We start from the raw sequence: 144,179 nt of genomic DNA, 5'->3' as shown, positions 1-144,179 counted from the left end.
GGCTTCTTATGATGGGCATATCCAGAGAGTAATCCTGAAGTCATTGTCTGATATAGGGAGATGAATAATCCACACTCTTACTCAAAGGATGCAAGTCAATTAATAGAAAAAGCTGCTGCTTCTGTTAGCATAGCTGTCCCACACTTCTGTATGCCTTTTGTAGGTGAAGACATATATGTATGACTTTACCATCAAATACTGTGGCTGTGAAAACTACTCACCTGTTAGGCTTGGCCTTGCTTGTGTTGCCTTTTTAAGCTTTCATTTGATTAACTTCCTGTATCTCTACAGGAATCTCTCTCATTACCCTCTAATGACTCTGAAGTAATTTCCCAGACACTGTGTTGTCAAATACAAATTGCAAAATCATATTACAACCAAGATTTGATTTTTTCCTCCTTCTCTGAATCTCGACGAAAGAGTCATTCACCTCTCTCATCACTTTATTGTCTCTGTAATACGTATCCAACTATGAAGAACTATTGCAAATTCTCTCTAGAAGTATACACATTAATTAAGGGTCTGCTGCACGTTCCTCCACTAAGCCTCAAGGCTGTTAATAAACAGAAGAAAATCCTATTTCAATAACCTCTATTCTAATTAAAATTCTTCTCTTCTTTTCCCTTGGTATCTTAAACATTTAGTGTCACACTGGGACTTCATCGAACAGCGTCTTCCTACAGAAACAGCAGAGTCCACTGCAATATTAGAATTTGGATAATAAGTAGTGTTCAATTTATGTTAACAATTAAACATGAACATAAAGCTTATGTTAAAAAATTACTTTTTCCTTCCCTTTTCTTCCATCTTCTCTCCCCCTTCCCTCCTCCTTTCTCCTCTCCCCTTCCTTTCTCTTCCACTTCAGGTGTATTTATGGTCCATTTATTTGATCTGATAATCTTAGACACTTCTGTTTACCTGCTTCATGATCTCCTGCCTGAGTATATCCCTTGGTTCTACCAGAGAAAAACGTTAGGACCAAATGAACACAAAATAAAGAAAACAAAACAAAAATGGATTATTTTCTTGTCTAACAATTACTATCAGTCTTCGTGTTACACTCTGCATTATCTGAATTGTAAGATTTAGCTTTTTGAAGACTGATTTGGAAACAGAGTTCTTTATGAACTTTTTGGTTACTGGAATAGGATCTCATTCATTTTTTTTATTCCAGATCAGATCTTTGAGGTTCTGCAAGATGATAAAATCTTAGGAATTCATATATCTTGAAAAGTAAATTGGAGGCAATTCAGCTTCCAAATGATTCCAAGTGAACAAATCACTTGTATAAAGGATGAGGATGGTATATGACAGATCTTGGAAAGAATGAAACATACAGCAGAAGTTGGAAATTCCTAAATTAGGACTTAGTGGGATTTTGTGGAGTGTGTTTGTTTGCTTTTTTGTAAGGTTTTTGGGTTGTTCCTGAAAAAAAAAAAAATGCTGTGCTGAGTGGTAGAATTATTATAATTAGAGAGCCACAGCTGTATTTTTTGATTTAATGACTTTGATTTTTTGATATAATTGACAAGTCACACTCCTCTCAATCAAGAAGAAAAGAACAAGAGAAGAAAAAATACAAAATGTAGTAGTATAAAGGAATAGAGAGTTGGGCAATTCTCTTTCTTCCACATGGTTTATGTGAACACCTAATGACTTTGATCAAACCATATCATAGCACTCTGTTTCATTTAGAATTTGTTAAATGTTTTTGCAGTGATTTAACTTTAATCTTGAAAATAAAGACTTCAGAAATTAAATCAGCTGTTTCTTCAGTACCTGTTATACAATCATAAAGATTTTCAAACACTTCTGCTGTTTTATATTCACACTTTTGCTGCTGTCTCAAGCACAATGAAAAGCATGGTCAAAAAGTTCAGCCTGGAACATTGCTTGTGATTGGCAAGGGATTGACTCCAATTATTGGATACATGTCATTTTGTTTAAAGATGACTGATTCTGAAGATTCTTTTCCCCTTGATTTGATCTCTTTGAAAGGGGAACTCATATTTCATAAAAAATCATTGAAGGCTCCTCAGAAATGAATTTACAAGGCTTATGTTTCACAGAACATTGCCATTTAGATCTTGAGAAAATAACAATTACAGGGTTATGTTAGGACCTTTCCATTTGAAAGTAAAAATTAAAATACATTAGTGAAATGACTTCAACTGTCTTTGGAGACAGAATGCTTTCAATAGGTGTCCTGATAACAATATTTGGCTGTGTTGCTTGTTGTATTTATATTGTATTGTATATTGTATTATATTCTTCTGTGATCTCTCCGATTTCATTGCTAAAGGACTTGTCTTCAGCTGGAATCATGTTTCGTCCTGTTTCAAGACTATTCAGCTGCAACTATTTATGCACTGGGTTTAATTACTGAACTAGCATTGTAAGCTCAGTCACAGAGATTGTCTTGCAAATGCTATTTCACATCTTTCTGTTCTCCTCTCATTAATGCTGTGAGTTTTCCAACTGAAAATTACTCTAAAAATATTTGGATGGAGCTGTATTGATTTCTACCCTGTGGGCATTCAATTAATTACATTTACTTGGTCGTAGGTTTATCATACTTTCTGAAAATGGTTTCACATTATTTGTTTGGGTTTTTTTTTTCAACATGAGATGAGCTGAGGCTCATAATAATGACTAGTTTTTCATGTATTTTTTTAGTATACATAAGTGTTTCAAAATCAATAGTAATCTACAGTCATTTTTGCAATGTGGGATTTCCTGGTGAAATCCCAAAGTCCTAAAACAAATCTGCCAGAAATTTTCAATCAAGATAATATGAATTGTTATCTCACCAGGATATTATCACTTTAGCTGGATGTGGAGGGTCATCAGAAATTTAAAAAATCAGCCAGCAGAACTTGAAGAGTCCATGTTAGTAGCACACAGGTGGAAGTACATCCCAACAGCTCCTTGTGCACTTTTGTGCACTTTTTCTTCTCTCTGTTGTCTTGATGAACATCTGTGTTTCTGCCAGTACTCCTCTTCCAAATCCTCAATTTGGAAAAATTTAATTCTTTATGTATATTTTATATATATTTTGCTCATTCTTTCTTAGATTTCAATAGGATTTTCTCATCTTTCTTCTGACGAAGTCTCACGTGTATCCTTTCCATTTAACTTTTTTTGGTATGCATAATCTGAGGAGTTGATAGAGGCATTCCCTGAAGTTGTGGTCTTTGTGAAAGAAAAAACTGCAGATTCTGAATGTCATCAGTGCTTCACTGTTCTGCTCCACTTTAGCAGCAAATGGATTCTGCTTTGACATTTCATGTTTTGACAATGTAACAACACTAACTTGTATATGAATTGCAGTCAATTCCCTTGGTCCTCTTTCTACTTTTTTTCCCCCTAGATCTGCATGCCAATCATACAGGTTATCCTAGCCTTCCCAGTGAAATTGCATTTCAATTTTACATCTCTGGATTAAGAGCAGCCTTACTACTATCATTTTTCTTCTGTATGAAAGCACACTATTGTAATTAGCTTGAAACAAAACTGGAACACTGATTGTTTGAACACCCTACCTTCTTTCTTGCAAAGAAAATTTTCACCAGATGCAATCTCGTGGCCTGAAAAACCTTGAAAATCCTTTTGTCTGCTTATTACACTATTAGACTTATTATTTATTATTAGATTTATTTATTATTTATTATTATTATTAGATTTATGATTTTATTTATTATTTATTATTAGATTTATGACTTTCAGAGTAATTAGCTTGGGCACTGTGGAAATTCAGTAACTCTCAAAATAGGACTGACGTTTTAATCTTGGCCTGGAAGATCACATCAAATCTTCTGTGAATTTAAGATCTGGATAATCTCTTTTAAATTCATTTCCAGTTTAATTTTTCAGATATGGAAAGCTTTCATAAATGCTATGATGGAGCTGGAGGTTGTTCCCACCTCACTCCATTAACACTTTGCTTCAGCCAATGACTAAGGCGCTACACTTTTCCAACAGAAGAGGCATGAGTTCGACCTCTAGGGACAACTAATTAAGTTTGGAACAAGTCTGAGACAAATGATCCTGGCTGTACCAGGACTATTTGTTTATTTCTTTACAAGCTTTTCCATTATACAAATATCTTCCCGGTGATTTACAAGCTTCCTGTCATAGTTGAGCCTGCAGGGTGAGGAAAAGTGTCCAAGTGGAAGTTTTGAAGATATCAGAAGAAGCTACACACTTCTAGAGATGCTGCCTGACGTAGCTTCCCCAAAAGAGCACTGGAAGTTTGCAGTGAAATGAGGAACTGAAGGCAGATCCCTTCTCCCTCTTTTTAACCCTCTATCTGCAGGGCCAGCTGTTTTTATTTGTTTGTTCCATTGGTTTTCTCCAGAATGTAGAAAAAAAGAGATTGTTCTTCCTCAAGTCAGGCTGAAGCGTCTTCAGAGAAAGAAATATTGGATGGGACATGGCTCACAGAAAAACAACAGCTTTTTGGGATGTATTTGCATGCATCTGCAACTCAGTGAAGTGCTTCCAGTCAGTTAAGGTCAAGGGTCTGCCAGAAAACAAGAGACTTTCTGCAGCATCAGCTGGAGGTAGGTGGGAAAGCACTCGGCTTATCCAGCCACATCACATTTCACCATATGTAAGGTTAGGAGAAGTGACACCTAACTTAGATTTAGGCAGCTACTCGGTAGCATCAAAATCTGGGTGTCTTCATTTTCATTTTAACTCTTTTCCCTACCCTCTAAAATCACTACTCCAAATGTTCAGGATTTTCATCTCTGTGGAACCACAGCCTGCTGTGTGTCACGCTGATGTTTGGAAACTAAGTAGGAATCTCCAGAGCTGAAAATATTAGTTGCAATCTCCTTAGTAATGTATCTACTCCCATTTTCCATTGATCAGGAACCAAGTGGACAATTTCAATGCAATACAATTTACCATTTCAGTAGGAATCCAGTTATTATTTCTCACCTCAGCTAATCCATCTTCCTACTTAAACGACAGTGGGTAATGCTTCTGACTTCCTTAGAACATCAAGAGTTTTTTTCTTTTCTCTGCTCTGAAGCTGGCAGATAGGTAGAGCTACTCAAAAGCTCTATTCATCCTGTCTCTCAGCCCTCATTTATTCTATCTCAGACTCAGAACCACAGGCACTAATGATAGAGGTATGAATTTGTTGTTAACATCTTCATTTGTTAACATTTTCATGATAAACCTGGCAGATTAATTGATGGATTTTAAGAATTGGATTATAACATCAAGCCAGGTAGAATTGCTGGCAGAAAGAAATGCTTTTGATATTGGATAAAATTGAACCTGGCACCATTAGGATGAGTATTTCATCTCTTTGTCTTTTGCTGTACCACCTGAGTCACTGAAGTCTCAGTCCCGCAATGTGTCCATTCTGCTTTTCAAGTCCTGATTCCCAGATGAGATTTAATTCATTTAAATTGTGAACTTCAGTATATCTTCCACTTTGCTGTCAGGTGCCAAACAGCTCTGCCAATGCTCATCCATCCTAAAAAAAGCCTTTTTCCCTCTTCTGCATGCATGCTAATGTCTTGATCACTGTTGTCTTTTGATAGGATTAATGAATAAGGGAGCTGAAATCATCATTTCTGAGCAAGACTCAAAACCCCCTCCAAAGTGAGAGCCTTTCCATTACCATGAGCTGAGCCTTAGATCATATTCCCTATGATGCTTTGAAGGCTTTGAAGCCTTTCCTCTGAGTGTAAAGCCCCAGTACCCATCAGATCTCTAGGCTCTCCATCTGTTTCATAAAAAAAAAAGTGGACCTGTAATGAAAAGTACTGAGGCCAAACACGAGGCTTGAAGTAATCAGCATTCCTCCACTGAAAACTTTCAGTCAATTCCATGATGATTTAAGGGTATTAACTGAGCATCAAATCAGCAGTGCATTAAATCAGTGCTACACGGGAGAAAAATACTTTCCCTTACATCATTAACATTGAATAGGTCTATACAAAGCAGTATGTATGATGCTCATTTTGGTAATGCATCCTCAACTCTACTTCACAATAGGATTGGGATTTTTTCCCAGCACGGAGTCATTCAGTAGCCTTTGTGTTAAACAAAAACACTGCTCACATTCCAGCCCCTTGCCAACAAGCCCATGATTTGTGTTTGGCTTGGTGTTTATTGTTGGGGTTTTGTTTATGTGATTTAGTCATATAAACACTGCTGATAGCGTGGTCAGAAATTTAATAACCACATTGTAGACATCTGAGGGTTGCAAGTATTTTTAGCATGCACCAGGATTTGTTGTAGGTTTTCGTTATGTTTTGCTTGTTTTCTTTGGCCTTAGTGTGGTTTTGCAATTAGGATAAAAGTGTTTGGTTTATGAAACGTAAAACACTGAGTTTCGAGAATTCGGTATTAAACTCCATTTTTAACCAGGAACTGAGTAAAAGCTCTGGCAATGTGCCCACGTGCAGTGTCTGTCCTCTGCAACAAAACCATCACCAGTATCTCTACACAGCTGCTCCTGCTGACTTTGGCCTTCCTGCTGAATCTGAGCCATTGGCAGGCAACAGGGAGGTCTCATGTAACAGTCGCAAAGTAAATTGGCTAGGGAAGGAGGATTTCCAGTGAATTCTGCTTGTACTCCATATCACTAATCAGTGCAAGTTGAAATATTAGTTAAAAGGAAGACTTTTCCTTGGCTTCATGTTCTTCCAGTGTGGGAAAAATGAATTAAGGTTATTAAAGAAATGAAAGATATAAGGACAGTTTGAAGGATTTGGTCACAATGTGTCAGCTTTTTAATGAAAACCTATTTTGAAAACCCACTTCCTTCAACCAACAGCAGGTTCCATGTAAGAGTACAAACACTAAATGTTACTGACTCTATTGGCTCTGCTGAACTGCCACTTTAACTGAATTATATTTTAAGAAGGTGTGCAGGAGCAATCTAGAATTTTTTGTACTGAAGGTCTGCTTATTTTGCTTATTTAAATAGTGAATTTTCCTTCCAAGACATTCACCATTCTCCCTCCACCCACACTTTACCCAGTATCTTTCTCTGTGCTTTGGAATGACAAATACATCAGTGGAGTTACATGGGAGAAGCACTGACATGTGGCAATAATATTTATCACTGCAGCAACCTCAATGTCCCAAACAAGCATCTTCCAGCTCCAGAGAAATATTTCCTGCACCTCGTGCACTTCACAGTGAATTGCCACATGCTCCCACGTCCCCTAATACATCCTAATATCAAACACTGAGAAAACTGCGACTTCTGATTAAGAAGCCTTTAGTGAGGTTTGAACTTCCACTCTGTCTGAATGGCTTTGGAGGGTGAAAAGATGATCTCTTACTCCGAAAATGAAGCACTGTGGCTCCACATCTCCATCACAGATGCAGGGTTCTTTGCTGCTGTCTTTAACACTGTTTAACACAAGTTAAACGAGCTTGATGGAAGCTATGGTGACTCTTGCTTACCCTGAGTCCTCAGGTAAATTCAGATAACATTTTGAAGACCAAAAGGTCTTCCTATATGATAGCAGTCTCTAATATGGCTTTTATTACTGAAGAATTATGTTTTAGGATAGTCAAGGTTTCATGCACACACGTATGTTTTTGCAGAAGTAATGCTTCCTGTTTAGTTCCATGGAAACGACAACAGATGCAAAGAGTACAATAACACTGTTTGATAGAGCAAAGTCTCAGATACAAAACTTTGTTTTTCAACACTGTCACCTCTATTCACTATGCATTTATGCCAGCCTGCATGATGCACTTGTAAGAATCTGCGTGGTTGTCCAGAACGTGGCTTGTCATTCACTGTTGAAACACACCACCCACCATCTCCCTGTGCTAACACTCGCTGTTTGGTCTCCATAAGTGTTCAGCAAGCAGCAACAAATATCAGTGGGTGCAATTTTTTCCACATGGAGGAATCCAATTCCAACCCTTTGCTTCATATGCACTTCCACGTCAGACGCCATTCTGTCAGACTGTCCCTCTGTCACAAGACAACAAAATGGAATGGAATATTGGTGGGAAGGTTCAAGTTCTACTTATATCCCACCAATGTCCACTGATGACACTGTGGGCTAACAATAAAATAGGAGGTATTACTTCTGGAGCGGCCCTTGTATCACTTTAACATTATGTAGCAATAAAAAAAAAACAAAAACAAATGAAATGTTAGGAATAACAAGGAAAGAAATAAAGGAAAAGAATAGGCAGCATTGCTATGATGCTAGGGATAACATGCTTTCATTGTGAACATTTTGTGCAGTTCTGGTCATCAGTGAAGGGTTGATCCATCTGACTGAGGACCAGCTGAAGAGGTCAGCAATAGAACGACTGAAGACAGCATGAGGGGCACTTAGAAATGATGAGACCAATGGCAGAGAAGATGAAAAGGTGTTCCTTAAGAACATGGTCAGCAGGCATGCTGGGATGGGTTGATGGTTGGACAAGATAACCTTCCTTAGCTGTCTTTTCCAGCCTGAATGATTCTATGAGTCCTTGGACATCATAGAGTGGCTAGTAATTATTTGGCATCCAATCCAACTAGAAGTAGCAAGCAGAAAGTTAAAAAAACCCACAATAGTCCAAGCCTGTACTCCATGTCGAACTCTCACACTGTGGGACGTTCAGAGAGCATGAATCCATCCCTGGGCAGCTGCTTTGGACGAATTAAAGACAGGATACTGAGAGCTGAATACAGGGATGGCCCCATAAGGATATTTGTACTGTTTTTATCTTCTCAGTGCACCTATTGTTACTGTTTGATTGCTGAGCAGATCAGCACTAGTGTGGGAAGTGAGTACACGAACATGTTTGATAGCTTTAATATTTGATTGAAGTGTGGGGGAACACAGATTATTAATATTCCTTGAATTAGGTTGTGCTATCTGATAGCTCTGGTTTGTGAGAATGTCAGCTAAGAGCTGTGCTGCTCCAAATGAATAATGACAGGGAAAAAATAATACCTGAAAACCCCCCCAGAGGTTCCCTCAAATTGGAAACTGCAATAAAGGATGAATAAATCAGAAGTTCCATATTCACAGGAAACAGAGTGCAACCCACGCCATGAAATGGAGAGTTTTTGGAGGGGGGTGAAACAACCAGGAAAGATATCTGCCTTTCATACCACAGAAGTACCTGTCCTGTCTGCTCCCTCAGGTTACTGATGTTTTTCCTGTCAATTCCCATTGCTTTAATCTCTGTTGATTGCAGCTGAACTGAATTCCCAGTGTGTTGCAGTGCCAAAATAAAAATAACAACAAGACAGAAGTGTTATGAGTCAATTAAAGTTGAGGTTTGAATTGCTTAGAGAAAGAAAAATGGAGAAAAAACCATCTCAGGCCAACCAAACCGTTCATCCAGAGTGACCCTTCTATTTTGAATATGGTTGTTTAGAGAGAAGATTATGCAAAGATCTCACCATCATATTTATTTGCTTATTTTTACACAGCTAGCTGGTCATGAAATCCCTACTTTTATTACGTTTGCTGCTGCCATTGTGAAAGAGGGTTTGTGCAAAAGGAGTTATTTCAGCTCCACTGCAAACAACTTATGCTGGGAGTGTCAGTCCCATGATGAGTTTGTTTGGCACCTATCATCATTGTGTGCTTGCAACCTCTTCTTATTCTAGAATGATAATAACCAACATTTTACATGTATACCTGAATTTTACCTAAAAAATCTAGTTACATTCAGATTATGCACAGGAATGAGATGCGAAATGAGATTCAGATACAACAGCTGCAGAGATATAAATAACCTAAACCATCCCCATCTTCTCTGCTTGCCCCAACAGCTGGTGCCAGGCTCAGAAAGTACAGAAAATGCATTGAAACAAAGGTGGGCTGGACGGAACACCAGCTAAGTATTTTGACCTCCACCATGGGTTGGATTTTAACGTGGGATAAAAACGTACAGCTGAAAGAAGATAGCTGGAATAGGCTGAGATTTCATGGCTCGTTTTCCAAATACACTTATTTTTATCAGATTTGAGCCCTATCCAAAAAACCTGCATCTTGTGCTCCAGACAATAAAAAGCTGGGAAAAATATTCAGCCTTTTAACCTCACCCTGATGATCTTTACACAGAGGATAACCATTAACCAAGGATTTCTCTCTATTTACCACATTTTCTGCCTTCAGAGCACAGTGCCATTTTTTCCATTTTCCAGGATTTGTGTTTATTCCCTTCTTCCAGTTCATTCATTTTCAGGGATACAAACTTTTTTAAACAAGTATAACATGATGGAAAAAGCAGCTGCACAATAACAGCTTTCATGCAGCTTACATTCCATTTTTCCCTCTAATGTTCACCAGGGCTGGTGTCCTCCTCAGATTTCTTTGCAACAAATGCAGACTTCCCATAGCTGGGCATGATAATCCAAAAATATAGCTCTCATTATTAAGCAGCATGTGTGTGTTGCATGCTAACAACCACAGTTATGCAGGTTGGAATAGGTATACCACTTCAATGTGAGCTGGAGAAACTACATATCTTCATCCATAGCATCTATTTGACCCGACAAAGATTCAGTAGCTTCTTAGTAGATGATTTCTTTCACTCTGCTGGTTTCAGGAGGAAAATAACAAAGTCCCTCTTCCTCTAAATTTGGTGCCAACCTTCTGCTGAACTCCATGAATGTCTGTTGTAGATGATGCTCGGCGTTAGACTAAGCCATATGTAAACAGGCTTGTATCTGAAGTCAGAACATTTCAGCATATGCAAAGCCAAAGTAATTAAATATTTATAGCTTTAAGTGTCTTTCCAGCCAAGAAGCTTCGGCTCTCAAAATGAGAGGACCAAGTGCACAAACAAGAGACCTCTGGTTTCACACAGTCAGCATCCTGTGATGCTCCTATTAGACTGTAAGTGGGGCTTCTCTGACTTCCTAAAAAAACGTGAATCTCATCCCATAACACAAGCACGTTCAGCACCTAATTTCAACAGGAATGATCTTTCTGGCAGCCTTGTGGAAGTACTCATCTACACATGCATCTTCAGACTGCATATCAGCTGGTTTTCAAAAGAGCCCCATTCCAATTCCAAGATCTCTCCCAATAAAGACACAGAAGGAGACACATCTCACCTAAGGATATATATCCTCAGTAATGACACTTTCTGCTGGAGGTATCCTGCTTTCCTTTATAGTTCATGGAGAAAAAGCATGGCATTTTGAGGCATAGTCAATCTGTCCAGCTATCTAGATTGCAACTCTACTTTGGAAAGAAACAGATCATGCAATTAACTGCACAGATCATACTCACTCGAACTCCTGTCCACAAAAGGAGTTGAGGATTATTAGCTGATGTATATCTGGATTATTAGCTGATGTGTATCTGTCAGATAAATGCCACTCTCCGTGGCCCCATAGTTACTATTCTCAATACATATCACAAAGACTCTCACGTCTTTACCATTCACCCCTTTCTGGATCTGGTTTGCTTGTTTGGATGAATGCTCTACTAGGGCTACCCTGAGGAGTTAACTTTTGCTGCAGATAGAACAGTTCCTTCCTGTCATCCAAATTTCCTACCTCAGTAACTCCCAAGCATTTTTTCACCCTATCTCCCTTCCATCATCATAATATTACTTCACTTTACACTTTCAGGCTTGCTACTCTACTCAGGTCCGAGGTTTTAGCAAATTTGGATATGGATTACAATCAACCTGCCCACCAGCTATGTGCCTTCAGCTGAGCCCTGAGCTTCCTCATGAAGGGCAGTCCTTCTTATGACTTGCTCCTTAGTTAAAGCTCAAAATACTGTGTCCCTTCAGTTATGTTACTCAGGTTTTTCAGTGGATGTCAAATTTCTATTCACACTGGAGCTAATAAAAAGCTGCCTGATACAGCTTCGTGATATCCTGGTTGGTTGGTTGGTTTTGATACATATTTTTCTCCAAATTGTTATCAAGGGAATGGCTTTCCCATCCAACTGGCTGAGAAAGTGAATTTATTGTTCAGTAGTGACTGCATCTACTCCACGGACCTCTCTTTTTGGATTCATTTTTCACTGTCCTTCTTTCTAAGGGGGAAACTGGCACAGTCTTCAAACAACTCCACTATCTGCATTTCTCCACAAACCAGCCCACATCACTGATATTAATATACATCTGCAAATCATCGTGCTTGGGTTGTCATCATAATTAACTCTTACCTGGATCTTACCTCTTGTGAAGTCCATGGAGGTAGAAGGGCTGCTGTTTGCCCTGTAACAGCATCCTGGAAAGCCACGGGAACCCAACAAGGCTCTATCTATCCTATTCACCACGCACACAGCTTTGCTGTGTAAATACAGCATTGCACCATCTGCCTTCTGAAATGTAAAATGTGGTGGGTGCTGCTGAGAACTTTGCAGGCCATTTGAAGGGATACCTTCCTGTTTTCAGCATGGTGAGTAGACCACTGACAGTTGTTCAAACGCTCTCTCCCATCACCCACTTTGTATCCGAGGCCAACATCAAGAGCCATCCTTCATGCCAGATAAGGTGTGACGTTACTCGAGTGTGACTCATCTGGCACATTTTGGGATTAATTGAACCGCAGCCTCAGGGGGTCCCCTGGGAAAACAAATCAGACGTTGGTGTCTAGAGTGATGTGGAATGAATCTCATTTTTAGGCTGACTGCTCCCGCATTTCATCTTCTCTGTGGCACTGCTATTTCATCGGCCCTTCATTCTTACTATCCTGAGTGTAACAATGCCTGTTTGACTTGGGATACTGAGCCCAGAGGAGTCAGCTTCCAATTGCATCTGGTGGTTTGAGGGCTCCAGTTCCCTGAGGCTTTGTGTTCAAAGCATTTTCCATCACATTTGAACCTTCTTCCCCAAAGCCTCAGTCCTGGGGAGAGGAGAGTTAAAGATTTTGTGGGAGAGCACAGAGCAGAGCACAGCACAGGAAAGAGAGGAGTTTCATCACTGTGAGAGAAGCCGTGGGTTCAGAAATGACTGACCAGCTTCTTACAGCCACTGTCCTGGAAAGGAGCTGAAAGAAGATAATAAATGCAGATACCAATTCTCCACAAATACTTTAGCCACTTTTTTGGTTTTTTTTTTGTTAAATTCAGTCCAGAGTTTCTCAGTGGAGTTGTCAGCATTGGCTGCCAATTAAAAGCATCCAACTGGATGCATTTAATTTACCTTTTTTGTCGTGTTGCAGTGCTAAAGGAGATCTAAGACAGACATCAGAGGGGATTACTCATGTATCCAGAAGCAAATTCATTCCTTAAAAAGGAATAAAAAGTCTCTTTGTGACTATCTATTGGAAAATTCCCAGGAGTTTATTTGGGAGATCATCAAAGACCAGAACACTATCACAAATAGTCAGAATGTGTCTCTTTTAACCAAGTAGGAGTATATGAGGAACAACCCAAAGCAAGCAGCAGTACTTTTGATAAAGAGGCTAAAAGAATCCTTTGTATTTTAACCTCCTTCAGGTTCAACTCACAAATATTTCCACTACGTAGCTTCCCCATTCCCACTAAATCCAAACTGGCCTCCCTGAATGATCAAGCAAATACTGAATTCCCAAGGAATCAGATATCAGTTCTGCACATCGATTTTGTGCGCTCTTGCCACTTGACAAGTGAATCCATGAATGTGAACAAGACCCTAATGAGGTTGTAAGCATCATTTTGGAAACATATTGACTTCACAGGCAGAAGCGGTCACTCCTAATGAATCTTCATGTTTCAATTGTATTTACTTTAGCTTAGCAAATCAATAGTGCATGCTGTGACAGCTGGAGGATTGCTGTGCATGCAGCCAGGCTAAATAAAAAAAGGCAAGGCAAGTGCTCTGGATGCAGAATCATGCACAGAAAGCCTGGAAGGGACCTATCTCCATGTTCACCAAGCCCGTGTCTAAGAAATGCTTCTTTAACCTGTGCATAGAATGCCTTTCCACATTCTAAGGATTCTGAATGTGATCTGTACAGCTCAGTATAACCATACAACCTAACTGGGAATGTAGCAACAGTATCTTTCCCTTTTTTTCCCCAGTAGTGAGGAATAGACCTCACATGTACTGAACATGGGAAGAGTTTCACGTGATGTGCAGACCCCACTGACCCTAATGAACGCTGATGTGAGCTTTGCCTTAATCCATGTTGGAATGCACCACTGATTTATACTCAGTCTGGTATGTAGCTGTAACAAACACGTCCTGTGCAGCAGGGCAGCTGCTCAGCTATAGGCAAGAACATCTCAACATCAGTTAATTGAAACAGTCCTCAGGAATGGATATTATCTCTCATTCCAAATTGAAAAAAGGCAGCTGGGACCACCGATTAAGGCTGGGTACACGGGTTCAAATGTATCAACCTTTACAAACTACCCAGGCTATCTTAGACAAATCCTTAAAAGCTCTAAGCAGACCATCTGTTACCGGTACTCAACATCTTAATTACAAATCCCATGGCCCTTTTGTTCGAGAGAGCAAAACAAATGACTCGAAGTATAGGGTTGCTATTTCCACTTGTCTAAATAGTCAGTGAGAAGCATTAGGCATGGTATCTGAATCAATCTGTACCAGTATGTGTGAGTAGTTTTCTCCTACTCCAAAAGCGTGTGATAACTAAATGCTCATTCACAATGTGATACCCTCAGGTAGTACAACAGAGAAGAATATCTGTTTCACAGATAGGTCTGTTTCTATTATGGATAGTATCAGATATTTTAGAAGAAGCTGCTTGTAAATGCACAGGTCCTGCTGCCTTTTTGTTGGCTTGCACTCTGTTGCTGCTATTAGTTTGCACTCCACATCATGATAGATTTTTTTCTATCTAACACTGCTGCAGATATACTATTACCCACTAACTTTCAGAGGAAGGCAGTCATACATAAATGCCACCCCCAGTTGTGTGCTCTCCCTTTTAAACTTGCATTAAGCTGCTAGTTTTTCTTGTGGTAATTATTTCCTCATGTTATTTATAGTCTCCATAGTTAAACAAGCTTCCTCTTGCTAACTTTAATTTAGTTACCATTCACTTTTATCCATCTCCTTGTTTCGTATCAGTGCGACTGCTTTTTTTTTCTCAGCACACATTTCCTCAGTACTCATTTTGTATTCTTCTATTGCATCTTCTCTCACATCTTCACATTCATCTCCCCGCTCCCTGCCTTTCCCTGTCAACAATCATTGCTGCCCCCAACCTCACTGTCTACTAAATATTTGGGAGATGAGGTGGGCACAAACAGGGGATGAGGATGGCTCCAGTGTACCAGGAGACAAGGAATTTCCCTTGAGTTATTTTCTCAAGATTCTTTTAAAGTCAATCCAGCTAATTCTGTCTTTGGAGTTCAGTTACTAACAGTGAGAAATCGAAGTGAATTCTCCATTTCTTGATACTTTGAGGCACAAGCTGCTCACTTTGCTCAAAGCTATGCTTTAGTCAAAGCCTGAGCCCACTCTATGAAGCCCACAGTCCAGTGATGTACACATCGTGGGCTCAGATTGTAGAAAAGAATTAATCTCTCTGTTCAGGAAATAATCCCTTTCCACAGGCTGCAAAAGTAGTAGAGGGAAAAAAAGCTCACTGTAGAGCAAGTGGTCTATCTGTAACATCACTGTTTAAATAACAGTGAGGTAAATCCCATCCCACATTCTATGTAGGAGATCAGGATAGATGAGTTAATGATCCCATCTGGTCAATAAATACATTAAAATCACTGAACTGCTTACTGATTCAAGGGACTGCTTTCCCACACTGTCAGACAGCATAACCAATTTCTGAAAGACAGAAATTGAGTCAAGATTTTTAAAAATGTGTGCTGAGTCAAATTTACCTTTCATGCCTCAGAGATAAAACAAGTGGGAAAAAGGTGTTAGGAAGAAAGTGCTTGTGTGAGTAAATTATCCCAGAGCTGGCTGTTTCACAGCTCCTCCTATTTGCAACCAAACCAGAGCTGTTGCATTTTATCCCATAAAAATAAGAGTCACTTTTTCCATTTCCCATCTTTGACAAATTTCATTCATCCTTTCCAACTGGAAATATTCTATTCTGTTCTATGCTATTCCTTTCCGTTCTGTTCTGTTCTACGCTGCTCTGCTCTGCTCTATTCTATTCCACTCCACTCCATCCCAGGATGTCATGCTCTTGCAGTGCAACACCATTACTCTGCTCCCACTGTAAGATCCCATACATCAGGCTCCGACATCAGCAGATCAGCCAATTTTCCCTTGCATTTGAGGTCCCAATGGAAGAAAGAGACCATGGTGATTTGCTCCGTTGCAAAGAATTTGAAAGAGAAATTTCATTTCCCAATAGCACTCCACTGTTATGGGGTTTATCATTGCTGTGTCACCTGAGACCACGTTCATCCTGTGTCTACATGGAAGTCTATAGCCATGAACTGTTGACTCCATGATACAGAGCAGCATATGTATAACTTTCATCAGTTTTACAGTAACTTGAAAGGCCTGTCACGTGTTTGTCACTGTCAAAGACAGCCTATGTGATCAGACAGACCATGAATTCATAGCTGCAGTTGAAATGGAACCTTCTTCACAAAGCAGATTTTCATGTTGAATATTTTAACATTCAGCATCAAAGGAGAGCACAGAACACAAAAACTATTAAATAAGCCTGAAATGAATCTGAGGACACTGTCTTACATTTCTCCTTTCCAAATGAGCTTGTAATTAAACATTCTTTTTGCATTTGAGTGATTTCAGTGACTTTCAAGCCTTTGGGCTATGTTGTGAAGTAGAAGATTGATTTTATAGAGGTTTTTGCTGAAAAACTGGCTATTCCATTTCTGCATCATGTCTGAGTGAGATTCATCCCTCTTATGATTCCGATGACTTCACTGGAGATTGATGTGAATTAAATATGACTGGTGGTGCCTCATAAATCTCCAGATACCCATTTGATAAATGGCTCTTCCTAGTTAGGACCTGTTGCTTTGGATGTATCTACAACTAAAGACATCACAGAATGACAGATAATTATTAAAGGGTAATTGTTACTGACATACTATTATGGTGCTGAATTTCCCACTTCAGATGGTCTCCTCATCACTGTGAGATTGCTATTCTAACTGCCTTGAAATGTCAGCAAATCATACCTCAAAACTGAACAGACATCTCCAAAATGCTGGCAGGCAAGCTAGCAGAGGTAGAAGAAGTAAACGAATTACATCATTCTAGTGATGGGCCCAACTTGATCAGCAAATACATTTATTCAATTAGTAACTGTCAGAAGCATCAGCTTTCCTCATGTTTTCATTTCACTCTGAAGATCTGATCTATTCCACTACTTCCCAGAGAAGTGGCTTTGGAGTGCGTGTGCTGTTCTTCCTAGGAATTGTCCACCTTATGTGCATCTCTCAGTTGAAGGAGAACGTGTTGCACTGTGCTCAGATCAAAATGGAATCATCCTCCATGAGCTGACTGTGGGAAAATGCATCAAGCTCAGAGGATGCCTGGCCACATTTGCAAGTTGGATTCTGCTCTGGGTTCGTTCCTTATTGTGCTTGTGTTGGGTTTCCTTCGTACCTCTAAGGTAATCAATTCTTTTTTCTGTTAATCCAGCTTATCAATGCGGTGTACTCATTAATAATTTCCTTAGGGCATAAATAACATGCTGGTCAGAGCCAGCATTTGAATGTTTGGTATGCTTAAAGGACAGCGTAGCATCCAAGTAATGCTTTCCTTAAACCAACATCTGCACAAATAGGGAGGGGTGACAATTTGACTGCAGCACTGCAATCCATCTGGGTGGGATTGCCCAGCCACCAAAGAAGGAGAGAATCCTGACACTCACTGCATCCCCTGCCAGCAGCCAGGCATCCAGCCCTGAGCAGACACACCTTGTGATGACCTGCAAGTCACACAGCATAGTCAAATTATTTTGCCACAAAGAGCCCACTGCAGTGCATGCAAGGTTCATATGCCTCAGAATAAAAGTTTCCATACAATGTCTGTGGCATATCTATGCAAATACCGTCACTGTTGTAAGATAGAAGGGATGGAGGACCATAGATACGTAATCCATCAAGGTTTTATTTCTCACCCTCTATAAATAGTCTTTAGGTTTCTTCCATGAGGTGAACACGAATTCACCCCTGGCTAGGTAAAAATGGGAATTTTTAAAAAATCCTTCTAGTGAAAATTATGGATTTTTTAGCTACCTGTCCTTATTCTTCCTTCTTGCCAACCAACAGAGAAGTGAAAAAGTCTCAATAGGCTTTGGAAACAAATGGGTTATTGAGTGACAACAATACAGCCACAGATTTTGATAGTTTATCATGTGTAATTATGTACCAAAATCAAAACATCAGGCCTCTGGAAGTCAGCTAAGCAAAAAACATGGCCAACAGGAAAGATGGTAAAACTATAAAGACAACTTCAAAAATTGCTTATGCTCAAAAATATTTACACACACTATTTCAAGTAGCATATGGCATTTGCTATAGCTGAAAGAGACTGCAAAGTATAGTGATCTCCCCAGCTTGTTGCATTTCATCTTTTCATTATTTTCATCAGCACATTTAATTTCCCTGTTTCTGTTCAAATCAGTATCATTCCTTGTGTGTATCTTTCACAAACTGCCAGGGAGTTACAAGAGACATTTTCCTCTCCTCTCCTCTCCTCTCCTCTCCTCTCCTCTCCTCTCCTCTCCTCTCCTCTCCTCTCCTCTCCTCTCCTCTCCTCTCCTCTCCTCTCCTCTCCTCTCCTCTCCTCTCCTCTCCTCTCCTCTCCTCTCCTCTCCTCTCCTCTCCTCTCCTCTCCTCTCCTCTCCTCTCCTCTCCTCTCCTCTCCTCTCCTCTCCTCTCCCTCCCAGTAATTGCTACAAGCCCTGGGAGACACACAGACACCTCCAACATGGTGGTTCCAACACAATACCTGCACCTCATCTTCCCACTCAGCAAAGCAGAGATGTATTGCAGATCCTATAGATCCTGTACCATGGCTATGGCTATGATGAACCACATTAATTGACATTGCCTGTGCTTAAACAGGCAAATTCCACTCAGAAAGCCCAACAAAGATGCTGTGTATGGACCTGATGCTGTTTTTAGTATATGACACAGCAGCTCCTGTAAAGGAAGAAGGTTATCTAAAGATGCAAACTGTGGTGCACTGTGATAAAACTTCACTGTTTACAGTCTGGCCCATGACAGGCTGCATACCTGCTTCTGTGGCTGTAGTTAAAGAAAAATACCGACATCTCATACAGAGCCCTCTTGTTGCCCAGGAGCAAACCAGGCTTTGCACTGCATGACAAGCACAGGTGGTGTGGAGCACGCACATCACTGGTTAAAAATCAACCATTTGCTTTGCAGAATGTGTTTTGCAGCCTGTGGCTCACCAGTGAGAAGATGGGAAACAGTTACTATTGCATCTAGTTCCCTATACATGATTTTGGCTCTTGTTATGCTGAAATAATGCCTTATGTATCTAAACTAGGGCACTTTCAACCCAGCTCAGGATAGCTTGAATAAGTCCCCAAAGAGGGAACATTTTGGCATCAAGCACTTAATTTGAACTCCATCAGCTTAAACAGGATTCAAGTGAATGCAGTTTAGAACAAGTCTATGTTTCTTTCCCTAACTGTTGATAATACCTTTAAATGAAGTCTTCACTGACTATCACCTGCAATTAAGAGATTCCTTGTTAGCATTACACTGTTTATAATTGTGATTTCCTCGGTTATAAGCTAATTGGATGACTTGATTTCACCTTGGATTTGATTATGGGCTGATGTTATATAGAATCATAGAATCATAAAATGGCTTGGGCTGGAAGAGACCTTAAAGATGACCTAGTTCCAACTACTTACCTTGGGCTGGTTGACCCCCACCAGCTCAGGCTGCCCTGGGCCCCATCCAACCTGGCCTAGGGCACCTCCAGGGATTGGGCACCACAGTGTCAATGCCTCACCACCTCCTGAGTAAAGAATTTCTTCCTAACATCTGATCTAAATTTTCCTTCTTTTAGTTTAAATCCATTCCTCCTTGTCCTATCACTACCGTACCATGTAAAAAGTCAGTTCACCCCCGCTTATAAGCTCCATTCAAGTACTGGAAGGCCACAATGAGGTCACAGTGAGGGGACAATCCCTTCCCTGCTTGCTGTCACATCCCTGCTGATGCAGCCTGGGGTACTGTTGGCCTTTTGGACTGCAAGTGCATCCTACGTGATCACTGAGAGAATCTTGGCTTGATCTTGTCTTGGGAGAGGACAAATGGTTAAATGAGAACATTTTCATCTCTGCAGATTGTATCTGCACATCTTACATTCTGTCTTGTGGTCTCCATGCATACTGCTGAAAATCTTTAATGGAAAGTGTGCAGACTTGATGCAGAAATCTTCCAGAGCTGCGTGCATCATCAATCAGATATGCCTGGAACACACACACAAACAAATGAAAATTGGTAAGCTGCAGTTAAACAAGATGAGGATGACTCACAGCAGAGTGAGTACAACCCACTCACCTCCCGAGCAGTACGAGATACGGCACAGCTGCCTTTGAATTCACCCTCAGAGAACTAGTGGCATTAAAGAGGGAAAAGATACTGTAAGTTTTCTAGCCCAGCTGTTGTTGTCAGCTGGTCGTTTTATGTGCAAAACACATCCATCAACCCCAGTTTCTCCTGGGAATCTCGCCCGGCATGAATGTCTGGCGATGGCAGGATCTCAATGGGATCAGCAGAGGAATTCACTTAAAAAGTTCTGTCCCCTGTGTTACCTGTGATCAAAAACTCGCGTGCCTGACAACAAAGTTTCCCATGCTCTTATCCACAAATACTCGACTCTATCCTCAGTGTTTGCATTGGGACATTTGTTCCTTTGCCAACGACGTACAGCCCAGTTTTCAGGCTATCTGCAGCCTGAGATGAATCAGTATAGATACCACTCCCACTCTGCATGAAATGGTGCAGCTTGAGTGATTGCTCTTTGCTATTGCCAGCCAGAGTTCTTGTTTGCTGACCTGTGCCTGGCACAGCACACAACACGAGCATGAAAAACAGTTCTGCTCCAATCCAAGAGGTGGACACAGGAAGGAAGACACTGGAAAACATGGGAAACTGAGTGCAGATAGAGAGATAAGACAGTGTTTGGGGAGAAGATTGATGTTATAAATGCCAAGGGTCGTATTTCTTCTTGAAACAAATAAATAAAACCTTGTTGAATGCTGGTGAACTTCACTAGAGCTATGCCAAGGAAGACTGAGCCCTCTGATATATGGGGAGCCAATCCAGGGCATGGCAACATAACATCTCCGAGGCAAAATACAGCAGCAGGATCTTCAGCCCTTGAGAAGTGCTCATCTCCTCTCTGTGAAATCCTTCTCAGAGTCAGCAGGTATGGCAGGAGACGTCAGCACAGAGCCAATGCATCAGGAGAGTTTACTCCATTAAATACCATGATCTTAACTCAGAAGAACTGAAGCACGATGCTTCGCTTTCCTTGATGTGCATGAAGTCATCTCCTTGGGTAATGCTCAGCTCTCTATGGGAAGAGATATGTCTTTATATGCCCGATATTTTTCCAGAAGGCTACAGGAGTAGCCACAGTTTTTAAAAGCTTTCCCTGAAAAGACTGTTGCAAAACCTCCTGGAGATGGTGACAGCACAGAAGTGGCACAATAATGTCATACACCTGCAGTCCTTGCTGTCATTCCTCTCTGGGTGCAGGCAATGAAACCAGAACCTCACAGGGGAAATAATTGCTTCTAGAATACCATCATGTCATTGGCATTTACATTGTCAGAAAAGATGGGAACAGTGGAAAATCCTTTTCTGTCAATCCAGTTAAATCTAACGTGATTTAGCCCGCAAATATCTCCAGATTAAAGGAGGGCTTCCTTGTTTTCTATAGTCAGTCTAAGAGGTTTTGTGCATGAAACCATTTTATGCTTACAAGGAAAGTCTGAAAAAAAAACAATCATCTGGAAAACAGCATTTATATCAGACAAATTCCTCCCAGACAGCATTCATTCAAGAGAATGAACTGTCAGCTCTCATTCCATTCAGAAACTACATTTTGTGTGTGTGTGTGTGTTGGAGGGATTTAGAACGTAACATTTCACTCCATCAATAGATGCAATGTTTTGCTAACATGTAGTAAGGATACTTAATTTGCTTGCACAGATATAACCTGGAGGCAGCAGAAATGTAAGAAATGTGTCAGATGAGGGAATCAAGTAAGCTATGTGAACCCTTAACTGTGATATTCAACAACTACACCAAGAGATCTGAGTTGCAGCAAACAGTATTTCCTTAAGAAGGGATGGAGGAAGAGATCCTAACTGGGACACCAGGTGGAAACCTTCCTCTCTGAGAAAGTGGATAGTGATAGAACAAGAGGGATTGGTTTTAAAGTGAGACAGGGGAGATTTAGGTTGGATATTAGGAGGAAGTTTTTCAGCCAGAGGGTGGTGAGGCACTGGCACAGGTTGCCCAAGGAGGCTGTGGATGCCCCATCCCTGCAGGCATTCAAGGCCAGGCTGGATGTGGCTCTGGGCAGCCTGGGCTGCTGGTTGGTGACCTGCACACAGCAGGGGGTTGGAGCTGGATGAGCATTATGCTCCTTTGCAACCCAGGCCATTCTATGGTTCTGTGATTCTATGAAAGTATATCCAGGGGGCATGAAATAAGCAGCACTGCTCTCAGTTCCCTGCTGCGAGAAATATTTTATGTAGCAGGTTTGAGGCTGAAATAAGGGATATCCCAGATAAACAAATGGAAGAAAAATCAATAGTCTTACAAAAAGTGCTCATCAACTGCCAAAAATCTCAGTTTCGTGTGGAAAGCTCTGTTCTCTTTCCCTTATTCCCATCTGCTGTGTGCAAGCCTCAGGCTCCATTGAGACCCTGCAATCTTCCCATACTGGGGTTTGACTCAAAAAAGAGAAAAATAAACTTAGCTCAGCAGGTGTAAAAGCACAGGATAGTACTCTGCAGTGTGATCAAAACATTCTGAGCTGCCCTCTGCTTGCTTCCTGGGGTCTTGCTACCCATAGATCAGAGCCCACTGCCCCCAGATCTCTCAGGGCTCTGGCACTGGTGGTTCCCAAACCACTTGGATGGACCAAGAAGATCTTCAACTAACAGCATGAAGGCAAATGAGCAGCACTGATATCTGAAACGTCACTTCTGCCTTAAATCTTTGCGAGATGAGCATGGCACTTTAGTCTTTTCAAAACTGTAATTCCAGGCTCTGGCAAACTCAGGCACAGCCATTCATATAGGTTGGAAAAGATTGCTAATGTCATCTGGTCCAACCATCAACCACCAACCCATCATTACCATGTCCACTAAAACATGTCCCATTCCCATGTGTTTTGAAGGTTTTGTTCACAGCTGCGAGAGCTAGAAATAAATGAAAACTGGGATCTTGAAGAACCAGTGGGCAAGTGGAGACAACCACTGGAGAACAGGCAGACAGCTTGGAAGAGTCCTGGTGTAACCCAGTACTCAGTGCACACTGGACTTTCCCAGTAACGTTGCAAGTCCTGGAAAGGGACTTAAACTACAACACAGAAACAAAAATTTCTGGTTTGGGCTGTTAAAATCCTCAGCAATGCATCGGCACAGGCTGCCCAGAGAAGTGATGGTGTCACTGTTCCTGGAAGTGTTGAAGAACCGTGGGGAAGTGACACTGAGGGACGTGCTTAGTGGTCAGGGTGGGGGTGGGCTGATAGTTGGACTGGATGTTCTCAAAGATCTTTTCCAACCTTAATGATTCTATGACTCTAAACACAGTTCATGACGTGATCTGCTATCACTCTCATCACCCAATTGGAAAATTCCTGAGGTGTGACCTATGGGCACCAACAGTAAGAGCCCTCTGTACAATGCAGCTCTGTGATGCATTTGACTGGGCTGTGCGAAATGTTCCATTTCCTGCCTTCCCCACAAAGGCTTCAGCTTGTGTCACATCCTCTGTTGATAAGGTAGAACCTTTATCTCTAATGCTTTCAGTCAAGTGTTCTGCTCACGTAGCATCTGGTGTCAATCAGGAGGTTGGTCTCCTTCCACAAGAGATTTCTCTGTTTTGAGAGCAAAATGCTTCTTTCAGGTGGCTCCAACCTGGGAGAGAAACTCCCAGGACAAACCTATCTTGAGAAATACTCTTGCAGTGATGACAGGTATTTGCTTATCAGTTTCCTGCATGCATAGCATAGCTCTTTCTGCCTCCTCTGTGTTCCGTTGCTCTGCCAAGCTCTGAGGAGAAAAGGAGAGAGCCAGGCACCTTGTTTCCTCTGTGCCTTCAGCACATCATGTACTCTGGAGCAGTTTTACCATGTTCCCAGCGTAAATAGTGCTGTTTTAATAATGCATGGCATACTACCCACCTTAAATCATTCTATTTCTAGCAGACTGCCATCTTCAGTTCAGAGAAAGTTGCTTGTTTAATTGTTTGCATGGCTTTTGTTGTTGTTGTTCTTCTTCTTCCTGAGCCCTGAAGAGTTTCTCTTTTTTTCTGCTTAAAGATAAACAAGATATTTTTTCAATGATCTTTTTTAAACTGTTTTATTGAAATACTTCATGAGTAAATGGTCCCCCATGGGTACGTAGTAGTAATTACAAAGCTTATTTTTCTGCTCCCAGTGGCATTGATTGTATGAAAATAAATGTTGAGTACTATGGAGTAATTAATCCTTAACATCTCTCAGGACTTTGGAAGGTAGTTATTACTATCTTTAGCTCACAAACTGAGGTGAGCAACAGGAGCTGGATAATTCACCCTTGCCCCAGAGACCAAGGGACAAGATCATGATCTGCTGGTATCAAGTAGATCCCTTTAATTGAAATATTGCACTCATGCTCTTCAGATATTTCACTGATATGTGCATCTCTACTGCTTCCATAGATTTATGGGGCTATGTCATTGAACTGGTGGAAGTTTCTAGAAGAACTAAACCACTGGATAGAATTGTAGAATCATAGAACGGCTTGGGTTGGAGTGGACCAACCCAAGGGGTTCAGGGGTCTGGAACACAGGCCATATGAGGAGAGGCTGAAGGAGCTGGGAATGTTCAGCCTGGAGAAGAGGAGGCTCAGGGGAGACCTCACTGCTCTCTATAACTTCCTGAAGGGAGGCTGTAGTGAGCTGGGGGTCGGCCTCTTCTCTCGTGTCATTAGTGATAGGACCAGAGGGAATGGCTTCAAGCTACGGCAGGGGAGATTCAGGCTGGACATGAGGAAGTATTACTTTTCAGAAAGGGTGGTCAGGCACTGGAATGGACTGCCCAGGGAGGTGGTGGAGTCACCGAGCCTGGGGGTGTTCAAGGAAAGGCTGGATGTTGTGTTGAGGGACATGGTTTAGTGGGAGCTATTGGGAATGGGTGAACGGTTGGACTGGATGAGCTTTGAGGTCTTTTCCAACCTTGGTGATTCTATGATTCTATGATTCTATGACCTCCAAGATCATCAAGTTCCAACCCCCCTATTGTGAGCAGGATTGTCACCCACTAAATCAGACACTCTATTAGGTTGCCCAGAGCCCCATCCAACCTGGCCTTGAAAGATTTTGATAGAAAAAGTTAGTGGAGAGCTGGTCAGTCCATTCCATGGACAACAATACAGTTCATCCTGCACTGGTTTGTTGACTCTCTCTTGAGGTTCCATTCACCTCTAAACCAAGCCAATGGAGCAGATCAAATCCTTCAACACCATCCAGTACTCCTTTGCTCTCACAGTTCTTATCTGAACCATTTGCAATACCATAGCAGTGCTCCTGGATGACTGCCTGACAGCCAGGAGGAACACTGCAGCTCCCAGGGCAGTGGTCTTCATGGCTCCTCTAAGGCACCCTTGTGGGTCAGATACTCAGATAGTCAGTGAGAAATGAAAGCAGATGGAAAGTGAAGGAAAGATACTTTACAGAAAAAGCATATAGAATTAGGTTCACAACTAAGAGAACGGAGAGAGCACATTCTTGACCAGATAATAATAATAATAATAGTAATGATAATAATAATAGTAAGCTTTTCCTGATGGTTGGACACTGGTATGGCAAAAAAAAAAAAAAAAAAAACCCTTTGCTAAATTTATGCATAAACTAAATAAATAAAATTAATGCAATGTGTGATTGGGTTCCTCTCTGCTAATCAAAGCTTGCAATTTTCCTCTTATACCTTTATTTAATGATCTTATTTGCTGACATACTGCAGTGACATACTGAAAATTTCAGTAAGCATCCCACCTACTGTACCTTGTCTTTTACTAATGCCATGATCTTCATTTTCTTCGGTGCTAGTACAGCACTTTGTGATCCTGACCCACAGCTGCAGGCACTGAAAACAAACAAGCAAACCAAAACAGATATAGGGAATAATATTAATTACTAATAATCTAATTAGAAAATGTTGCTTGAGTAAAAGGTAAGAATGATCTTTATCCTGAGGACTAGACCTCCTAGTGTAAAATAGTAAAATAAAATAAAATAAAATAAAATAAAATAAAATAAAATAAAATAAAATAAAAGGAAAAGAGATTAAAATTCAATGCATATGATATGAGATGATGATATGACTGATCTACACTAGCAGAAAATCTGCCACTTCTCTTCATTTTTGGTTTGTGCAATTGCACTTGGAGACCATCCAACCAGTTGTGGTTTCCTGTATTCAGTTGCGTCGCTCGTTCACGTAAACAATGGATTCGTGTTCCAGTTGTTGGTTTGATAGCCCTACGTAAGCCATAAAAGGGGCTCACAATATGTTTATGGATTGTTCATAAAGCTGACAGCTGTATAAAAAAAACATTGGACTCAGTTCATTTTAGCACCCTGTTTATCTTTCTTCACTTTTGAAAACTCTTTCACCATAATGTAGTAACTCCCCATACACACATGAAATATTTTCTACTGAAGTGCTATGATCTTGATTCCAAATCTTTCTCGCTGGTTTTGGTACAGAGAAGTCTGGCTTGTGAATGAGGTTGACAAGAAGAATTCCAGTTAGAGTAGATGTTGGAAGTCCCAACCACACTGATGTGGTTGGGACAACACCTATTAACATCTTCCAAAACATTCAACAAAGAGGTTTTAGGGATACAAGGTGGCTTCAGACAGTGAGTAGATGTGTATTCACAAACACTTTCACTTCCTACTTGTCACATGAAATCCCTTGAGAGTTGGTAAAGGTCTAGTCAATGTAGTCCACAGAGCCCAGAGCTCAAGACTTATCGTCCCAACCCATACAGAATAGATCAGCTAAAATGTGCTCAGGTGGCAATATTTCAATTCTAAAAGTCCACAGTTATGTGAACTGAATCCTTCAGCTTTGCTTAGAAGGAACTGATAACACCCACCTTCCTGTCATCCTCAGGTCATCACACTTCCTTCAGCTGCCCTGTTTCAAGGTCATCTTCCCCAAAGGCATCCAGTCATCACGCAGAAACGGAGACCAAGAGCAGAGTTTGCTGCAGTCATTAATCACTTCTGTTGCTTTGGGGTACAGCTGGTAGGTCTCATTCCTCTTTCCAGTTCTGTTGCTTTCAACAAACTTTTATTGATTCAGTCAACCCTTTCTCTCTGCATAGCAATAGAGTGGTGCTGGTTACACCAGCTAAAGGCCTGGTCTGATGCATTGATAACAAATCAGGGAAGACCTACAAATGGAAAGAGCAACAACAAACCCGATTAAAAATACCACTTCAGATCCACCAAACTTTCTTCTATTGATTGACAAATGAGGAGACTCAAAACACAGGAAGCCACCAGTAATTAATGGTTCATTTTGCAAATACTGACATCCTGGAGGTGGATATCGTTGTGTTTGAATAACAACACAGTGATTGTTTTCCTGTTTCTAATCCCAATGCAAATAATACATAGGAATAGACTTCACAGTTAGTTTATGGAATCTGATGCCATTACTTTATTTAAACAAAACTCACGAAGTGGAAGGCAGAACAGATGCACTGCACTGGGTTTGAAAAGAAAGCTAAATAGGGAACATAACCCCAAGGGCACAGAGCAGCAAATCCAGCCTTCAGCAAACTGCTACATGAATCAGCTCTCAAATAATGTTCTTTCAGACATTTTATTAACAGTCTTTGTATTGCTGATTGCCCGGGGCAAAGAGAAAAAGCACAGACAGGAAACCCCCAGGTGCGTTTATTTCTCTCTATCATGGCCTCCAACAAGACCTTGTATCATAGAATCACCAAGGCTGGATAAGACCTCCAAGATCAACTAGTCCATGGTACATTTATATGACATTTTCCCAAAGATACAGAAAAATAGGGCACTTTATGAGAGATGTTCAGCTCGGATGTTAATTTCATGTCAGGAGGAGAGCTAAATAACAGAGATAATCTCCACTAGCTAGTGACCACTGAATCACTGTGTTACTACTGGTGTGAGGAAGAATCAAAACTTTCCTAAGTTGTTCATAACTGAGATGAGAAAAATGTTTTCTAGGCTGCACACAAAATGATAAACAATCACATAATCATAGAACAGTGCGGGTTGGAAGGGACCTCTAAGATCACTTAGTTCCAATCCCCTTGGTTGGAAGGGTTGCTAAGCACTAAACCAGGCACCAGCTCAGGCTGCCCAGAGCCTCATTTAACCCAGCCTTGAACATCTCCAGAGACGAGGCAGCCAGAGCTTCTCAGAGCAACCAATCTTTTTGCAAAGCCCCATTCAACTCCAAGCAGCTCCAGCCTTCCTACCCTCACACCACATCCCTGAAGCCTCGTTTTTTATTTTATGTTTTTTTTTTTTCAGAAATATGTCAAAAAGAAACACGGGAAGCAAGTACCAACCTCCCACCAGCTGCAGCAAAGTGGGAGCTGGACATCAGCATAGTTTAATGGAAAGTGAAGTAAATGGGCAAAATCTCCCACACTATATCTACTCTAGTTTTCACAGAAACGAGCTCAGAACAGAATGATCTTGTGGGGGAATACAGCTCGGTGTTGTTGGTAAAAACATCAGTTTAACACTTAGAAATGCTCCTGTGCCCACTCAGGAGAGAAGATAAAGGTTTAAACCTTGACCATCCCTGTGACAGTGCGTAAAACTACAGTTTTGAATCATCCTGGCTCCCCTTCACATCCCAAATTATGTATGTGGTGATAAGAATGGCTACAGAAGAGGCCAAAGAGGAGGTGTAGCAAAGCTGCAAAGTCAAGGTTTCATAGAATCGTTAAGGCTGGAAAAGACCTCCAAGATCATCACATCCAGCCTCAATCCATCCCCACCATGCTCTTAGTGCCACATCTCCATGGTTTACCTCCAGGGACAGTGACTCCCCCACTTCTCCGGGTGTTGTTCAAATGGGATGCTCAAAATTAGTCAAGACTTTGCCTGTACATTCACTGTCACAAGACACAGAATGTTGGGATTCTCTCTGTCTGAAAAGAAGCTGGAAATGAACAATTTCAAAAGTCTTCCCATGAAGAAACCTGAATCCAATGGGCTCCTTGGACGCATTCAGGCCACGTGAATAACTGAAGGAAGCACGCATGAAATGCTGTCGTAATAAAGCTATTATTAGCTGTGAGAGGCAGTGACCAGCTAATCAGCCGTTCCTCTGCCACTTTACGATTCAAACGAACTTTTAGATAGCTCTGTTGTGTGTTCAAGTCATCGTACAACTAATTGATGCAATTAGCATCCCATCCCTCTTTTTACACTGGTAATCATAAGGTAGTATCAAACCTACAAACTATAGGACTAGGGTTTTTCATATCAAACAAGGAAAAAAAAAATGTCCTGCGAGTATCCATAAAAAGCACAGACCACTCCATAGAGAATAAGAAATGAAACCTTCCACACTGTGTGTGAAAGAGGAGGGATTTCCACATTTACATCCCAAACACAGGCAGATTTGGCATTAGAATCACAGAATCATTCAGGAATGAGATCTAAGATCACCAAACCAACCCCACCCCACCATGCCCACTGAACCACGTCCCTCAGTGCCACATCTCCATATTTCCCAAACACCTCCAATGTATCACTAATCCTTCTGAGAAGAATTTTTTCCTAATTTGAACTGTCCTTTGGCTCTGGGAAGATTGGGGATGATGCTTCTGCACAGTGAAGCACAGCTCTGAAAGCTTCTCCCATCAGGGCTGTAGGAATCCCATGATGACTGCACCAACTGGGGGGTAAAAAGTGAAAATCAAGCTTTGCTGATCTCCTCTTGGTTTCCCTCCATCCCACCCAGTTTAACCACTGAGCAAATGGTTAAAAAAGGGAAAGAGAAAAAGGAAAAGAGAAAAGGGAAAAGAGAAAAGGGAAAAGGGAAAAGGGAAAAGGGAAAAGGGAAAAGGGAAAAGGGAAAAGGGAAAAAGACAGGGGGAAGAAGGGGGGGGGGAAGGTTTTAGAAGTGGAGAAAGTCTGTAAAAGAGAAAAACGGAGGAAAGGGAGGGAGGAGGGAAAAAGGGGAGAAAGGAGGCAAAAAAGATAAGGTGGAAAAGAGAAAAAAAAATATGGGAACTGGGGGAAAATAAAGATATGAGGGGAAAGGGGAGAAAAGGGGAGGGGTGGAAGAAGAAAAAGGGGAGAAGGGAGAAAGAGGGGGGGAAGGGAGAGAAAGGGGGAAGCAGTGAAAGGCGGAAAACGGGGGAAAGGAATGGAATGTGGAAGAAAGGGAGAAGGAGGAAAACGAAGAAAAATGAAAAAGGGAAGGGGGGGGGGTGAAAGAAAGAATGTAAAAACTAAGGGAGGAAAAAAAACGAGGAGGAAGGAAATGGGGAACGGACGGAGAAAGGGAAAAAAACGGGAAGAGAAAAAAGAGATTAAAAAAAAAAAAGAATGGATAAGGGGAGGAGGGGACCCCCTCCCTCCCCCCGTGCAGCTCCGGCACCTGGGGCGGGAGGGAGGCGGAGCGGTCCCGCCCCGTGTAGAAGGCGGCTGGGGGCGGCGGAGCGGTGCGGAGCAGCGCGGGGCCGTTTCCGTCCCTCTGTCTGTCTCTCCGTCTCTCTTGTTCTCTCACCGTGAATGCGCGCAACGGGAGCGCAAGTCCTGGAGCGCAGCGCAGCGCTGAGGCGAGGAACGGAGCGCTCGGAGCTCGGCGGAGCGCGGTGTCCTCGGCAATGCAATCCGCGCGGCTGCGCGTCCTCCTGCCTCTGCTGGGCTGCCTCCTATCCGCGGTGAGTGCTGCCGGTGCGGGATTGCGTGGGGTTGTGCCCCGGTCTGTAGGCGCTCTGTTTTTGTTGGATGGGTTCAGAAGAGGCGTTTCGCCTAAAGCAAAGTTTGGGCAACTTTGGAGACGCGGTCGGTGAAAGGCAGGTGTGCGTTTGCTGGGTTTCCCTTTCTGTGTATAAGCGGGAATCTCTTAGTTATTATTATTTTTTTTTCCTTTTTTCCTCCTTTATTTGTTTATTTATTTTTCTTTCTCTGAGCTCTCCCTCTTCAAGAGTAACGGTATCGCAGGAGCTCGAGGAATTCACTTTGTGTTTTCAGTGCTTTCTCTCGACTCCCGCTGGCATTCAGCTTTGCCGTCTGCCGCTCCCGCTCAGGAGCGCAATGGTTTTCGTGCAGCACCCTGCCAAAACTAGGAATAACGGGATGCGATACCCCAGGACAGAGGCTCCAGATGGTACCATTCCTACCCATGAGAAGTTCAGCAAAGTGCCATTCTCCTGCACTTCAACCTCATCGTTCATCCTTTGGCAGCAAAAGATGTGTTTTCTTCCCGCTCTGTCCCTTCTGCTTGTAATTTCCATGCTAGCCAGTCCCTGACCACGGGCAGCGCTGCTTCTTTCCCACTGCTGACAGTTGGTAGCACGCTGTAGGGGTTAGCAAATGGGATTGATTCTGCTGGTGCATGCAGTAGCTGATTTGCTGTGCAAACAGTGCAGGCGTGGGGTTGGGTACTGAATGTTTTACTGAAGCTCTTGTTTCCTTGCAGTTTGCAATTTCTAGCTCGTTCCACACTTTTTCTTTTTTTTATCTGGTGAGCTGCATGGGGAGCTGGCTGTGGCTGGGTTTCCTTCCCGTAGAGTTGGCTGATGTTGCCCATGGGAACTGGTTGCCCATTGGCACATGGCCACAGGTCTCCCTGTATTATCACAGAGTGGGTTGGGTTGCAAGGAACCTTAAGGACTATCCAGTTCCAGCCACTTTGGCTCTGCTCAGCGAGTGACAGCTTTGAACCACTCCACTCCCCATAGGGCAGAGCCAACCAGGCTGAACTTCAGAGAGTGACAAGTAACCCAGTTTTGAGACTGCATCACTTGTGTCTCCTTACTTCTCCCCTTTTCACAAAGCAGTTTCAGTGTTGCTTTCTTTTCTGCTGTCAGTGTGAGCCACCCAAGCAACTTCATCACCAAAACTTTCTTTGAGGAAGAACAGGTGGGAAAATGGATTGGAATATATGTATATGTGAATAAAAAATGGCCAGGTATTTCATTCCAGGAATCCTACAGATTTTGCCATAGTGAAGATCCAAAACAGCTCATGGCCAGGGCTGGAGTTGAGGGGGGTTAAGAGAGGAGCAGTGCTCCTCAGCTGCTGGAGCTGCTCCAGCCTTTGCTCTCGCTGAAGCTCATGGCAAAAAAAAAAATAATCCCAGTTCATTAAATGCTGTTGGCACGAAGGGGTCCTCTGGGTCAGGATCCTGCAGAGTTGTTTCGCTTGGTCCTGTTGGTGAGTGCACACCCTGAAGCTCTGCAACAGTGGCAACCTGCAGCCTCATTGTGTTCCAAGGGTCAATCCCAGTCCTTTTTCAACCCTTGTAGTGTTTTCTCGTTCCATGCTTTATCTTGCTTCCTTGCCTTGGTTTAATGGAACCATCGGTTGCTTTGCTGTTCTTTTGTTGTGTTGCTTTTCCTGCACCTGGTTTGTGCTGGTGGGTTAGAGAGATTTACAATCTCCTTATCTATGCTGATCTACACAAGGTGACTAATACCAAAGTGTCTCAGTGCCAGAGCAAATCCCTGTTGTTTCTGTTTCGCTGTTTGAGCCCAGGAATCAGGATTTGTTTTTAAAGCAAAAGATAGCTGTGTGGTGGTGACAGTCTGGCTCTGGGACCTGAGATTGCAAAGGTTTTTTTGCAAAGTTTGTTGTGATAACTTTTATTGGTCTGCCATTGGAAAAAAACTTTGAACGAGAGCAATAGGCTGATTGAGAAGTTCAGTGCTATAAAGCTGTTGTGGGCCCGTGGCTTCTAATTGCCCCTGTAAAGTTTCACCTTGCCCTCTCGTGTTCTACTGTGGAAAGAAGAAACTGGGTAAATGTTATTTGCTGTGGTTCAGCAGAGCTGCCTCTAGCAGTGGTCAAGCTTAACACTGATCCAAAGAGTGAAGTTTGGGAGGGAGGCTATGCAATGCAAATCTGCAGTGATCCCTGCTGGGTTCTTTTGGGTTGATTTGCTATTTCGGGGCTGTGATTGAGTTGATCCAGCCCAGATCAACAAATTGCACAGTGCGTGTCCAGCAAATGGGGATGTGATTAATTCAGAGCTCTTGGTGGGCTCTGTGTGCTTTCAGAGCTCATGGATTTGGCCAGACCTTTTCCATTGGTGTAATCTGTGCTTTTCTTCAGAGGTTTGTCCTGCTTCTGCGATGAAGGAAGGGAGTAAAAACACTCAGATCTGATCTTTTAGCACCCTAAATGTAAGTGCTGGAGATGGACGATTCTAAAAAGAAAACAGTTAAATTTAGGCTTGTTGGACAGCCACTTTGGTCATAACTCCATCTCTTTCATCTGACCATCGACTGTGAATCTGAGCATTGAGAAACACACATTTAAACCAAAATAATCCCTTTCATGTTTAAAGGAAGCGTTGTTACAAAACCCAAACCTGTTGCTGGGTTTGTGATTGATAAACATTTATCCATGTGTAAATGCATGGCTGGTTTTATTCATTCATTCATTTTAGGGCCATCTAAAAACACGTTACCTCTCGGTAACTCCAAAGCTCTCATTGGCTCTGTATAAAACTGAAATAAGTTCTTAGAGCATGTATTTTCAGCCATGCATATTTCTAAGAAGCTCTGATTTCGGGCATGACAAGAGAAAAGAGCAAAGTAGGCAAAATTATACTGTGTGGAGTATTGAAGGCAGTTTCCTCCAACGCGTCAGCAAGGGGATTCACATCATAACCCTCCCTCCTTCCTGAGCTGAGAGATCTGCAGGAAAGCTTGGAAGAACCAGGCGGGATTGGGATCATGATGTGTCATAAAAAGGGCTGAATCCTACTCAAGGTTTTTAAAGAGAAGGGATAGTTGCCAAATATTCAGCATCAGAAAGCAGATGTGACCATGGACAGAGAAAGCTGCCTAGCTTGTTAATTTGGGTTTGGATGTACATGATGCTTCCTTTTTTCCCTTTTTACAGTGCTCTAAAAATAATCTGCTTCAAGTTCCTTCACCGTTGTAGTATCAGCAGTGGTGTGACAGCCAGAGGGCTGAGCTAAATACCAATGCCAGTTGAGTTATGCTCTGTCTCAGGTGAAATCTGGCTGGTGTGGACTTATGATGGCGCTGCTACTTTTTGTTCTTGTTCTCATCATGACACAGTAGTGCAGCTTTTCTGGGTGCTCTACTCACCCAAGCGTGGAGGTTGAGGTCCCTGTTGGATGCAAAACCTCTTCTGCAGTTGGACAACTGCTCTGGCTCTGATCATGCAACTGTCTAAACATGGAGGTTGAGTTCACTGTTGGATGCAAAGCCAGTTTTGCAGCTGGACAACTGAGGCGTGAGTTCAAGAAGTGTTTGGACATGGCTCTCAGATGTAGGGTTTGGGTTTTAGGGGCACAGTGTGGAGTATGGTTGGACTCAGTGATCCTTGTGAGTCCCTTCTGACTTGGGATAGTTGATGGTTCCATGATTCCGTGAGCACATTATGGGTCTGGTCACGAAGGCACTGATTGTAAGACCTAAGAAGAAGAAGAGGATGAGAACTGGGGAAAAAAAAAAAAAAGAAAAGGATTGGAAGCAGCCTGAGCCAGGCAGTGTTGCTCTGTGCTGTAGCTGCCTGAAAGCCCTTCGGGTGCTCAGCCCATGACTCAGCCATGTCCTTGCTGTGTCTCTGTGTGGGCTGTACTGTACCTTGTCTTCTTAAGTGATGGTTTGTGCAGTTCTCAGGAGATGAAAGACATAAATAGTGTTTTCTCTTTACTAAATGGTCTCCGGCAGAAGCAACTGGAAAGGCTGGGATCTCATGAAAATCAGTCTTGCCATATCCTATGGTGACTGAGTCTGTAGGACTGGGAAGTCAACAGAATTTGGACTACTTTGTAGACACAGATTCTTGTTGTAGATGGAGAAGTGGGACAGGAGGAATATCTCCCTATTCAGCATCAGTTGCCCCATTGTTAGCCTGAAAAAGACTCCAGACATTATATAGATCAAGGAGATCCAAGACAAAAGTGATTATTTTTTAATTAGATCTGAGTGCACTTGGTGGTTCACACATTCTGTGTGAAATCAGTGGCTCAGATTCAGGAGAGTAGTCTGCTGATCTCTGTGAAGGGAAACTCAGGTTTTGATGAGGAGAAGAACTTGGCTTGGTTTTATGAACGTGGTGGGTCACATCATGCTCTCAGGCCAAGCCAGCGCAGAGGCAGTGTAATTTCTGTGCTGGGAATGGGATCTTTGCAGCATTGTGTTGGTTTATGGAAAGGGGGATGTTCCAGTGCCTGGAAAAGGGGGTGTAGTTATTACAACCCTGTTCTCTGATCTCATCAACTTTATTCTGTGTTAGAAAAACAAGGAAAGTCCTTTGTAAGGACCAGAATCTAAGAAATGCAGCCAGGAAAAAAAAAAAGAAAAAAAGAAAAAAAGAAAAACACATTTATGGTCCAAATATGTAGGCAACCTGAGTAAGAGATGCTGTGATGCCTCAGGGCAGGAGAAGTGGCCAGCAAGGGGTTTGGATGGACAGACAGACGGACAGGAGCTCCAGCTCCTTCCATGAGACTTGCTGGGCCTGCCTGTGCGCTGGCACTGATTACTCTGAGTTTCCCTTGCTGAGTGCTGAGCATTTGATGCTTTACTGCTCACAGATGTTCTCCAGAAGTCACGAGCTACGTTTGGGTGGGAACGAAGCCAACACAGGGATGTCTGGAAATGAGATCCCAGAGGACTGTGGAGGTGGAACGAAGATCAAACCCTACGTTTTTCTCTATGAGAGAGGAAGGGAAGCGATGCTGGCTATCAGATTGGCCTCCATCCAGAGCTAACACGGCTAACAATGTGTCAGGGAGGTTGGACACGAGCAGCCTTCTCATCACAGCTCCCTTTCAGAGCACCCTGCGGCTCTCTTGGCCTCCTGCCTGCCCACCAGGGATCTCTCTGGGATGATTCATCTCTCCAGGCACCAGCTTTACCTTTCACATTGCAAGACCCATAATGCAGGGAGAGCTCATTCATTAGCATTCAGAAAGTGCCCTGGGGAAGGGATGTGATGCAGATGGGCTACCAGAAGCCAGCTGGGTGCTCCTTAAATTCTTATCCTTCAATTCTTTACTTGTTGAACGGGGCAATAGTAGCTTCTTCAGCACTGTGTTTATGAAGTACCTGAAGTCTTCTGGAGAGACAGGTGGAAATGCAAAGCTTCCTTCTGATAAGGATGGTGTTAGCAGTGCCCAGAGTTTGTCCTCAAGCTTCAGTTTGACTGGAAGCATCTGTTGGTTATTAGCTTTGCTACAAATCACTTTAAAACTGCTTAGCCTCACGCACAAACCCTAAGGAGGGAGCAGATACAATAGCAAGAGCAATTATGTTAAATGATTGCCAGTCTGCACAAGTAAATATAACCTGTGTGAGCACAGCCTGACCTGGCTGGTAAGGTTAAGAGGCGGAAGCAGGTGTGACATTTCTTTACTTATGGTCCTTGCCTCCAGCGCTCATCCCGTGCTCGTTGGTTGGCTTGCAAATGTGGTGCCCTGGAGTTGCCATAGCCCTGGTACCGAGTTAGTGTTGGTGACATCAGCAATCAGCCCAGCACATTTGGGCACCTCAGTACAGAAAGGACATGGAGGTGCTGGAGCAGGTCCAAAGAAGGGCAACAAGGCTTGTAAGGGCTTGGAGGCTTATGGCCTATAAGGAGAGACTGAAGGAACTGGGACTATTTGGTCTGGGGAAGAGGAAGCTGAGGAGAGACCTTACTGCTCTCTTCCAACACCTGAAAGGTTATTGCAGCAGAGCAGGGCTGGTCTCTTCTCACTGGTGACAGGTGACAGGAGGAGAGGAAGTGGCCTCAAGTTGCACCAGGGGAGGTTTAGGTTGGATATCAGGAAAAACCTCTTTATAGAAGGGTTGTTAAGCACTGGAATAGGCTCCCCAGGGAGGTGGTTGAGTCACCATCCCTGGATGTGTTGAAAAACCATTTGGATGTGGTGCTCAGGGACATGGTTTAGCAGAGGGCTGTTAGAGTTAGGCAGTATGGTCTGGTTGTGGTTGGACTTGATGGTCTTTAAGGCCTTTTCCAACCTGAGCAATACTATGATTCCGTGATTGTAGGCTGGTTTATAAAGTGAGTTTAGGGATATGTTGTGCACCAGAGTGTGCTTTGTGGATCGCTTATGGTTGGAAAGCACTCATTTTTGCTGTTTTACTGGTGTCTCAGTGTTCCAGGTTTTATCTACAGCCCCAGTTTATATGTGTACATCATACTTCCAGGACTTAAAGACTCTAGCTTCTGAGCTAAAGTCTAAACACGTGAGTGTTGGAGACCCTGATGTGTTTTTCATAAATGAAGTCCCTTTTCCAGTCAACTGAAACAGCAGATGTTAATAGCCCTAAACTCCTCTGTGAGTCACATTAAGTAGGTTCCTTACCCCCAGGGCATTCCATTTAGTGTTTGAACATCCGGGAGAGGGAGATTTACACTTCTGGTGTTCTATTTAAATTCAGGTGCTAGAAATGCGTCGAGATTATTTTCTGACTCAGATCTGAACTGGGATTATTTTCAGATCCATTTCACCCGTGGGCCAAACACAAGGCTCTGTGATGCTGCTTTGGTAATCTCATCAGAACTTCAGAATTCAGCGTTGTTGATTTGCACCAAAAGTCAAGAGAACTGAACACGAAGGCCCCAAACCTTTTTGGGGCCACATATGTTTACTGAGCTAAACCCAAAGGTGTTTGCTGAGCTGCTGTCCTCCTGATCCACCTTTTGCTTGTACAGCAGGCTCAGGGATGATCCTACTGCAGTCTTGATGCTGAGCGTGAGCTCCCTGTTGGTATAGTTTAATCTGCATCCCTGTGAAATTTCACCTCATCAAGAGGGGGGAAAAAAAAATAAAATCTATTTAAATCCGGTTCTTCTCAGGAGGGAAAATAATCAATACCTCATGTCTCCTTTGTAAATCTGAAATCTATAGCGTGTCTTTGAAAAGGATGTTTATTTGTGGCTCCAACCTTGATTTTTGTGTTGAACAGATGTTTCAATTAATACCTGGTGACCCGCAGCATCACAGCACCTGAGCAGCGAGTGTCTCCAGGGCCCTTATCAATGTCACAGTCTCTTGCAGTTAATCAGCCTCTATGGGTGACCTCGGGCTGGAGATCACCTTGCAGAACAGGATGCCCATGCTGCACAGGTGTGACCTGGAGCAGCGGAGATCCCACTGGGTCAGATTCACTTTGGGTCAGCGGAGATGCATGAAAATACCCGCAATCTCCCTTTCCCAACAGCCAAACCCACACATCCTGTGTTATCTGCCAGTCCCATGCACGTGCCATGAGCACAGAGGATAACGGTGCACCTTTTCAGGCCTCATTTTCAGGCAGGCTACAGCAGCAGTTTGCTCCAACTCCTGCAGTTAGAGGTCTGGAGCCGCCAGCTGGATCCCTCCCCAGGTTATCCACGCGTTGTATCCCTGCAGTCTTCTTTATTCACAGCTCAGAAGCAGCTTTTATCCCATATTCCTTAAGTGGCCAGGTGGCTGAAGTTCAAACTTTAAGAAATATCTGCGAGGCAAAAAGGAAAAAGAAATATACTTAATAAAACCCTTAATCACTCTGTGCAGTTGTGAAGCTGCTTCAAACCGGAGTCTGTGCATCCTTATGCTTGGAAGCAGCCAGAATCCAAAACTTGCTGGAGATTCTCCCTCTTCCACCTTTATTTAGCTGCAGCCAAATTCACCTCCTAATTTAAGTGAGTGCAGTGATTTATTATGCAGTCTTTCCCATTACAGGCCCCCTGCTATCTACCAGAGAAGGAGTTTATCCCGTTTGTGGCCATGTGAGATATAAGTCCTGGCTTTTTCTTTAAGTCACCTTTTGAGCCCTCAGGATGTGTTTTCATACTGAGGGAGGGAGTGAATAAAATCCTTCCTGGAAGCATTCAGCTCTAGCTGAGAGGAGAAGTGGTATCACACACACCACAGAGCTGCAGCAGGGCAATCCTATGGCTAAAGCACTTAGTCCTCACCATCAGCAGCAGGGCTCCATCCGGAGCTGTGCCTGATGCTTCTAGTTTCCTGGAATACCTGCACCCATGTGGTTCTCTCCCATTTACACCTTTCCTTTTAACTATAATCAGGCTTCTTCCCTCCACTGCTTTTTCTTTTTTGTTAGTGTATATTAAGTTTTCTTGCTGCTCAGCATGCTCGAAGGAAGACAAATGGGCCCTGAAATGAGGCCAACCAGTGCGTGAAGAATTGCCGACATACTTGAGTGTCAACTGCTCGTTGCTTGCATTTTTTGGGAGACTGACATTAAGCAGCGTAGATCTTGGCTGTGCCATGCACTTAGTTCCTATCCTGTAACAATTCCTCTCAAATCATTCCCCCTCTTCTGTTTTCTCTGCTTATCAGTGTTGTGCAGTTGCATATTTTCTCTCTTTGCCTTCTGTAGGTTTGCAGTTGGGGCATAAGCTGTGTTTTTTGGGTATGGGAATTCTTGCTAGATCATCCCTTTCTTTTGAAGCACTGTTTTCAACAAAACTAATAATTGGAACCAAATAATAATTGGAGTTGAAACTGGATGATCTTTAAAGTCTCTTCCAACCCAAGCCATTCCGTGATCCCGTGGAAATTAACCTGGTTCTTCCTTCCCCACTCTCTTTTCCTTCCCCTGGGAAGTTAAACATGTTTCAACAAACGGTGTGTTAAGGGTTTAACTTCAGGCTGTTCCTATGCAGTGTGGATGAGGCAAGGTTTGTCGAGAGAAGCGAGGGCTTACACTGGAACAACTGAAATAGATTATATTAAAAAATAAAATAAAATCTAAATGTACTTGCATACGTAGCATTGCACCCTGAGTTCTGAAAGAGAACTGAAGCCAAGTGGCCATTGCTCTGGCTTTAGCCTGCAGACTAGCCTTAAAAAGAGCTGGACAATGACCAGCAGTGTTCTCTTGCAGCCCAGAAAGCCAACTGCATTCTGGAGTACATCAAGAGAGGGGTGGCAGTGGGCAGGCTCACGGTGATATGACAAGGTGGAATGGTTTTAAACTAAAAGACAGGAGATTTAGGTTAGATGTTTGATGGAAATTCTTTACTCGGTGGGTGATGAGGACACTGCTGCCCAGAGCTGTGGGTGCCCAATCCATGGAGGTGCTCAAGGCTATGGATGGGGTCCTGGGCAACCTGAGCTGGTGGGGGGCAACCAACCCATGACAGGGGGTTGGAACTAGGTAGATTTTTGAGATCTTTGAGGTCTTTTCCAAGCTCAGCTATTCTGTGATTCTGTTTGTCAGCTGGATAATCTGGAAGAGAAATCAATCCAGGCAATGTGCCTGGAGATAGAGGCACTTTGCAAAGCCTCTGCTGCCGTCCTTCTGCATTACAGAGCTTCAAAAGCCAGGCCCATGCATTGCCATTCATGGTTCTGCTGGACTTTAAAAAACACGGGCTCAATGCACATGTTGGTTTTTATGAGGTTTTGCCATCTCTACATCTCACAGCCTACTGGTTTCTTGCAGTCACAGAGTGATGGGGCTGATGTTCCCAGCAGCTCCTCCCTGTCTGTGTAGTTCATCTGTTCTACAGGTGCCAATTACTTTTCTCTGTAATTAACTAACATGACTAAACTCAGAGCAGTTAATTCAGGCCTACGTATAGCTTGAAGTTTCCTGTGTTTGAGTTTTATTTCTCTTTCTTAGTACAGAATCATAGAATCGCTGAGGTTGGAAAGGACCTCCAAGATCATCCAGTCCAACTGCCCACCTACCCCCGGTATTTCCCCACTAAACCATGGCCCTTAGTATAGAATCGTAGAATCACCAAAGTTGGAAAATCTCTATTAGCCTTAGAAAAAAATCTGATGTTCCACACACTTCATGGCCATTGCAGTACTTAAAACTGTGGTGCAAGAGGTTAATTTAGGGATCTACTTATCACTGTACCTATTTTCTTGGAGTTGGATGTCTACCAGTGGGTGAAGGTGTGCTGGAAGGGTGTGATCTAGTCTGTAATTAAATTGAAGTCATCTGAATATGAGGCTTATGATGCTGGCACATGTATTTACATCTTCCTCTTAATTCTTCTTTGTATCTTACAAGTTTGGGGGGCATAAAGCAGGAAGAATTTTTCAGTCTCCTTGAGATCTCTGCCAACACAGGTCTTCTGTTAGATCCATATGGTTATTTAAGTTACTGAAGTTCCTTTGACTGGGAAGATCTTCCCAGAGACAGACAGCACTGGTGGTTTAACTGCTTTGGTCAAGCTCTGATAGTTTCGTAGAAGGAAAGGAAATGAAAAATCAGAGCTTGCTGCCTTGGGTCTACTTGACCTGAGCCTCAGAAATGTCTTAAGCATCTGGAAATATTTTTAAACCTAGCTATAAAGTTGAAGCTTTGGTTGTTTGTTCAGCTGTTTTACTACTATGCTCTTGTTAAATACAGATGAAACAAAACCAGGATTTATTGAAGGGGCACCTTCTAAAAACACCAAATTCATTTGTGGGAGAACAGCAAAGCAAAGAGCTGATGGGCTGCAGGTTTTTGCTAGAGGAATGGCAGTGACAGAGTGTGACAGAACTGCATTTACTCTTTGGGAAAAACGATGTGGAAGGGAAGGGATGCATCTCTTGTGCACGTTGATCAGATCTCTGATCTCACTTGGGTCGGTGCTGTCTGGGACCATCCAGAGCTGCAGCATTCCTTGGGATAGCCCATGCTGGCATCACTATTCTGCCCTTGTGAGGCCCCATCTGCGGTACCGTGTCCAGGTCTGGGGCTCTCAGTACAAGAAAGACAGAGAGCTGTTAGAGAGGGTCCAGAGGAGCCACAGAGATGCTCAGAGGGCTGCAGCACCTCCCTACAAAGACAGGCTGAGGGAGCTGGGCTTGTTCAGCATGGAGAAGAGAAGCAGCGGGGTGACCTCAGTGCAGCCTGCAGTGCCTGAAGGGAGCCTGCAGACAGGAGGGGAGTCAGCTCTTGGAAAGGGGAGATGGCAGCAGGACAAGGGAAGTGGTTGGAAGTTGAAAGAGGGAAGATTTGGGTTGGATATCAGGGGGAAATTCTTTGCTATAAGAGTGGTGAGGTGCTGGAACAGCTGCCCAGAGAGGCTGTGATGCCCCGTCCATCCCTGGAGGTGTTCAAGGCCAGGTTGGATGGGGGCCCTGGGCAGCCTGGGCTGCTGTGAAATGGGGAGGTTGGTGGCCCTGCATTGGTGGGGGGTTGGAGCTTTGTGATCCTTGAGGTCCCTTCCAACCCAAGCCATTCTGTGATTCTATGGTCACAAAGCAGCCTGGGTGCTCTTGTCTTTCTCACTCTGCCTTTTTCCAGCCTGTTGGGTTGTGTTTTTTCTCTCTATGTATTGCTCTGATGTTTTTCTCCTGTTGTCCCTCTCTCCTGGAGATCTGACAGGTTTTGTTACCCCGCAATTGAATTCATCATCTCAGTAAAATGGCATCTGTGCCTTTGATTTGGACTGGCTTTCTCTCCCACTGTATGACTGCTGAAAAGTCACATCTCCTCTCCAGGAGTGTTACAATGTAGGACAAGTTGATGCTCCTCTACTTTGTAATTATTTCTTCTCTGCCAGTTCACCACTCAAGCTTCCTGGGCTGTCAGCTCTGGAAACAAATATTAATTATATATTGCAGCCCTAGGATGGAAGCCTAAGTGGTCAGAGTACAACACACCTAAAAATAAATGCTTGCTCCCTTTGCAGAGTAGCCTGGAGAGAAGAGCAGCAGCATCTGTTGGGGTGACTCTGAGCTGAAGGAGATGAGCTGATAAATTGGGCTGCTGCTGGCGATGAGCAATGATTCAGGCACAGGGTGAGGTTGAAAATTCCTTAGTTCAGCTCTAGGATCAGTCAATGGACTAAGGGTGTGCCTGAAACCCAACCTGCAAATAAGAAAAATATGCTTTCTTTACATAGTATTTGCTTATTTCTTTATTTTGCCTGCCTAGATCATAAAGACAAAGCACTTTGTATTTGGTTAGGTTAGCCTAGCAAACCATATTGACCGTGGGGATGATGCTATTGTGCTCTACATGTGAACTCATGATAATGTCAGGGAGTGGAAGCATCTCCTGAAGTCTGAGGCTAGTGCTGGCACAGGAGTGTCTGTACATTTGGTGGGATTGAATTTGGCTGGGTACAGGAAATTTTCTAGCCGTGAGAGGAGCATGATGTGAGAGCAGCCTGCCAAGCGCGGCACTGAAAGCCAGGCAGCTAAATTCTTGTGTGGGAGGTGGGTCCGTTTCTGGAAAGGATGTGGGATCTATCCCAGGGTCTGCCTTGCAGCATTCCTCTATGAGGTGCATGTTATTCAGCTGCTGCATAGTGAAAGTAATCAGTGTAATACCATTTGTGATGCAGGGCCAGCCCTCGTGCTCAAGCAAAAGCTCTGCAAAGCAAAGCCAGGAGCAAGACATGGCTGCAGTAGGGACCTACTGCTGAGGAACCTATCATTGCGGGGATGGGAGGATGACTGGGTTTGCAGGTGCATCTGGGTTTGGATTTGGCATAGCTGAGAGCTGGAGATACAGATGTGTATTGGAGATACAGATGTGGTCTTGGAAAACTACTGGTTTGTTGAGAAATGTGCAGGATCTTTCTATAGTCCCTCCCAGTGTTGCAACTTTGCCAGTTCTCCAATGGGAAGCTCGTACTGATAAGGTGTTTCTAGTTGGTTTCTGCTCAGGACACATCCCTGACACAAGAAACTCAAACTGGAAGGCTTTGCTCTGCATGTGACTGGGGTCGTTGCTCTCTGCCCCCTGTTCCCATTTGTTTGGAGGAATCCATCCACTATTGACTCAGACCTTCCTGTGCCAGCCAACAGTGTCATCATTCGGGCTGTCATGGGAGTCATTGCCATGAAGGGAAAAGTGTTTGGTTAGGGAACAGAGGCAGGGAAGATTTATTTCATCGGAACAATGACCCTGGCCATGTGCTTAGCATTCAGCCAGAGGGTGACAGTCCTAGCACTGTCTCACAGTGCAGATGAGGTCTGTTTCTCATAAATCTTCTGTTTCATGGCAGAGGAATCATAGAATGGCCTGGGTTGCAAAGGAGCACAGTGCTCATCCAGCTCCAACCCCCTGCTGTATGCAGGTCACCAACCAGCAGCCCAGGCTGCCCAGAGCCACATCCAGCCTGGCCTCCAATGCCTGCAGGGATGGGGCATCCACAGCCTCCTTGGGCAACCTGTGCCAGTGCCTCACCACCCTCTGGGGGAAAAACTTCCTCCTCATATCCAACCCAAACCTCCCCTGTCTCACTTTAAAACCAATCCCTCTTGTTCTATCACTATCCACTTTCTCAGAGAGGAAGGTTTCCACCTGGTGTCCCAGTTAGGATCTCTTCCTCCATCCATTCTTAAGGAAATGTCTCAGTTTAAAACCATTCCCCCTTGTCTTATCAACATCAATAAATATAAACAATCATTTGCATGGAAGAGGGGAATTATTATTTTTTATTGCTCTTATATGAGCCGTAGGAATTCTTACTCAGATCCTCCACGCCGTACCAAAGTAGCAAATTTAGAAATGGTCCTTTTCTCCAGAAATGATATGATCTGCTGTCTCCATGTGCGTGTGCAGAGGGATGTGAGCTGCTTCTGAGGGGTGGGCAGCTGGGTGAGAGGGAGAGAAGCTTAAAATTCATATTGTGCTCAGATACTGAGGTCTGTCAGTGGGGAAACCACTGTGTTTCTGCACAGCTCACCCAGTCAGTGGCTGCAGCAGACCTGTGAGCGTGGGGTGTGAGACTGTGGGATGAGATTTAATGCTGAGATCTAAAGAAAACTCGACTGATTGCTTCACATTAGACTTTGCTGGGCATTTATCTTCCTAATGTGTTTCTCTTAAAACAAATGAAAAAAAAAAAAAAAAACCTACAAAAAAAACAGAAAACTTTTTCTTAAGGTTTTCAGAAATGTGTATTTTTTTGCTCGTAAAGTTTTTGGGGCGAGGGGGATTTTAACAGCGGGCATTTAAATTTTTAGGTTGTTAAAGAAAAAGAAACGGAGTGTGTTTAACCTTTTTTCTTCTCGTCACATAACTGCAGAACTTCATGATTCCTGAAGTATTTTTCTTGGTGGAAGAGCAAATAAAAAGACACAAATTGCTTTTTATAGATTTTTTTTTTTAACTACGTTTTTCAGGCCAGAAAAGTGACCAGCCCATGCTAAATCCAGTCACGCTTTTACAGATTGTACTGCAATGGGAAGGAGGGAAATGTCACTACTGATTTGCAGGCTGGAGGCCTGACACATGCAGAGAAGGGATAATGACCTGGATTTTAGATTGTAGACCAGTTGCTGTTAGTGGAAGAGTTTCAGCATTGGAAGTCATTCAATTGCAACTCTTATTTGGAAACTATTCATTGTTCATCTGAGGATTTCTACCTCACTTCAACAGAAGTACAATTAATTGGGTAAAAAAAAATGTCCAAACTTCAAAATAGTGGAATAAGTCTTGGTTCTGAAGGTGTTTAAGCACATAACAAAGTCCTGTCCCACAAGAACAGGCTTTTGGTGTTTCCTGTGAAAGTGGAAATGTTAGTGGGTATCCACATTATGTTTTCTGTGCAAAAGGGTAGCATTAAACTGGTGTGACTGGAAGTGGCACATCTAAGGGACAAGAGCAGGAGGACTTAAAGGAGCCAAACTCTGTATTCTGCATTAAATATCATATCATAGAATCATAGAATGGCCTGGGTTGCAAATGCTCATCCAGTTCCAACCCCCTGCTGTGTGCAGGTCACCAACCAGCAGCCCAGGCTGCCCAGAGCCACATCCAGCCTGGCCTTGAATGCCTGCAGGGAGATGTTATATGTATATATGGGAGATGTTTGGAGATCAGTGTGTCCTCAGGTTTGTCTGGGAGAGGGTTATTTCAAGCTCTGGTGGCTGCCATGGTCTGACTGGAACAAAAAAACAAGCCTTCCCCAAATGAAGTAACGCGCAACCTTCTGTCAGTCAGGGAAATGCTGCTGAGTTCCTGACAGTGCTTCACGGATAGAAAATTCCATAGATCGATGTAAACAGAATGGGTTCAAGACCTTATTTTTAACATCCTGCCTCCACATTCCTTTTCCTAGCAGGAGCTTGCACCGAGAACAAAAAGATAGCAGCATGTGGGCACTTGGTCCGTTATTGGGTCAACCCGAGGAGTTTAACTAATGGTTGTGCTTGGGAAAATCCTGCCCTGCAGTTACCATCCTCAGCCAGAACAAATCAGCTTAGCTTTGCTGATGTTAACGTTACTGTGCCATGTTGTCTGAGCATCTGACCAGAAGTTTAATGCTCATGAAAATTGTTAGGAGAGTCTGAAACGTGGATGTCCAAGCATAAAGAATGCAACTGCAGTGCCCTGTTTTCCCCAGAGGCTGTGACACCTGAGATGTTCCTCTAGAGAATGCCCTGGGGTGGGTGGATGGCATCGCTTGTGTGGCACTTCCTTGGCCATATGGTAACCTGTGTATTTTGTTGTCACCACGTAGGGAGACCTCTGGCAAAACAGACTGACTCTGGCTGTGAGCCTGGCTGAAAGTCCTTGAGCGAAAAGGAAAAAAAAAAAAGGGCCTTTAACTAATGGAGTGGGATGCTAGTTGGAGTGGGTCAGATGTACTGCTTCAAACTTTGGCCTGAAGGTGCTTTAGAGTGGGAAACCTTTCCGTTGCCTACAAAGTTGAATAGCAGTGCAGCCAAGGAGTTGAAATGAAATGTTTAGAGATGCTTCCATAGAGCATTCCCAGGACTCAGCAAATGCTGATCTGCTAGGTTCAGACAGAGGCAGGGAACTTTTCTATATATTACTTCTTGTACAGACTCTATCTTCTATATGACTTTTTCTGATCCTTAAATAGGATAAGAAGAGCTCGTTTGGCACGTGTGGCTTAGCAGAGTGAGTTTGCTGCACAGCCTGGCTGGAGCTGGGAAATGGGATGACAGAGGTTCATGTGTTTCCTCTGTAATGTTCTACATTCTCACTCTGATAAGCAAAGTGTGATTTTAATTAAAAAGCCATTCCAGTTGGATTTAATTTGTATGCCATTGAAGAGGCAAATTACTGTGGATAAAAAGAGAAAAAAAATGATTGTCTTCTCACTGCAAAGAGTTTTAATCCACAGTGGCTTCAGAGTAGAAAGGGAGAATCGCTTCCCTTGCCCTGCTAGCCATGCTTCCTTTGATGTGGCCCAGGATACAGTTGGCATTCTGGGCTGCAAGCACACACATCTGGCTCATAAGCATCATCAAGCAACAATCCCAAGTCCTCCTCCTCTGGGCTCTCAATCCACTCATCACCCAGCCTGTATTTGTGCTTGGAGTTGCCTTGATCCAGATGCATCACCTTGCTCTTGGCCTTGTTGATCTGCATGAGGTTCACATGAGCCCACCTCTCAGCCACGTTCATCTGGAAGGCATTGCTTCCCTCCAGCGTGGTGACCACACCACTCAGTTTGGTATCACCCAAAAACCTGCTGAGCACTCAACGTCCATGTCACAACAAAGATGTTAAATAGTGCTGTTCCCAATACTAACCCCTGGGGAACACCACTCTTCCCTGGTATTCACTTGGATGTTGAGCTGTTCACCACAGATGGGAGTCAGCCTCTTCTCCTGCATAACTGGTGATAGAACTAGAGGGAATGGCCTCTAGTTACACCCAGGGAGATTCAGGTTGGATGTTAGGAAACATTTCTTCTCCAAAAGAATTTTTAGGTGCTGGAACAGGCTGCCCAGGAGTGTAGTTGAGTCACTGTTCCTGGAAGTGTTTAAGAAGCATTCAGATGTTGTGATAAGGGATATGGTTTAGTGGGGAGATACTGGTGATAAGTGGAGGGTTGGACTGGATGATCTTGGAGGTCTTTTCCAACCTTGGTGATTCTATGAAATGTGGCCATCCATCCAATTCCTTCCTCATCAAGAGGTCCCTCCATCAGGGAGTCATATTTACTCTTTTCCAGTCTGTGAGGACTTCACTGTACTGCCACAGCTGTGGTTGCATCCCATCAGATCGGGTGGACTTGTACACCTTTAGGTTCTTTGGATGGTCTTGAATGTGGTCTTCTGCACAGGACAGTTCTTCATGTTCCCAGTTCCTCCCTTTGTCTTCTGTGATTGGAGCGGGTTGGCTAGAGCACTTGCTAGCGAATTCTGAGACAAAAAAGTCACTGAGACCTCAGCTTTCTCCATATCCTGGGTAAATACCTCTGCTGTTTCCTACTGGAGAGGGCCCACGTTTTTCCTGGTATTCTTTTCATCACCTTTGTATCTATAGAAGATTTTTTTGTTGCCCTTTAACCATGTTTTATAGAAGATGACTTACGAGAGAACAAAGATGTTATTCTATTCCATTGCACCATTCAGTCTTCCTTGGTTATGCTGTTAAGCTGCTGCATGAGATGCTGCTGTCAAATAACTCTAATAATCAGCTGTCTGATAGCAAATTGTATTATTGAGGATATGAATGACATTTTAATCAAAAGCTGATGTACCTTCATATCTACCAAGGGAAAAAAAGGAGCTGGATCAGAAATGCAGCAACGTATCGGATAGAAGCACAATCCAGAACTCCCCCCAGGGTTCTCTCTGATTTTTGTTTTTTCAGGTTTCTTATTTCATTTAATCATCTGCAACAACCATATTTTCAGTTTGTATAATCACAATTGTAGCCTGAAGTGTCACTGTAAATAAGTGGGGCAGGATTGCTTAGTTTCACTTTCCTAAACTCTTTGCAAGATTCAGTTTTGGATGTTCAGCTGGCTGGGAGCATACAGCAATGGATGGCTCCTTGCCCAGGTTGGGAATCTGTGGAAGAAGAGAGCTCCCTCTTCATGTGCAGTCTTAATGAGTCTTAAAGCACATCAGTTACAAGTGACAGTAAATATGGCTTTGATATTGGAATAAAAGGCTTACAGTTAAAATACATGCCTGGCAATAAGGTACTAACAGTTGATTTTAGGTTTTGTTGTGTTTTCTCATCTTATGTCGCCCCGTCCCACTGCTGTGCCTTCAGTGTGAATCTCTTGATTCTCAGCCTGGCAACGTAGGAATCAAATGGAGACATAAAGTTGCATTTCCACCCTTGAAGAAGCCAGTTCCTCTTAGAAATGTCATAGTTTGGTAAACCTGTGAGGGATGGTGTTGGTTTTGCTGTGATTTAAAAGCACTCTAGCTTTATGCTATGTCAAAATGCCATAAATTATCATCTTCAAAGAGCAGTTCTTTGTAATGTCTGCAGGGCTGAGGTGTTCTGGGCAGGAAAAACCCAGTTAAGAGAAGTTAATGGCGAGAATTGGGTGATGGTTAATACAATTTCTCATTGCTATATGCAGGCAGGGCCGCTGAGCAGAATATCCTTCTTTGTAAATAGCTGGTAAGTGAGTTGGCTGGGATTCTAAAGGTCTTCTGTCCTTCTCAGCCATAGCACATGTTGCCAGCAACCTTTGCTAGGTTGTCTGGAAGTGCTTCCCTCAGTGGATCAACTTCTGCCATGGCTGCAATGACCCTATATCACCAAGATGTGTTTTTGGCTCTGACAGCAGCTAAGCCTTGGGGAAAAAGTTACAGCCTTCACAGGAAGCAAAAAGCAATTGAGTTGTGAAATCCCAGCACTGCTAAGGTCTGTGTTCTCAGATCAGCAGCCAGTTGAGTCTGATAAGCAATGTACGTTGCAGCCGTCCTCTAAACGGACTGGGAATCTGTGATAGCAAGTGGGTTGAAACACTGTCCCATAGCATATCTGCAGTCCCAGCAATTGCAAAATCCATTTGTTTTCATTAGGTGAAGTACATCCAAGTACTTTGTAATTGGCAGATGCAGTCAGAGTTCATTGTGTCGTCAGCCAAGTACTCCAGGCCTGGGCTGCGGGGTTCTGCAAACCCAGAACTGGTGGCATGGAAGTCACTTCACTAATTGGAAGACAAACAGATAGTAAAGAAAAGTAAAAACAGCATCTCTTCTTTCCTATTGGGATGGATTTATTTCTTCTGTAAGCAGGAAAGAGGAAAAGGCTGTTTGAGAAGTAGTGTCAGCAAGACATCCGGTATCCTTCATCCTTTAGTAAGACCTGGATGCACATCTTTAAAAATGTCCTCAAGGTGGGATTATTTTACAGACGTATTTTACATGTCCAGTTCTGTCATAATGCTCACTGGAGCTTGATGTAACTGCTCCTGATAGGGTCTTTAGCCAGTTGAGGAAGCCTGGGACTCCCAGGTACCCGTGTAGAAGGCATAGGTTTCTTACATATGCACTTCTTCTTCTTACTGGCTAGCCCACATGCCTTTGCAGCTGTGCTGTACTGGGCATCAGACTGTCAATATCTTTCCTTTAGATGAGGACATGGTTTAGTGAGGAAATATTGGTGGTAGATGAACTGGACTGGATGACCTTAGATGTCTTTTCCCACCTTGGTGATTCTGTGATTCTCAGTGCTCTCAGGATGTTTAGAAGGCTGCTGCTTATGAGTAGCCTGGAATGCACTGTAGGACAAATATTGCAAGACTTCAAGTGAAACACTGGGGCTTGGCAGCACCCATTGGTTTGGGATGGATATTAGGAAGAATTTCAGTGATTGGGCACAGGCACAGAATGCACATGGAGGTGGTGAAGTCCCCGTCCCTGTAGGCGTTCAAGAACCATGGAGATGTGGCACTGAAGGACATGGTTCAGTGGGCATGATAGGGACAAGATGGGGCTGGACTATGTGAACTTAGAAGTATTTCCAGCTTTAATGACTCTATGACTACAGCAGCATCAGCTTGGCTTTGCTTTGTCTCTTTTTTCCCTTGTTCTGTATATTTAAATCACAGTCTCTTTTCTAACAATTATTCAAAACAGCGTGGCCATAAAGTTGGGGACTTCTGTGCAGTGTTTCCTCTTCTTGAAGTTCAGAACCTCACTGAGATAGAAGTTGCATTATTTGAATACATTTGTTCCCAACCATTCAGCAGCAAGAGGACTCCCATGATTAGAGGCCAGCAGCTATTTGGGGAGATCTAATTGGAATATAATGTCTCAGTGCACAGGCCAAGATCAGACATCAGACGTCCAAGAAGCCTATGTAATTTCAACTGTATTAAGATTAGAGTGATTCCTGATGGAGAGGATAGATTACTTTGGCTAGTTATTAAAAGCAGCCAGTTTTCATAATTTACCATGAGTAAATTGAGTCTAATCACCTGTTTCCGATAAAAGCATAACTCACAATTTGCACTCAGGAGCTGCTCCTGACAAATCATTGCCCCTTGCCCTAGCTATTAGTCTAGACACCCTGGAGAGAGTTGTCAATTTGCAGAAGTTTCCACTTTGCACTTCATTGTGTCTTTTCTCTGCTAGATTTTATCCCCTTGTGGAAAATGCCTTGTAGATGACCTTATAGTGAGAGCATCCACATGTTGCTCCAGAAGGGATTAAAGCTCCTGTAATTGCTTTGGTGGCCCCTTTCTACACCTTTGCCTTGGTCTTCATTTCCCTTTCACAATGCCTGAAGTTGGCATTGCAGTACAGATCTTCCAACAGTGTGTGGAAAAGGAGTGTTATCCTATTCTTCCTTGCTTATACACTGAGCAGTTGTTAGCCTCTTCCTGATTGCACATATCATGAGATCACACTGAATTATTTATGCTTTCTAACTCCCAAATCTTCTGCCACATTACTACTTTAGAATTCAGACTGCCATACAGGATGTCTGTGCTGAATTTGCTTTTTCTTGAGCTCAGCTTTTGCATTTGGCTTTGTTCAAATAGACCTTTGGCTGTATTCAAGAGTCCAAAGTGCTCTTACATGCAAGTTATCCAGGCCCACTGATTTCAAATGTTTATGCCTCGTAGATGTTGTTTAATATCCACCTGTGTTACTAATGGACTGGAAAAAGCTTCTTCATCATAATCAGATACATGCACGTTGCCCTGCTGCTTTCCAAATACAGATCAAAATCACACACTGAACTTTCCTCTACTGGACTGTGCCATCTGTAAGATGTTGTTTGCTGTAATGCATTTAGAAGGAGGGGGAAGCCTGGAAATTATAACATTCTCATTAAATTCTTATTGATACCAGCAGTAGATTTCTCCTGGTGTCTCAAAGTCCTTCTAAGCTTTGTGACACATTGTTTATATTTATTCATCTTTATTTTCCTTCCATTTAGTAAATGTTGATGGATTCGAGCTGTTTGTTAATTACTTATTTTTTCTCTTCTGGTTGTCCTTTTAATCTCAGTTCAACTGTGAGAGAAACTTTGAGTAAAAGTTAATGATTTGGACTGGAAAATTTGCTTGGCTCGGCTCCTTACCTTTCTGGCTGCCCAGTCCATCTCTCCAGAAGAACTGCGACCTGCCTTGCAGCACAGTGTGCCAGTGGGGCAGGCAGCAGGCACGTGGTGAAGGAGGTACCCCATGATCAGGCTGGGGCTTGGCCACCAGGAGGAAAAAGGCTACATGGCAGCTGGGGGACATAGGTCACAAAAGGAGCGGTGGCAGTGATTACAGAAGCATACTCTAGGAGAAGATGGGGGTGTTTTAATGGGATACCGCTACGTGCTCAAGTTGCTTTCTGGTAAAAACAGATCTGCAGTTGGAAGTGGGAAAAAGATAACAGCATCTTAATTGGGATCCTTCTGAAAGTGTGACACAGGTCCCCAGAGGAGGTCCAAGGAACTGTCAGGGAAGAATGTATAAATGCAGTGATCCATTTGCCACGACAACTGTCAACTGTTCACTCAAAACTCAGCTTTGGATAAACGGTGTTGGGGGTCTGATAGATGTTTATAAATATCTAAAGGGAGGTGGGAGGTAAGTGGATGAGACCAGGTTCTTCTCAGTGGTGTGTGGCAATAGGACAAGGAGCAATGGCCTAGAACTTGTGCATAGGAAGTTCAGTACTAACATGCAAAAGAACTTCTTTATGGTAGGGGCGACAGAGCACTGGAACAGGCTGCCCAGAGAGGTGGTGGTGTCTTCTTCAATGGAGATACTCAAGACCCATCTGGATGCCAACCTGTGTGACCTACTGTAGGGTGCTGCTTTAGCAGGGAGTTGGACTCAGTGATCTCTTGAGGTCCCATCCAACCCCTGTAATTCTGTGATTGTAATCTGCACAGTGAAATTTCCCAGAGTTCATAGAAAGGATCAGAGGGAAACTTTATTCATTCCATGAGGAGATAGATTTGACATTGTTATGAACAATTTAAGTGCTGTTTCATTAACAATTTTATGGCTCGTGCAATTAATAACACTAGAGAAGAAAAAGAAGCATGCTGTAATTTAAAATCAGCTTTCAGTAGATAAAAACAACAAAAAAAAACCAAACATACAAACAGGGAACTCCTGCTATGTGTCATTGTTTCTGGAGGTACATCTGTGTTTATAGAGCATATTCCTGTTTCTATGACTTGGATGGCAAGCTTAAAAACTTGGCTGGGTTTTGTGAGTTAATGTTTTCAGAGAATTCTTGGAATACATTTGTTGTGTGCCCATGCTTGAATTGTTTCTGTGGTGAATGCTTTCTGCAGGAAGCCTGTGACTTGCAGAGTTTATATTGTGGCCAAGATGGGACTAGATTTGTTTTCTTTTTTTTTTTTTTACTGCTATACCTTAATTGTTTTAAGATGGCTTGGCTTTTGTGTTTATTTCCCACAAGGTATTTTGTATTTGGAAAATGTTGACGGCAGCTCAAGCTATTGCAGAGGGATTTTTCAACGGGACTCTTTTAAACCTGCTTATACAGTTTCATCTTTGCCTACATCCAGAGCTTCCTGAAGCTGTAAGATTTATGGATACACTTGGCTGGACTTGTTAGAGAAACAGAAACTGGATACGGATGGCTTAGCGGATGACATCTTTACAGCAGCATCTTGAATTAACACCCTAACAAGATATTGGTGTTGGCTGAGGATTGCAAGCATAGGTCTTCCCTTGATTGCTGTGAAATTACTCAGCAAGACGTTGCTAATGTGAAGTTGTCATGGGCAAAAAAGGTGAAGGAATGTCATGGGTCACCAAGGATCTAAAAGGGCCTCGGCGGATGGTTGTGTTTTATCAGGGATGCTGAGCAGGGAGGTATGGCTGCCTCAGGTGGGCTAAGATGCTTGGAGGAGCTGACAGCAATCTGGGAGGAGGAAAAAGGGTTGCTTCTCCACGAGTGTCCGCAGGAGCTATCACCAAACCAATGATCATGTGTGTTTGAACACAGAGTGCAATACCTTGGGGCTGTAGGTGTGCTTTGGCTGCTCCAAGGAGGTCTTGGGCAGCTTTGTGCACGGTTCCCTGGAGACCTGCACCGCTCACTTAGAGATGCTGAAATCGCAGACCAGAGCCAGGATAGAAATGAATGTTTTTGAGATCACTAATGTGCTTAAGTGTCCTCCTTATCCAGATGCTGTTTATCCCAACAGAGAGGTTCAGATGTTGATGGTGATGTAAAGATCTGTAGGCTGTATGCTCCTGGTCATCTTTAAAACCTTGTAAGAAAGGTAAAGTCGCAGCAGATAGAGGTGTGTCTTCTGCAGAATCATTCCCCTCGTTGCCTCAGTTCTTTCAGTGTTAATTTAAACTCGAAGGCAATTCAATCCTTATTTATAAAAAGGAAAATCTTAGGTATGCCATGAAACCTGCCTGCCTGAGTGAGGTTAATGCATGTGAGCTGCTGTGCTTTATAAATTGAGATAAACTAACATGTGATGTTAGCTTTCCAGGTAGGAAGTTGTTTCCACCAACTGTTGCTTTTGTAGAATAAGTCTGTATTTTTACCTTTCTCTTTCAAAATGAACATATCTGTACAGGAAATACTGTAACATGTCATTGAACTTTAGGGAATTGCCCTGTTCTGGTAGCTTTTCTGCTGCACCTCTGTGATGGTGTTATTGCTGGCAAGTTTGTTTTTCCCTTTCAGGTGCAAATGACCCTGTGCAACTTAAAGTTCATTGGCATGTCGCATTTACCTCTCACAATGAAGTTACCAGAATCAAAAACTTTGATAAGGGTTCTGAAGGCGCTGCATTTGGTTCCTGCTCCTAATGAAGCATCTTGTCTTTTTCAGCTTTTCACCTGCAAAATCCAGAATTCTCCATCTTTGTAGCGTGTGTTCCTTTATTTTCAACAGATAACATTCAGAGTGGGAGCTGAACATGTAGGTTGCCCCACTTTTATTGGGCTCCTGATTATATTAGGCTGTAAGTAACATAAATAATAACAAGCTGGAAACAAACTTTTGTTATGGTTAAAAGAAGAGGCAAGTCATCCCTCACAGTCTTTTAACCGAAACAGATGCATCCATTTTTGGGAAAAAGTCCAGGACCACACTGGAGAGAATCCAGACAGGGCCAGAAGAATGATGTAAGGTCAAAAAAACACTTGAGGAGGAAAAAAGTGAAAGAATGAGGAGTGTTTGTTCTGGAAAACAAAAAAAAAAAAAGAGGGGAAAAATCCCAACTTATCTTTACGCATAAGTTCACAAGAGGAAAGTCCTGTTTAATAACTTTATTTCCATTTATGGCAAGGTTACTCAGCTGAGTTGACCAAGGGAAGCCAGTTAATGTAATCTCTTTGGATTTCAACAAAGCTTTTGATACTGTTCCATACAGTATCCTTCCAGTCTGGACAAATTGCTTAGCATACAGATAGACAAATGCATAATATGATGGGTGAGCAATTGGCCAAAGGGTTGGGCACCAAGGCTTACAACAAATGAGGTTACACCACTGGTTGGATTCCCCAGACCTCCATTTTGTCTCATTCTCTTCAATGTCTTTATAAATGATCCAGGAACAAGATACAGATGCACACTAACATACAGATGCATACTTGGTTTGTTCAGCACAGAGAAGAGGCTGAGGGGAAGCCTCATAGCGACCTGCAGTTCCCTCATGGTGGCCTGCAATGAGGCAGGTGCTGATCTCTGATGCACAGAATAAGAAAAATGTAATATCTACTGCCTGTAACCAGTCTAGATAGAACCAGAAATTTGCTCCTTAATTTGCAGCCACCAAGCTGCATGATGTGCAGCTTAAAAAAGCCCAGGAATCAGTCAGGGCAATAACAACTCTGTGAAATCTCTTTCATTGGGGAAGATGGGACAAAAGTTTGTCAGAAACCACTCCTGGGTCTTTCTACATTTCACATGAGGATAGAGTAGTTCATCCAATATGGGCTGTCCTTACGTTGTTTTTTGCCTTAGATCTGTGACTGTGATGGCTAAACTGTTAAAAGAAGAGCCCCAAGAATTGTACTTGTTCTGTTTCCTCTTTGCCAGCTTGGGATCATTTTGTAACCACAGTCTCCAAATTGAAAGTCACAGATATTCGGTTTGGGAGCAGGGATTTGACTAAGAAATGTTCCTTTTGGAGTAAAGCACAGAACTACCTGCATAAAGGTGACAAACCTGAGATAAACATGTGAGAGCTTCCATGTAGATGAACGCAGATAGAGGTTTCCCAAAATCGTCCATCCCGTTCATTTACACTTGAGCACTGACATAACTTGAAGCTAATATTTGAATTAAAGTTTTTCCAGAGCTTGGATCATTCTTATAAAAAATCTCCTCGATGTTTGCAGTGCTATGCCAGCAACCTGGAAACTGGAGGTGAAATTCTGACTGTTTTTAAGCCAGTAGAAATCTCTTCAGCTGAAGTTCGTGTCTTAAAATACACACTCCCAAGGCAGGTTCCTGGTTATTGTTTTTACAGATGACATTTTGCTACGTAAGATTTGGTGGTACAGCTCATCTTTGTGTTCAAGTTGTCCTCGGGGTGGTACCCAAAAGATACCCAAAGAACTTTCACAAAGAGGATGGATTTCTACACTGTGAGGATTGTGCAGCAGTGAAATGGGTCACCTAGAAAGACTGTGATTTTCAATACTTTGCTGGAGAAATTGGTGGCTGACCAAGAGTAGAGTTAGTACTTTTTCTGGCTTCTCTCTCATCTACGTTACTTTCAGTGCTTGATGATGCTGTTGGATAACAACAGATATGTATATACATAGATATATAAATGTATATATATTTTTGCCTTGGTTTCATACATTCTTCCTCAATAGGAAAATGGGTTTTAGTTGCTGTTTTGTTCTCTTTTTTTTCTCCCCCTGCCCCAGCTATCCAGAATGAATGCAACTAATCTGCAGATCTGCAGTTTCTGGGGCACACATCTTGTATCATCACTGTCTTTTGATCCGATGTGACCAAGATCTCAGCATCAAGAGATGCTGGAAAGGAACCAGGAATGATCAGGTTCTGGATAAAAAGTTGCATAGCAGACAGGCATTGCCAGAGCATGGAGGAGAAAAGAAAATCCAGGTTTATTGGCTTTCTAGCTGTGGTTGAATGAATTATTCCTGTCTCTCTCACCATCACTATCTTGAGTGTGTATTACAAGGCTGTCTGTTTATTTTTTTCGTTTATGGTTTCCTTTACTGTGTTCATGCTCAGCCTTGGTTTTTGAACCACATTACTGTAGCTGAGTTGATGGCATTGACTGTGTGGGGAGGAGTTCCCAGTTTGGCCGGGTGTTCACTGGAGCCATCCTTTAAATCATCCTTCCCTGTGCCTTTCTCAGAGTCCTTGCCTCCTCCTCCAGTTGTAGCCAAATCTTCTTTGGCCATTTCCAGGTGTGTGCATGTGTGGAATGTATTATTCTGCACCTCCCTTCTCTCATGGAGGCAACCAAGGAGGATGCTCAGAAAATGCCTTACAGTTGGATTAATCCCTGTATTTATAGTTAAGGCAGTCATTTCCCTTTAGCATGCCATTAGACTATCTACTGAAGTTAGGAAAGATTAGGCCCACCGATTTTCCTGCTTCTGAAAACATCCAGGGATGCTAAAAATCCCTTATCAAAAAAAAGCTATCAGTTACATTGCCTTCATTTACTTTTGATAACCGACGTTGCATTTTATCCAAATCTCTGTTTGCTACCACACTTTCAGTTGCTGTTTCCTTCAAGAAGTGCTCAAACATCTTGTGTACTTTTGTTGATAGGTGTCTGGATCTTTTTTTCATCTCCTACTTACATGTAAAAGAGCATTACCTTAGCTGACATTCATCCAGATGGTACCACTCTTCCAACCCAATCTCAGCATGTTGTTCTGAGGGCTTTCACCTCATGTATAATGCTTTTGTACCCTTATTTGCCTTCACAGTCAGCCCTGTTCTTCAGTTATTCACATTATTTTCCCCACATGCAACCATTCTGCCTTCTATTAGCAAAATGATATTTTTTTACTTCAGAGTCGTTGGAGGAAGCCAGCAAACAGAAGGCCCGGGGGAAGAGGATGAATTGCATGCGACTTCATTTTTGAGCTCTATATTTAGTTTTGTCTTTAATTTTGACTCTTTCCATAGTAATCTCCTTCCCCTTCCCCCCTCATTGTTGTTTTCATACCACTGAAAGACATTTTGTGCTTAACTGAGTTGGTCCTGACAACAGCAACTGAAAGTGTTCAGATGTCTTTTTTCCTTCTTTCCATATTTCTCTAAGCAGAGCTTTCTTTTCAGAGCTATCAGCCCCTCTCCCCAGGTATCCTGATCACACCCCATATCTATCTCAGCCTTTATCTTCCTAATTACCTAATCTGTTATTTTACATGAACCCAACATTCCTAGCATGATATTTGAAGTCTTTCTCTTGGTCATGCAACATGGACTTTTCCCAATGACCCCTTTCCCAATCTTTTATTTTTCTGCCCAAGTTCTCTTTTTCTTTCGCTAGCTCTTTGCTGGCTGACCAGAGTATGTTGAAGAGAACATTCAAGTAGTTCGTACAAAGAGGGACCTCTCCTCAGACTGAGGTGGATATAGCATATATTGGTATATGGCAAACCTGATCTAAATTGAGTCATCTGATACTTAAATCGAGTCATCTTTTGTTTGTTGGTGGATCTTTTTGTTTGTTTTAGCTGTTGATTGCTGGATAGTGCTGGGCTTTCTGCCTCAGTTTCCCCATCTGCCAAAAGAAGCTACTACTTCTGTAAAAACATTTGGAGATCTACAGCTGCTGGCATCTCCTGTGAGAGGTCTGGTGATACTGTCCTGCTAAGATTCAGCTGTGCCATCTGAGCACTTACATCTCTTTCTGTGCCTCATATGCTTTCCCTTTTACATAAACAAAGCAGAAGCATCTTTTGAGCATTTTTCCCCAGCTGTGTTGTTATCTGATAAGGAGTGACAAAAGGAAATGTCCCATGCAGCAAAGTAGAGTTTGTTATCTACCTGAATAGCCAGCTGATAATGATATGGTTGCATGGTGGAAAACAACTTCACATTGATTTTGCATCAGGGACCAATGAGAATCTATAGCTAATGACCATGCTGGTAGAGTGAGTCATGGAAGAAGGAGGCTGAGATCCTCGTTTCCTTTGATAAACCTTCTTATGATCAAGCCTAGCTATTTGCAAATATTGGTGGTAGGTGGACAGTTGGACTGGATGATCTTGGAGGTCTTCTCCAACTTTGTTGATTCTGTGATTCTAAATTGTGACAGACGACACAGTGGTTTGCTTTAGTTTGTGATGCAGATATTTCTAGCACCTGGCACTTTGCTTTGCTCATCGTTTGACACTCGACTGCATCCTCAGCAGACGTGAAATAATTGAGATGCAGACTTGTCATAGCAGCCTTTCACCTTAGGATCTCGAGTCTTTTCTGAGAGTGATTAACTGGAAGGTGGTTGGGCCTGGCAGAGATATTAGGTGTGGCCCTCAGGCACATGGGAAGATATCTGTGCTCTCTTCAAGTGGAAATGTTGAATGCATTCCTCACTTAGACAGCATGTGTGAGTGTATGTCATCTTATATTTGTTAAATTTTCTTGTGTGTCTGAGGCTCTTAGACTCATGTTACAACCTTCTTAACCTGTAGTTTTAAATTCAGGTTTTTTTAGAAGAGCAAAACTGTTTTTTGGTTTTTTTTTTTGGTTTGTTTTTTGTTTTTTTTTTGAGTGAAGGGTATCAAAAATATCTGAATCCAAAGCTCCTAAATGTGAACATAATCATAGCAGCTTTTCTTTAGGACAGCTCTGGGAAACAGACAGCAATTAAGTTAACCTCATCTCAGAGTGTCTGTCTTAGGTACTGTCTTGGGTAAGGATCTCTTCTGTTGCTCTCTGAGTGGTTTTCTCCGTTCTGTTCTTCACTCATCCTACCCTTGCACTCCATCAAGGTGATCTGTGTTATTCTATCCTCAGCTAAAGAATAGAGGAGTGCCTCCTGCTCCAGAAGTGGATCCAAATCACTGGGGTGCTCTTCAGTTCTCTGTTATTAGGAGCAGTGACTCAATGCTTTGTTCTGAAACACACCCTCAACTGGGAACTTGTCCTGCTATGCTCATCTTCTTGGAAGATGTTCTGGGATGCTTTGGGCTGTCTGTTAAGAATCTTTTTATAGAGAGCTCTAATGCTTTATAAAGAATATTTTATGAATCCAGAAGTAACGTCCTCACCCAGTCTTGCTAATTAAATCCTTTTTGCTTGATTTTAAAGGAGGAAAATTCCTTCTATCCTCATCTCTGAATGAGCCAAGTACATTTTTTGCCAAAGTTTCATTATTTTTCTTGTTTCTTTTTGACTCTTGGAGGTAACCAGTCTTTTGAAATGAACTCTTCTATATACTCTCATATATATATATTGTTCCATAGGTACCTGGAGTTCAGTACAAAGTTTTGAGTGATAGCTCAAACAAACCCTCTTAGAGGTGCTTTTTCAGGATGGGAAGTGGTGTAAGAATGGTCAACTCCATTGGCTTTGGTCCCAATGTTGGTTTAATAAAATACATTGAAGATATTGACAAACAAGAAGGGTAAAACCTTATTACCAACCAAATTGTAGAAAGACGCTGATGGCTTCTGGAAGGATGACATATACTGTACGACGGATTATTATACTCATGTCTCATTTCTTATGCATTCTGTGTTTCTTGTTTCATCATTTCCACCTGGCTGCTCTTTGGAAAGTGATACTGACCTTGGCAAACCTGTGCTCAGTCAGAAGAAACAGGCTGTTTCTTATGGTTGCTGGATCACATGTTTGGAAGATCCATGTCCTGACTGCCAAGTGAGCTCAGAAAAATTGTAACAGTACCTAAAATGCTGTATGTCCTGTTTCAGCTGTTCAGCTGGAGATGCTGAGGCTATGTACACCCCAATAAATGCCGTAAAGCCTCTTTCATCCACCCTACTGGATGCCACTGAGCTTTGGAAGTGCCTACTCTGCTTAGCAAAGACCATGCCTGGGATGTTAACAGTCTTTCCACAAGTGGACTTGCACAGGGAAGCTGTACGTGGGAATTATGCCCTCCCCAGACAGTCCTAGATTTCCAGGTGGAGCAACTGCTTATTGTAGTGATGAGGGTTTCTAGCATGAACTGTGGGCATACATACTGTTAATCAAACCATCCTATGCTTTACTGGTGGTGCCGTAGCTCTGGATTAATGCCGTATTTCTAGACATTCTTAAATCTTTCAGTTCTCCTAAAAGTTAAAGGGCATTTCACCATTTCTAACTGAACTGTGGTTCCTCAAACCAGAACATCACAGTATTCCTGCAGACTAGAGAACATCCAGATTTCTTCATCCAGCTCCTTGGTTATAAATAACGTCCCATAGCCAACCTTGCAGGGGTCCTATTTGCCAACAGTTGTACACAAATCCTGGGCAGTGTGAGCAGTCCAGAGACTGATAGAGAGCTGGAAATACAGGGAAGAAATCACAGGAGCTTTACTGTGCTTTTGATCAAGCTCTTTTGTCGCAGTCTTCATAGTGAACTGCCCATGAACTCCCCAAAGTGTTGCTCAAACTACCAGTCTTCATTGCTCTGGATCTGGGAATCCCTACCGCTCTCCACTCCCACCCAAATTCTTGAGATGCTGGGGGGCTATCTAAGCAGATGTGAGTTCAATCCAACTATTCTTTGATATTATGGCAGGTGCCCTTGGTGGGAGGTAACACCTGGGTCACAGCTGGGAAGGAAACAAGATTCTGGTGCCACAGCTGGAGTGAAATGAAACAGCAAAAGATGTGGTGAGGAACAGGCAGGACAGGGTGAGGGGGTCTCTGTGCATGGCCAGGGCAACAATTGGGTCTGGATAGATGGAGCTTTTGTCAGGAGTGAGGAGCTGGCACAGGTTGGAGAACACAGGACCAGGCACGAGCAATTTGACAGTTTTGATGAGGCACACCCTCAGGGTTTTACCCTCAGGGTTTTCCAGTCTCTTCTGAACTTGCAGTTGAGTTGAGGACCGGTTCTACTGTGCGCAGCAGCCAAGAGGTGGCTACTGGGGAGATGACTCAGTGCTGGGTGGGTGGCAATTTGGGAGAGGATTAATAGGTAGTTGCACATTCTTACGAAGACAAGTACCTAGTTCTGAACAACAGCGTTTCAAATTCAGTGTATCTTGAAAATAACACAAGCCACAAACATATTGGAACACTTAACTAATCTTTCACCCAAATTCTCCTGATGGATATCATCTCTCTTCTACTCTTAGACTGCAGTGTGAAAAGATGGAGCTGTCTGGAAGGTAATTATTCAGGTTAGGGGTGAGTCTGTGGGTTTTCTCATTTATCTTTGGGTATTTGGGGTATAGACATCTACAGTTGCCTTCAGCTCCCGGAACAAAGCAGTGTAGGCTAAGTTTCCTCTAAAGTATTTTAGACAGTTCCTTCATTTTGAAGTGACTCATGCTTTAAAACTGCCTTCTTGTGTCTGCAGGCAGGGAAGAATAATCAATCATCTCTTGCTTTTTCTTTTTTTCTTTTCACAACCATGGCAGAGATGTTACAACTCTGCTCTTCGTTGTGCCCAGATGGTAGATCCAAACACCACTGATTTCAGTATTGAAGCTTCTATTTCTGCAACGGCCTGAATTGAAATCCTTCCTTTGAGCTTGCTGGAATGGAAATGCATACTTAGCCACTCCAGATGATAATTTTAAGTAAGGAGCAAAATATTTTTTACCCAGTCACCAGAGCTGTCTCCTACTCAGCAGTGGAAACTTACTCAAGTGCTGCCTCTCATTTAATTGCTGTGTCATAATGATCACTTTTTCCAACTCAGCTCTGCTCTCCAGGAGAGGAACATACAAGCTGAACACTAAAGAGTTAAAAGAGCCACTCAGCTTCTTCCCTTCTGGTTCTCCAGCTCTTTGCATAACAAAGCACACATTTCTTTGATCTTCCAACCCCTCACATAGAGAGGAGACAATAAGACTAAATGAGGTCCCTGTGTCTCCAAGCTGCTGGATTGGTTTGGCCAAGTCGCCTTTGTTCTATGGGGCCTGCTTAGTTCAGCTGGAAGAAAAACCCATCTGCATTCCTTGTCAAATGATAGCGCTGTTACTGGCATTATTGTGTCTGGCAGGAGCATGAAATGAAGTGATTTGAACAGCAAACTGAGAGTGAGGACTCTTGGGTATTTGCCTGGACCTCTTTTGTTTGGAAGGTCTCCTAGGGATGTGTGCCACCACCTTTGCTCTGAGAGTCCCTTGGCTGATTGTAGAGCAGTGCAAGAGCTGAGGACATAGCAAAGTATAGCTTGGCTCTGCTTGCAAACACTGAATTGTTCTTGCAAGTTCCCCTGAAACTACACTTTCCTTATTGACCCGATGAAGGTCACAAAGGACGTCTTGTGTGTTTTGATCTCGTTCTTATCTCCCAGTTGGTCTATATTACTGGTATCTACCACTTATTTCCCCGTGTTGTCACGATGTTTGTGCTTTCCAATTCGTAGACAAAGATCATTTGAAAGAGCAAATAATTATAATGCTCCGTAAATAATTTACAATCTTTTTTTTTCCTTTACAGATAAGCAGATCTTATGAAGCTCTTAGGTTTGATAATGTTCATAACTGTGTTATCCATCCCCACAGATAGAAATTCTCTGTTGGTATTTCTATGCGTCCACTCTTTACCCATTCTTGCACTTGAACCACTCTGTATTTTTGACTCATTCACAGAATCACAGAATCAGAATCACAGAATTGTAGGGGTTGGAAGGGACCTCCAGAGATCATCGAGTCCAATCCCCATCATTCAAAGGCTTGTTATGAATAACAATGCTCTAATTTTAGGAAGATGTTCAAAAGGAAGAAACTGAGAATCTAGTTTTAAAGCAGAGCTGAATGAAGTTAAGGAAGAAACCAAAGCAGAGGCTATCGCATAACAGAAGTCTTCAGTCCTATGTTCTCATAAATAATAAGAATAAATGAAAGCATCTGATGATGCTAATGGTGAGCTCTTCCTTGGGCTTAGCTAGAGCAGCCCCTCCAGGGCTATGCTACTAAGACTACTAAGGAATAAGACCTACCTGCCAAAATCTTTTGTTTCCTTTGCTGCCTACCTAAAAAAAAAAAAAAAAGGTTGAGAATCCCCAGCACTGCCTACAGCAGTGATTTTGTGTTATAGAAACCACAGCAGCTGATGCTCTTGTCTAATATAGTTACTGCCTCCCCATGGCTTTGTTTGGACAACAAAGAGAAATGCGCCCGTCTGTCACTGTTTTATACCCTCTGGGAGCTGCACAGAAATGGACAAGGGACATAGTTTCATTTTCTGTAGATTTCTCAGTTCTACTCCTCCTTTGTTGGACTTGAAATGGTGTTGTCACTGTGGTCGTTCTATTCTCCATCTCTGCTGGGTCCTCCAGAGAGGCAGAGGAACACTCTGGGTTCAGTAGAAAGGGAGGTGCTGATGTTTTTTTCACTTCTTGTGAGCCCGTATTCCTGTTGTGGGGTTTTGTTTGCTGTGAATCCTGCCTGCCTTTGAGAAATATCCCCCTCGTTAATCCGTTTCTGCCAATGACAGCATAGAGGAAACCAAACATTTCTGTATCTCCTCCAGTCTATGACAAACCTTCAACTTGTATTTAATTAAAGAGCGTACACAATGGCTTTCTTAGCACTAGCAGTAATCCTTTAACAATTGCTGGGACCCTGAGAGAAAAACTCTCATTAATAAAGACTTTGGGGGATAACTCCACAGGAGAGTTGCTGCAGAATTCAGAGCTGCAGGAAATCATGCCCAGTAAAAAACTTGTTCGTCACTCTGCTCAGTGTGTGCTGGAAAAATGGCCCCTGACAAATCCACCACAACTTTTACGTGGTAACCCATGCGTTCCAGAAGGGCTTTTAGTGAATGGGTGTTTAATGAGTTTGAGCTAACTGCACATCCATGATGGATATGCCCAGGAAAAAGGGGTTATTGTTTGCTAGCTAGTGTTTGCGTGACCTACCAAGTGTTGTGGTCAGGCTTTCCGTTTACCTGCACTTTTTGGGTGGGAAATGTGGATCACTGTAGTCCTTAGCCCTGTGTCTGTGTGGCCAGTTGCCACTGATGTGAAAGATGTCAAACTCCACAGTCCTTGTGGATGCCCCATCCCTGCAGGCATTCAGGGCCAGGCTGGATGTGGCTCTGGGCAGCCTGGGCTGCTGGTTGGCGACCTGCACACAGCGGGGCGTTGGAACTGGATGAGTGTTGTGCTCCTTTACAACCCAGGCCATTCCATGATTTTATGATTCTATGATCCTTGCCTTTTCCAGAGGGAAGATAAAAAAGCCAAAGTGGGGAAGCAGTGAAGTGAGTTCATACCAAGCTATCTGTAAAGTGTCTTTCGTTTTCTTCTGGGAGGAACCCACCGAGGAAGGATTGTTATTCAGCCTCTGATCCCAAGAAGGGGGTCAGAGGAGTCTTGTTTTGGCAGACAAGACTTACAGCACTGAGGTACATGGTTAGAGGACATGGTGGGGTGACTTGGGGTTGGACTCTAGAAGTTTAGAGGTCTTTTCCCACCTTTATAATTCTGTTTGTTTGGATTGTTTATTTCCTTATTTAGTGAGTGTGGGGATTAAGCCATAAACCAGAAGGCTTCAAGTGTGAGTCTGTTTGACCTTGATGATTCAGTTTAAGATCTTTTAGACTCTAAATTCACACATCGGTGACCTTCCCCACCTAAATATTGGATGTTTCAGTCTGAAGTTCAATCAGCCAAGGGGCATGAAAAAACCTTCAAGACTGATGCTCACAAGCTCTCTGTGGACTAGAAGGAGTGGCAAAAATCAATTGATACTGAATGCACAGCGTTTACCCAACTAAACCGAGGGAAGATAAGTCCCACTGAGAGTAATGATAAAATAGTCTTTAAAAAAAGAGTTATCTCATGCTGTTTTTAGAGAACTTAGTGTATTTATGTAGCCTCCTGTCTTATGATGTTGCCCCATGATGTCAGAGGCTGATGTTGGTAGGATGGCAGTAGGGATCGAACCTTCCCACCAATATTCCATGACTTTTTCTTTCCGTGTGAGTGATGGCAGCAGAGGAGCAATCTGACAGAATGGTGTCTGACATGGAAGTGTGTATAGAGCAAAGGAATGTCACTGAATTCCTCCATGAACTAAAAGTGGCACCTGCTGACGTTCACTGATGAGCACAGTGAGGAGTGGGTGGTGCATTTCAACAGCAGCGTCAGTGGGTCACCTCTGCTGATGCAGATTTGGGCAAGCCCAGAATGAAGGCTTTTGATCATTGCTGGCAAAAAGGCACAGCAAACGGTGTGACTAGATTGAAAAAGAGTTTTGCAGCTGGGAATTTGCTCTAGCCCATAGTGCTATTGCGCTCTTCGTGTTGGTTGTCATTTCCATGAAAATAAAAAGGAGGCATTACTTTTGGAGCGACCTAGGCAATATATGCAATCAACCAATTTAGGCTTGCATTTGTTTGTGAGTAGGAGATATGGTGAAGTACTTGCTAGTGGGCTCAGCAGAACATTTGCAGCCTAAAAGAATCCTAACGATGGGTTCTAGCGCTTTGCCAACCCTGATCAAAGTTAGAGTTGTATGAATTAATTTATAAAGTGAACACTCAAATTGTTTATAAATGTGAGAAGGATCAGGTAATAGGCTCAGTCCAGAGAGTTTTGACTTTCCTTTAATAAAAGGAATGTTTTGAAAGCAGAGCATTTCAATCTTTATTTTTAAAGTAAGCTCCACGTTCTTTTACACGCATACACACACATATATATATATCAGTTAAAATGAATTTCCCTTTTGGAAAAAAAAAATTAATAATAAAAAATAGAAACATTTGAGTACCAGGACAGCAGCAATTCAGTCTCCTTCAATGTGCTGTTGTTTTGGTTTTTCTTTTAATTTGGCTGGAAAGTCACATTGCAGTAATAATTGTCTGTATACTGCTAATCGAAGCCCATTCTCAGCCTAAGGGAAATTATAGTCTGAGCAAGGCATGGACTAGAAGAAGGAAAAGATTAGGTTGATTTAGTAAGAGACTGGATTAAAATTATAACATAATTTAGCATATTAATTTTTATTCTAAGTGTAAATTGCATCAAAGCTTTGTTCCTTTGGAGGGTTTCTGGGTCTTCTGTTTTACTGCATCGGCTGATGAATGAGTAGCAAAGTAGCTCTCATTTTGAAAAGAGACATGAAGAGTTCTTTTTTTTTCTTTCTTTCTCTGCTTTCTTCAGACCAAAATACTTCCACCCCCCCCCCCCCCCCCAAATTCACCAACTGTGAAGGCAGAATCTCAATGAATTTTAATGGAGAAAAGCTGTAAGTCTGCCTCACATCTGTCCCTGAAGCTCACCTCACTCAGGGTTACTCCTGCATTGCATTTCACATTGTCTGAGCAGACTCAAGCCAACACTGCTGCTCTCTCCACATCATTTCCTTCTCACTGTCTCTTTGCAGTTGAGTTTCTGAACAGGTTATCTCCCAACTCAACGTGGTTTGCCATCTCTTTGAAGGAGGTTGGGTTCTCTGTTTGATTTTGTGCAGCGCCTGCCATAATGGGAAACTTATGAAGATACGAGCAACAAAGTCATGCAATCATTAAGGTTGGAAAAGCCTTTTGAGATCCCCAAGTCCAACCCCAGCCCATCCCTACCATGCCCACTGACCACGTCCTCAGTGCCACATCTACCCTCTTCATAAAAACCCCCAGGGGCTGTGACTCCACCACCCCTGTGTGCAGCCTGTGCCTGGTGGGGTGTTCCCTCCATGTGGGAGCAGGTTGGTGACATTAACATGACTGTGCTGGCTGACATTAACATGACCCCATCTGGCTCGTGGTTCCTTTTTTGGATGCCAATTGTTATGGTCCATACTTTGTGACTGAGAATGCATGATGTAAGAGTCCATGATTAATTATCTGCGCGTTTTAGACACTGATGTATTTAAAAAAAGCCAAATATAATTAGGTCTAAGTGGGGAGAAAACACTTAGGGGAGAGAAAAAGCCTTCTTACTGGGAATTTCCTGCTTTTTAGCTCCTTGATCTCCTAATCTGCATCTGAGATTTTGTTCTTATTTGGTTTGGGTTTTGTTTTGCTCTGAATTAGCATGAGCCAGGAGGCAGTCCATGTGGGAAGGGAGGGAATAAACGATGTAAGCACAGATCCCACTGCTCCTGGCATGAATTTTAAAGCTGCCATCTTCCTGCCCTAGATAGCTGTCAGTGTTAGTCTAGTCAGGCAGGGTTCCCAGAGGATAAAGAAGCAGAATTGCTCTTGATCATCAGCAAAAAAAAGTTTGTTTTTATCTTTTTATGATAGGCACAGAGAACAATGGTGTTTTTTGTTGGGTCTTTTTTTTTTTCAGTAGGTACTGGATTATTTTCCCCTCTCTCAATCAAATGTAAAATGAGCCTGGATGCATATCCCCATGGTGCATTGCATTGACCCAGCAGAGCTTGGCTAGCTGTGCATCCCCAGGAATGCATCCTGAGTACACATGGGTTTTGCTCACTCTCTCCTTTCCTCTTGCCCTTCTTGCAGGCATCCAGCACGCGCCCAGAGTGCAGCATCATGCTGGAGATTGAAGAGGAACGCAGCCAGTGCCTGGCAGAGATCACTGAGGATAATCAGACCTCAGGTATGGGAGCAACTTCTTCCATCTCTGACCCTCAGGCTCCCATCCCTCGATTCACATCTGCCTTGTCTGTGCCATTTCTTGTCCCTCTTGCTGCAGCAGAGTGCTGCCTGGGTTTGCTTTGGCTGATGTTGAGCTCTTATGTTAGGAGGGAGAGATGCTGATCCCTCTAAAGCACAGTTCCACCAGTTCCATCCAAGTATTTGAATAGCTTGATGATGACCACCCACAGGGGGGTGAACCTCAGCCATCTCAGGCTGTTTAATCAGAGTCAGTCACGCCTCTTTCTGAACTGGAAGTGTCTTAACCAACTCTGATACCTTTACTCACCTCCCTTCTTCGATGATCAGAAGAAGAGAATCAAGTTGACAGTGCCAGCTTTGCTCTCCATTCTCCCAAGGTTTCCCCATCCCAGCAGCCAAGGATCTGTGCCTCCTTTGAGGAGAAGGCATAACACAACATGAATTGGGCAAGTGGTGTTTCAGAACAGGAGAGATGCTGCAGGACATGACTGTGAGGATGGGGGATATTTCATACATTTTTGCTGTTGAAGTTCCTTGGTAGGCAGCCTGTAGGGAGCTTGGGGTATTTTGGCACAGCCACTCATGCTCAACCCTTAATTGTAGAGATCTGAGTGGCAGAAAAATAAAGGTTTTATTCTGGTCTTGTCCTGTCATATCTCACAGCAGTTAAGTCAAAGCTCCAGGAATTGGATGTTGGGGTGGACTTGTCCCCTCCAAGTGCCTCTCTCAAGGCAGAGTCAGAGTTTGTGTGTAAAGGAGGTGTAGGGAGCAGTGGGAGACTGGTGGGTTCCAAAAAGAGGAGATCACATCGGTTGGGGTAAAGGTAGGAAGATGCATATCCTGCTTTACATTTGCATCCTGAAAGAGGAAAAAGTGAAAGATGTCTTCTCATCCTCTTTCACTTGGCACTGCTCAAAATAGGCTACAGACCAAAGGGCTGTCCTGCATGGTGCTTATTAATGATAGAACAGCATCCTTGGGCCAAGCTGGTCCCTCAGGGAGCTTTACTGAATGCAAGGAAGGCTTTTGGCCCCTGCTTTTATCTATTAAAATGTGTTTTCCTTTGATTTTAAGCATCCCAGTGCATTTAAATAGAGCTGTTTGAAGAAATGTTCCCCTGGAATACAGTAAAGAAAGGAGAAATCAGGGTACTTAAATACATTCTCTGAAAGCCAACTAAATGCTTCATTTCATTTTCATGCACACTTGGAGAAATTCAATTAAATGCAGGACATTCAAAATGAAAGAATAAATATTCAAGTGTTAATCTTTTTTTTCTCCTTTTTCAAAATGTTCTTCCCCATTGAGAAGTTTAGTCCAAAACGTGTTATGTGGTGTTGTTTTGGCTTTTTTTTCCTCTCCACTGAATTAAACAAGCGTATTTTTGCTGATTCTGATGTCAGAGCACGCTCAGCCTTACTGTGTGCCATCCATGCCTAAAGCATAAGCAAGTGTATAAACACCTTCTGGAGTTTGTTTTTCATCAGGGAATGCTGAAATATTGGGTCGTAGGAATTCTGCATTTCTGCCCATTGCTACCGTAGTCGTTACACAAGATATGAGCACTGTAAGATGTTCTCCTCCACGGAGATGGATGTTCTACATTACACATAGTGTAATCTACAACACACATAGTGTTCCACATCAGTAGGTATTTAAGAGTTCAGTATATGAATTCCAGCAAAGAACTCACCTCTGCCCTTGCAATCAGTGGAAAGAAACCTCAACTTCTGATGTGTGATTGCTCTGGCACTGAGGTGGGTGACCAATAGATAAGTGCATCAACTTTTGGAGGTGTCTATTTTGGAAGTGATGTGGACCAACAGCTTCTAAATGTCTAAACAGCATGTGTTTTCCTGTTGGAGTGTCCAATCCATGATGTGTGAGCTCAAGTAGACTGAAAAAGCTGTTTTTTCTGTGCAAGTCAGTAATTATAGCTGAGCACAGCTGCAAAATTCAGCTCTGATCTTTGGAGATGTGGAGGAGGGGGCAGTTTGGTTGGCAGAGATGACATGGAAGTGATGACAGGAGATCGCACGGAGGTGAAGTTTATTTCCAGCAACGTTAAGACTGAACAATTTAAAAATAAATGTTGCATAAAACCTCCTAGCTGAATTCCCTAGAAAAGCATTAACTTTAACGTGGCTCAGTCTCACAAAGGAGGAGAATGGAAAGCAATTGGAGCTCTCTGCCAGTTGTAATGTAGTACCGTGATTTATGGCCAGGTAGGTGTATTGCCTTCTGTGCATTCAACATCCTGTTAGCAAGAAGAAAATCACTTGAGATTTAACAGCCAATTTATTATCCTTTCTAATTGAATGAGTGGGATTAAGGAAACGCGCAGTTCCAATACAGTCTAGAAATAAAGCTTTGTTTAGAAGCCATTATCAGTTGTATCGATTGGAGGGGCTTAATCACAGCTGTAATTTGTTGTGTCAAATAGATTAGTCATTTGTAAAGAACACCTGATGGTAATACTGAGATTAATCACTAGCTCAGGGTAAGCAGGTAGATTTCCACTGATAAACAATAACATCTGTCTTAACACTGTTTTGTGTTTGAACAGCCATTAATTACAGTGGGTATATGTGCGTGAGTTAAATCAATGCTTTCTTTTCAAATTAAATGTCTGTGTTTTCAGTGCACGTGGTGGGGGCCAATTGCTGTTCCTAGAATCAGTCCTGGACCACAGACAGCCACCGCTGGTGAGACTGGAGTCTCTCTTTTCTCTCTTAGGCCCATTTTTGAGGAAACGGTGTCTGATAAGATGGTGTTGTCTTTTTGAGTGCAGAAGGTGCAACTGGGATGCAACAGCAGTGGAGATTGGTTTAAGCTGGCAGCACGTGCAAAGAATAAAATGGCTGTGAGATTGACGTTTGGGCTTTAAGGAAGTTGCTAACCATCAGAGGGCACAGAGCTGCAGGAAGGAATGCTTTATTGGCTCCACAGTGGAGTGTGCCCAGTTTATGAAAGGGTGTGTAAGATGCAGTTGTGCTTTGCAGTATGGAATTGAGTTTCATGAGCTGGACTGCCCTGGCAGCCCTCTGCCCTGTTATCCTTTCACCTCAATGATCAGACAGCATGATCTTGTATCTCTTGTAAAGTGGCAATTGTGATGCAGTACAGAGGTGGATTCTTTATCGTTGAAATGAAGACCAGATAGACTGAGATCTGTTGGCTTCACGTGGGCAAATAGCTACTGATTGGGAATAACTTTTGGTGAGGGATCTCTGATTTTATGTTGCTCTGAGGTATTCTAGCAGAATGTAGGCATCTCTTTTAGGATGCAGTGAATCAGATTGCTGTATTGTGGAGGCTTAGCTCACCTGTGCTGGAAATAACCCCAGCTCCCAGGTGGGTCCCATCCTGTTGTCCACTGGTTTGGAGGGGATTAGGGTAAGTGAAGTGAAGTCTCACTCCCATCATTAGAAGACATGCATCTGTGTGTTCACATACAGAATTGGAATAAAACCTTCACTAGGGCATTTGTTATATGATCTTTCCAGCCTTTTTTATTCCCCAAAGAGTGTTTACAGTATAATTTATAGCACTGCTAAGAAAAAGTCTTCTGTAGATCTTATTACTGTGCAAATGGCAGGTGTCTTGCCTGCCCAGTGCAGGAGGTGATGCACATAGTGCTCATCTCAGTCTTGGTGCAGAGCGTGTTCCTAAGTGACCTAAAAACCAGTAATGTTGCCTGTACTTATCCTACAGTGTGATATAGGGGACCTTTGCTGGGTTTGACATGATGGAAATTGGGCATTGGTTATTCCTTCCTTTATCACAAAGCCCAGAGAAGGTATTGCTGAGCTGCATCGCAGATGTGCCTGGCTGTTGAACTGGGTGGCATTTTGTAGTTTTGTCACGTGGGAATTGGCTGGCTTTTCTTTGCAGGCCACATGCTGATCTCGTGGCAAGCATGGCAGGGTTGCAGTAGTTCAGATACTGAGAATGGCACAAATCATAGCTGCACGTAGATGTCACACGTGTGTGAATCATTTAGAATGAATCACAGCATGGCTTCGATTGGAAGAGACCTCAAAGATCACCTAGTTACAACCGCCCTGCAAAAGGGGGTTGGTTTTCTTTTTACTCCAGATTCTTTAATTTCCCACTCTAAATGTGTTCTGATTCTCTCTCCATGCTGGTGTCATAGTTGTTCTCCCTGCAAACTTTGCCTCATTTGACATCCATAGAGTATTGCAACATCATGGTTTAGTAGGCATGGTGGGGATGGGCTGACAGTTGGGCGAGATAATCTTAGTGGTCTTTTCCAACCATTAGGATGCCCTAACAGCACTATTGTTGAAGTGATGGTGGTTCCTGAGTATTCTTGGCTTCAGTTTTCCTCCTTTAAACTAAAAGTAATGCTATTTTTGTATTTAGAAGGGGTAAGTTAAGGACAAGTACATTGAAATGTGTCCAGTTGCACTTTTTTATGATTTAGACTTCTAACAGAATTGTGCATAGATAGAATATGAAAGGCAGTATTTTGGCAGCACCTACAGTTTAAATTCACAGGAAAATATTATGTATCTGCAGAGAAATAACACTTCCAAAGAGAAATCCCATGGAGTTTAGGTTAGATAAGTCAGGTTTTCTATCTTCTTCCAGTGAATCTGTATGTAGTATCACGCATCACTCTGAATTGGCTGTGGGTGCAGATTTTGTGGGTGATATTTTCCTAGAAGCTGCCAACAGAGGTTCCCCAAGGAACTCAAATTATATCCAGCATACACAAAACCACATTCCCCTGTACACTAGTGCCAAGCAGTGCAAAGTGAAGCAAGCAGAGGCAAGAGCTCAATTCCTGACAGTGCTCTGGCATTCGATATTGGTGGGACATAGAGCCTAGGAGTTCATCAGCCAGTTCCTGGGGGAGTTCTGCCTGGGCAGCTGCAGGATCTGTTCACTGAATCATTAAGGTTGGAAAAGACCTATAAGATCATCTAGACCAGCCATCAAGGCCAAGTCGGACCCAGGATTTGAGTGCCTTCAACAAAGCTTCCCCACTGGATGAGCATGGTGAGAAGTTTTGGGAGTTACTCTGCAAACAGGGGTTGCCACACAGTCAGTAGCTGCTGCAGAAGATGATATGCAGTACATGCTTGGGCTGTTGTCTTTCCATTTCTCTTTGCTTTCCAGCTTATGGGGCTGCTCCTCTGGTAGCATCTCCCAGCCTACAATATAAATCAAGGTGGTAATTCTATAGCCTGGTGTTCTCCAAGGCATTTATTAGTTGGAGTTTATAAGAGTTCCTTCGACCTCTGTTACTTTGAAAATGCATATGAGCATGTTTCAGAAGCAAAGAATGCAATCCCAGCCCCACTGAAAACTAAGCTTTAATCCAGATTCTTTTTCAGCCAAGACATGTGTGTGCAATGCGGTAACTGCTCAGATGATAATACAGATTGCAGCAGTAGGGCAAGGAGGAGAAGGTAGCAAGAAGCAGTTCTGCTTTCCAGGCCCACAAATGGTGGCAAATCTCCCTCCATGTGAAGTGTGTCAGAGCCCTTAAGGCTTGCTGCAGGGCAGGTTTCATCACTGCATGGCTTCTTGCTGACTTCCACTTGTTTTTTGTTTTGTTTTGTTTTGTTTTTTTATCCCTGAGCACCAACAGTTGTTTTTTCATTGTTTGCCTTTGTTTTGTTTTGTTATTTTACGAAAGCTCCCCTTGCAGTGGCTGCGGTTTACAGATAGTTCAGCTTAATCTGAAGCATCCAAATAAAATAAAATAAATCCCATTTTATTTACTCTGGTTTTTTTGGGCCTTGTCAACAAAAGCAATCACGTCTAGGTGAGCTGACTGTGCTCATTATCTCCTTATCTCATTATTGCTAATTGATTCTCTGTGCAATCAGAAATTCTTTCAGAAGTGACAGAGTCAATTAGGGATGACAGTTGAATGAAGTACTGTGTGAGTCATATTTGGATGGGGTGAGCAGCTGTGGAGACCATGCTTCTATGCAGAAAACTGTGTTGTCCCACAGTTAATAGCCTTCATGGAGAGTAGTGGCAATATTAGGCAGATCTCAGGCATGGAAAGTCTAGCTCAGATTTGTAGATTAATAGCGTGCAAGTTTAGGTATGAGAGAAAATGCTTGAGGACACAGAGTTGACGTTTAAACCACAGAAGACTGCAGACTCTGATGATCTAGGTTGATGGGAGGGGATTTTCTGTGTTTGTATGTTCCTTGGCTTGGTAACAGAAATTGCTGAGGCTGGCAAAGACCTCTGGAGATCACCTAGTTCAAACCTCAGCCTAAAGCAGTCAATCAGCACAGGGTGCTTAGGGCTGTGTCCAGTTGGGTTTTGAATGTCTCCATGGATGGAGGAAACCTGTCTAGACAACCTGCTCCAGTGTTTATGCTTGTTAACTGCAAATAACAATAAATAAGTAAAAAGCCAGAACAACTTAGGTTTAAATGGATTTCCTTGTGTTTTAGTTTGGACTCGTTGTCTGTTGGGTATTGGGCACCACTGAGAAAATGCTGGCTCTGTTTCTTCCCCCCCAAATCCCAGCTGCTCCAGGCTCGTCATCATCTTCGTGGCCCTTTTTTGGACACTTTCCAGTACATTCACATCACTGTTGTACTGAGGAGATCCAGAACTGGACACAGCCTTTCAGGTACTGAGCAGAGGGGAAGGATCAAATCCTTCGACCTGCTGCTACTTTGCCCAGTGCAACCCAGGACACCTTTAGCCTCCCAAATGGCAAGGTCACGTTGCTGGCTCACCTTCAGCTTGACACCCACCTGCAAGCTCAGGTCCTTCTGTGCGAAGTCCATAAAGTGCATGGCTTTACTGCTCCCCAGGTACAGGATTTTGCATTCCCCTTGTTGAACTTCACTTTTTAAATGGTTTTTCAGGACTTTTTTCATCCAGAAAGGAAGGCCTTCTGCTCTATTTGGATTCCGACTTCCTGCAGAAGTTAAATGGAAGTGAAACAAGCTCAGCACTTCACAGCTGGCGGCTGTCAGCATCTTACAGATCAACATTTTGTCTGTTTGCTCAGTACTGAGGACATAGCTGAGGTGATTTTCTAAGTGTCACCGAGAATTGCCAGTAGCCATTGAGGAGCTGCTACAGTTGAGCTGCTTCTGATAGCCTGAGTACTTCAGTGCTGCATTTTGTATTTGCAATCTAGATCTGTCTGTCATTCTAGCAGGATTTAAAACCCAAAAGTCAAAAAGTGGAAAATATGAATGAAAATTATCTCAGTCACTCTCCCTGCTCTTTGCTTACTGAGTTGTATACGCCTCAACTTGCTGTGAGCAACAGACTCCTGTAATCTCATCACCAACATTGTCTCGTACAAGTGAATCCAGATGGAGAACAGCCCATGTTGCTTATTCTCCACATAATATCTTTCTCATTCTGCAGTGGAGGTTGGCTTGAAAAGCCAGATCTGGAGCTTGGGGTTCTTTGACAGTCTCCCTTGAAGACGTCAAGGCGTGTTTGACGAGAGAAGAAGCAGTGAACATACGGAAATTAAAAGTCAAGCTGGAAAAACGTTAATGAAGTTTAAATGAGGGGTCTGTTTATTCATCACCATCTGTTTATAATGCAGTAAGATAAAAAATAATTAATAGCTCCTTGCGAGCAAAAGTTCAAGTGAATTCTCACCTTCCCAGTTGCATAAGACCTCCTGGGGCAGATGATAAGTAGGTTGGGTTTGTATGGCAGCCCAGTTGTCAGCAGGTATCCAGGTGCTCCATCACTGGAGGAGATGGGATGGATGGACGCTCACCCAGGGCTGGGAATGTATGATGTTTTCAGGCTGCATCTCTGAGACCTGCCAAATGCTCCTATGGGTGCTCCTTAAACCTTCACTTGAATCAGGGTAGTTGGTTTATTGGCTGCTGTTTTAAAGTCAGTAGTGTAGGGATTATTGAGACAAGCCACTGAGCTGGCAGGTTTGAAGGGCAGCAGTTTTCTAGGGGTGGTTTAAAGCACTCAAAGAAAGCAGCTGAGAAAAACAGCCCCTTGGACAGGGGTTGATTCACGAAAGCATGAGATCGAAGGTCTGACTTCATAGAATCATAGAATGGCCTGGGTTGAAAAGGATCACAGTGCTCATCCAGCTCCAACCCCCTGCTGTGTGCAGGTCGCCAACCAGCAGCCCAGGCTGCCCAGAGCCACATCCAGCCTGGCCTTGAATGCCTGCAGGGATGGGGCATCCACAGCCTCCTTGGGCAACCTGTTCCAGTGCCTCACCACCCTCTGGCTGAATAACTTCCTCCTCATATCCAACCTAAACCTCCCCTGTCAAAGTTTAAAATAATTCCCCTCTGTCCTATTACTATCCATCCATGTAAACAGTTGTTCTAGGTGCTTTCGGACAACCAGTATGGCCACCAGTTACTGTTTCAGAGGCCAGTTGGGCTCTTATAATTGCTGTGTCATATCTACATAGCCCCTCCGACATTCTCATACATCCTAGGGCCTCAGGAATGGCATTAAGAGCCTTTTTATAAGAAGCTAAATCAAGCCCTGAGGATCTAGTTAATACATTCAGTGAATGCTGAAGGGTATACCAGTTCAGTCTAAAACAGTCATAGAATCATTAGTTGGAAGGGACCATTAAAGACCATCTGGTCCAATTCCCCTGCAGTGAACAGGGGCATGTGCAGCTTCATCAGGTGCTCAGACCTTGAATGTCTGTAGGGACACAGTGTCCACTCTGGACAACCTGTGCCAGTGCTTCACTACCCTTATTGTAAAAAACATTTCTCTTCTATCCAGTCTAAATCTCTCCTCTTTTAGTCTGAAGCCATTCCTTCAGGTGTTATCACAACAGACTCTGCTAAAGATTCTGTCTCCTTTCTTATAGCTTCCCTTTAAATACTGAATAATCACTCGAATTGGTTCTTAACGATCTCTTTAATGACAGAAGGACCTACAAGACATCTTTCTCTGTTCTTTCCTTATCTTCCCTTGTCTTCTGAGTTACTATACTCTCTAACTCTGGTCCAGGCAATATAGAGGGTTTCTTGATTTCAGTCTTGCTATGACCAGCAGTATTGATGGTCCGAGCATCCGGGTAGTACAGTGGTCCTCACTGTTCCTGGACAATATTCAGGAACGAATGTGTTCTCCCACTGAAGAGGTTCTCCCTACAAATCTAATCACCCTACCCTGTAGAGGTAAGAGCTGTTTTTTGCCTCAACCTCATCTTTCTGCAGACGCAGCCATGAGATAAGATACAGATAACAGATACCACATCTGTTTTCTCCCTTCATATGCTGAAGGGTGGAGACTTTTGTTTTGCCTGTTGCTGACATGTGCTGGCTCCAAGTTTTCAAACAACAGTGTTTATTTGACTCAGGAACAGCTGTCCTGTAGCTTTTGGGGATTAACAGCCATTTATTGGACATAAGTCTTGTACTGGCAAAGGCATTTTATTTTGGAGAATGTGTCACATTTGGAAATGCCATCAGACTTGTTGGTTATTTTTATTTTTGTACGCTATAAAATAGAAATGCACACAGCATTAGTTTTGCAAAGGTTACAGAGCTAAATGCCATCGCCGTAGACCAAAAATGGATGGAAAGCAAATCCAAAATGTTTTCAAAGCTCTGGGTAATTGCTCATATGAAATCTATTTATGGAGAGCTTTTAATACTTTTTTTTGACAGCACTTTGTAATTGTCTACTTCACATCCCATCAGGTTTCTGGTTAAGAAATCTCTCCTTCCTTATGTTTTTTATTATTTTCTTTCTGATTGTGCTAAAGCATTTTCATGATGGTATCCATCCATCTCATGAGCAACAAGTACATTGGGAAAATGTTGCATATGGCATCAGTTATGTGGAGCTTCTGTTACTGTATATGGCTAAGATCCAACACGTGTTGCAGATACTGGGGATTTTACCTTGCACTGGACTTTCTGTAACCTAGATGTCTTTACTTCTTGGTAGCCAGAATATTTAACATAGCACAGTGAAATCGTGGAGAAAAGGAGAAGCTGAGGTCTGAGGTGCCACACTGGGTGTAAGTAGGGCTTCTATTAGGAAAACCTTTTAAATTACTCACAAACTTTGTTCTTGCCTTCCAACCATCAGTGTTGTGGGCAAGAAGCAGACTTCCAGCATAAAGTCCAGCCCATTCAATAGGAAGGAACCAAATAATGAAGGTTTTGCTCTCCAGCTTTGCGTGCTGACTGCAGTATCTTTCAAATAGTAGATCAGGGAGTCTATGGCTTAGGATTTGTTGAGGAAAGTTCTCCTTTCAGCTTCCTTTTTCTGTGGGGTGTCATATTTAGCAGTATGTAGCTGTATGTGCCATATTTAACAGTATTTACTTCAAGAGCAAGGCTTGGCTGAAAATTTCCTCCATTGCAAAGCACATTCTTTGGTCTTGGAGGAAGAGAATAAATCTATAAAATAACAGAATATGATATTTAAAATTCCGCTTCCACTCATGCTTAATTGTGCTTGCTTCTCTTCAGTGAGGAAGTTAAGCTGAGCTGGTCATTTGGTCATCACTTGAGTGACCAAGTCATAGAATTATCACAGAGTTGTTTGAGTTGGAAGGGACCCTAAAAGTTCATCTATTCCAGCTCCCAGGTTTAATTTCTGTGAGCACAGACAGATTTGGACAAGGAATAAGGGAATGCTGGAATAATCTTTTAAGCATTCTCTATGTCCAAGCACTAAAGAACTATCTCTTACAAGCTGAAGAGGAGTAAAGTTACACTGTAGGCTTTATAAATCCTTGTTTTGTGTCTTGGCATCTTTTGTTTCAGTTCACACGTTTTCCTATTAGACAGAAGGGCTCAGCTTACAAATATCATTAAAGAAAAGAATGATGTGGAGAGATGGAGTCAAGTGTTTGTTTAGTTTGTTGGTTAAAGAAGGGCTGAAAGATTTGATATTTTTTTTCTTGTTTCTTAGTGGATGTTGTTGATGGAAAAACTTGGGATTTTCATGCTTAAAAATAATCCTTCAGAAATGCTCTGTAGTTATTTCTTTCATGCTGCTAAGAATGACTCAGTCTGGGGGCTTAAGGTGAGGTTTCCTTCGCGTGTCTTTGAGTCAAATTTCTGCAAACGTTTAGGAGGAAAGACACCTTTTAACATTTCCTGTTGAGTTCCTGCACAGTTCCTATTGAAAACCACTGCAGAAGTGCAGATCAGTTCTTACAGCATGTAACAGTGTTCTCACTGACTCCAGCTTGTACACCAAGTTCGGAAAAATCAAATTGATCTCTCTATCTTTCCACACGTATGGAATTATAATTCAAGATAAAATTTTTCACTTAACCCTTAGTCTGAGGATCCTTTTTGTCTTCTGCAGTTGACCAAATCAATCTTCTGCCTAACTGGGATTGCAGATCCCTCACTGAGTTAAGGTTGAAGGAGCACGAGTGTGCTGCAGAGAGCAAAGCAGTGGTGAGAAGGAAATGCTACAGTGCTGGGGTTTTTCACGTTCTGTCAGGGCTGTGGTTTTCCTTCAGCTTTGTGGTTTCTCTGTCACATCCTGCCCACATCTCTGGAGTGGCAGTGGGCAGCAGGCAAAAAAATATCCAAATTGAATGCAAAGCCATGGAAAGCTGGGAGGGAAACTCCAAAGGGACAGGTTAACTCCAGAACAGACTGTTAGTGTTGATAAAAATAAAAACACAATGAGGTGGAGGTGGAGGAGGAGAGATGCCCAAAGGATGCTCTAATAATATTTATGTAAGATGCAAGAGGTTGAATTTTGCAGGGAGATGCAAGAGGGATCACAGTGAAACTTAGAAGTCTCTAGTGAGGTTGCACCTTGAGTACCATGTGCAGTGTTGGGCTCCTCACTACAAGACCAATTAAGGCAATTTCTTCTCCAGAAGAGTGCTCAGGCACTGGAATGGGCTGTCCTGTTGTGTCACTGTCTCTGGAGGTGTTGAAGGAACATTTAGATGTTGTACTAAGGGATGTCGTTTAGTGCGAAAATATTGGTGGTGGGTGGATGATTGGATTGGATGGCCTTGGAGGTCCTCTCCAAACTTGGTGATTCTGTGGTTCTAAACAAAAAAGGTGCAAGGGAGACATGATAAGAAACTGCTTCCATGCAAGAAGTAATTAAATAGGCTAGGACACTTCAGCTTGAAAAAGAGATGCTTGAGGAGGAATATAAAAGAGGATTTTATGGTTTTCCTCTCGAGGGAAAGGGAGATTCTGACTAGGTTATAAGTATTTCTGTATTCATAAAAGAACTAGGCAATTCCTTATGAAACCACAATGAGCACATTCAAAGCAAATTTGGAAAAGGATGTTCTTTCAGCAGACACTTCTGCTGTGCAATTCCTTAGCCCAGGAGGTTGTGAACGTGAAAAATTTCCATAGGCTTAAAAGCAAAATCAAATTGCAATTAATTTAAAAGATCTACGGAAGAAAAAGAATCTTTCTAGATTCTTATTATTGTTATGTACCATTTCTAAAATTTAAACTGAAAGTCATCTCTGATTCAGTAAGACTGGGCTCGTTGGAGGCTGGGGCAATAGTAGCAGTAGTCCGAGGCTCGTGATGGGCTTTCCAGTTCTCTTGCATGACTGAATTCATGTTTCCCATCGAGAAGTGACATGTATTTAGCAGATTATTGCAGGGACCATCAATTGGGGTTTGTTTTCTTTAGTCATGCAGAAAGTTAATGCCCATCTGGGACAAGAAAGTCAATGCAAAGGTGATTGGTTATAATGAGACCAAACTGGACAAACCAGGAGAGAACGTGTAGGTGTAACTTCTGCTCAGGCTGTCAGTGGGAGAGTAAATGTCACCTGACAGCTAACTTACAGCCCTAACTTCTGGGAAGATGGAAAGTGCCTGGTGATACCAAAGTGGAGTGAAAAGAGTTTCTATTCAAAGCACACCAGGTTACCACTGTGATGGGACTGGGTGATACCTTGGCTTAGCCTAACCTTTGGCTTGCTGTTATCCGTATGTGGGTAGTGAGAGGAAAAAGAGCTCCCCGAGGTTTATCAGGCAACAAATGGGTATCTTCACATCTGAATGTGGAGTTGGAGAGCAAAACTCTGGAGGACTTTTGGGCAGAAGAGACCACAAATGATTGCATTTGTTAGGAGGTGTTCAGTGTGAATGACAGATGTGCTGAATGCCAGATGTGCTGTGGGCTTTTTCTCTGACTTGTGAGTTCACCCGAGTTAAGGCCATGCCCTGAAAGCAGCCTACTGCCATTAATTTCATTCCTCAGCCAAACCCAGTCATATCTCAAAGCCAAGACAGAGCTCTGGAGGTTCATCTTTATTCACAAGGGGAAGTTATACTCTACTGCTTCCTAGATAAGCTTTGAAGGTATAATTTCTGTAAGTGTAGATATAGCTCAAATAAATGTTCTTTGAGCTCTAATCTGCCAGATCTGCAAACTGCCGTATATCTGTGCCTGATATGAATTGCCATGTTTTGTGATTATTAACCTTTTAAAGGGAGAGGAAATGAGGGCCTGAGCTTTGATCCACATTTATGAGTGACAGTGGGAAAGATTATCACCACCTGTAGCTGTGCTGGGTTGTCCTACACTGCTGCAGCATGGACTCTGTCAGCATCTCTGGCCACAGTTGTGGCAGTCAGGCCTGGCCTGCCAAGAGCAAGAAGAACTGTATGGTGGACACCACCCCAACATCAGCTTCTATTACCCCCGAAAGCTCAGAGGGCTGTGGCTGGTACAGTCAAGACACTTGGCTTGCAAAGAGGGAAGTCTAAAGTGTTGGATGTGAAAATCCAAGCTCCAGCACATTGCTGACAGCCTCCAGCTTGTTCCTTGACCGTACTCCTTCAGCAATGCTTTAGGAGCCTGCTTCAAGGTGGAGAGAGTTGGCTGCTAGTAATTACGCTAATTGCGTGGCTCATAGAGGAGGGTGAGCAGTTAGAGGTGCTTATCTGAAGGAGGCTTAAAAGGCAGCTTCATTAGGGTTGTAAAGGAGCACTCCAGAAAAAGATCCTTGGCTCCAGAGAGCACTTCATGAGATTTTAAAGCACTGATGCCTTTTCCCTCCCATGGATACAGGTGACTGTGACCTTGGAAGAAGAGTGCCATCTTGCATTGAAGCTGGAGTACGATTTTGAAGTATCTGGGCTGAAACCAAATCTCTTTGTCTTTTTTTCTTCTGGAAAAATATTGTGCTTCAAAGACTTCCAGTTTGGACTCAGTCATAGCTCAGGAGAAGCGTGCAATTTGCCAAGGCAACACTAAGTGCTAAGGCACAAATATATGCCTCTTGTCCTGCTAATGTAAAGGCTTCTGCAGAGGTCTCCCACGTAGATATAAACCAAACTGCTGCTTTATTGATGAATTGTGACAAAATCTCTGTCCTGGGTGATAGGACTATGCTCAAAATAGTGTGAAGCAGCTGAGGACCCTGGGTTTGCTGAGCACAGAGCATGGTGGCCCTACGGGTCCTCGTTGCCCTATAGCTCCTCATGGTGGCCCTATAGCTCCTCATGATGGCCTACAGCTCCTAACAGTGGATGGGTCTCATGCACAGGGTGCATCCGTGGGTCATTGCTACAATGGAAGAGGACTGATAAATAAGTTTTCATCCTTCCTGTAGATATCCAGTGCAACTGAGAGAACAATATTTATAATTAATTAATGGAGAAGCATTTAGCAGTCACCAAACATGATTTGGTCCTGCAGAACATACTATCATCTTCCTTCCATCTATTAAAGCCAAGCGATGCCACCGGGAAGACAGGGATTTCCCTTCTCCAAGTCCTACTACAGCTGATTCTACCCAGAAGTAGTTTTCTGAGATATTGATCTGTCAGTGATATGACTAAATCATAGAATCAGTCAGAGATGGAAGGGACCCTTAATGCCCATCAGGTTCATTGCAATGAACAGAGACACCCACAGCTCAATCAGGTGCTCAGAGCCCCATTCCCTGATCTTGACTGTGTCCAGGGATGGGCATCCACCACCTCTCTGGACAACCTGTGTCAGTGCTTACCCTTATTGTAAAAACACTTCTTCCCTATATCCAGTCTTAATCTCCCCCCTTTTACTTTGAAATTGTTTTCCCTTGTCCTATCATAGCAGACCATGCTTAAGAGTGTCCCCTTCTTTCTTACAGCCCCCATTTAGATACTGAATCTTCCCCCCAGTAATTTGCCAGAGTATGATCTATAAGTTTTGGAGAAAGAAGACAACTTTCTCTAACGCTATTTCATTAAGGCTTTGGTGTCCTGGGCAGGCACAGACTTTTCCCTGATGTTGTAAGGGACTGACTGCAGGGCATACAGTAATTGCGTGTGTTACTCAGTGCTAAGCATCTTGCAATTCTCAGATCTTTAGATTGTTACAATTCATTTAAAAGGTGAATGTCTATTCTTTCTGGTGTGCATTTCAAATAAAATCATCATAAATTATTCAAATCACTTAGGCTTTGTTCTGCCTTAGACCTATGATGAGTGAATTGTATCTCACCGATCTTCAGGTGCCTCAAAATGAGATGTTTAAACTCAGGTTGTTCATTCAAGCCCTCTTCATTGGAGAGGACACTTCCAAAGAATGATTTGTTGGCTCTTCAGATAACTATTCTAGGGTGACATCTTTACACAACTAACTACTAGAGGCATAAAAATAGGGATATGAACTCCACCTTTGAAACCTGGACCCTTCCAGGCAGCCACGCTAATAGCATCATGCACTAAGAAGCATTATGCTAAAAGAGCTAATAGGTGGGTAAGAGAGATCATTTCGGAGGCAATAATTATTAAAGGTCCATTCTGTGTGTCTTCACCTTATTTTAATCACAGGGAGCTTTTTTTATGAAAACACCTGTGAGATTTCTTCATGCGTTACAAGTGGCAGTGATGAATGCTATCACAGAAAAAAGACAAGGGTCAGAAAAATTCTCAAAGCGCGTAATTCAGAACATTTAGAAAGCTGTTTGATGCTAACACCTTGCATTTCATTATTATTTTGCATTATAACCTGTCCTGGGGTAATGGGTGCATGTTAATTTATTGATGGTGATGGAGGTGAAGATTGTAGACCATGAACGGTCCTGGCAAGAAATCATTTATTTTCCAAGGGCAGAATATTTACTATCTTAATGTTATTGGAGCTGCTGGCTCTGTTTGGTAGCAGATAACTATGATGATGGAAAAACTGAGCTTTGCAACTGATACTACAAATCAGAAAATTGAATTTTAATGACTGCTACAGAAGAGCGTGCATGTAGAAGATACCGTTGGTTATTCCGTGTTTTAGGCTCTGATAAACTCACCCTAGGACTTTGTCTGAAAAGTTCGGTTTGCTCATGAAAGAATGAAAGAAAAGCTTGTGAAATAACTTTGAAAGAGAGCTGAGAGTTCTTTTTTCAGCTTCAAAGCATTTTTATGTGCTCCCTTTATTGATCTGAGACAGCAAGCTGCCTCGCTCTGAGCAGACTTGATGATGACACCAGCCTTTTTCTCAGCAGAAGGGCTAAAAGATGACTTAAAGGAGGAATTGCAGATCAGGCTATAATTACTAAGAAGTGTAGCTTGGCAGTGGTTTTCATAGTTCCCTTTACTTGCATGTGGAAAGTACTTTCTTCAGGCTTTCTTCTTCATATTCCAGTTTCTCTTGTTAGGCTGTTGACCTTAACAGCAACACTGCAGTCACATTTGGGGGAGTGTTGCAATGTAATGGGATGTGACAAAGAACCATGGAGTAGAGGTGCTAGAAAGAAGTGACTTTTAGGGAGGTATGTTGACAACCCATTTATCCAAGCCAGTAATCAAAGTGTCTGTCTGTGGAAAATTGAGGGGGAAAAAGTTAAAAATAAGGTTTTGAAGATTCTGATATGAACTTTAAAATTCTTAATACATTGAGGCAGAAACTCGTCTGACATTGTTAATTCCTATCTGCAAACGTGTGTTGTCTTCAGCACTAATACTGCATTACTCAATCCTGTGGTACATGTGTGATATCATTAATGTATTTTGAGAAAGCAGAAATGAAAGGACAAAATGAGAACAGTGTATTGCAGCTGTGCAGAAAGAGCATGCCTGGCTGTATTTTTACCCAGAAAGTATTCATTCTATTCAAAAAATCATGTTGAATTGCAATAAAATTATCAGGCTCTTCCCTAAAGTTAGCTCTGTTTGCTACGCCTGCATTCCTAGCTCAGATGGGGCTTCATGTCATCTTCCTCTCCCTACTAAAAGATGCTTCCGCTGAGACTCAGTGCAGCGTTGCTCTCCTATGCTCCTTACAGCAGACACCAGGGAGTCACTCATTCATGCTTGTTCTACCATCAGCTTTTCTCTTTCCCCAGGTTGCAGAAGGCAGTGGGACAACATCACGTGCTGGCCTGAAGCGCAGGTGGGAGCGGTTGTGGTGAAGCCATGCCCAAAGTACTTCAGGTTCCTCACCACTTTTCTTGGTAAGAAAGCTCGTCTTGGTGAAATGTTTTTATGGCTTCGCTGCCTCTAGGATTTCACATTGTTTTGCAGGGTATAATCACATTAAGAATCATAGATCGTTAAGCTTCGAAAAGACCTCTGAGGTCGCCAAGTCCAACCTTGGCCCAGCCCTTCCATGGCCACCAAGCACGTCTCTCAGTGCCACATCTCCATCATTCTGCAACACCTCCAGGGATGGTGACCCCACCACCTCCCTGGGCAGACTGTGCCAAAGCATTACCACTCTTTCAGAGAATAAATTCTTCCTTATATCCAACCTGAACTTCCCCTGGTGCAACTTAAAGCCATTCCCTCTTGACCTATTGCTGTTTATCTGGGGGAAGAGGTAACTTCCTGGGAAGAACAGACTCAGTAGGTCTAAGGATTTACATGAAGTAAATAAGGTTTCCAAGCCGTATATGGATACCCAAACCATTAGATCATCCTCATCTTCTTCCAGCACAGTGCACTGTGTCATAGGGGTGCAAAAGCAGCTCCTGAATCCACTAATTGAGCAATTGTGCAGCAAAAGCTTAATCAACTTCTGTAATAGTATGTTTGTTGTTCAAAATGGACAGCTTAGTGCTGTCATTAATTAGGTCTCTGACATAAAATAAGCAAGCTGAAACTGTATGTAATCAAGTTTTTTTCCACTGAAATGACTAACTTGATCAGTAGCCAAGAAATTAACCTGACAAACAATGGGCAGGAGAGGTTAATGGAGAAATCAGCTTAACGCACAAGTTAGCATATACTGGGAAGCTTTAATTTAAAACTCAGATCTCAGGGGCAGTGCAGCAACAGGACTCTCTGTCTCTTCGTAGTCATTATTTACCATTTTTATTATAGTAGTTCTGCAATCCTCCACAGAGAAAGAAGAATTTTGGCACTGGACAGTATGCACCAAGCTTCCACAGGGTTACAATGCAAACACACGTGATGGGCTATGAATAGGAGTAAGGATACAATAATTTCTCTGTTTAACAGAGCAGGACATGACACTGAACCAGGACACGTAGATTACGTGACTTGCCCAAAGCCACACCAAAATCCTGGGCAGAGTCAGAGGGGAAAACCAAAAGTCCTGGATTCTTATCCTAGTGCTGTGACCTCCCTGAGAAGTTTATCTCATACTTCATTCCACCAGAGCAGATCAATGAGGAAAGCATGATGCATGTATACATGCATACATATATAGATACATGTGTGTATGGCATCCAAATCTTCCAGTCACTGGAGAGTTAACTGGTTTGGTCAGCGATGGCTGAGACATGATTAAACTCATTATAAATCAGCTACTTAAAGAGACCAGATGAACGCTATCATGAAAATATACCTGTTCCTCCTCATTTTGTAAGGTGAAGCATGGAGACTTGCTTCACTGGAGAAAGGAGATTCTGTGTTTTTTATATCTGCTGTTTCTAATGCAGGTTTCTATATGAGATAGGATTCCATTCATATCACAGAATCATAGAATGTCCCAAGCTGGAAGGGACCCATAAGGGTCATTGAGTCCAACCCCTGACACCATATAGGACCTATCAAAAATCCAACTGTACGTCTGCAAGCAGCGTCCCAATGCTCAAGAAGCTCTGACAGCACAAGGCTGTGCCCAGTGCCCTGGGGGGCTGTGCCATGCCCAATATTCTCTGGGGCAGGATCTCTTCCTGACATCTAACCTGAACTTCCTCTGAACAGCACTTTAGTCATTGCCACCAACAGACATGTATTTAGAAGCGTGAACAGCTCTTTGGACTCTAAACTCACAGATAGGCACCTACTTTATAGATGCTGAGGGAAGCCATTCAGTTTCCTAAACTGGCATCCAGTGCCATTTCAGATACCCTTAGGGGATCCAAGAAATCCGTGAGGTTGCTTCAACTGACACTAAGATACTGGTATTTAAGAAGCTTCTTTCTAACATGGAATAGCGTTCATATTGATTTTAGGGTCTTCCATAGTCAACTGAGCATGTTTTACAGTGATGAGGAGTAGGCTCAGTTTAGGTGACCTTTAGACACTAAGATGAATTGAATAACATCTTAAAAAAGCCTCTTTCCATTTGCAATTGAATGACTGTGGAGTGGTAGTGGCAGCACGGATGAATCCTGCCTTTGCAGACAATATATGTAAGCATCTCCCTCTGTGCACAAAGAAACTGATGCTGTTTTGAAAGCAAAAACAGCTTAATAGTGGACAAGGGACAGAGGAACCCTCATACTGTGGGAGGTGGTGGAGTCATCAGCCCTGGAGGGGGTTCAAGTAACATATAGAAATTGTGTTGAGGGATATGGTTTAGTGAGAACTATTGGTGGTAGGTGGACAGTTGGACTGGATGATCTTGGAGGTCTTTTCCAACCTTGGTGAGTCTATGAATCTATGATTTGTTTTTCTTTGAGCTATGCACTTTGTACAATCATATGCAAATGATGGAAAGCAGATATGAGCATAATTAAAGCAAAGGGAAGTTTGCATCTTGTTCTGCAGAATTTCTTGCAAAATAATGTTATTAAATTTTGTGGAGCAATTCTTCCTTTGTAGCAGTGAATATCACTGAATAATTTCCAAGGAAATCAATCATCTAGTAAATGTTTATGTCTTACTTTTTGATCCCTTTGCAGTAGCATGAAAGCTTAGACCAAAGTTGTGAGCAGTTACAGATCTCTGAATTCAGAGCTAGAAAAGAGAGTGAGTTTGGGAAACAACGAGTTAATGTGATTTTCTTGCTCAGTGGAAAATATGCTCTTCAAATGACTAATATATCTCATGGTAAATAGAGGATAAAATATCTGACGGCATTTAGAAACCTTAAAATGCCTATCATACTTCTGATGTCATTTGACATTAAATTTTTATGCTACTCACAAATCCAGAAGATTTTCATTATTTTATGACATTCGTCAGTACCATGTGAAGGAGATGCATGAAAATATTTTTGGCACCTTTCACTATTGAAGTGCACTGTTTGCTGTCTCTTTACCAGCATATTCTAGCTTCTTTTCAATACATAGAAGGTGACATTTGTAAGAGGGATTTGTGCCCTGTGAAAGCAAACTGTCCACGCTGCAGTTAGCAGTAAAAAAACTGGCACTGATGGTCTTTTTTAGGCTTCAGCCATGATATATTATGGGAATAACCAAGACCCACTCAATGAAAGTGAGAACCTCATCTCCTCCAGCACTCGAAAATTCCTTCCACTCTTCTTTCCTTTAATTTTTCCACTGCTCTATGAAGTAGTTGAGAGTTGACACTTAGGATGTCAGCTATAGGTGGGCCAAATCTGCCCATCCGCAGACATTAAGTAAAGTTCTCAGATTGATCTGAATGATTTGTGTGGTTAATATCATTGCAAGATTTATGCCAATATTGACTTATCTTTAAAGAACTGTATGACTGGAATTGTTCAGTCTGCAGAAGAGGAGGCTCAGGGGAGACTTCATCATTGTCTACAACTGCCTGAAAGGAGATTGTAGTAAGGTGGGGGTCAGCCTCTGCTCCTGCATAACAGCAAAAGGACAAGAAGGAATGGCCTCAAGTTGCACCAGAAGAGGTGCAGGTTGGATAGTAGGAATAATTTCTTCACTAAAAGAGTGAATGGGCTGCCCAGGTGGTGGAATGCCTGGAGGTGTTCAAGGAACATGAAGATGTGGCACTAAGGAACATGGTTTAGTGGGCAACATTGGTGTTAAGTGGACAGTTGGACTAGATGATCTTAGAGGTCTTTTCCAACCGTAATGATTCTATAATTCTATGATTCTATTTTATGAAATTCTTAAAATCTTTTAAGCTTTGATTAACTTAAGTTTATAACAGCGTTATAATTCAGAATCTGACCCCAAATCCCTTTTCTGCATAAGTGGAGCCCCAAGACTTGTCTGAAGAATTATGGATCTTATTATGTTACAGTGGATGTAACATCCATCGTGAAGATTAAGTCTTCATTTGGTTTTAGACCTTCACTCTATCATTTTAAATTTACACATTCGTAATCTTCTGTCAGATCATTTTTTCTTCTGAATTTAAAAGACATCATTCTCTCTGTGGCATATTTCAATTCAGCAAATATCAATCAAGAACTTTTGTGTTATCTTTTGTCATTCTGTTTTTTTATATTGTGCCCAAAGTTATTTTAACTGCTGTTTGACCTTAGGTACCTCTTGCATGCATTAAACAAGACATGGTTCATATCATTCCTGGCCTCTGACTGATGTCCCATTAATAAATTCAGTATGATGGGCAGCAGTCTTTTTGATTCACTTGCAGAGAGCTTTGGAAACGGCACCCTTTCTCCATATCTCTGCTTTGAAAGACATTGACTGATCCCTTGTAGCATTATTTCAGTTCATTAGAGCAGAGGCAATGAAGTCAAATCCATTGGATGTCTGTCATTTTCTGTTAAGGTGCAGGTCTTAATGGTGCAGTATCCAACTATCAGAGGACAGTTCTGGCAATCTTATGCAACTGCACAGAGAAAAGAGAAGAGCTGCCCATGAAATAACATGAGAATGAGCCACCTGCAGGTATTGAAGCAAGTGGTTAAACACACTACTGCAGGTGGCTTCATTGATGTCATCTGCAAGCTTGCCCTGAAAGGAGTCCTTCAAAGCACCTGAATCCCTGTTGTCTTAGAGTGAGTCTTGGAGCAGAGTATAGCAATGTCCTGAGATAGTCAGTGGAAATTTGTAGGTAGGACATGAATACACACCAAGGGATTTGTCATAAGTATGGAATTGAGAGTCCTTCCACCTAACAGTAGGCACTTTCTGGTTAAGCATCCAAGCTAAACTCCTTTCTAATTTCTCCCTCAAGCCAATGAGAAAGAGAGGCACTTGCAGGGCATGGGTTGTCCTGTAACATGCCTTAAAAAGGCATGACCTTTGGAGGTGTGATATGGCCTCTTGGGAACCTATAGTGTCTGCTATAGACTAGAGTCCCTATTTTCCATGGCAAAAGCTAAGTGAGATGAACGCCAATCTTTTGCTCATGCAAAGTAACTCTATAATGAGTAGGTGAAAACAAACCAAAATACAGAATTGTGCTCATTTCCCCAGCCTCTAAAAATGATTTTCATTCAGTTGAAAACCGTTTTGATTTCCCTCTCTTGAACCAGCATTCTTTTCCTCAGTTTCTTTCCTCCTTTTCTCTACCTTGCTTTTGAAACAGAACAAAATGGAGGGATGATAGATGAGCGGAAGACATTACCACTGTTATAAAGAACCCAAAAGTCAATCTGAGCCACTACTTATTTACTACAGCTTTCATTTACAGGGAAATGAGCCACTGAGTGTATCTGTTATGCAGGTTTGTTTCACTGAGCCTTTTCAGATACCTAGCATCCTCAGTTCAAATGTGTCTTAGAATCATAGAATCATTAAGGTTGGAAAGATAGCTGATATCATCTAGTCCAACCATCAGCCCATCACCTCCATAACACTAAACCATGTCCCACACTGCTCCATCTCCATGTTTCTTGAGCACCTCCAGAAACACTGACTCTACCACACCCCTGGGCTGCCTGTTTCAGCCTGCCTTCCTATCACAAAGACAAATTGCCAGGAAACCTTCTCATTTACATGGAACTGGGCCAGATATTTGCACAGTCCACCCTGGAAGTCATGAGGCAGGGAACAAGACAGCCAACACTCCTGCTCCTTACATTGATCATAGCAGCTTCCAAGCACTCTTTAACATCCATTTTGCTCATTTGTCAGAAGAACAGAAGTCCCAACTCAGAAATCAATGCTGGATTGCTCAGTTTCCATAGATTAGTGGTGATCTTTTTCTCTGCATTAAAGAATGCACCGCTCTGTGTTAGCAAGCTCCAGCAACGTGCACTGGTGTAATTGACTGAAGAAACAGATGGCTATCTGGATGTATGGCTTATTTTTGGCTTAATCTTGCCCCAGCCCTCTGAGGTTTGTTTGCAGCTGGTGTGTCATGACACATTTGCACTGCTGCTTTGAAGGTCTGGCGCTCAGAAGGTCATGTACACCCAATGATGTTGTGTTGTGAGATCCTCACACTGAAAGCCTGCTGTCAGCTGATGCCTCGTGGGGTTAATGCCACCACTTATGCAAAACTGTGCATTTTATTCTTGTAAATATTACCTGCTATACTAATAGTTGCAATGTATGAAGATCCAATGAGAAATTTGTCCTAGAGATTGACAGCTCTGCTTTCATTTTGAGAAAACAAGGTTTGCAAAAAATGCCTAATAGAGGGGAATATGTGGGGTTAAGAAGGGAGGAATTACCTGTACTTATTAAGGATCAGGATCTTTGTGGTGAGAAATGTGCAGGAAAGGGAAAGGAAGAAAAAGGAAAATGGGAGATCTCCCAGAATCAAGGATGTAGGGCAAAGCAGCGTGGAAGTAAGAACCACAGACCAAACGATGTGAGTAAGAGCAAGAGGAGAGAAAGAGAAGAAAACTGAAGGCAGCAACTGTCATATGATGTGTTGATACCATGCCACAATTTATTTGTATGCTGTGCTGGCAGAAATCGTACTGAAAGAATGATCTGAAAGGTCAGGACTGGGGCAGATAAAGCAAGTTTGGGAAATATCTTAACTGTGCTTTATCACTTCAGCTTCTCCCAGATCCAGCCACATCTCTATCCAATTAAGAACAAGTGTAGCTCTGTCTGGAGGTCTCAGGTGTTTCCCAGTAATGGTAGGGCAGATCAATAATAAAAATGGAACTACATATGTTTGGGGGAGCTCAGCAGCATCTCAAGAATAGTAAATAAGAGCTGCTATTGCTTTAATAGCTCCTGCTTGAAAAAATTGATTTCTGACTATGGAATACAACAACAGAGAAACAGGACAGATTGCTGCATGGAGCAGACCTTCCCCTCTCTTTTAGAAGCTATTACAGCTGTGGGCAAGAGAAACAAGGGGGAGAGCATCCCTTAGCAACGGCTGGCATCAGATATCTTTGTATGGATTTAGGCTTCCATTAAAAGCCAATAAGATGTGCTCTGCCATTAAAGCCAAAGAGGTAAAATCTCACCTATGTCACAAGTTTTCAGATGTATTTCTGAGACTGAAGAGTGTATTTGAAACAGATGGGAGATAAAAATAATTAAGAAAAAAACTTTGTGAGAGTTGGATATGTGCAACAAATTGCTTAGAATACAGTTACCTCTTTGTATTTATTTGGTTCACCTGTTCAGTGTGTAACGCCTATGCAGATCAAACAGCCTTTGTTGGAAGAAAATATTCTGTTTCCATCTCAATTTCACTCACTCCTCCTGCCACAAATATGTTGTGTAGTTCCTCTGCCAGGCCTTTACTGGTGGGTATCGCTCAATCTGAGAAGTTGTTCAGATTCATGTCTCTTCATGTCACTCCCAAATACATTTACACATCAAGAAATTGAATTAAAGTTTTCCTTGCCTGTGTTCTTGTCCAAGAAAGTCTGTCCCAATTAATGAATTGTGTTCAGTGTTTTGCTGTAGAAGATCATCTCTTTTTCATGAGGAATGGCAGTGAAGATGAACATTCACTGCAGAGCTTGGGTTAGACAACCTGTATAGGGCTCTGAGGATCCTGGAGACAAGAGGAGGCCTTGCAGTTGTTCCACTGTTCTACTTTTGTGGGCATCAGAGGGAGCAGCAGAAAGGCCAGAAGATTTCATGGAAGGTGAAGCTGGTGATACAGGGTGGACTTAGATCTGAAGGAGAATTCCATCATTGGAGCATTGCATGATTAAAGGGTGGGTGGAAACCAGCTGGATGTAAGCACTTCAAACTAGAGAAATTTGGGCTCAAAAAGTGTAGGTCAGGATATTGTGGAGAAAGTAGGTGGGGAATGATCATTTCATGGTGTAGAGGAGAAGAGGTTCAAAATGAAAATGTCCATCATCTGGTCTAAATACGGAAATAGAGTATGTTGTCATTCAACATACGAAGAAATGGTAGGGCTTATAGGCCAGGAAGATGCAAGTGAAATCCAAGATTAAGGATTACCTCTTTACATCATATTTGCCTGCTTGAGGATTTGTTTGTTTGTGTATTTATTTTCAGGTTTCTGCACTGTTATTTCGGGCTTGTAGCATAGAATTTTTACAATTAGTTTGCTGTTGGTTCATTAGGTAAATCTCAGAGTAAGAGCTAAGCTTTTTCCAAGCTTTATCCTAGAATCATAGAATCACCAAGGTCAGAAAAGACCTCCAAGATCATCTAGTCCATATTTCCCCACTAAACCATGTCCCTTAGTGCAACATCTGTGCGTTTCTTGAACTCCTCCAGGGATGGTGTCTTCACCACTCCCTGGGCAGGCATTCCAGCGACTGACCACTCTTTCAGAGAAGAAATTATTCCTAATATCCAACATTTATGTTCATCTTCAGTATAGGAAGTGATCATCCTCATTTCACACAGTGATTAGAAATGCTTGCTCTGTCATTTGAGCCAAGATTTTAGTGCGGTAAAATCTTTATCTTCTAACCTTGCATTTCTGCACCTCCCAGGCATCTAGCACAGAATCCGAGAACTACGAACGTTTGTTTTATCAGATTTGTTATGTTCGAATCTTGCATCAAATAGTGACATGAGCAGCAAAGAGTGGTAGAAGACTTATCAGAGAAATTCCCTGAAGTCAGGAAGTTGGTTGATTGATTGGTTAGCTGGTTGGTTTGTTTTTCGTTGCCATGAGGATGTACCATTTAGTTCTACCATCGGTTGAAGCATTAAGACAGCTTTGAAAACTGTTGTGAGCAGTGAGAAGAACAGCGAAAGAGTCGAACAGTTAAGGGGAAGTACGCTTTAGAAGTACAAGAAATATGAGGAAATGAATTAAGCTGAAACTGGCCCTCTTAGCTTGCTGACAATGAGAAGCTAAGATAAAAACCACCATGAAAACCAAAGGCATCCCCAAACAGAAGGAGGGAGTCATGAGCAGGAAATAAGAAGCAGAAAAAGATCAAATAATGGGATCCATTGTAAAGAAGAAGAAATAACAGAAATTACATAACATCTTAGAACATAAACAACAAAAACTGAACAGTCATGTCCTTGATTTGTTTGAACATGATTTCTCGTGATCTTGATGTGAACTCAGGTAAATAAAAAATGAATGTAAACAGTGACCATGCATAAAGCCAGAGGAATAGCAGCCGTCCAAACTGTGCTGCAGGTAGCTGCTTCTGGAGCAGTTCAACTACTTCCTCCTTTTGATAGAAAACAAAGGTAGCAGAGCCTGCATGGTGTGCAGGCTGATTGTAAGGATGAATTACATGGACAAGTTTTAGGGTCAAAACCCACCTGTGAAGTATTCAAGAGCTGAAAGAAATCAGGGGATAGGCTGCTGCTAGTGTCAGTGTGAGAGAGGTCTATAGTAAGGAAGATGTTCAGATGATTCAATAGGCAGAAATTTCTGGAGGTGATGCTTGGATATTTTCATGACTCATGGCCGCAGAACTGATTTTCTCCTGTTTGCAGTAGTTTTATCACTCCCATGTGCAAAGATCCCCATTTCTGGAGATGTCTGCATAGCTTTTGAGTTGCACTGGTGTAATTCTTCATCTAAGAAGTCGTAAGAAAGTTTTGACTGTTTACCATTTGCTTCTTCTGGTTTATTGTACCAGCTTTCCAGTTAGGGATGGCAGGCAGTTTTATGTGACAAATGACACCCAAGGAATGCCGACCAGCCAACAAGTATGATTATGGAAGTTGACTGAACAGTGGTGTGATTCACAAGAGATGGACTAAGAATGGTTTAGTGGTCAGAGAAGGTGCTGGGGAAATGTGAAATTTACTTTTTGATGGATTGATTCTTTATTGAGGAACATCTGCCTTGTGTATGTGTTAAAACAGGCAACACGCTTTGTCACTGGCTCTTTCTTGTAGCCAAATGTTGAAGCATTTCATTGTCAAACAAGAGTATGGTAGATTTCCTGGGAATCACATTTGAATAAAGCTGAGGGCTTGTATTGTGGGCAAGGTCTGGGCTTTGAGGAGTGCGTTCAGTTCCCAGCCTTCCCACTTGGTTGCACAGCAAGGAAGTGAGCACTTAGCTTCTCACAAGCAAAGTGAAAGATTCAAACACTTTGCTGCTCTGGTTAGGTGAAAAAAAAATATTCCAGGAATGGAGACAGTAATGTTCTCAAACAACATCCTTGCATTGCCCACAACGGTGGAACCAAGTTCAAGCTGAGTTATGTTACCACTGTGAGAGTGTTTTGTGGACATCTCAGTTTAAAACCTGCTTATTTTGTGCAGAACGAATTTATGACCCCGTTGGTCCTTCTTGTTTGTGTTGTGTAAGATGAGTACTTTTTAACAGAGGAAAATTACAAGACTTGTTGCACGTGTTACAAGAAATGTGCTCTGGTATTTGAATTAACAAAAGGCAAACGTTTGTTTAAGAGCGTGCCCAGAGAGTCTTGTTTTAATCTTCTGTTTCTTTTTCTTCCAGGAAATGTGAGCAGGAATTGCACAAGTCAGGGCTGGACAGATGTGTACCCTGCACCGTATGCTGTCGCCTGTGGCTACGATTCCAACAGCACACCAGGGGAAGAGGTCTGTAAACCCAGATGGATGGGTGGATGTCATGATTTACCTGGGATAGATAGCAGAGCCACACCACCTTCTGATGCTCTACTTTTTCATTCCTACTTTAATTCCTTGAAAAGGAGGCATCTCCCTGGGAAGTGCCTCGCCAAAGAGCCAATCTTCCCTTTAAATTCCTGCATAGTGGCAGGATCTCAGCACCTGAGAAGATCAGAGCCATGTCTCTATTAGGGGGAAGTGATTTCAAACCAAAAGAGAGGAGATTTCCACTGGATATAAGGAAAATGTTGTTTATGAAAGGGTGGTGAGGCATAGGTTGTCCAGAAAGGCTGTGGTGCCCCATCTCTGGACACACTTGAGGTCAGGGAATGGGGCTCTGAGCACTGATGGAGCTGTGGGTGTCCCTGTGCGTTGCAGTGAGTGGAACCTGATGGCCTTGAAAGATCCCTTCCAACTGGAAGGATTCTATGATTAAACAAGAAAAACTCATGCTAGAAAAAAAAAATCTCGTGCTCTTTTACTGCAGTCATATATTGATGTTAAACCTATGCCTGTGCTGGGGCTTTTTGTTTGGTTTGTTCTTCTGGTTTTGTTTTTGGTTGTTGTTGTTGTTGCTTTTTCTACTGTGTGGCAGAAATCAGTGTGGTGAACTGCATGGTAATAACAAGTAAATGTCTATGATGAGAGGCCTTTGTGTATAATGGGGGTCACCCATTACAAAGGCACACAAATTGTTAACAGAAAATCTGAGCTGAACTTAACCAGCCTGAATAGTAATACGATACAGAGAATACCAAATGGAAGGTTACACACACAACAAAAAAAGAGAGATGTACCAAAGAGAAGAGCCTTCAAGGTCAGCCACCACTACAAATCCCACGTATCCTGTTCCTAACATTGAGTTGAGTGGCACTGATTGCACATTTTAAGAGCCATCATTACAGAGGAAAGCATTACTGCTTGGAAAGGCCCTCCCTCAAGAGCTCTAGTTTATTTTCCATCTGCAAAGGGATTTGGGAATTCCTGGTTTGTGCTTTGGTGACCCAATGGATTGCAGCACTGCCAGAACTCTGTGTTACCACAAGAGCATATATTGTGTTCTTCTAATTCTTTCTTAATTATTTTCTCTTGATTTCCACGGTTTTGTCATGCTGTTTAAAGCTAATTTGTGTGAAAGGTGGCAGAGGGGGGTGAACATGCAGTACAAGTCTGTGAAGAAGAATGGATTGTTGTTGTTGAATTGGCTGTTGGTCTAGGGAGGAGGAAGTAAAAGGAATAGAAAAAGAAAAGAACAGCAGGCTGCATGGGACATGAGGTGCAGAACAGATTGATCATCATCCATGCCTAAAATGCTTCACGAGCTTAAAACCTCTACCACTTATACAAGAAACTGCAAGAAACTATGAGAAACAAATAAAGAGAGCGTGTATTAAAAATTTATTTGTGAACTCTGGCAATCCTTAGGAAGCAGACATAGGCACCAAAATACTGTGCTGATGATCTCTGCAGTGTTAATGCTTCCTTCTCCAGACTGACTCTGAAAAACCGTATATTAGGAAATGGAGAATTGTTTTCCTGTCCCATTATCTGACGTGATACACAGCTTCCCCATCATCTGGTCAGAGAGGAGCCACCCAGACATCCCTGTAGGCTCTATGTGAAGGCAATAAAAACATACTAACCCCACGTTTCTCGCCAAAGAGAGAGAATCTGCATTTATGAGGAAGAACTCAGATGACTTCAGCACATGTGATGCTATCCCAAATCAAGCCTACGTGCAGGGCTACTGGAAGACTTAATATCAGTGTTCTTTTGCACTTATGAAGGTGAATATTTCACATCCTAATTCAGTTTACCAAGAGTCAAACATAGAGGCTACTGTCCAGAAGGGAAGGAAGCTAATTCTCATGTAAGCTTAGTTTAGCATCCCTTCATGCTCTGCAGGTGGGTGAGGCATGGATACAGGTGGCAGACTCCATCACTGTATCAGGTAGATCCAATGACCTAAAGCCCTTACTATGAATTATGACCCAAATTTCTTAGTGATGTAGATTAACTTAACAATCCTATGAAGACGCTCTGCTTTTATCCATCTCTGAGATCCATGGTCCAAGAAGCAAAGCAGATATGGCCAGTCTAACCCCAGCACTCTGAAATTTCTGTGTTAACACCCCTCCAAGCTGGCTTGTGTAAATGCTAGAGGACTACCTTGCATCACAGCTTCACTGGTCCTGAAAAGCACCTAGTGCTTGTCAAGGCTATGAAAATAACCTATAGAAATGTCAGCCCTCACTGTTAGTCAAGAGTGTTTTCCCAGATAAGGTTGGGCTTAGATTATCCATCAGTATGTTTTTTTTTTTGTGACTTTGTTTGTTTTATTTAACAGAAAGTGGTGGCAAGGAAGGTAGAAAAGGGTCAGTCAAGGGCTAGGAAAATTAGATTTTATTTGGGAAAATACTCTTTACTGAGTTAGATTCTTGTTAAAAAATATCAAATTAGTAAAAAAAAGAAAAAGAAAACAAAACACTGATAAAACAAATGTTTGAAAACAAACTTTTCTTTTTCAGCTGAAAATTGAAATATACTCATTTAGAGTGTTGCTGGAAAGCCTTAGGAGAGCTGAAATCTTGTTGCTGTATTTCCTCGTTTTATTTATAACAGGATTCCCTGTTGGATTTAAATCCCATGGTGCTCCATGCTCAGAGAATCCCTCTGTGTGCAGACAAAGAGAAAAGCTATGGACTAACTTGCAAATTAAAATATATTTCTGAATGAACATATCTGTGCATTCAGTGAGAACGTTTTAAGTTGGTTTGTTTTTTTCTTAGTAAAACACAATGTTTTGCTTCCACAAAAGCAAACCCAGACCAGTTCTGTCCCTAAAATTCCCTTCATGTAAGGAAGCTCATCGTACTCAGAGCTGACATGTCAGTGCACTGTTTAAGTGAACATTAGCTGTTCTTGTTTCACAAGGTTATAACCATGTAGCTGTCTCTGCAAGTGTCAAATTCAGACTCCATCCTCTGCAGTTTCCCCTTGTGTAGCTGTGAAATGGTCTTGGTGTGATCCAGGCACATTCTTCTTATTCACACCAGCTGTATTTGAATCATGTTCTGCTCTGGGCTGCCTGTCTGGTGGTTGGTGACCCTGCATATGGCAGGGGGGCTGAAACTAGATGAGCATTGTGGTCCTTTTCAATCCAGACCATTCTATGATTCTATGTTCTCTACCAGATATGATTTTACAGAGAATTTTTTAAGAGAATGGAGTGGGACTCACTTCAGCAAGGAGGTCAGAACAAGCTCAGCAATGGTGTATTTAGGTGGATTTTGGCAGCTCTTTGAAAGTCTGTTTTTATTTCTTTCCTTGCCCTTAGCAAACGGCGTTCTATGGCACAGTCAAGACCGGCTACACCATTGGACATACCTTATCACTCATTGCTCTCACAGCTGCTATGATCATTTTATGTCTCTTCAGGTAAGAGCATGAGCTCCATCACGAGACCCAGGCCTTGATGGAGATGCAGTGCAGCAAATTAAATGGCGTTGGGTGGTTAAGTGTTGGCAAATGAATTCATCCTCAGTCCCTGTTGTTGATCCTGGATTCAGACATCTGTATTTGGGTTCCTCCGTCAAACAAGTCTATGCACGAGGCAACCTCCTGTTATAGTGTTGTTTAAATATATGGCAAAAACAGCAAAATAATGAATAACTGGTAATTTTTAAGTGAAAATATTATCTGCATTGCTACAGAGTGCCTGCAGTATGAGTTAATTTGGGCAGCAGCTGCTAAGAATTTATCTCTCCTCCTGAAGAAGCATTTTGCTTTGAGAAGAATTATTACGGTACAAGCATGCTGTAGAAAATTGACCTTTCTCATGAACACACTTTACTGAATCAAAAAACTCACTTTTCCAATGGAAAGAGGTACAATGGACCTTTTTTCTGTCATTCTGTCTTTTGACCTTTTTTCTCAGAATTGGAAAAGCAGCAGTGCTGCCACAGATATATGCAATGTCACGTCTTTTGTGGCTTTTAAAGGGCTTAAGTGGATTTGCTGTGTTTTACATCAAAACATTGTCTTGATGTTTAATTGTAACTCCGTATCTCAGCAGAAGAAACATGTAAATAGATAAATAACGTTTTAGAGAAGTCACACTATTCAGAAATGTTGTCTCTTCCCAACAGAAAACTGCACTGTACTCGTAATTATATTCATATGCACCTCTTCATGTCCTTTATAATGAGAGCCATCGCAGTCTTCATAAAAGATGTCATCCTGTTTGAAAGTGGAGAACCTGAACATTGCTTTGTGAGCTCAGTAAGTAGCTGTGTATATTGACAAACTTTGTTCTGTTATTATACATATATTATAACTATATTATTTCTATTATACTTTGTTCTGTTGTGCTTCTAAAACAGTGCACCAAAAACTGCTTTGCAAATGGATAGGAAACATTGTCTTGGGAAGACTTTGTTTTTTTGTTCTTATTTGAAGAGAAACAAAAGCCTGATTGATGAAGTTTAATTTAAAGGGCATGAAGTAAGTGAGCAGGGTTTCGGATTAATCTGTTGGATGTCCCAGTCAAAGACGACTTTCAGTCTTCTGCTTAAGGATTTAATAAAGCCTTTCCCCTCAGTGATGGTAAGAGATCCAGACTCAGATAACTCCTCTGCAATATCTGCAGGGCAGTACCTATACATGATCTACGTTTGTTAAATGCAATCATAGTCAGCTGAGATCTAATTAATAGGTTTGCTGGAGCTGTGAGCTGCCCGCCTCACTTTGAAGAAGGCCCCTCTGTGAGCTGGAGGGCTCCTCTGATTGCACTGACCAGGTCCCTGCAGGAGTTTAGGCAGGAAATCTATATAGAGACGTAACTGTCTGTTTTTCATCTGGATCTCTGTTCCATGCTAACTGTGTAACAGTGAGATTTCCCCACTGGGATGATAAAGGAAGGGAATAAAGGAGTTGGTACGTTTTCCCTGCTTTTAAGCTCAGTGTAATCAGCTGGAGTTAATATTGAGGTGGGAGAAGAGCTCTTTATCTAAGAGCTGTTTTGATGCAAGAGAGCACTAGTCATGAATTAATCTCCTAAGTAGGGAGGTGTGATTACAGCATCATAGAATGACTGGGGTTGAAAGGAATCTTTAAAGGTCATCAAGTTCCAGCCCCCAGGTTGATCAAAAGTCATCCAAAAATTAAATTAATTTAAGTACTCCATAATAAATTCATCGTAATAGATGATCTACTTGCTGGTAATAGCAGGTGACTGGGCACAGCAGTCCAGCAGGATCTCTTTTGGACTTATGTTTGCATCATAAAGCAACAGAAAAGACTGTCTTTGCTATCCACCCAGTTTCTTCCTTACCTTTTGACCTCTCTGTATCAGTACTCCTAGTGCCATCCCTGCTGGTATAGTGGCCTTTCTGCATGAGCACTTCCCAATCCATATCAAAGCGTGTCCCACTCCCAGAGTTTCCCTGAGATCCATCCACAGCACAGCACGTTCCCATTGCAGTGACCACATACCACTCTCCATTTTTATTTTCCCTCTGTGATTCACTGGAATCTGTATCCTCCAGCAGTGAGGCTTCATTGTGAAAGCCCTGAATGATTGCGGTGACATAGAAATTGGGATGAACAATTGGCCGGTGTCTGCTGCCACACATAACTGCCAGTGCTAATTGGCAGAGGAGCCAGGAACCCAATGAGCCGTGGAGTTTGACGTAACCTCTCACCCCTGTGGCAGTTTGTAGCGGGTCGTGACCGAGGCATGATTGCAGAAAATGGTGTGAGAAGTGTCTGCTGAAACACTTCTGTGCATAAACACTGGACGTTGTCCTGCGGAATCTGCAGTTCCTGGAAGTCAGGGTGCTTTCAGGCAGATCGTGGCTACCAACACTGTGTGTGTTTCCTCCCAAGCAGAGGATTTTTTGTGGTAAATGCCAGTTCAGGGTTAATGGCTGTGTCTTCCAGAAGGGCTACAAAAGCATGTGGGACAATCTGTCTCCACTACACAGGGCTGAACTTACCCCTTGCAGAATCTGCACACAACTTGACCCAACAATCTGGTAAACATTTTAGGTTGCAGGCAAAACATGCCTACATGAAATGCAGTTGTAGTGCTTCTCCTAGCATTCATTTGCTTGGAGACATAAAATCCATTGTGTTTATGTTGAGTTTGGCCGTGTTTGGTTGGCTTGAGCTAGGTGAAATAATTGTGTTGTTTGTGCTTTGAACTTGCAAGATAACGTTTTGCCTTGGGGGATATGGGTGCTAACTAGTTCATATACCTAGAGTCTGATAAAGGATCTATGGAAGGTTTCCTGTTTCTACTGATAATGCAAGATATTGGCCTTGAGCTCATTCAGTCTGAGGTGAGATTTGAACAAGCAGTTCACTTTGCTGAATGCTGTCACCACTGTACTGTTTTAGAAGAAGGGAGAACCAAAGCAATAACCATCTTTTATTGGAGAAGAAAGTGCTGCGCTTAGTTCCTTTGAGGAAAAAAGGACAAAAGTGCCTACCTTCGTTGGCTTTGTGCGGTAGCATTTCAATTCTACTTCATTTTGTATAGTGTGGGAAATTTCAGTTACAGTGTGAATTCTGAGGCATTTTAAAGTCAAATACTTTGGGATTATACAATCACAGATTCAGAGAATCATGCAGGTAGTTTCCATGGAAATAAATAGGAGGCATTACTTTCTCTGTGACCTGCATGGCATCATTTGAGTTAGAAAAGACCTTCAAGATTGTTATATCCAACCATTACCATTGAGTACAGCATGGATGCCCTGAAAAATTAGGTTTGTCTACGGGCCACAAAGTCTGAGAATGTGGCAGTAAGCATTTCAGGTAATCAGGACCAATGCAATCACTGAGCCATCACAACATGCAACCTGCACTGGATGCTGATTGTTGAGGTGTGTGGTGGTGGCTGGAAGATTGGACTAGAGGTCTTTTCCAACCTTGATGATTCTATGATGTAATGATCCTACAGCTGATCCCATAACCAATGCAAAGTGGCCCTAGTCCTTTGTGGTGCTACAAGGAAAGGCCCAAATCAATTAGGCCCACTCTTAGGCACAAAGGGGATCCTTCCTCTTGTGTGACAGCACATAGACTGACCTTTAGAAGACAGCCTTACTAAAGATGTGTGTTACTGTGGCGTTTTCCAGGGGGAAAGAAAGCACTACTGAGGACCCTGAGTATTTTAGAGGGAGAAACAGTAGAGAAATCTCATGGCCGCATAGATATGCAGTTACTTGCCCAAGGAACCAGCAGTCAGTAGTTTCTCTGTCATCCCCCTAAGTTAGAAGGTATGTCTGTGATTATGTGAACCTGAAACATCACGATGACTTAAATTTCTTACAGATTGACATATGCTCAAGTGTATTAGCGGATACAGGCTTTAAGCATCCAGATGTAGATACCATCAGGTTAGGAGATTCCGTGGTGTCACCCATCCTGACTCCTCCAATAACTGTTCCAATTCTTTCAGAATGCTTTCTGTCTCAGTAGTCAATCATTTCTGATGGAAAAGCTTCACTGCATCCAGTGGTTACTCAGACTGTGTGAAAAATTGCCTCACTTTCCAGTCTGTATTTGCTTGCATTCTTCTGTGTTCTTTTTTTCACTTCCAGACTAAAAAGGCCTCCTAACAAACTCTAGCTTTTCACATTAACTTTCTCTAGACCTGCTGATGTTCCATTTTAGCATCTGTCTTCCTCTTTATTTCTCTCTGGAAAATGCCATATGAAGCTCAGAAGCCAAAGTTGCAAACATGGCAGAAGGATTGACTTGAATACTTTGCTTGTCTGTCCATTTGATCTATGCCTGTGCTTTTATAGCTAAGATTTGGTTTAGTTTCATGATTGTATGAAATGTATGGATTGTAAAACTTGTGTTTGCAGTTTAGCTAAAGACAAAGAAGCCAAACATATAGTTTGATATAAACAAAGATCCAGTTCTGCAGATTGAATTCAGGCTGACTTTTCTTGAGCTCTGCAAATTTGCCTTTGATGAGGATTTAGCCAAAGGAGCAGTCATTTCTCTTTGTCCTTCTGCATACCAGTAAGACAATTAAATCCAAAGAGAAACCATTTGCAAAGGAGGGCAGGACTCTTATCAATAGTGAGCGTTTGTACATGTCTAATACTTTCAGAGTGGAAAATTCATTTTTCAACACAAGTTCCCTCAGGCCAAACTGATGAAAGTATGTCTACTCCCTCTCTCCATCATCGTGGACTGGCATTTGATGAACTTTGGCTGACTGGCTTGGATGGAGAACCTGGCACAATCCTGTCTGTACACAATGAGAATTTTCCCCTTGACTTTAATTGGAGTTGGGTCAGGCCCCAAAATGTGTGAAAGAATCAACTAGCACTGTTTCAGAAGCTCAGCCCATTCCTGCACAACTCTAAAGCATCTATTGATTTCTCAGACCAGCCAAGCACAAGGATGCTGTTTGAGATAAGGAAAGGCCTTAAAGTCTGTCCTGCTGTACAAATAAGGCCAAATGTGAAGCCCACTTTTTTGCTCTATTTTGCTGAACTATTTAGGGTGAAGGAAACTCTCTTGCTTCCCACCTAATAGGTAGCAGTTACAGTTGGGTTTCACTCCAAGGATCAGCACAGGGAGCAAAGGAACAACCACTGCTCACGTGGATTGTTTCTCTCTATGTTCTTCCACTCATATCTGACCTGAACCACCTTAATGGCTTCAGTGGATGGGCACTGAAATGGAATGGCTTCATTTCTTCTTTCTGAGCTTTTTGACAGCATTTGGTTTCTTCTTAAGGTTCTGATGATGTTGCTGCCACAACACAAATCTAACATTCCAATTTCCTTGGTCTACATTTTTACCATTAGGTGAGAGGAAGAGATTTCCATCTACCTGGTAATGAAACATTATCCTTAAAACTATCTTGTATCTCCATATCTGCTGCATAACTGCTGATCACAGGGGAAGAAAAATAACCAGAGAATGCTCCTGTAAATGATATGAAGAATTTAAAAACAAACAAACAAAAACAACCAGAAAGCAGAGAGAAGGAATGGGGTCACTGTGTGTTTGCCAATTCTCCTTCAGATCTCACACCAGCGTTTTAAGGTTCACTTCACCAAAGATATTGAGGCAGTCCTAAAAAGGACCAGAAAATGGAAAGGAGATTGAAGGAGAAGAAGAAACAAAGAGGTTAAAGAGACAGAGGAGAAGAAGAAAGAGGTTAAAGCTACACTCTTTAATTAGCCAGGACCTAATAGTAAATATAGTAGCCAAAAGTAGAATCATAGATTGGTTTGGGTTGGAAGGGACCATTAAGATCACTTAGTTCCAACCCCCTCTGCTATAAGCAGAGACACCTCCCACCAGACCAGGTTGCTCAAAGTAAGTAGAACTAAAAATAAAACATAAGCATTAAAAAACAAAAAACAAAAAACAAAAAACAAGCATAAAAATAAAGCATTCGTGTGCTTTTAGAAAATCAGTGCTAGGGTTGATTTGAGGATTTATTGGCAAATGCAATAAATGAAGAGTTTGTAACGCAATGAGCGGCTATAAAGAAGTTTGGGAAGCTTACTGCCCATGGGGCAATAGTAGCTGTGAGCGTGGGAAGTGGCTATCTATCCACCTAGACTTATTCACATTCTTGTTTAGATTTTGGAGCTAGCCAGAAACACTCCACCCAGGAATGTAGTTTCATCATCTCTTCTAGAACAGCAGAGGTCTGTACCTGTACAAGTCACCAGTGATGGCTATGAAAGGGACGTAAGCCACCTAATCCATGCCAAAGGGAGAGGGCACACACACAGGTAATTACTGTGGAGCTGCTGGCAAACAGTAACATCCTTCTGGATTGGTGAGACAGCAGTTTGTGCCTGGCACTCTTGCAGCTTTCATTGCTGATCCTCTGCCAAAGGATGTGTAAGAATGGAGCATGAGCTTGAGGTCTGAGTTTGGGAAGAAGGAGATGTGAGGCAGTGAAGAATGAAGAAAATCTTGAGTGTCAGAGAAACTGAAGGTCAGGCATCATCATTTTGGGGAGGGAAGACAATGGGTGGCCACAGGGGCTGGAGGTTTGCCAGGCTGGGTAGGTGAGAAATATTCATGGATTTGGGGATCCATTTCTTGAGGTTGAAAGTACCAGACTCTGGGTCATGCCTCTTCTGCTCTTTGGTCTGCTGATACCTTGCAACCCTTGAGAGGTCCAGATCTCAGAGACCAGGCTCTAACATGGTTTTATGTGGTTCTGCTTGGATTATTTATCCCCTGGATTTCTCTTTTCCTCTTGGAAATAACAGAAAATTTAGATTATAGAAGAGCTCTGAAGCAGGAACTGCCTTTGAAAAAGCGACCTTATCAGCTATGCCTCAGTCAATTTCTAGCACCTCACAGCAATGCAGCATTGCCAATAAGGGTATTATTAAAACTTTGATCACCTTCTCCCTTCAGCTGGTAACTTGTGCTCGTCTTTCCTTATCACTGAAGACATGTTCAGAAATGCTGTTATCATTCTCAAGTTGATGAGCATGAAATAGGGACAGTTACCCCATTTACCAAGATAAAGCTATTTTTACATCTGAACTCAACTGTGAGTCATCTGACGCAGAGGTTAGACCATCTAGAGCTAATCACCATCTTACAAGTACTCACAAGATGCCCCCCCTTCTACCAAAAAATCAAACTAATATTTCTTAGAGACAAAATAGAAAGGTCCAGGCCCTCAAAGCCTGTCAGTTACATAACCCCTGTTAAACTCAGCAGAAGATAAATGCTTAAATAGCCTTGAGTATCACAGTCACGGGGCTTAAACTTGCTTCTTAAGTGAGCTAAAGCAGACATGAGAGCTTCCTGCAGATTTCAACCATGTTGTATTTGGGGAGGCCTGGGTGGGAGGTGGGCTAGGCATAAAGTGCAGTCACGTGGACTGCATTTTTGTTGGAGTAAACTGGTATGGTTCCATTTATTTTAATGAAGTCCACAAGGTTTCTGCTAGCTGAGGATCTGACCCTGCCGTGCTTTGCTTTGGGTTGGAAGCACAGAAATCAGAGTTTGCATCATGTAACTTCCGTATTAGCAGAGATGAACTTTTAAATGTCTTACTGCTTTCAGCTGGCTTTCAGCTGGCACTGAGGAAGTGAAAGCACAAAGGGAAACCAATGTTACCTTTGTGGACTTTGGGGGCCATATTGGTTTGGCTACTGCTAGACCAATGGTATTCTACACCCTATACAGGTTGAATAGCGTCCCAGCCTCGATGCATGTGGATATGGTAGCAGAGGAAAGAGACAATGAAATTGAACTAAGTGGTGTCTTTCTGCTCTGCCCATCTTCCCACGTCACACTGGAAGCAGGCAAGATGTAGCTTGATGAAATAGTGTGTGTGTGCATGCGTATAGTTTTGCAGCTCAGCTCATCAGTCTAGAAATAGCATTTCTACTGTATGAAAGGGGTGACAAATCAACAAGCCTGGACACAAATCCTGTTATAATGGCTTAATAAATTGGCTTGCGACAGATGACACGGGGTAAGTAGTCCAGTGTGTGCTGTTAGGCAATGATGGACATATGAAAATGTAATGCATTGTGACCTAGCGGAAAGAAGGTTAAGGTAAATTGAATTAATTTGCTTTTGCTACGGCTTAAGAGCACTCTTACATGTTTCTGGGGCATCACTGATGCAAAGCAGCATGTTAACAGGGAAAATCTGTGTTTGAGGCATCTTATTCCTTGAGGCATCTTATTCTTGTGCCTGAGACAGATGGTGATCATGAGCCCTCTCTGAATTCAGTTGTGTCCATCCACCTGCCATGCATTTTATAGAGTTGATGTAGTATTGAAGCCTCTAGGGCAGCTGGAGCTGAAGGGTCCATCATCAAGATGTAAAATTATTATTCCCCTGAAGGTTTTTAAAGACTCTTTTCATTGTTTTAATTCCTGATTGATGAAGAATTGCTTTGAATTTGACAATTTAGGCCCTTGCAAACTGTTGTATGTTCCAATCAGGATCCACATTGTTTCTATCAAGATGCCTTCTTAAGAATTAGTCTGGTCAAATTTCTTTTGGTGAACATACTGCCAGACAGGACTCAGCATCCAAAATACCCATGCATCTCCCAGGAAAGCTTGCAGAACTAATCACTAGTGTAGCAATTTAGTATTTAAAATGACTTGCTTTTCAGACTCCCTGATAGGGAAGGAGGAGTGGAAGTTACCCAAGCAACCTCTTTGAATCTAAGCCTACAACTGCAATTAAAGAGAAGGAAGAGATAAAGCAGTGGTTTTGCTCCAGCCTGTCTTGTTTGGTTGGTTTTGTTTCCAATTTGTTTTTTATTTTCCCCTCCTTACACAAAACGCTGAGTGTGCCCAGGGTAAGTTAACATTTTGTCTTTCCCTTTGATTTTTTTTGCTGCTCAGCAAATTGGCTTGACCTAAGGGCTCACTTTCAGAGAAACAGAATCACCCAGGAAGAAGCTGTTTTATTTCTTTCAAAGATTCCAATTGATATCATGCAGTTTTTTTGCAAATTGGGTCTCTGGCCTGAAGCTCTGAAATCAGCAAGGGTTTTGCCATTGCCCTCTGTAGGGTCAGACCATCACCCTGCAGAAGGTTAGACACAGTGGCAGAAGGCTGAGATAACAGATGGATATTTGCATTTTCAGTTTGCTAAGTTGATGTCTGGAAATGGCTTCTCTGTTAATGGCATGGCTTGGGTTGAAAGGGATCCCAAAGATTGTCTAGTTTTCCATTCTTCTGTCAAAGGCAACTAAATAGCGAAAATATAAGAGCCTTAAGCATGGGAATGAGACAAGAAGTAATTTGAGGCTATTAACATGTCTTTGCTACCTCCTCCTGAGACATCTAAGCCAGGATCAGGAGTCACTATTGAAAAGCCACCTGTGCTCTCTTTATGAATTCTAAAAGAAGGTTGTTCTAGCCTCTAGTTGGAACAAAAAGACCCATTTGGATGGGAAAAAGAGTTTTTGTTTCCTGTAAACAACATCATCGTGAGCAACATCTTCCTAGGGAAAAGCTCACACCATCTTTACCCTTCCTTTTTTAACAGAGGCAGTACCTAGGCCAATATGGTATATCTACTCTTCCTATCAGGTTATTTTTGTCTCAGGAAGCAAGGAAACGTATGTATTAAAAGTAAAATTAAAAGGAAAAGGAGGTGTTCCATGAAGAACGAAAGCAGGTGTGGAAACTAAGGCTATCCTGACATCTCCATGCAGCACACACACAGTGGCATGCAATATTTAGGTTATAAAATGATTGGTAATTGATTAGCTGTATGAATTCCAGTGTGCAGATAATAGTGAGATGAGGAATTAATCATATAATATAATCACACAAGCAGAATAATTATCTGGTTATTACATCTTCATCACAAATGACATTGTGCCTTGGCTAAGGTGGGCATCTCAATACAAGAAGAACAGGAATGAGATTCAGTCTGATTTAGGCACGTGGGACAGGAATCAGCTCAAAACTCCTGGGTTTAGTTATGATTAAGGCATCAGCATCTAAAATGACACTGTAGATATGGAGATTTAGGATGAGGCTGATCCCTGTGACTGGGGATCACCATCAACAAAGCAGGAGGTGTTGCTCTTTGCTACTCCGTCTTCCTGCCAGGTCTTGGAAACAGGATCCATGAAGAAGCTTTTAAATAAGATCAGGGAAGCCTCCTTGACCAGGCTGGGGAAAAGGACAGCTGTTGGTGTGGGCAAATTCTGCACAAGTCACTCAACGCCCAGCCTTTTGGATAGGTCATTTCCTCTGGGCAACATAAAAGAGAAGTGCTGGATAAATCTATCACTGAGAAAATGAGTTTTCACCTATCTCCTGTCGAAGAGACCTGCAGAGATGTCTGTGTAAATCTGTTCCTCGTTCTTCAGTGGTGGTAGCCCAGGTGAATGGACCCAAGTACTTTAAAGGAGATTCAGAGGCCTCCACATTTCATGATGGATTGAGATGAATCTGAGCCCGTGCTTTTGCCAGAGGCAGCAGGAACTGGGCTGAGGGCAGTGTTCCACCTCCTCAAACCATCTCAGGAGCTTCAGTGTTATCCAGCATTGCACGTGATGACATGAATATATCCTTAAGCTGACTGTATGTCTCGATGCCCTGTCACGAACATCTCAAGTTCTGTTCCACACCGTAGGAGGGTGTAGAGTTGAGGGTGCAAGGAGGGAATTACAGGGACTGCAAAGGGGGTCACATCCTTGCATGAGTGGTCACACGTGGTGATGGACAGATCAGGTAAGCTGATGGAGGGACCCATGCTTGGGGCAATGGGAGTCAGGCAGAATGTTTGCATCAGTACATGTTCCTAAGCCAGCTATACAGTGTGTGAAGTGGGAGAATGCCCCTTTGTACTTCTTTGTCCAGACTTAGATACTTCGTTAGCCCAAATCCTAAACCATAACACCTTATCAGTAAAGACGTGTGCTAGTGCAGTGGTGATCTCTGGTGCACAACAGTGTTTGTGTGAAGCTAACTGACCTCTTGATGTTGAGTTTTGTTGCATTCCCAGTAGGTTGGTGCATGCACACATGTGCATTGTGTGTGTGCTTCCATTAAAACCTCCTTAGACCAACTCCTGTCCAACTAAGCTGCTTATACTGAGCTAGAGAAATTCAGGAGCCGGTTGAGTCTTCCATTCCTTAGCAATTATTAATGAACAGAGATATCTTGCACAGAGTTAATACCACTGACAGGTAGGATATATGTGTATATAATGCAACATGTTCAACTCCTTGTTAATCACTGCCTCCAGCATCTGGACTGCATTACTCCAGGTGACTCAGCTAGTTGCTACATCAGTTTTATGAGGAAAAATGTATTTCTCAGGACCAACACTAAAGTATAAAGTGCAGAGCCTGGTAGCCTGTGATCACTGGTCAGCCTTGTTTTTTCCACCCTCATACTCCTCTGCATCTGTCTGAGAAAGCCTGCTTGTGTCTAGAGTACATTTTTCCTACCAGTTGACAAAGTGGGCTGCGTTTTTTGCAGCTACTGTAGGACATGAGCTCTGTGCTGCATGCTGGCTTTGTGTAGCCCTGTTATTTTTTCCATGATTACAGTAAACTTTCAATTTGACCCTTTGTTGACATCCTAAAATCTCTGCCCAGATTCTCAGCCAAGCGTATTTCTTTGCATCACTCCACCAGTCTAACCACCGTACTCACCCTCTCCTTTTTGGAAGGACTGGCTGCATTCCTAAGTATCAAAGGCTTAATTAAATATTTGCCCTAACACGACTGCAAGGTGTTCTCTTACAAAGCAAATGCGCTCTCTTCTACCTTCTCTATTTCTTTGTTAGCTTTCAGATTATTCTTCTCAGTATCTAAATCAATGTGATCTCACAGCAGATTTGTCTAACAGGGCAATATATGTCCCACGTGACATGAATCCTTGCTTTGAAAGTCACAGGTCTGGTTCCTGTCCAGAAAGCATTCATCCCGATATACATTCTAAATGGGAATGCTAAGTACTCTGTGACCAGAAAGCAGCCTGATACATGTGTTCTGCACACCTGCAATGAACAGTAATAGAAATTGATTTCAAAGATGTGTCTGCATTTGAAAATACGTCCTTCCTTGTGTCCTTCAGGATGATCATGCAGAACAATATGTAAGGTATGTCCATCCAGGCTGGATGTGGCTCTGGGCAGCCTGATCTGGTGGTTGGTGACCCTGCACATAGCAGGGGGTTGAAACTGGATGAGCACTGTGGTCCTTTGCAACCCAGGCAATTCTATGATTCTGTGATATTTTGATTTCTTGCTAGCTCACCACTTTTAAGGATTCTTTGTGATGGGCAAACTTAGAATCATTTGAGCTGGGAGGAACTGTTAAAGGTCACGCGAGTCCAATTTCCCTGCAGTGAACAGGGAAATCCCTGTGAATATCCTCATCATTCATCATTTAGGAAAAAGATAGAGCCTGCAGAAGATTTTACTCCTTGTGGAGCAGTAACTGGAGGCCCAACAAATACCTGACAGTGCCTACAAGATCATGAACAGCCTACTTATAAGCAGATTAATTTTGCACTGTCTCCCTTTTGTATAGTCCTCAGAGGCCTGCATGTGGATGCTTGCAACATAGATGGTTGGCCACAGTAAGGCAAGGGAGGGTTGGCCCATGCAGTAGCCATAAGGTATGCCTTATCTCACCCTCACATAAACTTCTGAAATAATTAAGATGAAATTATCTTACTGATTATGATGGATTTAATGAGAAGCACAGAAGTGCTTGTTTGGGTCAAAAAGGTTTCTGTCCCTCCTTAACTGGAGGAGGAATTGGTTTCTGTAGTTGGTGGCTAGTAGCACAGGAGGAAATGGAGGAGACCTTCATGGAAAAAGCAAACAGGTCGTGGCTAATGTAATCTTGAAGATGAGGAGAGGAGCTTGTTGAGTCAATAAGGCATCAACAAAGGCTGGGTAGACCATCTCACTGCAACATCTCATGTGGACACGAGCAGTGCAAGCCACCTAGAGAAAGATGGGGTTGCAAATGAGGCAGAGGATGGGAGAAAATCAAGCAAGCAGTGTTGTAATGCTTCTTTTCATGCTGAAAATGTCTTGCTGATCTCTCCATGTTCCCTCTGTAGTTGGTGGGGAAAGAGGTATTTTTACAATACATCTGCTGTCCTTTATCTGTGGATGAGGCAGATCACACCTTGGATGTTCTTGACAGTATTGTCTGGATCTGCATGGCTGAAAAAAATTAAAAAGATGATTTTGTAGATATCAGCTGTCGGAGTCCCACCTATAGAGTCAGCTTGTGATTATATAGCTTTACTATTGTGTACTACTGTGGTTATATAGCTTTGTGTTGAGGGATATGGTTCAGTGAGTACTATTGGTGACAGGTGGATGGTTGGACTGGATGATCTTGAAGGTCTTTTCCAACGTTGGTAATTCTGTGACTATAGGCTCCCCGATGATCCACTTCCAACTCAGCATATTCTATGATAGTGTTGGCTTGGTCCATGCCAGGCACCCAAATCTGTTCCAGTGCAGGACATCCTCGTGTCACATAGGACCTCAGACTGCAATACATTATCAGCCTGTGCTCACTCTGATGCATAAATATACCTTTTTTTTTGTGCTAAGTGAAAAATGCCTGCGATAGTAGCAACTGTTCAAATTGCCATATATCTCCCAGCACAGCGTGAAGAATTGCTCACAGACCCCTTAAGAAAGGAGTTTTGTGAGCTGTCATTCCTGGTCTTGTACTCTGCCTCTATGCCTTGTGACTGAATGGGGCCCTGGGCAGCCTGGTCTAGTATTAAATATGGAAGTTGGTGGCCCTGCCTGTGGCAGAGGTGTTGGAGCTTAATATCCTTGAGGTCCCTTCTGATCCAGGCCATTCTGTGATTCTGTGATTCTGTGACATGTTCCAGCCTCATGCCTCTGCCATTCCTTCATCATACCCATCCAGAAAGGATTCCCCAAAATTCATTACCCAAAGCAAATCCACGTTTGAGGAGCATGTAGTTGAAATGCATCAAATTTTGCTCCCCTAAATCTCACATCTCACCTGGGAGCTCCTAAATGCTGCTGAGTGCACTCCCACCAGTAAATCCCCACTGGCTGCAGATGGCCCAGGCTTTGGATGAAAGGAACGAGAGTCACTCATATCCACACAGAGGCAGGGAAAAAACAAAGAGCAGAGGAATGACCTGGGGAGGAGGATGACACATCCCAGGCCCTTGTCAGCTCAGCTCAGTGTTACCTTCCCTGCCAGGGCGTGAAGTGCCTGCTCTGCCACCACTTTCCCCCATTGCCACCCTGCAGCAAGTCTCTTCTTGTGCCATCTGCCTTGCAGCAGGCACCTGCTGTGCATACAGATTGGCAAGCAGGAGCCCACGAGGACCCCACTGCAAAATACCAATGGGTGATAGGGGAGGGGTGAGCTAATTCTGAGCAATCAGTGGGGACAAGTCTCTCACCAAACATATGGCATCAAGAAAACACTTTTTATGCCTTCTTTTTTTATTATTATTTTTTTATTTTTTTATACCATCATGTTTCATAGCAACTGTTTTCAGCAGGAGAGAGGAGCAGGGGGGATGTGTGAGTGAGCTTGTCACTCGTGCAAATCAATTATTGCTCTAAATTCACCATGGTGCAAATGCAGAGCACCGAGGAAGAGTTGCTAATCAGATCTTCACGCCCTGGCCCAAAAAGAGCAGGGTATAACCTAAGCAGACCCACTGAAACCAATGTATCTATTTCTGAACATCTCAGGGATGCTTAAGCAATATGGATATAGGTATATAATAAGTAATATAAGTGACGATGCAATTGATGCACTCTTCTAAATGAGTCTGGACAACGGTGCTGGGGCAATGGCAGGTGCTAACAGAGCTTTTTGGGCAGCTGATTTCAACCCTCAGATGTTTTGCAGTTGTTTGGGCCATTGAGTGCTGGAGAGAAATTTCCTACTCATTTCTTTTTCCTCATTTTTCTTTTCTTAGGTGACTGTTCCCATTACCTGTAAGCGTTAGTTCTGAGCTGCAGTGAGGACTTCACAGCAAGTTGCTGTGCTTAATTATTTATTTTCCAAGGAAGAGCAGCCCTCCTTCTCACTTCAGCTCTCTCCTTGCATTGCAATCTAATCTGTCCATGTCATTAGCATTTACCCTCTTTTCCCTTCTTATCCTCTTCTTTTTACTTTTCTTAACTGAGCCTTTCTTCTTTTCTTAACTGAGCATTCGCAATTCTTTGTAGACTTGACTTTCTTCAGTCCTTTGTCAGACCCCTTCAGTTTTTGCAATAGCTGCCAGGCCATGGGGTGATTATAATTGGATTTTGTTTACAAGAGCTACTTTTTTATCGTTATTGTTGTTTTTATTTAACCTGGGTAATCAGTTTATTCACCAGAGACTTCATTTCTGTGGGTTGGGGGAGGCAGCCCCATGTGAATGATGGGGGGACCATGATGCTCAAGTCGCTCAAGATGATGTCCATCAAGGTAATGACTTTGGTGGCAAAAGTAGCATAAAAAAACCAATCACTTCTTGTTGTTCCTTCTCCAGATCACCTCCATCATGCTGAATCAGGGGTTTGTGGGTTGCACCATAAATGAGCCACTGGGTTGGTCTCAGTTCAGAATCACATTCTCATGAGTTGGTTAATGCCTGCCAAGCAGCCAGAGCATGTCTCTGTGCAGGCTTTGAAGGCCTTTTGGCTCTTCACATGGGACTTCACAGAATCACAGAATCACAGAATTGCAGGGGTTGGAAGGGACCTCCAGAGATCATCGAGTCCAACCCCCCTGCTAAAGCAGGTTCCCTACACCAGGACTTATCCCATAAGGACTTCAAGGGCTGCAAAAAAGCAATCTCAGAGTTACACACAGAGCAAGGTTTACTGGGAATTTTGCGTGTTCACAATGGAAATGTGCTACAGATCACCACTGTTTCTTCCTTTCTTCTCTTCCAGGTAGGCTGCAAAGCCATGATGGTTTTCTTCCAGTACTGCGTCATGGCCAACTTCTTCTGGCTGCTGGTGGAAGGGCTGTATCTTCACACCCTGTTGGTCATCTCCTTCTTTTCAGAGAGGAAGTACTTCTGGTGGTACATCTTAATTGGCTGGGGTATGCATCTTCTCAGGCCTGAATGCCAGGTGGTAACCCTGGCAGGCATTTTTAACAGCAATTTAACCCCCAGTGCTCAGAGGAGCTTAACACCATTAACCTTTAAAACTATTTAAGAGCTTAGTTTGTGCTCGATTCGTTGATAGTTGAGTACCTCAGTGTCTTAAAGGTCTTTTGGCTGTAGCCCCTATTTGATCCTGACTGGGATCCCAAGGTTGTATTGTGCACTGACTTTAAAATGTAAGGATGAACTAAGCAGGACTGCTGGATTCAACCAGACTCTGCAATCCTTTGCTCTTCTTGCCTTGCTGAGATCAGGCTAGATTGCTGTCCTGACAAGGGGAAGAGGAAGGGGAAGAAGACAAAATGAAGCTTCACAAGGTTGCCCAGAGCTGAAATACTAACATACGAAATTAATCCTACTAGATAGACTTCTCTTCTTTCTCCAAAGACATCGTAAGTCATTTAGCTGGAGAAGTATGTGTAAGCAAGCTAAAAAGGCTTTCTGTTCTGTGCTCTCAGTAGCTGAAACTGGGAAATAATTAGAGCAGGCAATAATCTTGAAAAGGAAGGGGAAAAAGCATTTGTGTCATTTGGAAGGTTATGCCTGGACTCAGGGTTTGACCAGTTAGCTGTACAGTAACTTCCACTGAAAGTGACAGGAGTTACGCTTGGGTTCACTCTGCAAAAGAGAGGCAATTCTCCATGCTGTAAGTGTGGGGAGAGATGATGTTAGCAGGCCTGGCTTCAGATGCATCAGGTCAGACCTTCTTTAAACCTGGCTTGTGCAGAGATCCTTTCAGCACAGTGCCTCTGAAAGATCTTAAAGAGAAACGTGTGATTTAAAATCAAAGGAAATATTTTGCATTGGTAATGTGTTCTCAGGTTCTTTGGGTGAGGAAAGGCAGTGGAAGGATTTTTGGCCTTTCAGTCATCCATCATTTGCAAGAGTGTGGATCTGAAATGGATTATGCAAGAATTAATAACTTGGACATACTTGTTCTGTTTGCACTACCGTTGCGTTTGGAAATCACTGTTAATGAACAATACTGTGATTAACCCAGAACAAAGAGACCTTTCCTACCTGGGATGTTTCCAATTTAAATCTAATCAAAGACAACAAACAGAGAAAGAGGAAAAAAGGGACCACAGAGATGGAGCAGGACCGCTCTCCTCAGGCAGACCATCCTGGAGTGAGGAGCAATAGTGAAAGCATGCCTGATGGTCTGTGACAGTAACACCATCTCTCCTCTCACCAGGTGCCCCCTCCGTGTTCATCACTGCTTGGACGGTCGTCAGGATTTACCTTTTCAATGTTGGGTAAGCCTATGGACTCACTTTTCTTTCCTGCTGTGAACATATGTGCAGATTTGTAAGCAGACCCCCCACTGTCCCCTTTTGTTCCCCTGAGCCCCGTGCTCAGATCAGAGCTCCTACAGAACTGACCCTGCATACTCTAGAACACCAGAAACCTCATAAACACATCCATTAGCTCCCTCAGAAAAGCTCCAGGCAGATCTTTGGATCTATTCTCCATCCTCTTTAACATAACAGCTGCCTTTGACACTTTATGTAAGAAATAGATAGAATACAGGTAAGCAAATGAGGCACATATTTGAGCTACCCAAGGATACATGCAAGTAAACAGGATCTGATCCGTCATGCTTTGACTCAGTAGTCAAACTGGGGTAGTTTGAAATGCTTTTATGAGAAAACACTGCAGAGCATCACAGATTCAGGTGCTCATTATGCACTCACTGTGCATGCCCTTGCATCATGCATTTACAGCACATGGTTAATTCCATTTTCTCCCTTGCAGTCTCTCTCCAAACGTGTCCTGATTTGTCCTTATTTCAGTAAAGGAAGCAGCTCAGATTTTTCCTTGTGTTTTTGATGTATAGTCGTGCTAACACATTTCCTTTGGACTGCTGACTTCTTCTATGGTCTCACTCTATCTGCATAAAACTGACCTTATTTACTGTGTTAATAAATAGCTCTAAAAATGAGATAGAGACCAAAGGATTTAACCATTCTGACTACCAATTCTTCTTCCTATACATATTCCCACTCTGCTCCAGTAATTCTTAATAAAAATGCAGACTGCTTTGCAGCAGAGGCTTTAAAGCTCAACATTTTTATGCCAAGTAAAACAGTGTGAATATACAGAATATGTTAATACCTAACGTAGATTATTTCTTTTTGCATATTAAAATTGCCAACAAAGTTGCAAGGAATTAACCCAGGTTAAATAAAACCTAATTAGGTAAGATTTATTAAACAGCATTAAGCTTGTATTTAGAAATTTAAACTCCAAATTAAAGTGACCTTCGTTCAGAATTCTTAAAAATGAAGTGCTCCAGATATAACGAGGGCCACTTTAACTGAATGAAAGGGCTGCTTGGATGCATCTAGCTGGATTTACTGCGGCTAACCCCACCACACCTTCTGTTATCTCTTTCAGAAGGGGATGTTTGTTTTTCCAGCAGTGCCAATTACTCTGTGCCCAAATAAATCCCTAGCCAGGATGATGGTCAGCATTAGAGGCCTCAGTAATCCATGATTCTGATAGCACTCCCCTGGAGTGAGACCTCAATGTAGGGGAAATGAAGCAAATCTCCATCCTTCCCCATATTCACTCTGATACATTCATAGATCCATTTGAGTTGGAAGAGACCTTTAAAGGTCATCTGTTCCAACTCTCCTGCAACGAACAGGGACATTTTCCAGCCCATTTCAATACCAAGGAGAAAAGCACCCCCAGCCTTATATTTGGAGCAAATGTTACCTACCAATGCTCAAAGCCACTGCAACAAAAGTCATCAGCTCTTCCCAGTGCGCACAACTTTATCATTTTAACACAGACTATTAGGGATGGGACAGCAGGTAATGGCTTTAAACTGAAAGAGGAGAGATTATGTCAGATGTTAGGAAGAAATTCTTTACTCAGAGGGTGGTGAGGCCCTGGCATTGCTGTCCAGAGGGAGTGTGAGTGTCCCATCCCTGGGGATGTTCAAGGCCAGGTTGGATGGGCCCTGGGCAGCCTGGTCTGGTGGGGGGCAACCCTGCTTATGGCAGAGGATCGGAACTATATCTATAAAGTCTCTTCCAATCTAAGCAATTCTGATTCCGTGATTTAAGCAAAGTACCTGGAAGGTAACAGAGCTGGTTGCTTTTTTTTAATTGATGTTTTAAGTCTGATTTATCTATCTATCTATCTATCTATCTATCTATCTATTTATTTATTTATTTACTTTTTAGATGCTGGGAGGAAATAATAGAATCCCCAATCTGGTGGATCATTAAAACTCCTATTTTGGTGTCCATTTTGGTAAAGTATCAACATATTCTTAAAGCCATCTTTAATACAAAATGGGGGGGGGGGGGGGGGGAGAGAGGGGAAGGATAAAGGAGCCTTGATAAGTATTCTGTAAAAATCCACGTAAAATGCACTGACAGATAACACTGCATTATGTACTGAATGCCTTTCTTGGGATAAGAAGCTCAGCCTCTGGATAAGCATCTTTATCTTTAAACACTGACTTAAATGTTGTGGGAAGAGCTTGAGTGATGGGGCACTCAAGATGGAGCTCATGTAAGCCAGACCAGCTCCATCTCATCCTTTTTCTCTGGTACAGTAGCCGTGGGAGCACATAGCCAGAAGAGATCAAGGAACATACTCGGAGACCCAAGAAAAAGTCATTTTATCTAATGAATCAATGTATAAGTTAGAATTTTGCCACCAGTTTTTGTTTCTCTGAGGTCAGAGCCCAGGGTGACTTGTTCCATTGTAGATGTGGACAATGTGAAGAAATGTGGGATGAGGCCTACCTTAAACTTCTACCTAGCTAGATGAATTCCCACAATTGTTTGCCTCTTGTTGTAGCATCTAGCACAAAGCTGGATTCCAGCTATGTATTTTTGCATTAAGTTCTTGAGAAGCTTGGCTAATTTCCATATAAATTGGCAAAGGTGCTTAACTCATTGCTTCTCCAGATCAGTTCTTACCTCAGCAATCATGACACTTCTGAGGAACTGAGTACTTCCATCCCTGGTGAATATTATGCGTTTCCTCTGTCAAGCGTAGAGCCAAAACTTGAAAAATGAATTTGAGTTAAACTTAGCTTTGAGTTTTCTCAAATCAAGAAACATGCGTGGGAAGGGAAGGAAAAGAATACAGCAGAAATCAAAGCCAAAGTGATTTTTTTTTTAAACTGAAGCCTTTTCTTAGACATACATTCTTCTTATTCCGCATACATTACGCCCTTTACAAGGAGACCTTTTCTGTAGCATTTGTCATACAGGAATTCCAAAGTGAAACAGTTGGAATAATTACTTTTTATTCTTTCGCTGCACTGCAAAGAAATAAAATACTTAGATGACACATCTCAAACTATTTATGTCATCATCAAAAGACAAACTGTATTCTCCCTTTCCCAAGATAACCTTTTAGTGCAGAAATATATCGTACTCTCCTGGGATCAGTGATGCCATGTTTTCTTTTGGTCAGTAAATCAATTCCTCATTACCAAACAAAATCTACCTGGCAATTATCTGATTTTACTTTTGCAAGTATCATATAAATCTGTCACAAAGGAAGGCCATGATAACAGCCATATGATGAATAACAGATTTCTGCAGGGAGGAATGCTACAAATTCTGCATGTCCACTTGAATAAAGCATAGCCTCAACTGAAGGAAGATATATATACATATATAAAGTTAAACGTTAGAAAAATCTTTCTAACCTGAAGAATTAAGCAATGAGAATTGATCAAATGCCTTTAATTCTATTCCAAGTTGAAAAATAATCTGAACCCTTTAGTTGTTTGATAGCTGTATCTTCTACCGTGCAATGCTAAAGCCATACTAAGCCTTTAAGTCACATTCCACCTGTTTCTGTGCCCATGTCTGCTCTTAACCATGATGAGCCAACACAGTATTTAACTTATGGCAGGAGGCTGGGAAGCAGCTCTGATCCTACCTGCAGTGGTGCAGACTGTGTGCTATCAATGCTCATTAGAGTAATAGATCTAGCTAATTCTGTTTTGGATTGATAAATTTTACTTGCCATCAAGTTGGATGCTAAATATTTTATAAGCAAATAAATATGAACAGAAGCTATAATAAATGTCATGGGGTAGATAAAGAATGTTTAGGCAATGCATCATAACCAAGAAATATAATTAATTTCCAGTCACTCTTAGCCTTGGAAAAAGAGCTGTTGTCTAAATGAGAAATAGGCTTTAGTCTGCTGCATTCACCTGTTGTTGATATAAACCTGAGAGTTGCTGGAGGAAATGTTAGAATTTGTTTTTGCAGGAAATCAGATTGGTTGGTTGACACAATCCTTCCTGCCTTTACATATATTACATTTTCAAGCTACAGCAGGGGAGATTCAGGCTGGACATGAGGAAGTATTACTTTTCAGAAAGGGTGGTCAGGCACTGGAATGGATGCCCAGGGAGGTGGTGGAGTCACCGAGCCTGGGGGTGTTCAAGGAAAGGCTGGATGTTGTGTTGAGGGACATGGTTTAGTGGGAGCTATTGGGAATGGGTGAACGGTTGGACTGGATGAGCTTTGAGGTCTTTTCCAACCTTGGTGATTCTATGATTCTATGATTCTATATCTTAAAAATCAGAGTCCTTTGTGCATTCACTAAACACGAATGGATAAAGAAACTAAACTAGGCTATAAGGAAAATAAACTAGACTATAAAGAAGCTAAACTAGACGAAGGCCACACTTCACTTTTCTGTTGGATGTGTTGCGTGAATAACAGCAAGGTTCAATGGATAGGATTTTAGAAGCCAGTAATTTTTGTTCAACTCATGCCATCTACTTTGTACAAAACTGCCATTCCTAGCTCTACACATTTGCTATAAAATAAGGCTAGCTTTGCTTGAGTACGTTAATGAAGCAGTTCTAGCTGAGTCTTCTGATCTAACCTTGTAGGAGAGGCAACTGTCCACTATGCTGGTGAGGTGTAACTCTTGCTATGCGTTGTCTCCAACTTCTCTCCAGAGAAGAATGCCCATCAGCACTGATCGGAGACCTGCTTAAGTGAATACAGCTTTGTGTGTTGTGTTGGTTCCTTTGGCTCACTGCCTCGGTCTTTGACACGCTCAGCAGCTGCTCCCATGTCACCGTCTCCCAAGGGCTTTTGACGTCCGTCGCTCCGCTAACTCCCAAGGCTCCTTTCCCACCCTGTCGTCGGCAGGACGTCGTGCATAGCTGTGCTCTATGGGTTTGACATCATCATACTTGGGATGTATGACACAAAGTCCCAAGCAGGCTGATGTCAGGCCCAAGATGGCTGCCATCCTGTGTCGGTTTACTGTGTGCTCCTAGAGTGGGGTTCTCTGCTCATGGCTTTTTAACAACGGCTTGCTCCGTGGCAAAAATATTGCAGTGAAAGGCACCTCTCCCTCCCCCCCTTTAACAATTCCTTCTTTTCACTGCAGAACAATGCTGCAGGGGCATGATTTTTATCTTCTTTTTTCCTGTTTCTCTCCATCCCAACAGGTGAACTTCATTCTCTTCATTTGTATCATCCGTATCTTAGTCCAGAAGTTGCATTCCCCAGATGTTGGACACAATGAAACCAGCCAGTATTCGTAAGTCCTGGGCTTTTTTTACAGCATTGTCTGGTTTTGCAAAACCTGTTTGGCATTTAGTCAAAATACTGCATCTGTCCACATTTTTCCTCATCACAATTGTGAATTTGTTCATTTGCTAAAGATGATCAGAAACCAAGAAACGGGCCTTTCGCTGGTGGGCATGAGAGTAAGAGTAGTGTTCATGAAACAAAAAGGCCTTTAATCAATATTTATTGGATCCTGAAGGCCGGAGGACCCTGGTGGAGAACAAAGTGTATCCATCTACAGTATAGGGGCATTTTTATCTGAAGCAGTTGCCCCCAACTCATTTCTTCAGAATAGAAACTGAGAAAATCCATGCATTCAGTAGAATCTATGGCAGTTTTTCCATACCCTAACGATGACTCCTGAACGGGATTGCATTAATCCATCCCTAACGTACTCATTTCACTTTGCTCTTGAGAAACAAATTTGTCTGAGAAGTTTTGCTTATCATCTAGCTTTTGTCCCGAGGATATAATGTTGACCTTACTGGGGCTCTTTATAATGAACAACAGTGCAAGTGAAATGAGAATTTGTCTCAGTGTGTAAGACTGGTCTTTGGTGCAGCATTTCAAAATTACAAGAAATCCATTTTCCTGTATGGATTTCTTATATCTTCAATGCAAATAAAATAAAAGTTCAGACATCGTCTCATTTTTACCTCCTGCTTCTGTCCTGGCTTAGCATTTCAAATATCCAGGATGCTATCAAAGGATTTCTAGAAAATAACTAAAAAGGAAGAAGAGCAGTGTCTACCTGCTCGCTGTTCATAAAATCTTCTTTACTTTTTGAGGGAGCTGTGTACTTTGAAGAATGTGAACTCAGTTCATCCTTCAGCAAGGTGGAAGACTTAAAATGAGTATAGACCTTAAATATTGACCAACCACAACTCTGTGCCTTTTTCTCTAGTGATGGTAAATCACCTATTTCATCTCCTTCCAGAGATTCTCAAATTTATAAAGGAAAATTCCAGTATTTCACCTTAACTTCTCCCTGCAGCACACAAAACCAATGATTTCTTTTTTCATCATAACACACCAACATTACCAGACCTGTGTTTTCTATCACATCTCTATGTATTTCAAGTTGGGCAATATATATTCCCAAAACCAAGACTGCAACAGCTTTAGCAGGTAGGTAGATTAAATCATCATATTGAAATATGTTCTAGTACTTACTATGCAGCAGCCTGGGGCAGTTGGCTCCTGTTCATCTCCCTAGAAGTGCTGCCAGCCACTCATCAGAAGGGTTATGCCCAGATTACCTAGCAGGTCATGCTGAGCTTTGAGCTCACAGCTTTTTTTCTACTTATTTTCCAGTGAAGTGTGAATTGCCAGTAAATCTTCTTTGCCTGGTAAACAAGCCTTGCATGACAGGGCAGTAAGTAACAAAGGCTTCCCCACGTTGGCCTGTCAAATAGGAACCAATTGCAGAAGGATGAATGATCTTCACATCTTCAATTCTTCACCTTCCTCATCCATCTGGAAAAGCATCTCAGCTCCATTCAGGCACAAATCAGTCACATATGGGTGTCCAAGCCATATCAGATGCCTTAGGATGTTTGATACGCTTGTCTGGATCTGGCATATATGACACTGCACCTGTGGGAGACTAGTGTGTAACTTGTGTATATGTACAACCAGACTCCATGGTCTGTCTGAAAGTCTCTACTGACTGTTGACTGCAATGAGACATGAGGCACCATAGTCTCCTGTAGAAAATAATGTTAAGAGTCTCAACTTAAGGTTTGGATCCCAGCAAGGGTCCTCAATGTTTAGTGTTTAGATGGCTAGCTGTAGAGAACCTGGAGTCATCCATTGGTAGGAGGATGGTTGGACTAGATGATCTTAGAGGTCTTTTCCAACCTTGGTGATTCTGTGATTCTGTGATTAAGCATGTAATCTGCAGTCTGGATCCTTTTATAAGTCATACCCCTGTTACCTGAAATGCTGATGCTAGCTTCAGGGCTTTGTCCTGCAGGACCCAGAAAGCTTACCAAAACCTGTTGGTAATGATATGCATTGGTTCCCCCTGCCACATCTGGGATAAGCAGGCTTTAAAATGACAACACTGTGAATCTCTTGTTTCCATTTTTTCCTCCTCGTCTTGTTTATTTTATATTGTTTATATTTAAAAAATAATGTGTTGATATGTTGATAGTATTGTTCAGCTCCAAATGGTTTCAGTTTATCTGCAGGGTAGAAATTCAGGTACACTGCTGATTCACTCACTCATTAATGCTACAGGTACTGAGCTGGGCTTTAATATGTCAGAAATTGTGAAAACAAGTCTTCTAACACAGTTTTCTGCAAATGACAGAGATTTGTGCAAGAGCAGGACAGCAATATTTGGGGCAAATAGAAGAAGAAAACACCTTATTTTCTGCAGAAGAAATGTTGAGCAAAATTCATCTCATTCCATTCTGTGCATGTTCGTGATTCAATATTATCATCAAAGTTTTCCGGGCAACTTTCCATTATGTGTTCAGGAGCAAAGTGTTGTTTAACTCTTTCCTCTCCAAAGGAGAGGAACAGGTGCAGTGCTGGGTAGTGGAGATGTGTTTTTCCTAAATCATCTGTCACCACATCAGAGAGGATAGGTATAAGAAGTTCACTCTGTGACAGGAGGAGAAGGTAATTAATTTTTTGAGAAACATGGCTTCCTTCAGGTAACATTAACCAGCCTCAGACAGCCTCCCATGCATTTATGTCTACTGCACAGCCAGTCTTTAGCTTCCTGGGAGTAACACACCACGACATATGGAAGACAGTTTTCCTTGTTGCAATTTGTAGGGGGATTTTTCCAATATTGCAGAGCCAGACCAAACTTGCCTTGAAGATGACATAAAATCCAAAACATCACTCGGTAATCTGGGAAGCTTAGTGCTGGAAGTGAGATACTGGTCTCAGGTGCTGTGCAAACTGGAGGATGGAACTCCTAGGGGTTAGTCTATGGACCCTGCTCATAGGCTGGTTCATGACAGTGACAGTCCTTGCTTCCTACAGGCATTCCATTTGCCTGGAATGAGTTGAAGCCAGCAGGTATTCCATGGGGAACCACAGCTTCCAAGCAGAATTTTAATATCAAACTGTCATTGGGCCTGGCCCAGGGAAAGCTGGAAAGGTCTACTGGGAGATAAGTAATAAGCTGATAAGCATCATCTGCATATGCTGGCACATGAGCCTTTACTGCAGGTCTATACAGATGGAAAATAAATGAAGATTTCTGGGGAGACTGAGCCAGATGGAACCAGAAGGGTTTGTAGATGGAAGAACAAGTATTCCAACACCTTTGCCTAAGCTTCAGTTTCTCCAGAAGCCTCTGGGAGAGGGGGATGCAGAAGGATGTGGGTGACCAAGAGAGCCAAAACCCCCTTAAGCATTCTGAAGTTCTTGATTTCCTTTTTATTTTATTTTTTATTTTTTTTTGTCAGCTAGATTCTAATAATGATTAGATTTAATAAATTATCATCTCTTCCTAATTAGACCACTCATTACCCAGCTTGATGCCATTAAGCACTAATACTGTGCATCCCCCTCCTTTGGAGACATTCATTGTGCAACAGCCTATCATTATTCTGAGCTAAACATACCATTTCTCTCCCAGAAGCTGTAATTTCCAGAAATCCTAAGCAAACAAAGAAGACACTAGATAATGGTTTCGCTTGTAGAGATGAAAAAAGATCTCCAGCAGGAGGGGAGAAAGAAATACCTCCATTGAAGTTACGGGGAATAAAGATAGCACATTTTATGTTGTCACCACATCTGAATTCACCAGCCATCTGCAGTCTGCAGGGGAAACAAACTGGGGCTGATGGCTCTCCCTCAGCTGAAGACGTGTATTTCTTTGAGAACTGTTCATGAGGTGGAAAGGGAGCATGTAGAAGTGCTCCCAGCACAGTCCTTTGTTCCATGAACTGCTGTAGCTAGCAACTGACTGTGCCCAGCAGAAGGTCTGCTTCTATGTTCCATCACATCCCAGCCCGGGTTGTTAGAAGGATCCTGGGGAGAGTAAGCAATGGGGAACTGATCTTAGCTCCCTCCTTTTTGGTATAGCCCAGACATTTCTGCTTAGTAGGTGAGGGCAGCCTGCTGACATTGCCTTGTTTGAGGATGCTATTGAAAGCCTGGATGTTCCCAGGACCTCAGGGTAGGTGGCCCACATCACATATCCCAACGAAAAGAAACATTTTAGTGTGCATGGCTGCCCTACCACAGTCCTAATAATCAGCAAATAGGTGCTGCATGCAGCAAGTTGAAGTTTCAGGGGTGCATAAAGTTCAGCTGCAGGATTTCTCATCAGTTTACCCTTTAGCTCCTCTTCCCTCTTCCCTCATGACTCATGTTTGTCTTTGCAACAGGAGACTGGCCAAGTCCACCTTGCTGCTGATCCCTCTCTTTGGCATTCACTACATCATGTTTGCTTTCTTCCCTGACAATTTCAAAGCAGAAGTTAAGCTGGTGTTTGAGCTCGTGGTTGGGTCATTCCAGGTAAGTCACCAAGTGGACCACGAGATTTATATATACTTTACCAGGAGTTTCTCTCTCCTTGTTTTAGGCACCTGGAAAGAAAACACACTTCTATATGCTAGTCCCCTGGGGCTTTTTTGTACTTACAAGAGAAAATCAAGCATGTTCATCCAGTTTAGATATCATTAACACAGTAAGATGTGATGAGTAGACTTCAGGAAGAGTCTTTCTGGCCATTAATGGCATCCTAGTCTATGACCAGTTGGCTTTCATGAACTATATTTTCTGCTAAAAGAGTTCTGCCTCTAAATGCTGCCCAAGTAGGATTGCACTTTATTGGAGGAGGAGTCAGGTTCCCCACGAGGACGCATTAATCCTGAGGAAACCTTTGATGGAGTTTGCTTTGTATACCTTCATACCTACCCACAAGCCTTACCTCATTCACACCCAGCGTTGGGCTGTTTACCTTGGCCTTGCTGTTGCATGAACAGAAGCACTTGTTTGTGCAATTGCATCCATCCGTCAAGCAGTTGTAGCCACTTTGTGTTCTCAGTCTCTGCACAGTTCAGGTTTCCCAAGGAAAGTTGCCTCTACTATCCCACCAAATTGCCTTCAGTGCTTAAGGTTGAATGGCCAGGTGTCCTGCTTAGAGCTGAAGTGATGCCTGATGGATTTAAGCACCGATTTGGAGCAAGCCTTGAAGTCAAAGCCTTGCATCTGCTCCAAGGTGCCCTAAGCAACTTTCCTCTTCTCCTTTTATAGGGAAAATGTGGTCGGTTGGTTTGTAAGAGGCACCTTAGCAGTTCTCTGACATTATGTCCTTTCTCCAGGACTGCAATGGGCTTGGGTTGTGATCTAGGAGAATACAAGCTAGGCGTTGCTAAAAGCCTGCTTTCTCCTTTCCCCTAGGGTTTTGTGGTGGCTGTCCTCTACTGTTTTCTCAATGGAGAGGTAAGATCAACAATGTTGTCTGGTTAATATTTGCTGCTATGGCAAATTGAATGCTTGTGGAGAGCAGATTAAGGAGTGTCCCATTCCTGATGTTATCACACTGGGGAAACCTTCCAAGTCAAGTCACTCACCCCATGTAAACAACTCAACCATTAGCCAGAAAGTTTCCAGCACAATTAATAAACATATTAGGACTCTAACTTATTAAATTGCTGCTGAGTCCTTCCTTTACTCATCGGTATCAGCAAAACCTTGTCTAAATCCTGAATTAAAGGGAACACCTTCAGCAAGGAAGGACGCGCCCATCTTTCAAGCTCTACTCAGGTTTAGAATCTCCTGAAACCTCAACCTCGGAATCAGACCCACTGACAAAATGGAGGCTTGTTAGTGCAGTGATATTTTTGTACCACGCTCCATCTGCCAGAAAGAGACTCAGCAGAGACTGATTAAACCCAAATGGTGGAGTCTATTGGGAAGGTGTGAGCAGCTGGGAACTTGGAGCTGCTGTCAGATGGAGCCTGTTCAGCTCGATAAACTGTCAGGAAGGAAACAGCTGTGCTCTGGGCTTGTGTTCCAGCTTCTGAGGAGAGGAAGAGTGTTCAGAATCAATTTGCTCTCTTAGAGCTCTGATCCTTCTTCCAGCCATGCTGATGCCACGTGGTCAACACACAGAGCCCATCTCCAGCAGGGACCTTAGCTAGTGAGCCTGTTTGGATCAGAGCAGTGCCACACAGACTTCCTGATGGTCCAAAACCCAAACAGGACTGATGTATCTTATTATGCCCAGACCCGTGCTAGGTGAACGTATTTCCAGATTACAGGTGTTGATCTTGACTTTCCCACATTTCCAGCCCTGGAGTTTGCATTTGTGGTGTCCTGTTCTTGTGCTTGTTGAGCCCAGAGACCCTCAGAGCTGTTTTATCTAATTCATGCCACGATCCAAATCTTTGCACTCAAAGCCTGCATGAGGGGATGGGGACTGTGGCCAGATTTGTGCAGGGTTTGAACGTGAATGGTGTAAACCAAATGATGTGTGTAAACGCCCTGAATAGAAACAAGAAACCTCCATCAAAAAGCACAGCTGTATTGATTGCTTTACAAACAAGCTGCAGTTAAATCGTTTTTACTGGGACAATAAACAATTAGATGTTGTACTGGGGAGGCATGGTTTAGTGGGCAAATATTGGTGGTAGGTAGATGGTTGGACTGAGGGATCTTGGGGCCTTTTCCAGCTTGGATGATTCTACATCTATGAAAAGCAGGGCAGTAGGAAGAATCCCAGTTATACTCACACGCTGTAGCAGTTGAGTAGTCTGACATCTTCACTTTGTCAGATAAGCAACTCCCCATGCTCACCTTTCTGATTAAGCTCAAGGATTTCTGCCGAGGGAATCTACTTGCTGCAGCATTATCTCTCCCCTGTGTGATTAGCAGTTATTCCCAGGTTCAGTGACCTCTATAAACACTTATTACCCCTACATACGCTCTCCTCTGCTGACTTGCTTATCTTTCCACCATGTAGGTCCAAGCTGAGCTCAAGAGAAAGTGGCGGAGGTGGCACCTGGAGCGGTTCCTGGGCTCAGACATGAAGTACCACCACCCTTCTTTGGGCAGCAACGGCACCAACTTCAGCACCCAGATCTCCATGCTGACCAAGTGCTCACCAAAGACACGCCGGTGCTCCAGCTTCCAGGCAGAATTCTCTCTGGTTTGATGGAGAGAGGCTCTCTGAGCACTGAGCATCCAAGAGAGAGAAGGATCCCCAGGAATCAGTTACCTATGGACAAATCCTTGTGAAATGACATGCTCCACTTGAGCCAACAGAGGACAGAAAACTGGAAAAGCCATTGGCATCCAGAACGAGATCAGACAAGCTAAGAGGCAGAGAAATACTTTTCCTCTCCCTCTTTTCAGACCTTTCTCCCTAAGTTGGTGCCCGTGGGGCTGATAATGCTGAGTAAAGGTCCCAGTCACTTGAGGAGAGCCTGGGAGATCCTAATGTGCTATAAATACTGAATTTTGGGGGTAAGGGAGGGAAGAGCCTGAGTTACTGGTGGCTTTCCCGGAACCGGCATCTCTGAAACAGATAAATTGCACTTTTTTGTTGTTGTTGTTTTAAATGAGCCAGTAAAGGACAGAGAGAGGGAGAAAGAAATGGGGGGAAAAAAATGCCAAACTTATGAATGTGCCAAAAGCCCAGTCGCTAAGAAGTGGTGATGTGGTGCTGGAAGCAGCAAGGAGAAGGGACAGGAAGAACACAGGCAGGAAAGGCAGAGGCCAACCTGCACAGTGCAAAGAAGCTGCAGCACCAGGCAAGGCCCCGGAAGGATGCTCTGATGTTGGAGTGTGTTCTGCTAATTGCTCACCATCCTCGTTAGCCGAAGCTTTCCATGTGCCATTGGGTAGCCTCTGGAAGAGCAGCTTGCTGAGAAGGACCAGCACAAAATGCCCTTCTCTGTGCTGCGTTCAGGACATCAACATGCTTTGTTTGGTTGTTTTCGTTGAACGGTTTGCATGTATAAAAACCAGGTACAGATGCCAACTGTGGAGTATGGCTGTGTTTTTCATACTTGTTCACTGAACCTGTAGATCTTGGTGCATTACTGCACCCAGCATTATTAGGGATCGGGGGAGAGCAATTGGTCTGCAATCCATTTGCACTTGCTTAGTGCACACTGCCAGGGGAGGGAAGATGTAGAACCCTGTAATCCTTAATTGAATCAGGCCTGACATAAGGAGCCAGTCTCCAGATGAAAAAATTAGCTTCCCAGCAGCAAGCAAAATTGCTTTCATCAAAACAAGGTTGGCTCAGCACGTAACTGGCACTCCAGGAATCGGAAAGGAGTGAGGGAGCTTTTAAATTGATTTCTTCTTCAGCTTGTGCAGGGAGCTTTCATCCTATGATAAAGGCACTGTTAGATCTTTAAGAGACACATGTGCATTTTATGTCGTTTTTGAAGACCTATTAGTTTTCACATTGGGGCAGTCCCTGTTTGAAGGATGTACATAGAGCTTGCTGAAACCAAGGGAACTGTTATTTTTTTTTCTTCTCTTTCCTCGATGGAGGGGAAAAGGAGTGAAACCAAATCCTGCTCTGGCACACCAGGCTGGTGGTTCACAGCTCACATCACGTGAGCTCATTCCCAAGCCATGCATCCCAACCTTAGAAAATAGCCTAAGGATGCAGATGCTCATGGCTGTTTCCTACCCAACTGCATTGTATGAGGTCACATCAGTTTTACACTGAGGGTGGAAAATCTCTGACAAGCAAAGGTGTAAACTGAATAATTGGGCTGCCATTGTTCTACTCCAGCATGTTACATCAGTGTCCTTGGGAAGGAGTCTGAGTCACCAAATTAACACGTGTACATGGAAAGCAAGTATGAATGTTTTCACAGATCAGAGATCTCAACTTTTCCACTAACAGCAACTGGACTCTTCTTTCTCTCAAATTAAATTGTAGTTCCTTGAAGGGAAACATCTTTAATTTAGAGTCTTCGGGGTTTGGGGTTTTTTTTTCACTTGTTTGCTTGCTTGCTTTAAGCATCTCAAATTCACTGCCGACAAACCACACTGAGCCCAGGAGGAGAATTGCAGATCAGGACATCCCATTCCTTTCTGAGTTCTGAGGGGAGGTTTTTCCTTTGCATACCTCTCCCCAGAGCTGTACTGTTGCCATCTGAGCTGGATGCTGCCAAAATACTTCCCCACATTGAGGACTGAGGACAGCACAGACAACTGACATCAGTTGATGTGAGATACTCTGATAAAACTGCTGTGAAGGGTAGGTATGTACCCACGGGTTTCCAGCCTGTCATGGAGTAATCATGGCTACCCAGCTTGGAAAACCTAGAGCAGATAGATATTTGTGAAGATAGCTGTGCTGATCCCCATGGTCCTGGTATTAAACTGCTGGTAAAACTCCAGGCTAGCCAGTCTCGGGTCATCTCGGGTCATCATCATTCTCATTAGAATCAGAAAATCAATCATAGAATGGTTTGTGTTGGAAGAGACCTCTTAAGGATCATCTGTTTCCAACCCCCCTGCCATAGATAGGGACACCTCCCACCAGACCAGGTTGCCCAAAGCCCCATCCAGCCTGGCCTTGAGCAGTTCCAGGGATGGGGAATCCACAGCTTTTCTGAGCAATCTCAGTGCCTCACCAGCTTAAGAATAAAGAATGTCTTCCTAAGAGCTAACCTAAATTTCCCCTCTTTTAGTTAAAATTGTTTCCCCTTGTCCTACTACCATGTAAAATGCTGATCTCTAAGTGGCTATGCTACAGTGAAACTATTTCATTAGCAGTCAGAATCCAAGTGCCATGAAATATTCAAAGTCCTCTCTTAGCAGCCACTCAATTCCCAAAATGCAGAGAAACATTCTCACAGGGCTCTCAGAGGCAGGGACTTGGGGCTTGGTGTTGGTTCTGCTGCTCTGAGTGCTTCCAGAGCTGGGTTAGGACTCATGCAGAAGGTGCTGGAGGACTCCCATAAGCAGTGCCAAGTCTCCCATACCAGCAACAGAGGAACTGAAGCCCAAAGCTGTTGAGAATTAAGTGGAGTACTGCTGCTGGCAGCAGGAGATGGTCAGTGCCTGTGAGCCTGAGACACCTTGTGCGTTTTTGTTCTGTGTTTCTTTTTTTTTTACCTTCCTTTTCTTCTCCCTGTGCTTGTGATTCCATCTGCAGGAGGAACTTCTGCCTTTCATTTACAGCTCCTCTTTATTTACAGCCCTGGGCCAGCACTATGGCCAAAGCCAGCAGGAATGGTTTTGCTCAATGGAGACATGACAGGGAAAAGTTTGGCTGCTTATTTACCCATGCAACAAGACCTTCTGCAGCCCCTGAGCTGAACTGATTTGCACCTTCAGAACTCCATTACAATTGGTTCATCCCCACGCATCCAAGTGCATCAGCATTAAGCTGTCAAGGGTCAATGAAGAGACCAAGTGAACATGCTGTGATGGGCATGGCAGAGCTGCCAGCCCATCTGTGTTGGATTCAAATTCTGGGAGAAGAGAGGAGTCAGTGATGAAATCAAAGCTTTTCTCTCTGGGGATCTGAGCAATCAAGTGAATGAAAGAGTTTCTCTGCCCATTCTGGCTTTTGGATCAGGCCCTTGTTTAGGTGCTTAGTGCAGGAATTTGGCCGGGTAGCTTGGCCTCCTCTACTCTGAATGTGATTTTCATCCAACTCATCAATAAAATGGAGTTCAAGGACCTCACTGCAGCCCCAAATGACTGCCCAAACCATATTGCCCAAAGCAATGCTGAGTAAAATGTCCCAGTGCTCAGAGCTGTTGCTGCTTGTCACCAAGCACGAGCCTGACCAGTGGGACAGGAGCAACTTCAATGAATGCAAGTGAATTATCTTAGTGAAAAAGATGATTAAGAGTCATTCCTGGATACTCTGTGCTTTTCAGATGTGTCTGAAGATAATGAGTTTGGATCCCAAAATGCTTTACAGAAATGACACCAAATTCTCACCCCTCTTGCATCCCTCAGTTCGCAACCGTGACTCCTGATTTACACAAGCTGGAAGCTGGAATTTGACTTCAGAAGAATTCCTTTACTTTCAGCCTGGAACTGTTTACTCCCTTTTTGTATCAGTGAGAGATCAAATCCAATCCTGTTAATTAGTCACTCAAGGTTTCAGTGAATAAACTCTTAAACAATTATTATTAACCATGGAGCAATTAGAATATAAAAATTAAAAGACTTTCTCAAGGTCTAGAGGTGCAAGGTGCAATGCTAACATTAGGCTGTAGATATTTCTATCCAGCTGAGACCTGTATGGCTCTGTGTCCCTCTGATAAGCAGTGTGAAATATAACCATGTTTAGGGCTTGAAAAAGAGCAGTAAAGGAATTCTAGGCTGTGACTGAATTCTAGGGCATTAATTTGAAATTATTTTTTAAAAACAGGGCTATATGCAGCAGCATCGTTGCTGCAGTTTTGGAATGAAAAAGGGATTCCAAACAAGCTCAGAAGATGAAACATCTGATGTTTATTTTTTTTGTTGGGTTGGATTGTGGTGGGGTTTATTTTTGGCTGATCAATGGGCAGTTGCCAGTTGGTTTATAGAAAGGAAAATGAAGTTACAAAGAAAGCAGAGGAGTGGACACTGCTTGGCTCCATTGCAGAGATTGAAGGGTTTCTTTTTGATCACCATCTCCATTCCTTCTTCCATCAGCATGGTGTTTAAATAAGGCAAAAAACCCTATAGGATTTTTGAAGGAATCATATACTTTTGGGGTTTCTGAGACCTGGGAGTGCCAATGTGTGTCACTATGAAGTGCGTTTCATTCTGTCTACACAGGTTCGTGGTAGCACTTGGTTTGGTTAAAGGTCATTGGGAACACATGTGGTAGAAAAGCACAGAGCCTGACAGCAGCCCATCTTCCCTGCAAGGTGAAGGGTCTGAGCTCTCTGACTGTGTAAAACACCTTCCTCTGCTGTGCCATCCTCTCTGCCTTCAAGTAGCTCATTGGGCTGAAGAAGGTGTTGGACTGGGCACAGCTGTCTCTGCACCAATGGTGAAAGTGCCGAATTCTTGGTGATAAAGACCACAGTCCAGGGCTCCATGACTCTCCAGGCAGCTTTGCACTTTTCACACACCAGTATTTATGCTGGATGGGACTGTAATGCTTCTCAATTGTAGATGACCCTAGAGGAGCAGGAGACCAAGCCCTTGGCCTCGTGTGCATTCATATCAATCTGGAGTGACTCTGGTGGGATTGTAACTAGCTGGTGTTACAGGGAGTAGAACTAAATCCCAATCTGGTACTTGGAGTCAGACATCTCAAAATCCAGAGCTGCATAGAATTCAATGTTTTTTTTCAGTCAACGAGCTTTTACCCTGTTCCCAAAGCCAGTATTTATACGCTGGTGTGATGAAATACAGTTACAACTGATCTTTTCATTTCCCCTAGATATCTATAAAGTTACAAACCATGGCTTTCCTGGGCCAACAGACCACATCTTCCACCTCCTTTTCTCTGGAAGTCCTCAGACTTTGCTCCCTTGCACGGTGTTGCATTGTGTTGAGAAGCACTGGGTTCAAAACCCTACTTCTTTCTAGCACACTGCTGCAGAATCACAGGGATAAGATATTCACTGGGACTGGAAACTGTGTAGCAGGTCTGTATGGGAAATTAATGCCCATAGTGTTCTGAAGGCCAGGCCTTTAGGACACAAAAATTGACATCAGTAGAGCGCTTGGCAGTTTATACCCCAGTTTTGTGGATGCTGTAAACTTGTACATAGAGGAAATCTGAAGAGCACATTCAAAAAGCAAAAAGTCACACATTTTTTTATACTCTGTGGATAATAAATCAAGCTTAAAAACAAAAACAAAAACTTTTGAATTCAAGAGTGCATTTTTCATACTCTGTTTCAAACACAGCACAGGCTGTCCTTGTTCAGTAGCTGGTGCCAACCAACTCTTTGGTGACTCTGAAAACTCATTCAGACTGTAAGCCCCCCTATTCTGCCCTCCTGTAAATATGCTTTGACAGCAAAGAGTGATGAAAACTGGCTATGAACAGGGAATCATTGTTAAGCCACATTTCTGTGGATTTTTATGTACCTAGGTGCTCATGATGTATTTGGAACAGGCCTGCTTGCTTGGCACAGGTGAAATCTCCACCTTGTTTCATGGCCTTTTGCCTGATGTTATTTATTTTGTTCTGACTCTGTACAAATGCAATGAAATGGCTATTTTTTTCCCTTTGTACTTGGTTCATCTCCTTGCTTCAGAGGAGGTTCTTCTCTGTGGTTGACACTGCTGAAAACAAGCAATAAAACCATTGTGAAGAAGTCATGTCTAAGATATTCCAACTGGTGTTTGAATTCATTTTTCTCAGTTCTGAAGAAGACACAAAGGTGGTGGAGAAAAAAAGCCATTCTATGAAGAAGAAGCCATCCTATGATTCTCTGATTCTGTGGTCCAGATTGTTTGAATCTAAGAGGTAACGAGCCTAGAGTTATGCATAACAATCTTCAATCATAGGATCAGAAAGGCTGGAAAAGACCTCTACAGTCATCTAGTCCAACCATCCAACCATCAATCCATCCCAATCACATCCTGTAAACCATTTCCCTCAGTGCCACATCCTCATATTTCTCAGCATCGCCAGGGACAGTGACTCCACCACCTCCCTGGGCAGCCTGTGCCAATGCCTACTTTTCCTAATATCCAATCTGAACCTCTTCTGGCACAACTTAATGGAAAGAAGTCTGATCCCCACCCTGCTACAACCTGCTTTCAGACAGTTGGAGAGAGCAGTAAGGTCTCCCCTGAGCCTCCTCTTTTCTCCAGACTGAACAATCTCAGGAATGGGGTGACCCAAGAGGTTGGTTGCAGTAATTTCTCTAACTCACTCTCCTCCATCCCTCTGCTCACCTAACTCAACCCCAACCCTTTTGTCCAGGCTTGCCCCCATCTCTCTCATGCTCCATTCTCACCTCTTTGTACTCCAGTGCCTTTATTTCCCAGCTCCTCAAGGGACCAAGCAGTTGGGGAAGACCAGGCTACACAGTCATGCTCTGCTCACACGTCCATTGATCCTCCTTTGAGAACATCTGTGCCAGAAGAAGACGCAGTACCAACCAGATCACAGAGTACCACATGTGATCCCAAAAACCACCACAAAGAAAGCCACAACACAGCACGATCTAGATGGCTGAATGTCTTTTGGGGGTGAGAGTCACACATGATGGTGATAGCCACACTATTACAAAATGATGGCACTTTTGCCATATGGTGTTAAATCATTTCTGTATTGTAGGTGTGCATACCTTTGCACGCGTGTAATTGTTGCAACTGTAGAGTTGGACACTGGAATATCCTTCTGAAACATATTTAATGACATGGGGCATCATCCATTGCAGTGCAGTTTCCAGATCAGCAGATCCAGACTTCAACTTTGCATCCTCCTCTCCTGCTTTCCCATGAGTGTCACATCTGCCTCTGCATGATGTGTTTCATTCTTGCTGTGTGCCCAGTTAAGTAGTGCTATCTTTTCAGGTCTTTATTACTCAGAACAAAGCTTCAGACTTCCTCTGCTTTGGAGAAATGCCTAGCAGGCAAATGCAAGCTAACACTAATTATTCTTACAAAAGGCACATTATTTAATGCACTTGAATATTAGACAGTGGAAAATATATTGCAGTGAGAAATCAATGAGCTTTTCCTTGTCCATAGGTTCAGTTTCACAGCTCACCTCCTCCTTAAGCTGGTTTACACCCATTGTTGACATGGTTGATAAAGCCCAAGCTTGGGATGGCAAGTCTTCTTTTCTGTGTGGCTTAACCATTTTCTTTTGAAAGCAAAAGGTTTAATGCTCTGGAGCATCTTGAGAAGCAAAGACATTGCATACGGACTATTTACTGTATCCCTCTGTGGATTAAAACAGAAATCAGAAATCAGAAAAAGCATCATACCAAGGCCAAGCTCAATCAACTGCATTTGTTGTGTCGATAGAAGCAATGGTGACCACATACTGACAAAAATATCTTCCATGTGAGTAGCTCAAATCACTACCCAGAAATAATTAATGTAAGCAGCTTTGATGAAAGTCATCTAAGAAGTCCAGGGCAAAACTCATCACTAAACCCCATCCTTAAATTGCTGCGTGCCCTCTGTGCAAGGGTCGCCCCTCCTGGTTTATAATGAGGGTAGCATTGCTTTCCTCAGACACTCGCTGTATTTAGAATTTGATAGAATATGTGACCACCAATATCTGGGATTCTTGAGCTTGGCTTTGAGAGCTTCCTCGTGTAAGTTCAGCAGTGAAGTGGCTCTTCATGGCTGCAAAAACATCATTCTCAATTAAAAAAAAAAAAGAGAGACATGATTAAAAATGGGCAATGACATATTTTTCCCTTGATCCCCTGTGGTTTCCATGGCAAAATACTACAATGACGACATCTGTGATCTCCACAACAATACAGCAATTTCCTCTGTGGTGAATCAATTTTAGCTGTTAGATTACCTTCCCTCCACATTCAACCAGTTGCTTCTACTCTCTCCGTGCAATCCATAGAGTCCAGTTGTTTTCAGACAAGCTTAGAAAGGTTTTGGATTGTCTGAGAATCACAGGGGAGCGTAGCACAGGGTGCCCAGGCATTGTGTCACTGCTATTATACTGTCCACACTCAAAGTCTTAACACCTCCTCCTCCAACACCTCTCACAGAGGATTCATTCCCACCAGTATAACTCCCTGTGCAATTAACTTCTTGCTGGATCAGATGAACCAAACTAGGCAAGTTGAAATGTCATCTAGAATAAGCATTTCCCACATAGTAGTATCTTAAGAACCAAGTTGGCCTCATAGCCAAAGACCAGAGTAGGAAAGAGTTTTGTGTGTGTGGCATTAGAGCTCCCCATCAACGTGCTTAGTGATGAACCCTTCTCCCACAGCCCATCTCTGCATACTATTAATTGAACTTCTCCTCTCAAGGATATCTCTACTCTGCCTACTTGAGATCAAGGACTTGGACCATTATCACACACAGCCTAAGAGTACAGGAACTGACATCTGTTCTGCTCTGGACTTTCAGAACAACTCTACAAGACACACACTTATTGCATATTGACCAGGACAGAAGGAGGGAAATGAAGAAAAACAGACCCTAACTTGTAAGTCTGAGAGTTACAAAGCTTGTTGGACAAACAAGCTTAAATTATATTGTACAGCACTTACTTATCCAAGAACTAACAGAACAATTCAGCTTACGACAGCAGTACCTTGATGGTTTAACGTCCTGGGTGACAAGTGTATTTTCTCCTACTTTTTTCAGCTAAAAACGTTGGTAAAAGGAGATTCTAAACTGGTTTTCTAGCCAAGAAGCTGCATAAGTGAAAACAGCAATAGAGCATTTTGCACTTTTCCAGCGGATGACATAAAAGGCCTCAGAAACAGAGAGGTGTGGGCAGGACCTGGGCAATGCTTTAGAACAGTGCCATATCAACACCCACGTCTGTATATCCTTCCCTGCCTTCTGATAAGTGGTGGCACCCAATTATTACCTTTTGCCTGTATCCACATGAGAATTTCATGTTACAAAGGAAGGAAAGTACTGGCAGCAGGAGACTGCCAAGAATCTGCCTAGTCCAACACTTGCAGGTTTACGTTGCTGGGATGCCTAATCAGTAGCTGTTCCTTATCAGCTACCTAACTCTAAGCTCTCTAGCATGAAATAGCTAGAAGCCATAGCATGTCTTTACATTTTGCTTGCTCCCATCTAATTATTATGAGCATCTGATAGAAATGCAGCTTCTGTCTGCTGTGTTGGAGGAAGTTCTTACAGAAGACTGCATGCAATGTGATTTCTGGTTCGGATTACATGCAGCTTTTCATTTCATCCCATCATATACGACCCACTAAGTCAGTACTTGCGTGATCTCATCCTCTGCTAAACTCCACTCTGTATGTATCTCACTCGATTTACAGATAAGAATCTAAACAGATGACTGCTTTGGAGTTATTCCAGCAGGACTCTTAGATTTTGGATGAAATGCCATTTGTTTCGGCCTATGATGGGAGAAGGTCCACATAAATCTCACAGCTCTCAGAGATGTCCCTCAGACAGCAGTAATCACGAGTGCACATTACTCAGCCTGGTCTTCCCACTGCCAAATCACGTCTGGCTTTGTCCCCTTGGCTGAGTCTGAACTCACCCCTTCCTTGCTTCGTGCTCATCACATTTCCAAGGATCTGTTTGTAAATGAAAAGATTATTTGTGGTCACAGTCTTCTCTGTTCTGGGAAAGGATACTGACCAATTTTCTCCTTTCCCGTTTACACGACTGGCCAGGGACAAGCAGTTCTGGAGTGGGTTACTGCCACTGTGGCCAGGGATGGACAACAAAGCTTGGAATCAAAATGGTGGAGACTCCTGAATGCTGGGTTCTCACCAACTTCCCCATGTCAGAGGAAATCTTTCATCATTTGTGATGGTTAATAGGACTTGTGAGAATAACTGACTGCACTTGTTTGGCTGCTGAGGACCGAAGGGAAGAGGAAAAAAACGCAGCATGGTTTATTTGTAGAAAGCATTAAAATATACATGCAGTGGCTTCTTTTTTCATTCTCCCTGGAAAAGAGAAACCTCAAAATGCCATTTGAATAAAAAACAAAAACATTTGTGATGTGAAGGAGAACATTTTCACTTCTGCCTTTTGTAATTACAAAAAAGAAAAAGGAAAAAAAAATAAAAATCAAGATAAACTCAAATACACTTGCAGAAAGAATAAAAGGCAGCACTGCCTCCCTTCTGCTAACTCAGCTCATTGCCAAAGCAACCAGGTAGGGTGAGCACACCATCCTGGAACTGCAAGATCAAGTCCTTCTACACTGTGCATGGTTGAATAAGGCTACTTTATATTCTTGAATATTAAAAAAAGAAGAAAAAAATAGGAATTTGAAAGCCTTCAGTTCCTTTCAGTTGCACTGACATGACTTTCTGTAATGGGAAGAAGTCAGGGCTTGTGTTCTCATGCACCCCATCTCTTTTCCAGCATGCTCATTTCTAACAAGCCTGGGGAGTAACGCTCCATTTCAGCAGGCCGTGGCAGTAGCATGTCTTTTCTTTATATACAGTCCTCTTTCCTCATGTAGGACATTACTTGTTTGTTGAAATTATTTATTCGAGCTGGGCAAGACTGAAAGTGTTGAACTAAGAGTAGCAGTGTACAGAACAGCATAATCCAAAGACCCGGAGCTTGGGCTGCCATCTCAGAGTTTTACATGGGTGAGGTTAGTAACTCTGTCTAAGGTGGCAACTTGTAAAGCAAATTAAACTTTTTCAAAGGCTTAGCAAATATAATTTATCACAGTAATATTTCTAACATGGATAATGTTTTCAAAATGATGATCAAAATTAATTCTTGCTGCTGCAATATCCTACTACATCGTCTCGTTAATTCTACACACACAGTGATTAATAGGTGTGCAATTCATAACACACAATCCTTGTGACAAATTAGAAGCATAAGGGTCACATCTATGGAAGTAAGCAGTGATAACAGTCAGTGGGTACCTTTTATAATGTCAAAAATAGATACACATAATTTAGCAGCTCTCATTATTCAAATGTCAGTCTAATTATACTGCAGAATGTAAATTAATGCAATATTGTTCGGAGAGCTGCCCAGATCCATAGTAATATCCCAGTTCTGGAATTGCCCAACCCTTAAACAAAGGTGAACAATATCAATATCATCTGAAGTGCTATGGCCTCTTCACCATAAAACAAAATAAATTTTAAAAGGCTTTTTAGGTATCACATAGTCAAAGAGCAAGATAATAATTAGTCCAGCGAAGGGGAGATTGCTAGGGAGCATTTCAAGCAGGTGCCAAGTGGATCATATATACTCAACTAGAGCATCTCTCTTGAAGCCCAAAAAGGACTCAAAAGGCAAAGGAGCTGAGAAGTGCTGAGAAGTGCAGCACAGTGTGACACACAGGTAAGAAGCACTTCAGCAGTGAAGATAAATGGCAGTCCTTATTATTGTAGAAAGAAACTGGGTGCAGAAACTCATTACCAAAGTTCTTCCCGTTCTTGGAAAGCAAATAAAAGTTGGTACAATGCTACCCAGTGGGAGAACAATACAGATTTCAACCATTCTGAATTACAATTTATTCCACTTAAATCTATTCTGACCTTCTCAAGCACAAATAGTTCACTTGCATAGATTTGGTTTCTTCGTATAACCTTAACAGGACAGGTAAAAAATCCTATCATCAGCCTAGGGGATGTATTGACAGATCCTATTCAACCTCAGGTTGAGTTTCACCTTCCACCCAACCGTGCTGCAAAGCCATTGTCTCTGTGGGGACAAGAAGTTGAAAAACTACATTGCATTGCACATAGAGGATCAAAGTGGGTCAGAGTGTGAAAAACTACTGTCAGCTTTGTAAATAGAAAGCAAAAAGCCATTGTTAATGTAGTATTGACTTTCTGGGTGGAACTTCTTTCGCCCAGTACCTATTATACAGTTGTTAGTGTCAAAGCCACTCAACTGAACTCCTTTCCAGGGACCTCTTGTCAATCCAGTGAATTCTCTTTAGGGGGATATTCATCTATCCAGGTGTAGCAGATGAATTGAGGCAGCTGAGAGATGCAATACACTCAAATAACCCCAGCTTATCTGAATTAGGACTCCAGAACTAAATACAGAGCAGACACTGAAATGACCGATTCTCCTGTTTGAAAGGAGAAGGTCCATCATACAAAGATCTCTTTTCCCAGTCTGCACTTCATGTAAATTCTCAGATTTCGAGATGCACAGTGAGTGTGAACTGCTCTGCAAAGGTCCGAGGCGATGGCTACAAAGGCATTGCCAAGGGAAACCTGGACATTCAATGAATGGCACCCAAAGCTCCCCTTGACAATACAACTTCCCTGCTTCAGAGAACACAAAAAATCAGTAACAAGCTCTCATGAACAAGAATGTGCATTCTAAGAGGAAATTCAATCAAGATGATGATGAAGATGCTATGAAAATCATTTCAATTCAAAAACAGAGGAAAGAGGCAACAATTATGGCTTTACTTGAAATACAAACCTGCAATTTTTGCAGGACATACAATGTTCTTTCTTTTAATTTATACATTATTTTTCATTTCTTATTTTCTCTGTTAATGTTTAGTACAAATTGTTACAATAAGAACCTTTTCATAACTACTGAACATGGGAACCTTGAATATTATATAAAAAAATACACTTCAGTCCAGAAAGAACCTTACTCTTGTTAAGAACATAATTACCCTTACTATGTCAGCACTTACTTTGTAATTAGAATATTTATTGAGTTTTTCAGAAAAAGCAGAGAACATATTTTCCACCTCCAGTAGTATATTTCATACTTCTAACTTTGGTTCATTGCCAGTACTCTTTAAAACCATCTTTTAGGCAACTTTTGTTCATCAGGGAGTGAATCTGACCATGGCTTCAGGAAAGAGATGTTAGCTGGGATGAAAAGCTCACCAGATGATCATTAAAGTGGTCATCTTCCTTGTAAGCCATACCAAATTCTTTCTCTCCACAAAGAGAATGAGAACAAAAAACACACTTACATGTATATTCAGCTTCCTTACTAACAGAGTTTTAATTTTTGTCTTCTGCAGGGTTGTTAGGGAGGCTTTAGTTCAATGTGTTGAAATTGCAGCTGTTTATATTTAAATTATTTATGCATCCAGCCATGTACATTGTGAATAAATGTCTTATTTGGTTGCAATACAAGTTTCATTTCATTTGCTGGTTGATTTAGCATGAAGAAACCTTCCCTGCAGGGCTGCTTCACAATAAATTGCTATTGGCAGATAGAAATGTCAGGCTTACCCTCCAGATAGGAGCAACAACAAATCAGACCTTTGCTTGCTCCAGTTTTCCTCCTGCATGAGAGATGTGTGTCCTTCTGCTTCCTTCTATCTGGACTCAAATGTAGAGTCATACTGGGGCACTTCTTCACGTTTGAATTT

General features: G+C 42.5%; 1 protein-coding gene across 1 annotated transcript; it reads left to right on the top strand.

The window, feature by feature from the left end:
• Window positions 1-30,976: 30,976 nt before the first annotated feature.
• Window positions 30,977-130,409, top strand: VIPR1 (vasoactive intestinal peptide receptor 1; the record flags this gene model as incomplete). The annotated part of the gene is made up of 13 exons (XM_079538661.1): window positions 30,977-31,033; window positions 69,009-69,105; window positions 86,389-86,496; window positions 96,932-97,035; window positions 100,403-100,503; window positions 101,214-101,346; window positions 116,485-116,638; window positions 117,898-117,958; window positions 119,897-119,966; window positions 123,160-123,251; window positions 127,636-127,765; window positions 128,654-128,695; window positions 130,218-130,409. The coding sequence occupies 13 exons, from the start codon at window positions 30,977-30,979 to the stop codon at window positions 130,407-130,409; spliced, it is 1,341 nt and encodes a 446-aa protein (XP_079394787.1).
• Between the last annotated feature and the right edge of the window lie 13,770 nt (window positions 130,410-144,179).

Source organism: Tetrao urogallus (assembly GCF_951394365.1).
Source record: "Tetrao urogallus genome assembly, chromosome: 7".
Lineage (NCBI taxonomy): Eukaryota > Metazoa > Chordata > Aves > Galliformes > Phasianidae > Tetrao > Tetrao urogallus.
This window is presented reverse-complemented; position numbering and strand designations above follow the sequence as displayed.